General features: G+C 41.3%; 3 protein-coding genes across 4 annotated transcripts; 2 read left to right on the plus strand and 1 right to left on the minus strand.

Annotated features, from left to right (window-relative positions):
- The first annotated feature begins 511 nt into the window (after positions 1–511).
- SNW1 (SNW domain containing 1) lies at positions 512–33,752 on the plus strand. The gene is made up of 14 exons (XM_025919081.2): positions 512–639; positions 5,758–5,911; positions 9,449–9,610; positions 17,735–17,830; positions 17,925–18,031; positions 18,973–19,077; positions 20,222–20,291; positions 20,981–21,046; positions 22,712–22,828; positions 23,884–24,025; positions 28,007–28,103; positions 30,322–30,439; positions 32,812–32,975; positions 33,056–33,752. Exons 1-14 carry the CDS (start codon positions 626–628, stop codon positions 33,252–33,254), a joined length of 1,611 nt encoding a protein of 536 aa, XP_025774866.1. The 5' UTR covers positions 512–625; the 3' UTR covers positions 33,255–33,752.
- Positions 33,746–42,359, minus strand: SLIRP (SRA stem-loop interacting RNA binding protein). Its single transcript, XM_025919884.2, has 4 exons — positions 42,209–42,359; positions 38,438–38,496; positions 34,311–34,418; positions 33,746–33,858 (listed from the first exon to the last, which is right to left on the minus strand). Exons 1-4 carry the CDS (start codon positions 42,303–42,305, stop codon positions 33,787–33,789), a joined length of 336 nt encoding a protein of 111 aa, XP_025775669.1. The 5' UTR covers positions 42,306–42,359; the 3' UTR covers positions 33,746–33,786.
- Positions 42,360–42,376: 17 nt separating this feature from the next.
- On the plus strand, positions 42,377–70,927 carry ALKBH1 (alkB homolog 1, histone H2A dioxygenase). Of its 2 annotated transcripts, none has more exons than XM_025919455.2 (6): positions 42,377–42,593; positions 45,078–45,186; positions 48,904–49,066; positions 63,016–63,106; positions 68,493–68,686; positions 69,735–70,927. In XM_025919455.2, the coding sequence occupies exons 1-6, from the start codon at positions 42,411–42,413 to the stop codon at positions 70,162–70,164; spliced, it is 1,170 nt and encodes a 389-aa protein (XP_025775240.1). In that variant the 5' UTR covers positions 42,377–42,410; the 3' UTR covers positions 70,165–70,927. The 2 variants fall into 2 exon arrangements, with proteins under 2 accessions (XP_025775240.1, XP_086565271.1); XM_086709145.1 differs by having other exon boundaries at positions 48,937–49,066.
- The last annotated feature ends 30,511 nt before the right edge of the window (positions 70,928–101,438 follow it).

Raw genomic sequence — 101,438 nt, forward strand, 5'->3', positions numbered from 1 at the left:
TCAGTTCATCAAAGATTATGTTTAATCCATAATCTAAGTGAAACACATAAACTACCTAAAACACAAACATACACAGTATACAAAGGAAGTGTTGTAAAGGTAACTTAACCAAGGATCACACTATCTTCCCAGTAAAGTATTTTGGGGGCGGGGTGTGGAAAGAAAAGTTTTGGGTGTGAATGTTTTTAGAGCGTCCTAAAACTCTCCATTCGACGGTCCCACAATTTCCTATTGTTTTAAAACCCTGTCACCCTTTTATTTAACGTTGCTGTTCCCGGGATACTCTTGTATTTGGGATCCCTCCCTACATGGGGAATGAGAGTGAGTGGGGAATAAAATAAAGCAGTTTAAAGGGCATCTCTCACCTTTGTTATTTTGCCTAGGGAACGCTGCATCATGTCACAGTGTACGTCTGCCTTTCTTAAATGAAGCCCTCATCCCGTTAATAACCAGTCGGTCTGGTTAGGACAGAACCAAAGCGTACTCTTGTCCAAAGAACTACAAATCCCAGAAGGCCCTTCGGCTGAGGCGCCTGCGTATCGCGTGCTTCTTCCTCTCCATTTCTAGTCAAGGGGAAAGACCCGCCCCGCGGTGCTGTCGCTCGCGCTGGAAGAAGCGGAAGAAGATGGCGCTCACCAGGTGGGTTGTTGATTGGGGTCCTCGATACGGAAGGGTCTGGGAGTACCCACCTTTTTCATTTCTCTGCCTACTGTCTCCGGGCGGTGACCTGGCTCAGGGCACAGAGCGACGTGGGCCGCGACCACGGCTAGGCCCTCTTGCCGGCCTCCGGGGCGACTAGGCCTCAGCGAAGCTGGGGTCTTTCCTGAGCGGTTTCCCGGGTTGAGAACTCCCCCCCCCGCCACCATTAGAGCCGAAAGCATCGGCGTGGTGAATAGTTTTTCAGTCTCAGATGGCAAGGAGTCGCACGTGTTTTTCGCTTGAACATCTTGGGGATGTGGCGAGCTCTCCGTCCGGTCCGCGGCTTGCGCGGGCACGGTGGGAGTGTGGAGAGCAGTAGCTTATTTGGGCGGAGTGAAGCGGCGGGAGGTGACTGCCCGGCTTAACGGCGGTGGGTCTGCCGAAGTCTCGTCTCTGTCCCGAAACAAGGATTCTTGAAAAAAGCGGGCCCGGTGCTGGACAGAGATTTTAAATTAGCTACTGTAGTGGCCGCTGCGTGCTAATAAGGCGTCGCTGCTCTGCACTATAACTTTGGACCTTAGAATTTCTTCCGTAGGTAGAACCGCTTCAGATTTTTGCTGTTCCCGGTTGCCTTGGTAACCGCATATAAAGTGGTCCCCGCCTTTGAGAAAAATATGTTTAAGTGGGAGATTCCGAGGAGTTACGTAACTACTACTGGTGTGCGACCTTGCTGCCCCATCTAAGTGGAAAAACTTTCCTTGCGAATGCAAGCAGGAAAAGTTGAATTGTCTAAATTCGTCGTAAAGAAAGTAATCATTTTAGGACATAAGCTTGAGTTCTCTAAACACATTTGATTCTCTTTACATTTAATTTTCCTGGCTGATGAATCCTAAAAATATTTTAAGCAGAAAATTCTTGGGGGAATTAGGTTTGGGTTCCTTGCTTTATCCTGGGGGTTGTGTATATACAAAAGGAAATCTAACAGTCTTTGCAGGGAAGATGGGGGTACAAGGCATACAGATATGAAAGAAGTAAGGGCACACAAATGCTTGCTTGTGTAGTACTAACCTTAAGTGCAAAAAGAATTAGATGAAATGAGTTGAATGGACTGGGAGTTTTCTTTAGTAAATGTTACAAACAGCAGCCTTTTGAGTGCACCTCCAGGTAGGAGGCACAGTGGCAAAGATTACTAGAGTTATGAGTAAAGGCTTTGTGGAAAAGCTGGAATTTGAAAAGGACACACAGGGAAAATAACATGTCGTGGGTATTGTGTGCTTAAAATTGCAGTGACAGAGTGCAGTCTTCAAATGACTAGTCTTGGGGACTACATAGTGTTCTGATTTTGTTGAGTTCTAACTAATTTGATTTTTAGAAGGTGGTCTCAAGTTTCCAGGTGAAGTGTTATTTATCTCCAAGATCTACCAAGGATTCTTAACAGCAGAGACTTGACGGAACTGATATGTTATAGTCTTGGTGTCACCAGTTATTGTTACTAAAGACTGAAAGTCCTACTGATTAAGTTTTCTAAATTCAAGTATATTTAAGGTTATGTGTCTAATAACATCACTTGCATTTAGTATGCTTTATTTAGTAAAGGGGGAGGGTAGACTAAGTTGTCTCAACACTAGCACTGTTGACATTTTGGGCTGGATAATTCATTCTGGTATGGGGCTGTCCTGTGTATAGTAAGATGTTTAGCAATATCTTTGGCTTCCTCCCACTAGATGCCAGTGATACTGCCCCCATTCTCTACCCCCAAGTCTTGACAATCTTAATGAATTGTATGTATCTAGGTATTATCATACACCTGCATTGTAAATATTTTGCCCCCCAGTTGAGAACCACTGAAGTAGCCTTTCGGCCTGCATATGCAGCCCACTCTGTACCCCTTCCCCCTACCCTGCTACTGCAGGAGTGTGCCTCTTTGTGGGAATGTCATCCTTTACAAGGAACTGCAAATTTAAGACCCTCTGGAAGGCTAGAGTATGTTCAGACCCTAATCCAGGCCAGGTAACCTGTTTATTGGATTGTCTGAATTCTCCACTTTGACAGGCTGCCTGCCTTTTGATCATTTTAGTGACCAGTTCCTCCAGCAGAAGGTAAAAAGAAGGGTAAAATAAGTAAATATTGTAGCTTCTTTGGAACTGTCTTTGTATGCCTTCTATGTACTGGATATACATGGTATACTGAAAATAACTATGGTAGAAACCCAAAACTTTTGGCTCCGTTCATCCATTCATCCATCCTTCAGTTAGTACATATTTGTTGAGGATCTACCATGTGCCAGGCACTATTCTAGTGCTGGTTTTACAGTATTAAATCAGTGTTGCAGACTCCTTATTTTCAAAGAGCTTACATTCTAGGAGAGATAGACTATATATGAGTAAACAAATCAATAATGCAATTTCGGATAGGAATTACTAGAAATAAAAATGAAAGGACAAAGAGTGACTCCAAATGTGGAGTGGGGTCCTGTTTTGGACAAGGTGGTCAGAAAACAGCTGTGGAGAGGTATAAATGAGCAGAGACAAGAATGCTAAGAAGCAAGGACTAAAAGATCTAGGAGGGGTGTGTGGCTGGCCCAGTTGGTACAGCTTGAGACTCTTGGTCTCAGGGTTGTAGGTTCAAGCCCCACATTGGGTGTGGAGATTACTTGAAAATAAAATCTTGGGGTGCCTGGGTGGCTCAGTCGGTTAAGCGTCCGACTTCAGCCAGGTCACGATCTCGCGGTCCGTGAGTTCGAGCCCCGCGTCAGGCTCTGGGCTGATGGCTCAGAGCCTGGAGCCTGTTTCCAATTCTGTGTCTCCCTCTCTCTCTGCCCCTCCCCCGTTCATGCTCTGTCTCTCTCTATCCCAAAAATAAATAAACGTTGAAAAAAAAAATTTAAAAAAAATAAAATAAAATAAAAATAAAAAATAAAAATAATAAATAAATAAAAATAAAATCTTTAGGGGCACCTGGGTGCCTCAGTCGGTTAAGCGTCCGACTTCGGCTCAGGTCATGATCTCACAGTTCGTGAGTTCAAGCCCCGCATCGGGCTCTGTGCTGACAGCTTAGAGCCTGGAGCCTGCTTCAAATTCTATGTCTCCCTCTCTCTCTGCTCCTCCCCCGCTCATGCTCTGTCTCTCTCGCCTTCAAAAATAAATAAAAACATTAAAAAAAATTTTTTTAAGCAAAATCTTTTAGAATGAATGAATGATCTGGGAAAGAGTTTTCCATAAAAGCACTACAGGAAAGAATGTTCTTAATAAATGGAGCATTTTATGGTAGATGGAATAGCAAATGTAAAGATCTAGAGATGGCAAAAGGAAAGGCAATAAGATTGTAATGACATAAAGATGGTGAGTGCAAAGGGCAGAGTGAATTTCGTTCTCCTCCAAACATATAAGTAGCCCTCGCTGTGAGCTGGACAGTGCCTAGAGAGTTAGGGATGAAACGAAGCAGAAGCCATGATTCCTGCAAGTTGCTCAGTCTGGTGAGAGAAAGAGGTAAATGAGTAGATGATTGTGATACAGTAAGATAAATGTTATAGTAGTGGCACATAGAGTGTCTTGTGGGAGCATGGGTGGGGCGCAACTGATCCAAATTGGTGGAATCACGGAATGGCTCCGCATAATCAAATATATATGGAACAATATGCGTTGATGAGTATTTAGACACTGTGCCAAGGGGGTCATAGATTTTCACATTTACTACTTAGAGCAATTCTGTGACGTAGGTGGTCTTTTGATCTGTCATTACAGATGAGAAAACAGAGGTTCAGAGAGATAAGTAACTTATCTGGGTTACTACCTGGCATAGGTTGGATTTGAACTCTGAGCTCTTAGCTGTCACATTCCTGACATTCTGGACTGGATTAGATCCCTCTGATGTATACCGTCATAGCACTGTATACTTTTCCTTCATCGTTTGATACAATTTGTAATTAGGGAATTGTGTAAGCATTTGATTGTCTCTCCTCTGCAAGGCTGTACCTCTCTCTTATAGTCTCATTGCTTACATAGCACAGTACCTGCACCCAAGTGATCAATAAATATTTTGAATAAATAAGTTCTGCTTATCCAAATATGCTTAGTTGCCAAGAATCACAAAGGAACCCTAACTTTTCCATTAATCATATCAATTTACTGGAATCTTTCTGTGATACTTTGGGGTATCTCTATAATAACATTTATCATACTTGAAAGTTGTTAAGAATAGCTTGGTAAAAAGGCTGCTGTGATTAAAGAATGACAAACTACATCTTTAGAATTTCTCCTTTGAATCTTTGACCTCTCAAGTTTTATTTATTTTTTTTATTTTTTATTTTTTTTTAAATTTTTTTTTCAACGTTTATTTATTTTTGGGATAGAGAGAGACAGAGCATGAATGGGGGAGGGGCAGAGAGAGAGGGAGACACAGAATCGGAAACAGGCTCCAGGCTCTGAGCCATCAGCCCAGAGCCTGACGCGGGGCTCGAACTCACGGACCGCGAGATCGTGACCTGGCTGAAGTCGGACGCTTAACCGACTGCGCCACCCAGGCGCCCCTGACCTCTCAAGTTTTAAATTGCATTCTAAATTAGATACCTTTGGGAAAACACACTCATATATGCAACCTGTGTTTTCTTTCTTTTATGCACCTCTTTGTTACATTCAGTGCTAATCCTTATTATTTTTTGTTGTTGTTGTTGACATTAAAATAGTTAAAAGTAAGAAGAATAAGAGTAAAGTAGTTAAAAATAAGGAGTATAAAAGTAGTAAAGGCACTAAGACACCATATACTGGACAGTTGGCCCCTGGGTAATTGAGAATGTTTTCTTGCTTGTTACAAGAAAAGAAATGTGGAAGCATAACCACTGAGTAGTTTATCTATTATATGAAATATCTGTTAGTTTTTTATTATGGGCATCATTTGCCTGCATCTTAGTCAGATGTTTTTACTGTATGTCTCTGAGCGTTTATTTCTTTCCAGGCAAAGTAAAATGACTGATATTAAATACTGCCATGAATCATTGAAATGTTTGCTTTTTTGCTTAAGGGAAAAAGTATTATGGTAAAATAGTCTCTGATGGCCAAATTGCAATGATCATATGTAGGAGCTTTTTTTAAATCTGACTTTTATTATCTTTGCTTATAGCTTTTTACCTGCACCTACTCAGCTATCTCAGGACCAGCTTGAGGCTGAAGAAAAGGCAAGATCTCAGAGATCACGACAGACCTCACTGGTCTCCTCCCGAAGAGAACCTCCTCCATACGGGTACCGGAAAGGCTGGATACCTCGGTTATTAGAGGTAAATAATTGTGTTAACGTTTATTATAAGACCCTTGTAAAATACCCTAGAACCTCTGCACATGAATGCCAATATGCTAGAAATTCTGGTCGTGAGTTCCTAAGCCATATATTCCTTTTAGAGGATTGATCTTTTTCTTCTGGCTTATTACCACTTCTTTGTGATCATAAGAGAATTGTACCTGTTTATGTCTCTTCTTATGTCCAACTATTAAACATGTACAAAAGAAACTAGCATACTCTCTATAAATCCAGGGATTACTGCATATGGAAAATAATGGGAAAGTAAGGAGAAAATGAAAAGAAGAGTTCATGTTCAGGTGCCTTTCCCTCCCTTCTCCCCACATACACAATGCCACGTAACCCCGAAGAGACAGCCTTCCTCCAGGGAAAACTCCAGCAGCATTTCTATTTCTGATTTCCTTCTTGTCAAGTATATTGGAAAGAGCATGGGCGAGAAGTTTAAAAGAATAAGTAAAAATAAGTGTTTTTGCATCATAGCTATGCTGCTTACTATTCGTGTGACACTGGGCAGATCCTGACCCCTCTTTATCAGTTTTCTTGTCTTCAATTTGAGAATATTAATATATGTCTAATATACATATTAGATAAATATTTTAGAAGGTATAAAAGAATTTGATGGTTGATTTGGAGGCAGTGAGGGAGAAAGAAGACTCTGAAATGATCTTTTTATATTTCTAGCTTATTTCCAAAAAACAAACTTCTTTGGTAGTACCTATCTTCCTAATTACTCTGTATCCTTTAGAGCAGATCAATACATATTCTTTTCCCTAATTCCAGGGCAGTCTTCCCATGCTTGACCACCTTTTTCATCTAGGGAGAAAAGCAAACATTTGAGACAACTATTTTGCCTCCCCAAGACTACTTCCTCTTTGATCAAGCCTTTTTCTTCTGTCTCTCAGTATTCATTCTGACTCCTGCAAATTTCGCTCTTCCACTTCCCAAGGAATGTGCCTGCCCTATTAAAAATCTTTGTGCCTATACCATTCGTGTTTGTACACAATTATTTTCATTTTATCACTCTGTTACATTCTGTCCTTTTATGGTTGTGATTTTTACCTTACAAATGTGAAGGGATTGTGCCCTCAACTTTTTTTGTATGCCTCCAAGTGCAGATCATGGTGAACTAAGTATTCATTGGACTGAAATTTGTTGTTGTCTCTATTCTCAGCCTCTCCCATGCTTGGCATTCCCCCTGCCTACCAGAACACTCTATAGAGCTTAAAAGACAAACTCCCAACTAGATCATGTCTTTTAAAAAATTTCCTTGTTTTTTTCCCTTAGCTGTCCTCTAGTCTTTATTAATTCTAATGTGTGAAAGCCAGTCTTACTAAAATTACTAAGGGTTTTTTGTTGTTGTTACTTTTGTTTTCACTGATAGTGTAATTTGTGAGGTGTGGGGCAAAAGAAGATTATCAAGGGGGCTGGAATGCCCTCTTATCTGGGGCAAAAAGGTAGTGATTGACATTATCTGATAGAAGGATAATGTGTCCCTTGAGGGATTATAGATATTCTTCGTTTGCCTCTCAATAGATTACAGAGTGGGGGTAGCAGACATCATTTTACATACAACAGAAACCTCATCCAAAGATTAGGCTTCCATTTTAGCATTATGACATTCAGGTACTTTTTAAAATCTTACTTGACTAAAGGTTTCATACATCTTGGTAGAACAGAACAGTTTATTTGAAAATCAAACCAAAATGGCCAGCCAATCTGGAAGGACTGTGAATGCTTCTTGAGGGGAGTGAACGTTCTGTGGAGAAAGCATTTTGTTCTAGTGTTCAGAGTAAAAGCTATGATTTTCTGGCAAGCTTAATGACTGCATAATGCCACATCCACAGTCTGAAGTACTTATTATAGTTGAAGAACCCCAGCAGATCTGAGCATATGTCAGATTGATGTCCTGGCTACAGGTAGCACCTTTCTTGGGAATATTTTAACTATTTTCTGCTGAATTCATAAGAAATGTCTCCCTCAGCTTTATTGTTTGTTTTTAGAAATGTCAAAATTTTCTTTAGCAAGTCAGTATATTGTATCTAGGAAATCACATATCCAGGATCTAATGGAATATTTCTTGAAGGAGGAGGTCTTATAAAAGTAGTTATTTACATAAAATTTTTCATCAAACCCCCTGTAAATGATTAATTTTAATGTTTTTTCCTATCATTTTTTAGTTGTATTGATTTGCCCTTTTTAGAGCTAAAAAGGAAAGAATTTTAGTTCAGTAGAAAATACAGTTTTTTGGAGTCAAAAGATCTGAGTTCAAGTCCTGCCTATGCAGGACATCTTGGGAAAATCACTTAATGTTGCTAAACTTGAATTTTTTCCATATGAAAGTATGATTGTTGAAATACAGGAATTAAATGAGTGTGGATTGTTGAGTGTACAATATAATTCCTAAGCAAATATTACTAAGTTTAACAAAGCTATTTAAAACTTGTATTTAACATTCATATGTTTATTTGACCATCTACCTTTTTTGTAATGTTAAACTTCATCAACAGATGTTACTTAGCTTGTGCTACTTGAGAAGTCTTAGTCTTCTCTTCTAAGTAATTGTATATCACCATTAGAAATGTGGTGAACTCATTTCTAGAGCCTTCCTTTCTATTTATTTGCTTCTCCTGGAACATGAATAAATACGTTATTAAAATCTGGTTCCAAGAAAAAATTCTTTACATTTCTGCCCTGTTGTACCTTGACCTTTGCCTCACTAAGAACATTATGTATGCTAAAACTAAAAATCTTTTCTTTGTCCTAAACGTTCTACTTAATTTCATCCTGTCATGTATATAAAAATCTTTGCCATGGTCTAGAAGCCCTCTCATGATCTGGTGTTTGTCTGCCCGTGCAAGGTTATCACCTATGTGTCTGCTCCTTTGTCCCAGTAAGCTCCAGCCTCACTGGACACTTGTTTCCAAGGACATCCCAAGCTTGTTCTTATAGCAGTACCTTCATGCTACTTGCTTTACCTAAAAAATGCTTCCCTCAGATCTTCTCATACCTGATTTCTCATTATTTAGCTTTAACTCACATTACCTCTTCACAAAGGCTGTCCTAGCCACAGTATCAAAAGTAGACTTTCTAGGGCACTTGATGGGTCGGTCAGTTAAGTGTCTGACTCTTGATTTCAGCTCAGATCATGATCTCACAGTTCATGATTCGAGCCCTGCATAGTAGTGCTCTGTGTTGACAGGGCAGAGCCTGCTTGGGATTCTCTCTCCTCTCTCAAAAATAAATCAATAAGCATAATAAAAAAAAAAAGGAAAGTAGATTTTCTTTGCAGTCCCATTATATTTTCAAGGCATTTATTACAAGCCAAAGATTAGGCTTTTTACATCTTTGCCCGCTGGAATGTACACTGTACAAGACCAGCGACCTCTGTTTCTTTACTGCTGTATCTCTTAGCATCTACTATAACAAGGGCTCAATAATTATTTGGTGAATGAATGAATATATCTTGAACCTCAAATTATTAAGTATTCTTTTTATTTCTTTCCTTTTTAATATGTAGGATTTTGGAGATGGCGGTGCTTTTCCAGAGATCCATGTGGCCCAGTATCCACTGGATATGGGACGAAAGAAAAAAATGTCAAATGCGCTGGCCATTCAGGTGGATGCTGAAGGAAAAATTAAATATGATGCAATTGCTCGGCAGGGACAGTCAAAAGACAAGGTAATCCTCTCGTTGATTTTTCCCTCTATTGATAAATACGTATCTGGCCATTTAGCTTTGTTAAAAGTAGCAATGAGTAGCAGTTAGTACTTAGGCTAACAACTGAAAATATGACTTCATGATTATATGAACAATGTATTATGACTTCATAACAGCAATGACTTTTTCATTTCAAATCTCCCAAATTGATGATAGCTTATATATACTTAGGGTTTTCACTTATTTGTTTAGCATTTTAAAAACAATTTGAGGGTGCCTGGGTGGCTTAGTCGGTTAAGCCTCCAACTTTGGCTCAGGTCATCCTCTCATAGTTCATGGGTTCAAGCCCCATGTCTGGCTCTGTGCTGACAGTCAGAGACTGGAGCCTGCTTTAGATTCTGTGTCTCCCTCTCCCCTGCTCATGCCCTCCCTCTCTCACTCGCTCGCTCACTCTCTCCCTCTCTCTCTCAAAAAATAAACATTAAAAAATAAATAAAAGCAATTTGAAATTGTTAAATTTTGTTTTAAGTTCTTTTATAGTACTAACATTTTTCAAATGCTAGAAAATTGCTAAAAATCTATAATTCTAGCACCCTAAAACACAAAAAATCAAAATTTAGATTTGTTTATAGTCTTCTAATTCTGTCTCATATACTTACAAAGTACTTACATAGATATTTAATTATTTTAATAATTCACTTGAATGTAATGAATTAAACTTTTTTCTCCCCTAAGTATAAAACTGGCACTTGCTGTCCATATTTTTGATGGCCTGCTTACAGGTAATCCAAAGACCAAAAATAAAATTTACTTAAAATAATCTCCTCACAGAGCAGCTACGCTCAGAGCCAAGGAACTGTTTTTAAGAGAAGACCTAGTTTTTTCCCTCGTAAATAAGTACTCCACGCATAGGTAAAGATCTCTTTAGAATTGAAGATGTTGCGAAAAATAGTTGAGGGCCTTCAGTACTTGTCCTTTGCCTCTTTCTCTTCCCTAAATGTTTTCATTTTACCCTCTAAAATTGCAGTAATGACCCCATCCTCTACTCCTGCATCATGGGTGCTGGGTTCTTGGGGAAAACAGTTACCCAGTCATGCAAATCTATGTCTCAGGTTTAGACTGCGCTCCCTTGGTGTTCCTCCAAGCTTTAACTCCTACTCCTCTCCGTCCCCTGTCAGCTTACAGGTGACATCTGTTTGCACATAACGACTAGTGGAAGAAAATTGTCTGCTTTCTTTATCCTGCACTTGGCTTTCTGTCTTGACTTTTCCTTTTGTCTCTATGAGAAATGTCTTCGGTCTAAACCTAATCTTGCCAGGTGTGCTGTAGCGTATCCTGGATTTCATTCCTCCTCCTCTCCTTTACAGCCTCGCTTTTTCTTTATTCTTCTCAACCATGACTTCCACCTCCCCTTCTTCTACTGGCTCCTTTCTGTTAGCTTTTAAATATGCTTGCTTTTATCATCTTTTGAAAGAAAAGTTTTTCCCTGACTACCCTCAAGGCTCCCTCTAGCTACCACCAAATTTTCACCTAGGTTTCTTTATTTTCCTTCAAGCTTTTTGCTTGTTGTTATCTGTTCTACTTCTTCACTTCCCTTTCATTCTTCATTTCACTGTAATACAACCTCATCTCAACCAGTCTCTAAGCAAAGTTCTCTAAGGCTTTTCTCACAACACCATCTCTTTGACTAATCTATTTCCTTGGCTAAAATTGCCACTCATGTTGATGACTGTTAGATCTATGTCTCCAGCCGAGTTTTCTCCCCTGAGCTGTAGGTCCTTATATCTTACTATCCGCAAGGACAGCTCTATTAGATTTCCTCAAAACATCACTCATCAAATCCAAACCTAAATTCATAATTTTCCACTTAATCTACCTTCTCTATTCTCTAACTCAGTGATTGGCAGTGATATCTTCCTGACTGACTATGCTAAAAGCCTGGGAGTTATTTTTCCCCCCACTATTTTGTTGATTTAAAAAAGATACACTAATAATAAATTCTTATGGTAGAAGATATCAACAGTACATAAGTATGTATGTAGTGCCTACTTCTCCCACTTTACTTCCCATAGGTAAGTACCACTACTATAATACATATCTTTCCAGACCTTTGTTATGGATTTAGATATTGATGTATATATATATTCCCACTTTAATACACACACACACACACACATATCTTTTTTTACATGAATGAGATTTTAATATTCATAACTTTCATAGCTTTTTTAAATTTAGTATGTTTGGAAGGTTTTTATCAGTGTATATAGGTCTGCTTTATTTTTTAAAAATCTATATAGAATTCCAGGTGTGTTTGTGCCCTAAGTTTTTTTTAAGCATTTTTTAGTTTTCAGATTTCAATTTTTTAGTTTTCAGACAGTACTTTATTCAAGGTCCATATACAAATACCTTTTTGCACATGAATATTTGCGTAAAATAAATACTTATGTGAACTTACTGAGTCAAAGATTATTCAAATGTGAGATGTGACACATAATGCTATAGTCCTCTAAAAAGCCTTTGCTGAGCGGTCATTCCATTCTTTTGTGTTTCCTTCAGGCCTTCCAACTGTTAGTCATTGTGATTTATCTTCTTCCTTAACACTTCTCAAGTATATGCCCTTCTCTGCTACTTAGTTCAGGCCCTTATCACTTGCTTTATTTACTGCAGCAGAGTCTGAAACCACCTCCTTTGCATTTGTTTTGCCTGCTTAGAAAAACAAACTCATCCTTGTTTATATGTTTAGCTTTCTCCCTCTCCCCCACGTATACACACACAAGTGTGCACACTTAAAATGTTTCCATAGCCTTTAGGGTAAGAACCAGCCAAGCTCCTTATGGTGCACTTGGTCCCTTCCTTATCTTTCTAGCCTAGCCTCAACTTTCATGGCCAGAAAAGTTAAATCCAAAAATAAACAGTCCAGTTTTAGCCATTCTTTTTATTTTCAGTACAAAATAATCGCCACTGTTATGTGGTTGTTAAGAAAAAATTTTCAGGGCACCCAGCTGGCTCAGTCAGTGGAGCATGCGACTCATGATCTCAGGGTTGTGAGTTTGAGCCCCCACGTTGGGTGTAGAGATGACTTAAAAATTAAAAAAAGTCTTTAAAAAAGGAAAAAAGAAGAAGAAACTTACAGACATTTTCTGTAAAGATCTGCCACAAGGAATTCTTGCAGCTCCCCTAATATGGCACATTCTCTCTTACCCTGGGAACTTCCCATGGATGTCCTCCTGTGTGTGGGAAAGCTCTCCCCCTATTCTTTGACTAAATTCTGTTGCTTTTTTTTTTCTTAATGTTTATTTATTTTTGAGAGAGAAAGAGAGCACAAGCAGGGGAGAGGTAGAGAGAGAGGGACACAGGATTTAAAGCGGGCTCTGTGCTGAGAGCAGAGAGCCTGTTGTGGGCCTCAGACTCACGAACTGTGAGATCATGACGTGAGCTGAACTTGGATGCTTAACCGACTGAGCCACCCAGCTGTCCCTAAATTCTGCTGCTTTCAAATCACAGCTCACTCTTCATTGTTTCGGAAAACTCTTCCTAATCTTCCCTGGCCAGATGGGGTATCCTTCCTTCCTCTTCCCTGTTTATCTTAGCAGTCATCACATTTTGTTCTATTTATCAGTTCACTACTATCTATGTCATTTGACTATAAGCTCTTTGAGGACAGAGATTATATCTTTAGATTTCCTCCTTGGCACCTAATTTAGTGCCTGACAGCTTGACGCACAGACTTTCATCAGTGATTTGTTTGAGGAGTGATAGCAGTTTTCATTGAATAACAGAAAACCACTTCTCCTGAGCCAGTAGGGAAGCATAGTCCACTCCTGCAAAAGGAAAAACAGGTCCTTATACAGCAGGACATATACTGGAAGTATGCTCTGTGCTGTGGAGGCCTTCTCTAGGCTTCACTTGCCTTTGTTTTGGTACATCTCTCCTTCTTTGGAATAGTCATTATTCTTTATTGGTACATGCTGCCTTTCCTCTCTCATTGGTTAAGAAAAAGAACACTTTAGGACAACAGTTTGGCATTGGCAGGTTGACTAATTTTGAATGACACACGGTTGTAGCCCATTTTGCATTAAATTTCAAGACTGGAAACCAACAATTTTCTCTCACGTCTAGGAAGTGTCTGAAAGTTTTTTCTTTCTCTAAGAACCATATATACTGGTGATTATTTTGTTTTGAAAGTAGAGTGGAGGGAGTGCCTGGGTGGCTCAGTCAGTTAAGTGTCTGACTTCTGCTCAGGTCATGTTCTCACGGTTTGTGGGTTTGAGCCCCGCATCAGGCTCTGTGCTGACAGTTCTGAGCCTGGAGCCTGCTTCGGATTCTGTGTCTCCTCCTCTCTCTCTCTGCCCCTCCCCCCCAAAAATAAATAAAACATTAAAAAAAGAAAAAGAAAGTAGAGTAGAAATGTTATAACTATTTATTTTTAGATTTCAGTATTCTGGCCAAATAAGGTCTCTAAAGTAATGTTTCTTTATACACTGAAAGCATTACATGTTTGTCTATAATGCAACCACTAGGAATGAATCCAAAACTAGTAGTTTATGGAGGCACCACTCAGAGGTTCATACTAACCCTGACCCTAATGGAGGAAGCTATGCATGTGTAGGGGCAGGATGTATATAGGAAATCTCTGTGTCTTACTCTTAATTTTGCTGTGAACCTGAAACTACTCTAAAAACATAATGTCTCTGAACACATACACATGCGCGTGTGTACATGCATACACAGAATGAAGATTTTTTAAAAAATGAGCAGGGTACCGAATGAATTGAGAAGAAAGATAGTGAACAGAGTGAGTACTTGGACTGTTCTGATACTGTTTCTGGTGAATGTATTTCCTTGCTGGACATTATGTCCTGGAATATACACTTGAATTTCTTACACAAATTTAATAAATAAGTATTTTAATTTTTTAAAAAGTGGATGGATTAATGTACGAAGTTTTTGAATGCATTTAATTGAACATTAACTGAGTACACGTTGGCAAATGCGTTGGAAGAGGGGACACTTGATTGTTCGGGACCATCTTGCACGTTGTATAATGTTTAATGTAACTGCCACTACCTATTAAATACCTGTAGAGCCTTGGGGGTGGCAGCAGTGCCCTGTTTTAAAACCACTGATTTTCCAGTTTTAGAAGTAGGAATTGGATGCTAAATGTACAAAATGGGTCTTTAAAAATTCATTATCATTCAGGAGGCTTGATTTTCAGAGTCTTTGACATAGGATGAAAATAGTTTATTGGATTATTGAATTTGCATTATAGTGTAAAGATTTCTGATTTATATCAGAGGGATCTGGTTTTCTTCAGAAACCAGAAAGTTATCACTGAAATATTAATAGTGAAAGGTCAAGAATGGTAAATGCTAGCTCTAGGTATAAGAGATTAAGAAAAAGGCAAGATTTCAAGGGATAAGTCTAGGCCCTAGATCTCTCTACATGTAAAATAAATACCGTATTGACAAGACTTACAGTAATACAAAATTGGAGGGAAAAAAATTTTCTTGAATTAAATTTTGATGGAACTAAAACGTTCTTTTTTTTCCAATTGTGATTTGAGTGATACATCAATAAAAAGCCTTGGTGTTTACATTTTTCCTTCTGAAATATTTGCATAGCAAATGTTACATATATGATATTACCTAAAAGAATGCCTTCAACATTTTCCCCCCAAACAAATAACTCCCAGCAACTTTAAACTGACCCCGAGATAAATCATATATTACCTTGTTCATGATTTCACAAACTAGCTAAGCCTAAAGATAGTGTTTTCTTTCTGCCTTCAAAATGGTGAGTATGTTGACAGATTTATCCAGTCAGGTCAATCTGGTCCTTTGCCAGTTTTCAGTAATAAAAAAAAAAGTTTCACAGATGATTTATTGCTTTATCTTGTTCCCAGAGCCCATTTGTGCTCTTCTTACCTTCTGGAGTATATTGTATTTTTCAGATAACCCTCCCCAGCCCCTTTGCCTCCTGGGATATTCTGAGTTTCTTCAGCACATTTGGTTCTCAGGCAATAAAAATTTGAGGTTTTATAGTTAATTACCATGGAGGAATCTTGCTCTTCAGATGTCCTTCACTCAGCTTTGTGAGATGCTAGAATCTTATTGATGCTCATTTAAAGGGTTATTAACTTTGGAATACCCAAATAAGAAGCAGCAAATGGCTCTTGTATGCTAAATTAGTATTGAGACTTTATGTTGAGCATATATGACTACCAGGGAGCCATTTACTTAGAATCCTTTCCTGTAATGATTGCTGTGTAAAAGTAATTAACTCTTCATAGTCTAGATACTATTTTCTAGAGTATTGATATGTAATTTTAAACTCAAGTGGCATAGATGTTTCCATCTTGAAAAGAAATAAGATTTTTAAGGTCATTACTAGCTGTGTGATGTTAATGTATGGAACCTTACTCTTCTCCCCAGAGTGAGCTTTAGGTCCCTTCCAAATGAACACTGAGAGGATGGTGACACTACAGCTCACATATCAGTGGTTATGTTTTGTGGTAAACAATCTATACTTTTCTTGCCTGATCCTTTGTCTCATTCCTGAGAAAAACAAGCTAAAGGATTAGTCTGTAGTCATGAGATAGTTTTTTCTGGGAAATCCACAGCTTATATAAAACATTCCTCATCAATAATATAGGTGTAATCATTGTGCATATGCATACCTCAAGGTTGATACACAAATTCAATTATATATATAAAGCTAAAGAATAGTGGCACAAAATAAGTGCTTAATAAATTTTAGCTATTATTATTACTTTAATAGAATACATGACAAAATGGAAAATAATTTCATACTGTGAGCAATGCTTTGAAGACAGTAAACAGTGCTGTGACACTAAGTGATGGGATGAGGAGGGGTTGCTGCTTAGCAGGGTAGTCAGGGGAGGACTCATAAGTGCAGTCATGACCTTTGAACAGAGACTCAGAGGTTGAGAACTCATGTGAAGAACTAAGAACAACACTATTTAAGGCCCAGAATTTGGGAATAGCATGTTGTGTTTAAAACAAACAAACAAAAAAACAAAGAGCTGATGTGATTGAAGCATAATAAATGAGGAAGCAAGAGGTATGGGGGAGATTAAAGGTGTAGGCAAAGCCAGGTCAGGTCTTATAGGCTATGAAGTGTTTTTTGTTCTGCCATTTGGAATAAGAAATTAAGAATAGCCAGCATTTCCTTTAAGCTATTTTTAAGGAATGTCCTGGTAGAATGCAGTTATTGATAGAAGACTTTGGCTTATAGTAGTAATTTTTGAAGGTCTCAAGTACCTGAGAATTGGGTTTTCTTTTATAATCATTAGTTGTTCTTTATATGTGTATCAAAAATTCCCTACTAAAGCAGTAAAATCTAGAATGCTGTTTATTTGCTAAATTCTCAGTACTTCTTTTTTTCAATAAAGTCTGCCATGTAAGTTTTTATGAAAGTATTTGAAAAGTATAGGTGGACACAAAAGTAAGTGATACTCTATTTGTCAGGGGCCTACTACATCAGTGTCAGCTTCATAGAGACTTGGGGAGCCCAGTAAAAATTCTGGCCTTTGTAAATTTGGATAATGAATATAAGTGGTGTATGTAGAATATATTTTTACTCCCCCCCCCCCCCAGAAGAAGTGTTCTGGGTTTTTTGACCATGACACGTGTTCATTACTTAGTCTGTGAATAGAATTGCTGTCAGAAAAGACAAACATTATTAAGTAGGGTAAGGTCAATGAAATTTTCCAGGCCCAGTGAATTTGGAAATTATTTGGTAACCTGACTTAAATTCTGATGAGTTTGTAATCCAAGATAATGGTGCAGTAGGCAATTTATATCATCATTAATTTCAAGTCTTAGTGAGTCTCAAAAATAGGGATTACTGATGCATAAGATTTTGTTGGCACAATGTATTTGGATACTGACTTGATTAGAAGATCTCCAATAATTTAAATGCATGAGGTCAAAGGAAAATTATTAACTTATATAGCTGGGGCAGTAATTTGTGTATATATTTTAAGCTTCCTTGGTTTTAAAATCTAAAAGACAAAATCTGTGTCCTAAATTTATAAGTGTGCTGACTTCTGAAATGACTTAATGAGGTTGCTTCTTCTCATTCTCTGCTTTTCTTGATCCTGCTTGTGTTTGAACATTTTAGGTCATTTATAGCAAGTACACTGACCTGGTTCCCAAGGAAGTCATGAATGCAGATGACCCAGACCTGCAAAGACCTGATGAGGAAGCCATTAAAGAGGTAACTGGGCATTGATACATATATAATTATTTTAGATGGCTTTTGACGTCTTTATTAGCTTTCAGACAACTCATTGCTGTGTTTCTTATTTCAGATAACAGAAAAGACAAGGGTAGCCTTAGAAAAATCTGTATCACAGAAGGTTGCTGCAGCCATGCCAGTCCGAGCAGCTGATAAACTGGCTCCTGCTCAGTATATCCGGTATGATCTTGCCTGGAAGTCTTACTTTCATGTTGGACTAGATTGGGGTTGGGGGTCCTGGTATTCCTTCACTATCCTACTTAGTCACAATTAGACAAGCAATTTTTTGAAGAATGACTTAAAGTCTGTTGACTCTGCAGACTCTTGAAAGCAGAATTTTTTAAGATATTTTTGAAGATATTAACTATTATGTTGTTCTCAAAATATATTTTTTTGTTTTTAGAAATTAACAGTTACTTACAGCATGTGACCCAAACCACAAATACTATTTTAGTTTCCCATTTATATATAATAAGCATCATATATTTATATAATATTTTCATAATGATATAATATTAGTATATTGGTAATGTCATAATTCATTATATAATAGTTATATAACATGTAATAATAGAATAATAGTAATGTACTAATATTTATATAATGATAGGCATATTTATAATACTTATAAATTGTGAGGGATTTCATTCAACTAAATCTTTGTGTAGAGAGATGATTCACATGTATAGGAAAATTCAGAGCTTATAGGGCTGCTACTATTATTCTTCTCTGTTTTACAACCCATGATTAGTCAGGAACTACTAATTCTAAGTTGCCTGCTGAAATATGGGGTGTTTCTTCCTCAAACGCAGACTTACAAAATAGGTACCATTTTCTAGACCTCTTACCTGTGAAATTGAACACCATGCCTTCTGTGGTGGAAAATGGACAAGGATAGATTATTTGCAAACCAATATGACTCTAGTTCACATTTTGCTTATAACTCATAATTGCTGTTCTCTTACCTCCATTGCTGTCTACTCTACCTAAATATTTTGTAATTTTCTATTAATACTTTGTGAAAGGAATTGACAATATAGTCTAACCTAGGATTATAACAGAAGGAAATAACCCATTGAGCTTGAACTAGTTACACCTTTAGTTTCATCTGCATTCTTCAGATACACACCATCTCAACAAGGAGTGGCTTTCAACTCTGGAGCTAAACAGAGAGTTATTCGGATGGTGGAAATGCAAAAAGATCCAATGGAGCCTCCACGGTTCAAGTAAGTAGATGGCCTGTAAGAATAAACCTCTATTCGGGGTGCCTGGGTGGCTCAGTCAGTTAAACGTCCGACTTCGGCTCAGGTCATGATCTCACGGTTCGTGGGTTTGAGCCCCGCATTGGGCTCTGTGCTACCAGCTAGGAGCCTGGAGCCTGCTTCGGATTCTGTGTCTCCCTCTTTCTGCCCCTCCCCTGCTCATTCATTCTCTCTCTCTCTCTCTCTCTCTCTCTCTCTCTCAAAAATAAATAATAAAGATTTTAAAAAATTAAAAAAAAAAAGAATAAACCTCTATTCTTAAAAAAGATATCAGAGGAGAAAAATGTCCCAAATGTCCATCAGTAAGTGAGTGGATAAATAAATTGTGGGACATCTATACATGGAATACTATTAATATTAAAATGGAATAAATAAAAAAGAATAAACTTAATACATGAAATAACATGAATGAATCTCAAAATAATTATGCTGAGTGAAAGAAGCCAGACAAAAACAAATACATTCTGTATGATTCCATTTTTATAAAACTCCAGAAAATGCAAACTAATCTGAGGTGACAGGAGGTAGATCAGTGCCTATGGTGAAGGAGGGGAGTACAGAGGTGAGGGGAGGAATAAGAAGGATAGGCAAGGAGCATGCAGAAACTTGGAGGTGATGAGTGTGTTTGCCATCTTGATTGTGATGATGGTTTCACAGGTGTATACTTGTGTCAAACTTAAACTGTTCATTTAAATATTTATAGTTAATTGTATGTCAGGTGTACCTGTTATTTAAGAAAACTGTTATTTAAAAAGAAGAAAAAAAGTGGGGGTGCCTGGCTGGCTCAGTTGGTAGAGCACGTGACTTGATCTTGGTGTTGTGAATTCGAGCCCCATGTTGGATGTGGAGCCTACTAAAAGTATATTACTCTATGAGATGATAATGATACTGTGGAGATGAAGGTGGGTAATGATGATGACAAGGTTGGCTGTGTTTAACGGTTGTCGAAGCTCAGTGACTGATATATGATAGATGGGCATATATTATACACTCTCTTTTTTTATATATTTGAAGCTTTATAAAAATGGGAGGGGGAGACTTGAGACATATTAGCTAAAATGGAAAACTGTGTAACACTCTCTGGTTTTGCTTTGATTTTATCCTTCAGGATTAATAAGAAAATTCCCCGAGGACCACCTTCTCCTCCTGCACCTGTCATGCATTCCCCTAGCCGGAAGGTAATCTTTGCTGTAGTCTAACATCTTTTTTTGTATTCATGATTATTAATTTTATACATAACCTTCCATAGAACAAAATCTAGGTGCCTATACAGGTACATTTTGCCACACTTACTACTTTTTTAAGTTATCTTTCAAGATCAAATGGGGAGCCACTCAGGGCTATAATTTGTAGGTAGTTCCAGAGTGTGTAAGAGAACGTATGTGAAATGTTAGCTATTAGTTTTCTTGTTGTTAGCCTAACCCCTGCTATTAATGGAATGAACAGGGTCTGCTATTTGACAAGCAGAATATTGTCATAGTTATAAGAAGTAAGTGCCTGGGATTAATAGGCCCCTGATAATCTGAGTGGCATTTTTTAGATATGATTTATTATCCAACTAAAAGAACAAGTTTTCATCTCAAAGAAGTCATGTCACTTTAAATATGGAAAAATACTAACCATTTATAATAGTCAAAAATAATGTATAGATTATTTTCCATTTTTTTATATTAAAGTTACTACTAGAATCCATGGTGAAGGAACATAGTATATAGTGCTACCAAACAAATGGAACTTTGGCCTTGGACTACATTCATTCATATGTCAGTGTATATTGAACTATCTTTGAAGAGAAACATTGCGCTTGGGTTTTTAGCTAGACTATAAATCTAAAAATGTCTCTTTTTCTGTTCTTTTGTCAACTCAGATGACTGTGAAGGAACAACAAGAGTGGAAGATTCCTCCTTGTATTTCAAACTGGAAAAATGCAAAGGTAATGAAGTTGTCATAAAATCAGTCTCCTACTTTTAGAACCTACTGGAAAACACTCAGGAAAGATGTTCAGCCTGAAAAACTTTCATTAAATCCTCACCATCTCACTTAGCTGAATGTTTTCAAAAAGGAACACCCAACTTATGTGACTTTTTTTTTTTTTGTAATGTAATAGAAATATAGTATGCCAGTCACATGAATACTATGTAGATTCTTTTAGTGAATTGTAGGTATCAGAAGCTTATAGAAAAGAAATAGGTAAATTAAAGTGACATATCAATGAATGATAGTCTTCTTTAGAAAACTGGAATTGATATCTAAAATTATTTCTGAAAGAAATCAGTTTAATAATATGACAAAAAAGAGTAATTGTTTGGATATATGCAGTGCTTTAAGTTTCAAACATTTTTTTTCTGTTTATAAGAATATATGCATAAGCTTTTTAAATCCTGTACATCTCTAAGCACCAAAGCTTGCAGGAGTCATGAAGAATCTGTACAATAATGTGAAATAAATTCTCTGATCACTATTTCCCCTTTTCCCCCAAATCACGCTTTATAATTCTATTTTTGATGGGTGATGAAGGCCACTTTAATTTGTAGATTAAATAGAACTACTTTTTTAAATTTATTTTTTATTTTTTTATTAAATTTTTTGTGTGTCTTTATTTTGAGAGAGCGTGAGCGAGTGAGTGGGGGAGGGGCAGAGAAAGTGGGAGACACAGAATCTGAAGCAGGCTCCAGGCTCTGAGCTGTCAGCACAGAGCCTGACATGGGGCTTAAACTCAGACTATGAGATCATGACCTGAGCCAAAGTAGGACGCTTAACAGACTGAGCCACCCAGGTGCTCCTAAATTATTTCTTAAAGGAAGTTATGTACTCATCCTAAAACAAAAGGGTGTACTTTGGTGTATTAGGAGTAAAGACCATGGACAAGAGTCAACATTTAGGAATCTAATCATAAATCTGGAAGAATAAAGCTAAGCCTGAAATGTCCATGGTGTTCAAGTATACTCCTTGAGTTACTGAAAATAGGATGCAAAATTTCAGAACACAGAATCTTAATTTGTCAAAATATCTTTTTTCCATTTACTAAAACTTACAGTATTCCAAGAATCTGACAAGTCATTAAAACAGTACAACACGTTAAACTACCTATGTATACTCTGATGTTAGTGATCTGTTCCACTTTTGTATGATTGGTCTATTACTTGAGGAACAACTGTTTAGCTATTTGATAGTGATTTCCTTTTACCCTAACTCATAATTATTAACATGAGAATCTTTTTGCCCTGACCTTGGGCTCTGGTATCCTACTGTCCAAGTTTAAATTTTAGCTCATCTGTTTATTAACTGTGTGACCTTGGGGACATTACCTAAGCTCCCTACCTCAGCATCATCAGCTGTGAAATGGAAACAACAGCGTTACCAGCCTTACAGAGTCACTGTGAAGGTTAAATAAGACCGCAGACATGAAGTGCTTTCAGTTAAGACTTTACACGAAGCTCTCAGTGTGAGCCTCTGCTGCTGTTTCACAATTGGGAAGAAAGATGTAAGAACAAGAACTTCAGCTCAGTGGTTGTCAAAATGGACATATTTAAATCTAACTTTAAAGAATCTGTTACCACTTTTTTATGACTGGTGATTCCTGCCTGCTTTCGCACAGGGTTATACAATTCCATTAGACAAGCGTCTGGCTGCTGATGGAAGAGGCCTGCAGACAGTTCACATCAATGAGAACTTTGCCAAGCTGGCTGAAGCCCTCTATATTGCTGATCGGAAGGTTGGTCTGTCATAATTAACGGGTGTAATGCTCTTGATCATTTGTAAATCCATTTTTGGTTACCTAAGATACTGTTTGTTTGTTCTAGTTTTATTGAGAAATAACTGACTCATCACTGTAAATTTTAAGTCCTATAACATGATGGTTTGATTAACACAAGATACTGCTGTTTTAGGTACAGTACTGGGTACCTAGAGAGACAGTCACCTGTAGCATGGATGCCAGACATGGCAGGTGCTATTTGCAGCTCTGCGCTTGGTCTCAGCCTTTGTAGACTTGTACATAGACTCCATTGCTGGCCAGCCAGCCTCCTCAGAACACTCCAGAATGGTGGTTCACTAGGCTCATCTCATTTTTAAAGACATTGTCGACTGCTATTTTTAGGTTTTACAATGTTTCTCTTTCTTTTTTTCTTTTAATAATTTTTTTTGTTTTAAATATAGATGTCTCCCAAAAGGTCAGCAAGGAAGGGCAAATAAACATCCTGATGAATTAAATGCTGTAGAAAATGGTAGTCATAATAGCAATTGTCTATTAATATTATGGCATTAATGTTATTAATATGTGACCTGGAAGTTCACATACCTCATGGCACATGTTTAAAACATAGATAAGTATACATCCTACATCACAGCAAGCACCTTTCTAAAAAATCATCTCCTGCTAAGGCTTTATCTTGAATTGTCTTGATTGATTTTGAACATATTACCAGTTTCTGCTATGTTACTGATACTGAAAATTGCTTAATTGGAACCTGGTTTAACGTAGTTTTTGGGTTGTTTCTGAGAAAGCATTAGTGAAACAGCGACTTACAAGATTTATTGGGGTCGTTATCATTTGAACCACTAAAACATTTTCCAGAGTGAAAAATCTAAGTTCGCAGTGTCTTTTAGGCAAGCTTTGTTTTAGTGGACAAGAATCTTTGTTTTAATCGGTAATAACAAATCTAAATTCTTATAACTGCTCTTTGAAGCCAGACTTCAGTCAGGGTTTTGGATGATAGCTGTGACTTACCCTCCAATTGTGTATTATTTAACATCTGACTTTACTAACAGGCTCGTGAAGCTGTAGAAATGCGTGCGCAAGTAGAGAGAAAGATGGCTCAGAAAGAAAAGGAGAAACATGAAGAGAAACTTAGAGAAATGGCCCAGAAAGCCAGGGAGAGAAGAGCTGGGATCAAAACCCATGTGGAAAAAGGTATGACATTCTCTTTACTGAGTTGAATTTACATTGTGAACATTTAGAGACTCGCCATTGTTTTTACTGCATAGAAAACTAGTACACACCTATAAAAATGTAGACATTTCAGAAATAATATAGAAATGAAACAATAACTTCTGCTTTACTGAGCTGTAGCAGTAGAAAATAAAGAATATATATTTGAAGATGGGCCTTCAATGTAGTATGAGACTACATTGGAATTTTTTTTTTTAATGTTTTATCTTTGAGAGAGAAAGAGCACGAGCTGGGGAGGGCAGAGGGAGGTAGACACAGAATCCGAAACAGGTTCCAGGCCCTGAGCTGTCGGCACAGAGCCCGACGCAGGGCTCAAACTCACGAACTGTGAGATCATGATCTGAGCTGAAGTTGGATGCTTAACCAGCTGAGCCACCCAGGCACGCTTGGAATTTTTTTTTTTAAGTTTGTTTATTTATTTTGAGACAGAGCGTGCACATGCACATAAGTGGAGGAGGGGCAGAGAGCAAGACAGGGAGACAACCCCAAGCAGGCTCTGCAGAACTTGATGCGGGGCTGGAACCCACAAACCGTGAGATCATGACCTGAGCTGAAGTTGGACACTTAGCCAACTGAGCCACCCAGGTGCTCCTACACTGGACATTTTTAAATTAAATTAAAAATCATTTAAAATTGCATATTATGGAGTGGTCAGGTCATGATCCCAGGGTGATGGGATTGAGCCCCATATCAGGCCCTGTGCTGAATGTGGAGCCTGCTTAAGATTTCTTCTTTCAGGGCACCTGGGTAGTTCAGTTGGTTGAGCCTCTGATTCTTGATTTCTGCTCAGGTCATGATTTCACGGTTCATGAGATCGAGCCCTACATTGGGCACCATAATGACAGCATGGAGCCTGCTTGGGATTCTCTCTCTCCTTCTCTCTGCTCCTCCCCCAGTTCACACATCCGTGCTTTTTCTCTCTCTCTCTAAATAAGTAAATATTTTAAAAAAGAAAGTTTCTAAGGGCACCTTAGTGGCTCAGTTAAATGTCTGACTTCAGCTCTTCAACTCAGGTCATGATCTCATGATTCATGAGTTTGAGCCCCACATCGGGCTCTGTGCTGACAGCTCAGAGCCTGGAGCCTGCTTCAGATTCTGTGTCTCCCTCTCTCTTTGCCCCTTCCCCATTTGTGCTCTGTCTCTCTCAAAAATAAACATTAAAATTTTTTGAAAAAATGAAATAATGAGGGGTAGCTCAGTTGGTTAAGTGTCAGACATCGGCTCAGGTCACGATCTCACAGTTCATGGGTTTGAGCACCACATTAGGCTCTGCACTGGACAGCTCAGAGCCTGGAGACTGCTTCAGGTTCTATGTCTCCCTCTCTCTTTGCCCCTTCCCCACTTGTGCTCTGTCTCTCAGAGGTGAATAAATATTAAAAAAAATTTGTTTTCAAATAATCAATCCTAGACCAGTACAATTATTCATTCCTTCAATGCATATTGAGCATCTACTATATGCAGGGTTCTCTTCTAGACACAAGGTTTTCAGTTAAATTGAGAGTATAGCAGTGAATGTAAACAGACCAAAAAAGTTAATTATCATTACTAGATAATTAATAACAATAGCATAATAATAATCTCTATGGAGAAAAATAAAACAGGCAAGGAGGATAAAAGTACCAGAAGGAAAGGATAGTCAGAATGGACCTGACTTCTTAGATGATAACATAAGTAAGGAAGTGAGTCTTACTCTGCGGAAAAGCATCCCAGACAGAAGGAACAGCAAATGCAAAGGCCCTGATTTGGGAGTATACTGGGTGTGTTAAAGAAAAGCAGGGAGGCCAGTGTAGCTGGACTGGAGCACGCTGAGTAGTAGATGAGGTGTCAGAGTAGTTAATGTAAATACGAAGACTAATGGCCAGATCATGGGTGGCCTTTTAGCCATTTTAAGGACATGGCTTTTACTTCAAATAACAAGGGAAGCATTTGAAGGGTTTGAGCAAAGCAGCACACTATGCCATATATGAGCAGGCTGTGGAATGGGCATGTGGAGGAGCAGGGAAACCATTTGGAGGGCTGTTGCAGTAATCCAGATGAGAGATAACGAGAGGTAGGGAAAACATGGTCGGATACAGATGTGTTTTGAAGGGAGAGCCATCAAAATTTGCTTATGTGTTACGTAGAGGTATGAGAGAAGAAGAGTCAGGGATTATTTCCAGAACTTCATGAGCAGTTGGGAGGGATTGAGTTTCCATTTACTAATATTGGGAAGACTGCAGGGGAAGAGGTTTGGGAGGGAAAGATTAGGAGTTTAGTTGTAGACATGTTAAGTTTAAGATAGAGGTGTCAGGCAGGCAGTTAGATATAGGAGTCCAGAGTTCAGCTGTAGAGAAAGAACCAGGATTATAAGTAGTGATCCATACCCTTGAATCATATATGAATGACTTAATAAGGCAAGTTATAAAAACCTGCTTGTTGTACATATACTTAGCCACGGAAGGTAATTAGAAGATTTTCCCTGTATCTAAGTTCTCTACACTGGTGAGGATAAGAAGGCACAGAATGATTTTTGAAGAATTAGTTAAAATTTTGACAAATGTGTTGCCAGATACTAATAACTAACGTTTATTGAGTGCTTATTATGGCAGACACTACTCTGAGCACTTTACATGTACTGCCTTATATACTCCCTCCAGCGACCCCATGCAGTGGTTGTAGGACTGTCACTGTTTTACAGAGGAGACTAAAGCTCAGAGTGGTAGAGTAACCTGCACAGGGTCATATTGCTAACCTGTCATAGGAACAGGATGTGAATCCAGACAGGCTGGCTCCACAAAAGCACATGCTCACACTGTGTCCCTTCAGACTGGAGAGAGAAGAGAAGGTGAAGATAGACATAAACACCATAGGTAGAGATCAAGACGCAGCCAGCTGTGGTGGACCACAAGCAAAAGATTCTTTATTCAGCCAGTCTTTGAAAATACAAGGGTACATTTACACATAATTTTTTTTCCTGAAATTTTAATATGACAATTTTAATTATTTTTTATTTTTTATTTTTTTTAGAGAGCGAGCAGGAGAGAGGTACAGAGGCAGGGTAGAGAGAGAATCTTAAGCAGTCTCCGTGCTCAAGGGGAGCCCAACACGGGGCTCAGACCCATGACCCTCGGGTCATGACCTGAGCTGAAATCAAGGGTCAGTCGGTAAAGCCTTCAACTCTTGGTTTCAGCTCAGGTCATGATCTCGAATTTTGTGGGTTCAAGCCCCACATCAGGCTCTGTGCTGGCAATGTGGGACCTGCCTGGGATTCTGTCTCTGCCCCTTTCACGTGATCATGTGCGCACACGTGCTCTCTCTCCCTCAAAATAAGTACATAAACTTAAAAAAAACACACACACAGAAAAGTTGAAAGAATTATACAATGAACAACCATATCTCCACCACCTAGATTCTACAGTTAACTTTTTTTTTCACAATTAACATTGCTAAATTTGCTTTATTACCTGTCTACCCATCTGTATCCACCGTCAGTTCACCTTACAACTTTGATGCATTTCAAGTTAAGTTAAAGACATCATCAGTATACTTTTACCTGTTAACACTGCAGCTGCATGCATAATTACGGAATTCACATTCAAAAATTAAACAGGGGCGCCTGGGTGGCTCAATCAATTAGGCAGCCGACTCTTGATTTCAGCTCAGGTCATGATCTCACATTCGGGAATCGAGCCCCAAGTCAGGCTCTGCGCTGAGCATGGAGCCTGCCTGAGATTGTCTCTCACCCTCTCTCTCTGCCCCCCACCCCCCGCAAATAAGTAAATAAACTTTAAAAAATTAGATCAATACTGTTGGATTTAAATTAATTGCAAGTAAGTTAAAAGGGTTGAATGTGACTATAAAGAAATTCATGGAATTTTCTGTCGTAGGTTAAAGAATATTCTCTGGTTCCAGATATTAATGGGTAACATAGTGGTGAAGTAATTTTCAACTCTGTTCACACAGAGGATGGGGAGGCACGTGAGAGGGATGAAATCCGGCATGATAGGCGAAAAGAAAGACAGCATGACCGGAATCTTTCCAGGGCAGCTCCTGATAAGAGGTAGGTGCTATTTGAGATAAATACGAATTATGAGGAGTGGCTTTTCTGAACCTTTTAGAGAGAAGGTTTAGTCCACTGGGCCCAGTTTTACTTCTCTGCCTTTCCTTTTTAGTTTGATAACTTACTAGATCAGCACTATTTTCTCACACCAAACTATTTACTTTTTCTTAGAAGAAGAATTGACTGTCCCTGGAAGTAATCCTTTCTTATCACCCTGTAGATGTATAGAATAAGCTAGAATTGCGAATGACAGAGGGATATAGAAAACGGAGTTCAGATCATCTTTGTGAAGGTAGTAGATAGGACTGTTCTGGTCTGTTCTTTTCCTATTTTAAATGGTGAGACCAACATTATGTGCCTATTCCTCCAGGCAGAGAATAAGCTTCTGTACTTTTTAAAAAATTATTTTTTTAATGTTTATTTTGAGAGAGAGAGCGCACACGTGTGAGTTGGGGAGGGGGCGGGGGGTGGGGGGGAAGAGAGAGAATCCCAACCAGGCTCCTTGCTGTCGGCACAGAGCTTGATGTGAGGCTCAGTCTCATGAACCGTGAGATCATGACCGAAGCCTAAGTCAGAGTCGGATGCTCAACAAACTGAGGCACCCAGGCGCCCCAAAGCTTCTGTGCTTTCATTGAGATACTCCTACATGCAGAGGACCGTCCCGAGTACGGTGGCAGATAAGAGCAGATTTTCTGAGAAGTGAAAATCAGCCTCTTCTCATGAGCAGTTCTATTAAAATTCAAAGACAGAGCTACCATGTAAAATTACTTGGGAAAATGGACCAGAGCACTGTTAATAAGTACAGACCTGCGTGAAACAAACAAAATACTTGCATGGGGACTTGGGCTAAAGTAGGGATTGGTAAAGTGTATGGTTCACCAAAGGCTGAGGCCTGAATTCTGAGTGAGGGTTAAAAACAACTATGAAACATTGTCTTTCCATATGAGCAGTTTTCCACACTCTCATCATTTTGTGAGCTATTGATAAAATCCATTTTTTTTTCAAGTCATGTACTAAACATGAAAAAGAAGATTCCTGCTGGTGGTGGTCTTTGTTATTTAATGGCATAGCTCATCTCCCTGGGTAAGTGGAGCCCTGGAGAAGCAGAAAATCTGAATTTCAAATTGTGGATAATAGCGGTGTAGAAGAGAGTGGAATGAAATGTGAAAGTGCACAATTAATGATACTCTTGCTCTGAAATTCCTAAGCTGTAAAAAATTAAAATGGCTCTGTAGATAAATTGGGCCCTTAAAAACAGTAAAAGTGGTTATGAGAATTGATAATGTAGAAAGACTGTAAACTTATGACTGGGTGAAAATTAGGTTGTCTATAGAAATCATTTTAAGACTTGAGTTTCAGGCCACCTGGGTGGCTCAGTTGGTTAAGCATCCAGCTTCGGCTCATGATCTCATGGTTCATGAGTTCAAGCCCAGCTTCAGTCTCTGTGCTGATAGCTCAGAGCCTAGAGCCTGCTTTGAATTCTGTGTCTTCCTCTCTTTGCCCTTCCCCGGCTTCCACTGTCTCTCTCTCTCTCAAAAACAGTAGCGCTCTGTCTCTCAAAAAAAATAGATTGACAGACCTGAGTTTCTGGTAAAATAAGTGATGACAGTTACCATGGTTTCATTATGATATAGATTGCATACATACTGAAACAACAGGGGAATTAAGATAATCTGAATATTGAAAATCATACTGAGTAATCCAGTCATTGATATGTTTTTCTCAAAATTCTTATAGGATAAAATTACTAAATGTGGTTCAGGTAAAGAACTGATTCTGGCTTACTGACAGTGATTCATATGATACATCTAATTTGCATCCAGTCCCCCCCCCCCCAACCCTCGCATAATAGCAAATATAGACTAGCAATTTTCTATCTCAGCATGCTCTGTTAGGTGATTTCTTTTCTTTCTTTCTTTTTTTTTTTTTTTGTAAGGTGATTTCTTGTATTAAACACTTCATGTCTAGAGTGAGTCTCTTGACAGTTCTTTTCATTGAACAGAAAGGCCTGATTGTAAAACCCCACCTCTTCTAATAATCACATCTCTGAAGTGCTGTAAGGACTGCCAGCCCAATTATGCATTATCAGGGAATATATGTTCACAAGATCTGAACAGGATATATTCATTAACTTTGCTTCTGAGATTGGTTAGGCTGAAATTGAAATTCAGCTTGTCTGTGAAGAGTTTTCAGTTAGCAACATTATATTTCAAAACAGGTCAAAACTGCAGAGAAATGAAAATCGAGATATCAGCGAAGTCATTGCTCTTGGTGTACCCAATCCTCGGACGTCCAATGAAGTTCAGTATGACCAAAGGCTCTTCAACCAGTCCAAGGTACAAGGAATTTAGAAATAGCATGTCTTAAGTGTTGATATGAATATAGTCCTCAGGGAAAAGAAAATTAACGTATCATAGATTTGGATCAATCTAAGTAAGGTATGCTGGCATAATGAGAGAAAAATATTACAAGTTATGTGTTATAACTTAGCTGCTTTATCTTATTTGATCTTTGATGCAAGTAAGATGAAACAACTCTGATTTTGCCCTCTTACAGTTGGCTAAGATGTAAGACACTAGTAGAAAATGAAAGAAATTAGGTGATTTAAAAAAAACCTAATATATTGGTCTTTTATTTCTAAAATAGACCCAGTGTCCTACAAAACTATCTCTTTTGGTTTTTTGTTGATCTTTGAAAAAAAAAAAAAAAACAACAACTTTTTAATGCCGTAGAATCACATAAACTTGAGATCTTTAAAAGATGAAGCTAGGGGCGCCTGGGTGGCTCAGTCGGTTAAGCGTCCGACTTCAGCTCAGGTCATGATCTCGCGGTCCGTGAGTTCAAGCCCCGCGTCGGGCTCTGTGCTGATGGCTCAGAGCCTGGAGCCTGCTTTCGATTCTGTGTCTCCCTCTCTCTCTGCCCCTCCCCCGTTCATGCTCTGTCTCTCTCTGTCTCAAAAATAAATAAACATTAAAAAAAAACTGATATAAAAGATGAAGCTAAAAAACTAAATTTAAGTGCTAAACTAGCTATCAGGAAATCTGATTCCTAGAAGCTATTGTTATCAACTAGCTAGGACACATTAGGACTGAAGAAGTATCTTTATGTTTTAATCTACCCAACATTGATTATTTACAGGCATAAGACCTTTAGATCAAAGATAGATGTGCTTTGCCCTCAAGGAACCTTCAAGTCTACTGGAAAAGACATATATGTATATAAATAAGGACAAGGCAGACTGTAATAAAAATATAGACATAGAAATAAAGTTCTACTGGGATATGGAACAGAAAAGTTTATTGACTCCGAGGCTTCAGGGAGATTTGAAGGTAGCATTTGAGTAAGTTCTTTTAGTTTAATAATTTATTAGGTACTTTTTTACATTCCTGGCATTGTTCTTTTACTTGTATTATTTCAATCCTTTAAAAAACCCTATGACTTCATACTATTTGTTACAACCTCTGTATGTTTGAGACACATACAGGTTTAGCTGGAAACTGATAGAAGATTAAAACATGGGCTGTCTTGATTTCAAAGTTTATGTTCTTAAACACTATGCTGTGGTAATTTACCAGGCTGAGCAAAGGGGTTAGGCATGAAAATTTCATGTAAGTAAATATTTATGACTGTCACCTCTTACAAGCTTAAGCTTAAGTTATTTCAAAGTTGTAATAAAAATTTTCCTAACAAAGGACATCCCGTATTAAGGAACCATTCAAATATATGAAGCAAGTTCCTTGTTGTCTTAGGATTTTCATTAAGAGCCTCATTGTCTCTTGCTATAATAGTGATTGTTCTTGGAGTGCCTGGGTGACTCAGTTGAGCATCTTGATTTCAGCTCAGGTTATGATCCTAGGGTCATGGGAGCCTGCTTAAGATTCTTGCTCTCACCCTCTGCCCCCTCCCCAGCACATGTTCTCTCTCTCTTAGATAGAGATAGAGATAGAGATAGAGATAGAGATAGAGATAGAGATAGAGATAGAGATAGAGGGAGGGAGGGAGGGAGGGAGGGAGGAGAAGATAGATAGATAGATAGATAGATAGAGACAGACAGGCAGGCAGGCAGGCAAACAGTGATGTTCTCAGGGAGTTAAGGGGTGTGACATTTATCCTAAACAATTTTTTTTATGTTTATTTATTTTTGAGAGAGAGAGTGAAAATGGGAGAGGGGCAGAGAGACAGGGAGACACAGAATCCAAAGCAGGCTCCAGGCTCCAAGCTGTCAGCACAGAGCCCAATGTGGGGCTTGAACCCACAAACCGCAAGATCATGACCTGAGCCAAAGTTGGACACTTAAGCAACTGAGCCACCCAGGTGCCCCAATTCTAAATGAAATCATACAGGGATGCCTGCCTATACAGCATGCAACTCTTGACGTCAGGGATGTGAGTTTAAGCCCCATGTTGGGCATAGAAGTTACATGATAAATAAATCAGTGAGTGACATCAGGTAAATGGTACTTGACCATTCTTTCATCTTTTTGCCATTGTCTGTAAAATTGAAATTGTCAAGTACCTGTTTATACTACTATCCCCCAATTTTAATGACTACTTCACTAAAGTAGTCAGACTTGTTAATTAGCACTGTATTTAATCTAAGGACCAAAGGTGGTAAGAATGAAAATTTACGGACTTTTTTTAATGAAGATCATTTTAATTTGCAGTTCAGATTGCTGAAAATGTGAACTTTTAATGTCCTTGTTCCACAGGGTATGGACAGTGGTTTTGCAGGTGGAGAAGATGAAATTTACAATGTTTATGATCAAGCCTGGAGAGGTGGTAAAGATATGGCCCAGAATATTTACAGGCCCAGTAAAAACCTGGACAAGGACATGTATGGTGATGACCTAGAAGCCAGAATAAAGACCAACAGGTACCAAGGCAGACAGCTCAGTCTCACTGTTTGCACTAGTGAAAACAAAGTGGTTCATAGTCCTTTTTCTTTTTCCCTAGATTTGTTCCCGATAAGGAGTTTTCTGGTTCAGACCGTAGGCAGAGAGGCCGAGAAGGACCAGTTCAGTTTGAGGAAGATCCTTTTGGTTTAGACAAGTTTTTGGAAGAAGCCAAACAGCACGGTGGCTCTAAAAGACCCTCAGACAGCAGCCGCCCCAAGGAACATGAGCATGAAGGCAAGAAGAGGAGGAAGGAGTAGATACACCGTTCTTCAAAGTGAATGAACTTTTGTCCATAACCCTAATGATGCAAGTCAGATGGGGAAACACTTTGTAAATGGCCAGGATAAAAACCAAATCTGGGTGTCAGACCCCAGCACTACTTTTTATTACGGGAGTAAGGGGGGGGGGGTGGTGGAAAATTCTTTGAACTATTTAGTTTTTTTTAAAGAGTGGGTTGTGTTTGTGTTTCTCCTACCTTTTGGCATTTATAGAACATACTGCTCCACACATGAAATTAAGACCACTTCCTTTTGTGTGATGTTAGTACTTTGGGGATAATATTTTGTGTAAGAAGGACTGCTGATGAATACAGTTGCCCCAATCACAGTGAGTAGAAGGATGTTCACATACTAGAACTGTCCTGCCAAATGACGCCTGCCCCTCCTGAGCTCGGTTTTCATTTGGAGTGGGGAAAGCAAGCTCTTGCTTGGTGCAACTACTTGTTTCAAATAAAAACATTTAGGCAAAATTTTCAATTTTGTTTACTTTATTTAATAGGTAGTAACAGTCTCAAAAATGTTTTTCTTCATCAGATGTTTGATCCCCTTGCAAAATTTTTGGTCTTTGAGCTTGAATGTGGAGCTAAGAAAAATCAAATAAGCATTGTAAGGAAAGACACTATCTGCAAAAACATTACGACTGACTGAAAACTGCCACTTTAAGACTGCCTTTTTATTATGGAGTCAGCAGCTAGAAGTCAAGAGGATGTTATTTGTTCCCTGCTCTTAAAACTAAATCGGTTTGACCCAAGGTTGCATGGTAAGTGGAAAAGCCAGGATTTCAACAACAGTCTCCCTACCTTGTAAGTAAGTTCCCACTGCTCTATGTTAGATACACCTTGCTAACCATTAAAGGGTCTTCCTGTACTACCCTCCCCAGACATTTTAGAACTGGCACTCTCCCACCACCACCATTCTTTAACCAATATTAAGGAAACCTTAGTTACAAATCTCCCAAAGGCCTTGTCATTCCATAGTTTTGACCTACTGACCGATATATAGAAAGCTCACGACATTATACAGAAAAATATTTACCTTTACTCCATCAATAATATGATTTTCTTGCTGTAGTGCATTCTGAAGTTCTTCTTCTGAAGAAAACTGAATCCAACCCATACCTCTGTGAAACCCAGTCTCTTTGTCCTAAAAATTCAAAATTTAGGAAGAGATTAATCATGAACTTGAAAAATGTTTCCATGAGCTCCAAAACAAACTACCAACTGTTCATCTGCCAAAACGGCATAACAGACATTATTAAAGATGTTGAAAAACTTAGTTACCAAAGGCTTAACCGCCGTGTTAATCTTGACATTCTGCTTTTCTGATGCCACTAGAGAAGTAACATATAGGTAGTAAAGTTTCTTTGTCATTCAAGATACAAACCACACTAAAATAAGGGAAATTTTAATCACATAAATAGAGTACTCTAACTTCCTCATTTCTAGAAACTAAAAAATTAAGCCTCAAAATCTAGGTGCACTTCTGGTAATTTTGGAGACCAATTCTCATCACCACTACTACCATTATAATCACATACTCCCTATTCCTAATGAAAAATAGGAAAAAAGAAAAAATATAGACAGTATTACCCTTATTTACCTAGCTCCAGACTTCAAGGTGCTTCCCTTTGTGCATAGGACAAGAGTGCTTATCATCCAACCTATACATCAGCACGTGTGGAAAAGATTCTGGTGTGCTTCGAAGCACCCTGCTATTTAAAGACGAGGGGTGCCTGGGTGGCTCAGTCGGTTAAGCATCCAACTCTTGATTTTGGCTCAAGTATGACCTCAAGGTTGTGAGATCAAGCCTGCCTTTGGGCTCTGTGCTGGTCATGGAGCACGCTTAAGATTCTCTCTCTCTCCCTCTGCCCCTCCCCACCCAAATAAAAAGAACAGATACAAAGATGTCTATTCACTCTGTACATCATCATCAATCTTGTTACAAAGTTATGTTGTGCTCCACACCACCCCCAAACCAAATTCTTAGAAATTGCCCCCATATTTAAAAGGTGACTTTTTTTTGAGAGAGAGAAATAGTGGGAGAGGGGGTCAGATGGAGGGAGAGACAGAATCTTAAGCAGGTTCCATGCTCAGCACAAAGCATAGGGCTCAGTCCCGCGACCCTAGGATCGTGACCTGAGCTAAAATCAAGAATCTGAGGCTCAACTGACTGAACCACCCGGGCACTCCTAAAAGGTAACTTTTTAAGTATAAACCTAGACTGCAGGAAGTTTCTGGTAATGTCCCAGTGATTCACTCCTTACCTCAGAAAAATACAATTTCTCCTCTACCTCCTTATGACCATTGCTGTAAAAGCTTTACAAATTTTGTGTGTGGGGGAAGCCTGGGTGGTTTAGTCAGCTAAGTGTCCAGCTCTTGATTTCAGCTCAGGTCATGATCTCCCGGTCGTGAGACTTCACGCTGAACGTGGAGCCTGCCTGGGATTCTCTCTCACCTCTCTCTGCCCTTCCCCTCCTCACACTCTCTCTCTCTCTCTCTAAATAAATAAACATTTGAAAAAAATGTTTTGTGTTTGTGTAAAACTTAAGTACTGTGTATCTAAGATAGGAACCTGGATTTCTAACTTGAGTACATGAATTGTTTACCAGAAACTTTTTTCCTGTTACATTTTATTTAGTTTTACCAAGAATCAAAATTTTCTTTTGTTTAAATCTAAACCTGTTAACTCCAGGTCCTAAATTATATTATTTATACTTCTAAGAGGGAAATGGGAACCAAGAAAAATGTGTTACTATTTTTGGATAAAATTTTTTAATGCTCCTCAAAAAACACAAGTTTCATACTCTTTGTAAAATTGTAGTTTTTAAGCTTATAGAAACATTTTCATGTCAGTAATACATGGGCCTCATTCTTTTAATCAACTGTATAAAAAACTCCATTGTATCAATGACTATTTAATCCCATTGATAAACATTTAGGTTCTTTCTGGTAATATTACTATTTTTTTTATTTAAAGAGAGAAAGTGGGAGCAGGCGAGAGGGGCAGAGGGAGAGACAGAGAATCTTAAGCAGGCTCCATGCTCATCGCGTAGCCCAATGCAATACTCGATCTCAGAACTCTGGGATCATGACCTGAGCCGAAATCAGGAGTCAGACGCTTAACCAACTGAGTACCCAGGCGCCCCTTTCCAGTTACATTAGTGAACAATGTTGCTTTGAGCATTCTTAACCACACCATTTCTGCAGAATAAATGCCTAAAAATGGAACTGCGAGATCAAAGCAAATACAAATTCTGGATTTTGATTTTACCAAACTATCCTTCAGAAATGAAGTAAACTTCTGAGCAATTTCAGTGCCAGCTTCCCTACACCCTCACTAGCACTAGATAGGAGGTATCTATTAGATCCTTGGAAAGCAACAAACATTAAGAGTTAAGAATTTAAATTTCTTTAAGTTGATATTTTACCATAGTCTTCTCAGTGTCAGGAAAAAAGGGGCAGCTTTAGTGAAGCACCTGTAAACTTTGTGTGTACTCACATTACACCATCAAAAATCCAGTAATTCTAGAAAGCCCACAGAAAAATACAGCCCAGAATAAAGCAAAACAAATTGATAAACTGATTTCTAAACCTTCCTTAGAAAGCAAAGGAGGGGTGCCTGGGTGGCTCAGTTCGGGGAGCATCTGACTTCGGCTCAGGTCATGATCTCATAGTTCGTGAGTTCAAGCTCCACGTCAGGCTCTGTGCTAACAGCTCAGAGCCTGGAGCCCGCTTCAGATTCTGTGTCTACCTCTCTGTCCCTCCTCTGCGTGTGCTCTGTCTCTCTCTCTTTCAAAAATAAACATTAAGGGGCGCCTGGGTGGCGCAGTCAGTTAAGCGTCCGACTTCAGCCAGGTCACGATCTCGCGGTCCGTGAGTTCGAGCCCCGCGTCAGGCTCTGGGCTGATGGCTCGGAGCCTGGAGCCTGTTTCCGATTCTGTGTCTCCCTCTCTCTCTGCCCCTCCCCCGTTCATGCTCTGTCTCTCTCTGTCCCAAAAATAAATAAAAAACGTTGAAAAAAAAATTTATTAAAAAAAATAAACATTAAAAATTTTAAAGGAAATATAACAAATATAAAAATACTAAAAGAAAAAAGGCATTCAACTTAATAAGGATAAAGATTAAAACAGATATTCTCTACCAGTTGAAAAAAAAATTTTTTTAAATGTTTATTTATTTTTGAGAGACCGCATGAGCAGGAGAGGGGCAGAGAGAGAGGATGACACAGAATTGGAAGCAGGCTCCAGACTCAGCTGTCAGCAGAGAGCCCGACATAAGGCTCAAACCTATGAACCATGAGATCATGACCTGGGCCAAAGTTAGACACTTTAACTGACTGAGCCACCCAGGTGCCCCTCCACCAATTAATTTTCAGATAAAATCATCCTTTAGTATCAAGTCCTTACTATAATACTGGAGTGGGCAGAATTCAAAGATGGTCCTGTGATCTACACATGTCCCACCAAGTTACCCTCTGTATAACCCCCTTCCCCTTGAGAGTGTGTGGGACCTGTGACATGCTTCTAACCAAAAGAATATGGCAAAAATGATGGGATGCCACTCCCATGACTATGTTCTAAGACGAACTTAACAGACTAGACAGAGAAACTCCTCTGCTGACTTTGAAGAAGTAAGCTGCCATGTTGGGGGAGCCTACAGACCTCCCAGGTAACAAGGAACTGCAGGTAGTCCCTACAAGCTGAAAGCCAGCAAAAAGGTAGATACCTCAGTCCTACAGTTCAAAAAATGAATTCTGCCAACAACCTGAGGGATCTTGGACATCAGTCTTTCCCAGCTGAGCCTCTGATGAGACCAAAGCCCCAGCTGACACCTGGCCTGCAGCTATATGAGACCCTGAGCAGAGGGCCCAGTAAGGCTATGCCCAGGTTCCTGATCTGCTGAAACTGTGGATAACATATGTTTGTTGTTTTGAGTCCTTATGTTTATGGTAATTTGTTATGTGCAGGATAAGTTGGTTTTTTTTTTTTACTTTTTAATCAGTATCACCCATAATTTTATCCATAAAGACTCTGATGAACAGCTTTACTTCATTAGAAAGTCATACAAGTTGATATGTTTTGACAAAAACTCAAGAATTCGAGGATAAAATTTGAGGATCAAGAATGAAAGGATAACTTTTTTTTTTTCAAAGAGAATACTTACAAAAGGTATGATGCACTTTCGTATATGGCCAAACTGTGCAAAGTGTTCTCTCAGCTCACCTGTATAGGAAGAGAAAACATGTTAAAAGTAGTTCATGTATTTTGGGGTACCTGGCTGGCTTAGTCGGTAAAGCATGTGACTCTTGAAATCGGAGTTGTGAGTTCAAGCCCCACGTTGGGCACAGAGATTACTTAAAAACAAACAACAAAAAAGGAGTTAATATATTTTGTATCTTTCATCCTAGATTGTAGGTAGAAACCAAAAGTGGGCCTAGAGTTCCCAAACATTTTGTGAACAGGAGCTACTTTGCATTTCCTTGAAGCCTTAAGATTTAGGAAGCAGCTATGGTACTGACTACAGATCTTCAAGTTATGATGGGGTTACAGCTGATAAACCTATTGTAAGTTGAAAATATCCTAAGTTGAAAATGCATTTAATACACCTAACCTACTGAACAACATAGCTTAGCCTAGCCTACATCATAAAAAAGTTTTTTTATGTTTATTTTTTTATTTTTGAGAGAGAGACAGAGCATGAGCAGGGGAAGAACAGAGAGAGGGAGACACAGAATCTGAAGCAGGCTCCAGGCTCTGAGCTGTCAGCACAGAGCCTGGCACGGGGCTTGAACCCATGACCTGAGCCAAAGTCGGACACTTAACTGACTGAGCCACCCAGGCACCCCTGGACTAGCCAGCTTAAACATGCTCAGAATACTTACATTAGCCTATAGTCAGGCAAAACCATCTAATGCAAAACCTATTTTATAATAAAGTGTTGAATTTCTTTTTTTTTTTTTTTTAATTTTTTTTTCAACGTTTTTTTATTTATTTTTGGGACAGAGAGAGACAGAGCATGAACGGGGGAGGGGCAGAAAGAGAGGGAGACACAGAATCGGAAACAAGCTCCAGGCTCTGAGCCATCAGCCCGGAGCCCGACGCGGGGCTCGAACTCATGGACCGCGAGATCGTGACCTGGCTGAAGTCGGACGCTTAACCGACTGCGCCACCCAGGCGCCCCTAAAGTGTTGAATTTCTTATGTAATTTATTGACTACTGAAAATGAAAACCAGAATGGTGGTTAAGGGCACAGAGTAAGTCTATGAGTTGTTTACCCTCGTAATCACATGGCTCACTGGGAGCTGCATCTTGCTGCTGCTGCTGCTGCCTAGTATCACAAAAGAGTATCATACTGCATATCACTAGCACAGGGAAAAAAAATCAAAATTTAAAGCAGAGTTTCTTCAGAATGTGTATCACTATTGCACCATTGTAAAGTCAAAAAATTGTAAATGAAACCGCTGTAAGTCAAGAACCATTTCTATAAAGCTGCAATGTACCAGATTTGGGGAAAGTGTGTGTAGGGACACACACAGATAAGTTGCTGAGTTGACTGTAGTCTTCATCCCCTGCAGAGGAGTATCTTCATCATAGTGTTAGGTGCATGGATAACAATCCTTGTGAGAAAGTCACACAAAAGACAATTTAACCGTAGTGTGTTGTTTAAGCCCTTGCCTTCCATACAGTTTACACTCAGTTAAAAAGCTGATACTTTAAAATTTGTTGAGATGACCCTGCTTACCCTTTCTGCTTTATTTCCCATTGCTGGCCCATAGTTACTCTCTAGTATAGCAAATGAAATTCTGTGTGTCCCATGGATTTCCATCTTTGTCTATCGTTATTTCCCCTTGTTATGTCGGTAATCCTATCTCTTCCTGCCTAAATTGTAATTATCCTTCAAGATCCAAGCCAAATATATCCACTGAATATTAATTTATCGGGGATCTACTCCAATACAAAACAATGTTATTATCCTGACCCGAGTCCTCAAAGATGCATAGTAATCTTAAAAATCAAAAATACATGATCTCTTCTGAACTACAGTGCTTGTACTTTCCCTGATTGATATTTCATATTACCTGGTTATTTCCCCTAGTTCATCTAAACCTCACTGCTTCAACAATTGCCTGTATCTGTTGTAAGTCTCCTCACCCTCACCACAACACCGTAACTTTCCCGAGTGTTGAGTCCACTATGTCAATAGTAATTGATACACAGTAGGGCAATATTTGATGAATGAATAAATGCCTAGTAATGCTTCAGCAACCCATAGGGACTAAATTTCTGAAGAGCTCTCCCAGTTGGTCAAATCAGTTGCCAAGATCAGGACCTCAGAGACCATGTTACTGGAGAATAAACAAAATAGTGTTAAATATACACGTTTTAAACCAGGTATTGAAAGTTCTAGAAAACATTCACTTCCAAAACAAACTAGTTCTGGAAGGTAACCCTCTTCCCAAATTACCTATAACTGTTAAGGGAAAACAGCTGCAAGCACCAAGAACAATGCCCACCACAAACACTCCTTAAATATTTGCTGAATGAATGAATGAACTGAGAGAGAATGTTTCAAAGTTGTATGTTACATAGACCCTTTGTAAGAGTTTTAAACCAACCCATTATGGTCTGTACACCTGCAACTGCAAGATGCTGATGAAATCCCTGGCCTTTACACAGTTTCATGGAGCCTAAGCAAGACATTGTACTGGCTTGATCTTCACCTGCCACATATTGAGAAAGTGAGGCACAAACTGATCTATTTTCCATTCCACTACCCACACCTGGACCACAAAAACTAAGAGGTGAGTAATCCCAGTTCCATTCTTTTCTTTAAGGGAGATGACCTGATACATGAAAACCTATAAAACTGACCGTGGATTTTTAATTTTTGGTAGGCAAATATAAAAACATTTTCTCAAAACTGCAACTGACAAAAATCAATGTTGGTGAGAGATTTCGATACTGATTACTCCCAACCCTCTATCTCCAGCCGAGGTCTCTCCCCTTGAGCTTCAATTACAGTAATCATGAAAATGATTATCATTCATTGAGCACTTATGTATCTAGCACAGGTCTAAGCGGTTTACATATAAACTCATTTTAACCCAATCAAAAATCCTATGAGGAAAGTTATTACTGACTCCATTTCACAGATGAAACTGAATTACAGTAGTGAGCCCTTTTCCCAAATTCCCTCCCTTTGGGTTGCACAACTATTAAATGGCCGAGGTGGAATTCTAACCTGCGCAGTATGTTTAAAAGGGCACTTCTCAATCTCTACACAATCTTCTCTGCCCACTTGCTGACGGAGACCTCACAGGTTTTTCTCAAACTCAACACAGTTAACCTTTAACTCCTCTTCTTTAAACCTGCTGCTTCCACATCCTAACCACGATATTCACCAACGCTAAAAACGTGGAAGTTGTTCTTCCTTTTCCGTCATTCCGTACTCTTTCCCATTCAAACCATCGCGAAAAGCCGTTGATTTTGTTCTGTTAACATAGGTGGATTTGACCCGCTTTTCTACCACTAAACTATTTCAGGTCCTCTTCTTAGGACTAAATTACTGAAACTGCCTTTTAGTTCGTCTCCCCGCCTTCAACCTTACCAGTTTGAATCCATCCTCCATACCGCAATCAAAACAGTCCCTTCTAAATCGTACATCTTAACGTTTGCAAGTAACGAACTGTTCCACCAAATCACTCCCGCAGGCAGGAGACCCTGAATACGTGCCGCAAAAGCTCAAGACGCATCCCCAATTAATTGCAAAAAAAAAAAAAAAAAAAAAAAAAAAAAAATTCTGCTCACTGGTTTGCTCAGGAGCAACAGCTCTTAATCCAGCTACCACGCTGATTCCAGCGCTCCGCCAAAAGCAGTGCTTTTGAGGATCGCTTGAGCCTCAAACTTCCGCCCCTAATACGTCTCCATCACTCACTCGAGGCTGCGGTCCAGGGAATTTTTCTGACGAAAGCCACCGGCCGGCTAGTACTAGTACGCAGCGCCATAGCGCCCCTCACCGCTGAAGCCGCCATCTTTAGATTAAGCACCTCTGTGACCACTGGTCACGACCCCGGAAGAACCTGCCGGATCCGGAGCACGGCACTCTGCTTCCGGGTCAGAAGAGGCCGGGCAACGAGATGGGGAAGATGGCGGCGGCCGTCGGCTCTGTAGTGACGTTGGCGGCCGAGCCAGGGGAGGACGCCTTTCGGAAGCTTTTCCGCTTCTACCGGCAGAGCCGCCCCGATTCCGCAGACCTGGGAGCGGTCATTGACTTCTCGGCGGCCCATACAGCCCGCGGCACGGGGCCTGATGCCCGCAAGGTACGGACAGAGGAGCCGCGCGCATCACCGGTCGCCTCACCTCGCTTTTTTGAGGGTCTTCACAGCTCACCTCATCTCTTTTCTCTGAGTGTTATTGAGTAATCCCCGGCCTCGGTGGGCACGGAGTTGAATTGTCCATGAAGAGTGACACTTTGGCGGTGAAGAGCTGTGCTGCCGGGTTACTCCACGCGGCCTTTCCCGGCTGCGGCCTCAGAGAATGCCTGGGAATTGGTGTTCATTCCTAACATTAACTGTTCGTTTACGTCTCTACTTCAGTTTGTGTAAAAGCCCATAAACCGTGTTCTTACACGGTAGGGAAGCGGTTTGCAGCTTGAAAAAAACAACCACCCGAGTATCCCCACCACTGAGAGCTCGGGATCGATTTTGTTAGTTAAGCCGTCGTCCATAAAATAGGTCCCTGTCGTCTCCGGACCTCTCAGAAAAAGGGCATTGAAAGATTGAGATCATCTCTCCACGTTTGAAAGGAAAGGGCAAATGAATTCAAGCACTATGCATTATTTCTACCTTTCCCCATGTTAAGTAGGAAAAGTAACATAAAGGGGGACACAGGGAAAATCACAGTTATAGTATATAGTATGCATAATTTCTTTATAATCGCTGTTAACACTGAGGATCCCTTGGGGCGCCTGGGTGGCGCAGTCGGTTAAGCGTCCGACTTCAGCCAGGTCATGATCTCGCGGTCCGTGAGTTCGAGCCCCGCGTCGGGCTCTGGGCTGCTGGCTCAGAGCCTGGAGCCTGTTTCCGATTCTGTGTCTCCCTCTCTCTCTCTGCCCCTCCCCCGTTCATGCTCTGTCTCTCTCTGTCCCAAAAATAAATAAACGTTGAAAAAAAAAATAACAAAACACTGAGGATCCCTGATCCCTTAATTTGCCCTTGGTGTTTTCCACAGATGGCTGGATGGAGCATTCCCTCTAAGCTTAATAATAGTTCTCAGTAAGATTGGAATGCTGTAGTAACACCATACTTATCTAGAACTTTTTAGGAACTTCATTTGCTAGCAAAAATGGTCTTAGAGTTGTCGAAATAACATACAGAAAGTCTGAACTCTAAGAATAATGTACATGGGACAGACCCTCATTCATCTCCTTTTGCCTGTATTTTGCTGCAGTATTTAAATACTTTTAGAATATAAGCCACCTGAGAAGAGGACATTGTGTCTAGCACACTATCTGAAACAGTAAGCATTCAATAAATACACTATCCATTGAATACATAAAAACTTCAGTATTTAGTTTCCCAGTTCAAAACAGATTGAAAGTCGCAAATTGGAAAAGAAAGTTGCTCTGAGAGCAACTGATGAGCAGTGGAGAAAGTGACAGCTAATAGGCAAGGGAAAAAGCAGAACTTTTTTTTAAACTTCGAGGTTTGGTTTAGCTTAGCATGGAGAATAGGTCCACAAACTTACTTCAACTATGGGAGTATTGGCTGAATTACAGTACATTACTAAATATGGTCTGTTTAAGAAATCATTACAAAATGTTTAAAATAAAAACATCAGTACCTGGAAAAATTAGCTGGTTAAGACTCTCAGAGTTCCAGGTAGCCATTTTATTACAGAAACTGGTAATACACCAGCCACTTGTTAGTATTTTTTTTTCTGGAAATCTCTACACTTGGTGAAGTTAATAGGATGAGAGATCCTGTCTTTTTGGAAGAGAACATTTGATGTATTCTAAGGCAAGCAAGATCCTAAGTTTATTATTAGTGGAAGAATAAAGGTTTTTGTTTTGTAAATGTCCTTTAGTGACTGCATGTTGGATCCCTTAACCAATTTAATAAGGCATCTCTAAGATACTCTTATATGCAAAGAAAACTTCATGAGCCCCTGAAAAACTTAATTTCAAAGTAATTCGCAAAGGCAAAAGCTCTGAGTTTCATTTTGAAGTTTCATCTAAAAAAGAATAAATATCATACTTTCAGCAAACAGGGTTTCCAGTGTTTCACTGAAACGTTTCTTCTGTCTGGTGAGAGCACTCTCTCCATTCTCTTACCCTCTCCTGCCTGATGTTCCTCATTGGTCTGTTTAAGCACCTGATGTTCCTCATTGGTCTGTATATAAGTGCCTCAAAAGCATTGATAGCCTGAACTGAGATGGGCAGCATTTTGACTAAGGGTATTTCAGTACACCAAACACCTTTCATGATTTAGAGTCTTGGAAGAAATCACAAAAGTGTGGTGTCATACAAAAAGGTAGTCTTGAAGGCCAAAATCAGCCTGCTTCTCATTTCTGCTTAATTTTATATTACTTTCTAGTGTTTGTTAGTGTATAGATGAGAAAACTAAGGCTCTAAGAAGTGACTTATCGAAGTCTTGCATCAAGTAAGTGGTAGAACTAAGTTTAGGAGCCCAGACTTAAGACTCTGAATTTTGTCTCATACCGGAAATAACTTTAGAAATTTGAGATTCTCAGAGCTGACCTGCAAAGTAGCTTTAGCCCTCCAACTTCTGTTTCCTTCCTGTCAGGTGATCAGATCTCAGCTGAGTGTGTCTTCAGTCAGTGACCATGATGCACATAGAGCAGGACTTCAGCCAGTAAGCAAGTGGCAAGCCTATGGACTCCAAGGCTATCCTGGTGAGTGCAGCAGACCCCAAAAGATAAGATCATGTAATCATTTGTCTAATTTCAGAGCTGTGAAGAGAGTGGGGAAGAGTTGTAAGCAAGTATGCAGACAAAGAGTGAAAATAAACACGGAAATATTTCACTCTCAAACCCCTTTTAAATTCTGTCTCATCTAAAATTTCCGTTTATTTAACATTCCTGCAGGATAGAACAGGATTCAGTAGTGCCTACCTTACAATGCAGGAAATGACACCAGGTACAAATCAAAAATAAGGATGTTTACTCTAGGCTCCCTGCCACAACTCCAAGCACCTACTCTGGGAGAAGAACTGCTTTGAATGATAGATTAATTCATAGTGGTCACTCTAGTCGCAAAGTGACTATGTTCTCATAGGGCCAAAAAAAAAAAAACTTAAAATTTATTGCTGTCCTTAAGGCTGAGCTTTTGAAAAAAGTGTTACAGTTAATGAGATCAAAAGCCCTAATAGACTAAATAATCTAGCATTTTGAACTTCAGTAATGTTGGGTAGCTCACTTTACAGATAATGAAATTAAGATGGTAACGAAGAATGGGTAATGTTTTCATTGTTATTTTTTGAGTAAACTGTTCCCAACATGGGGCTTGAACTCACGACTGCAAGCTCAAGAGTCACGTGCTCTACTGCTTGAGCCAGCCAGACACCTTTAATCTTTTTGTTAAGGATCATGGGGACATTGTAGTTGAATGATGATGAACTATTTAGAAATTACAGAAATGCCTTATTTGGCCAAATATATTTTACCTGGCATCCTTTTTCTTGGAGAGGACATAAAGTTAACATTGTATCTGTGATTTCAAATATGGATTAATTTTCATTGTACCACGGGCCAGATCTGTGTTACAGCTCTTACTACATTGTGATCACTGAAGTATTGGTTAATAACATAGGACAGTATTAACAGCTTCAATACTTCCTTTAAAAGACCTCATGCACTTTAGTTATGTGTAAAAGAAGAAACAAGGGACTCCTGGGTGGCTCAGTTGAGCATCCAACTCTTGATTTCAGCTCAGGTCATGGGATCGAGCTCCATGTCAGGCTCTGTGCTGAGCGTGGATCCTGCTTAAGATTGTTTTTCTCCCTCTGTCCCTCCCCTGCTTGTGTGTGCATGCTCGTGTGCTCTCTCGCTCTTTCTCTGTCTCTCAAAAATAAAAGAATAATAATAAATGAATGAATGAATGTCAGATGATGGCTTTATGTACAGAAGCACGGCTCTCCATGAGTTTGAGTAAATGAGAGCGTGCATCACCAGCAGTCTTCTATGTACTTTTCTTGAAGGCTGCCTTTTACCTTTCAAGCTTACCTCCTGTTTTCAAGGCTGTGTTTCTCTGTTGCTATGCCTTTTTCCCTTAACAAAACGGGAACAAAAAGTTTGTTCAGACTACAAAGCTACCAACCCCACTCTCATTTTCTGTTGTCCAAATGGGTATACTTGATTTTAAGGTTTTCTAGGATTTCACATTTAAGCCACATTTTGTGAGTTGGTACCTCATTATGTCCTTAGAGACTTTATCTTCCCTGCCGTTGTAAGCTGCATTTAATAGAAGTGTAATGTCCAGAACATGGGAGATGACAGTGTCTTCTTATTCAGGCTTGATCAGAAGGATTGTATTTACTTCTGGATTCTGCTTGTTATAAAGGAACCTGAGCAACCACAACCTGTCCTTACAAGAATGAGCGGGAGGGTCATGAGTTTGAAGATTGAGTCTGGGGAAGAGTAAACCTGAGAGGGAACCTGACAGCATCCAACATTTGAAAGGTTGCCATACACACAAAGGGCTGGTTAAGGCCTAGGTTCTGACATGAGGCTACCTGGCTTCATGTTGTGCCTCTAACCATCCAATATGACCTTGGGCAAGTTTCTTAATCTCTCTTGGCCTCAGTTGCCTGGTATGCAAAATGTATGAAAAAACATACCAGCTTTGTAAGGTTATTATGAAGATTAAATGTGAGTACATGTAAAGTACTTTGATCCATGCCTGGCACACAGGAAATGAGCATTAAATGTTAGCCTTAAAGCTAGAGGTATTTTTGAAGAAGAATAAGAAACTAATTTGGGGTTGCTCTGTGAGTCCGAACCTAAGATCAATATGTGAAAATTAAAAGGCAAAGTTTAATTCATTAAAGGAAATCAACAGGTGTCTAGAGTGGACTGCCTAAAGAGGTCTTTATTTTCCTGACACTAAGTCAGAGGTATTCTTCATTTGATATTTTGGGGAATGTTATAATCAATGCTGATAGATGGTAGGTTGTTGGGGTATTTTTCATATTTTTTTCCTCTCTCAAAATATTGACAATCCCCTGTCACCTCTGAAATTATTTGGAGAATTTTGCCTGTATGTGAAATGCAAAAGTGGTTTCCACGTTCAGAAACAAATGTTCTCACTCCTGTCCTCCAATTTTAGAAGAGGAAAAGCTCCTCCCATTCAAAGCCAGTCCCTTCACCTCTCTTTCTTTTTCTTTTTTTGGGTGGGGGGGCTTATCAAAAGATCCCACTTTCTTTTACCTCTTCCAGCTTTCAAAACCTTGCTCTGCTCTTTTCCTCTTTTTGTGTTCAACCAGTTCCTCTTTGCTGGTTCTTTCCTCATAATCTGTAAGCATGCTTAGGTCTTTCCAAACCCTAAAAACCATAAATTTTCCCCTTAAATTCTTCATTCCTCTGTGACTGCTCCTCAGCCTTTGTTCCCTTCATAGCCAGGCTTCTGCAGGGCATTCATTGTCTGCATCACTGTCTCTGCTGTCCTGTCTCCACGGGTTTCAGAAAGTACATAGTATGTGTTTGTTGAATGTTCAATGAATGGATCCTTACCGTGCATTGGATTCCTGTTCATTATTGTTATTCCTCGTTTATCCAGGAGAAAAAAGGCATTAGATTACTTTCAAGGTCACAGAAGATCCTTTCAGCACAGGTGCTGGAGGTATTTGCATCCTGACATGTGAGCAGATGTATATATCATCTTTCTTCGCTGTTCTGTCAGATTTCAATTGGGAGGCAGAAATCACACCAATTATTTTAACTGAGAGAATTTAACATAACTGTTGTTAGCCAGATATTAGAAAACAAAAAAGGCCAAGGTGGAACACTGAGATACAACAAAGACCGCTGTTGCAGAAAGGGATTACCACCTCTGTAAGTGATAAATGCCTGGTGCATTTGAGGAGTGACTTTTGGCATTTTCAATTCTAAGGTTTGCTTAGGGGTAACATGGTTGATAGTTGTGGAATATTTGTTTCTCTTAAGAATTTGTTTCTCGGGGCGCCTGGGTGGCTCAGTTGGTTAAGCGGCCAACTTCGGCTCAGGTCATGATCTCGCAGTCTTTGAGTTCGAGCCCCACATCAGGCTCTGTGCTGACAGCTTGGGGCCTGGAGCCTGTTTCAGATACTGTGTCTTCTTCTCTCTGACCCTCCCCCATTCATGCTCTGTCTCTCTCTGTCTCAAAAATAAATAAACGTTAAAAAAAATTAAAAAAAAAAAAAAAAGAATTTGTTTCTCTCCCCCCTTTCTCTAAAATTGGAGGATAGAAAGGAGAACATTTGCTTATACATGTGGAAGCCACGAAGCATGAGCAAAGGGTATGGGGCATAAATAATACAGTAATGGGTATAAGGATGTCAACAAAAATAAATTATCTAAATATAACTGATGGAGAATTTTCTCCTCTCCTTCTTTCCCCACCCATCTTTTGTGTAGGATTTATTTTTATCCCAAACCCCTTCCTCCCAGGTTACCAGTGGCACTGGGTGAAGCAGTGTCTTAAGTTATATTCCCAGAAACCTAATGTGTGTAACCTGGACAAACACATGACTAAAGAAGAGACCCAAGACCTCTGGGAACAGAGCAAAGAGTTTCTGAGGTAAGCGTTCGTATTCAGCTCAGGTCACTGCACATCTTTATAGGAACTACTCCAGAACAATTCAGTGAATGTGACTGACGTGTTTTCCCCTCGTTCCCATGCAAATATGGCACAATTATTTTCTTTCCCCTGGGAACATTTGCACAGACACTTTGACAGTTATATTAAACTGAGATCTGTTTTAGGTTCATCATTTATTTTTCTCTCTCAAAAATAAATAAACATAAAAAAAAAGATTTGCTTATAACTTGGATCTCAAGTTCATCCTCCTTACTCATCAGCTGGTCCATTTTCATTCAGCTTCAGCCCTTTTTCTGCTTAAAGTGAGTTCCAGGGTCACCTTGCCGCTTCATTTCATAGAGCATGTGACTCTTAATCTCAGGATTGTAAGTTTGAGCCCAGCATTGGGTGTAGAGATTACTTAAAAAAATAAAATCTTTTTTAAAAAAATAAAGTGAGTTCCTTTGAAGATTTGTGATATTCTGAAAAAATTAACACTAAAAGCTATTGGTTTCCACTCTCCTAGATGAAGTCACTGCTACTAGCAGTTTTATGATGGATTAGTTATTCCTCTTGAGAACTAACATTTGCACCTTAATGTAGTATCACCATTTATTCATTCACAATTTTTTTTATTTTAAAGTAATCTCTATACCCAGCATGGGCCTCGAACTCATGACCCTGAGATCAAGAGTCACGTGCTCTATTGGCTGAGCCAGCCAGACATCCTATCATACCACAAATTCTTATTGAGGGTTAGTTGTATACCAGACATGAGGCTAAGCATTGGAGATACAAAGACACATAGGACAGTGTCCTTGTACTCAAGAATGCATAGTCTATGGCAGCAACTCAGTGTCAACAGGAATAATTATAAGGAAGCTTAGAAAGTATTATGATAGGTGTTTAGAAAAATACTGTGGGGGCCAGAGGGAGAAATAATTCCTCTAGGCAAGAAAGAGATGTCAAAGAAGAAAAAATCATTACTATTTTTTAAAATTTTTTCTTGTAACGTTTATTTATTTTTGAGAGTGACAGAGCGTGAGCAGGGGAGAGGCAGAGAGAGAGGGAGACACAGAATCTGAAGCTGGCCCCAGGCTCTGATCTGTCAGCACAGAGTCCAATGCAGGGCTCAAACCCACAAACCATGAGATCGCGACCTGAGCCAAAGTTGGACACTTAAACGAGCCACCCAGGTGCCCTGAAAAAAGTTATATTTTAATTGGGTCTTTTATCCTCTTTTTTTCTCTGTTGATTTGAACTGGGTCTTCAAAAATGATTAGGAGTTTGCCCGTCAGAAGAGCAGAAAAGCTGTTTGGGGTAGAGAAAGCAGCCTAAGCAAAGAGGGAATATTCAAGGCAGAATAAGTTCTGTGAAATAGTAATACAGGATGTGGGAGAACAGTTCATATATTGATTCAACAAATACCTATTGGATTTCTACTGTGTGTCAGATACTGTGCTTGGGTGTTAGAGATTCAAAGACAAGACACAATTCCTGCTTTTAAGGAATTTGTAGGTTAGCTGATGGCAGAGACATAAACAGGTACAGAGATATAGTTTATAAGATATGGAAATAGCCATTCAGGTGGCTAGACTGGAGGTAGTTTATAAAAGGTGCTTCCTGAAAGTCATGGATAGAATTGGCAAAAGATGAAGCAGAAAAGTTAAGGGCCAGATTGTAAAGGGTGCAGTGATGTAGAGCACTAGGTCTAGAGTCTGATCACCTGGGTTCACATCCCAGCTCTGCAACTTGAACTAGGTGTGTAAACTTGAGCAAGTTTCTTAACCTTTCTATGCCTTATGGTAGTCCTTTCCTCATTTAATAGCATGAGGATTAAACAAGAGAATTGTGAGAAATGTTTAGAACAGCCCATTAAAACCATTACACTGGTTTTGTGTGTTGTTTGGACTTAGGGTCACTAATAGTGCAGCTTTCAGAAATTGTCATGTTACTTCTAATAGGGGAAATAAGATTTCCTTAAGTTGAAAGGGGAAAGGAAAACTTAAAATTCATTGGTTTTCCTTTAACATCTTCTTGGTCTGCAGGCTATGGTAAAGTCAGGAGCAGTGGGAAAAACCATCTTAAAGCTTTTAATGGTATCTTGTTTAGAATTGAGAGTAAACTAAAGGAAGATCATGGTTAGAGTTTGCTGCTAAACCAGCCTGTGTTTTCAAGTAATTGATTTTTCTTTCTTCAGACAAATGACTGCAGAAATCCCAATGTCATCTTTTAAGATAGTTTAGATGAACCTCTTTAATAAATCATCCAGTAAACAATGGTGAGATTTTTTTTCTACTAATTAGCTACTAATTAATTCTCTAGTAAATTAGCAAAAATTTAAAATGTGGTGGTCCTGTCTTCTGTTGTCATGGGTTGGAAGAAATTGATAGTCTCAGACATTGCTGGTGGTTGAAAATCAGATAGGACGCTAGTTCTCCTTCTGTCATTGTGTGATATGTGTTTCAGCTTCCTCTTCTGGGAAACAAAGGAATTAGATTGGAGAAGCCATTTCAGGTGGTTGGATTATAGTCACCTAGACAGTACATGCCAGCTTCCCCTGCTTTCCCAGAGCATATGAGAAAGGGAGAGGGTCTGTCATACAAGATTTCCCTAGAGATTTGGATTTTTGACCATAACATCCACATTGAGAACCACTGAACTAAAGGATCTCTAAGGATCCTTTCCATTTTAATCTTCTAGGTTTCTGTGGTCAGGGAAGAAGAAACTTTTTAAGTAGGAAATGAAGAAGAAATACTTGAACTTAGAGGGAAAAATCTGTTCACAAAATTAGGGCACCTCAATTCTGTGTTTTGTTCAGAGTTTATTGTGAGTGAATAGCTAGAGATTCTTGCACAAGATTATAATAGGTATAAGCATCTTCATTGCAGCATTGTTCGTAACGGGAAATAATGAGAAATAACCTAAGTTTCTCTCAGCAAGAGATCGGGGTAATCAAGTATGACATACCTAGCAGTACAACGCAGCCACTATGCAGCCACTCAGAGATCTTAAATCTGACCCTATAGTAAATATAGTAGGGCTACAATCATAATAAATAAAATCATTTTTCAGCATCTGCATCACAGCCACCTTAGTCTGAGCCACCATCATTTACTGCAGCAGCCTCCTAACCTGTCGCCCTGTGTCTGTTTTCATGCCTCTTCAGTCTGTTTTCTTTTTTCTTTTAGAGAGAGTGGGAGCAAGGGAGGAGGGCAGCAAGAGAGGGAGAGAGATCTTAAGCAGGCCCCACGCCCAGTGCAGAGCCTGACCTGGGGCTCAATCCCATGACCCTGGGATCATGACCTGAGCTAAAATCAAAGGTCAGATACTTAACCGAATGAGCCACCCAGGAGCCCCTTCCATCTGTTTTCTAATTAGTATAGAAATCACATCACTTCTCTTATAGTTTCTGATCTACAGTACTGCAGTTCACCTTTGATACAACCATCCAGAGTCGACAAGGATGTCACAGGTTGAGGGCATGGTCTCCAAGCAAATCACCCTCACTTCAGACTGTAGCCACAAGTTTGGGAGATTCCCCAGGCTACCCACACATCTGACCAACTGGTTACAAATTCAGGGAAGTTCCCATAACCCTCTCAGGTTCATAACTCACTAGAATGACTCACAGAATTTAAGAAGGATTATACTTAGGAATTTAGTTTATTATAAAGGATACAAATCAGGATCATACAGTGAATCAACATGTAGGGCAGTGTCTGGGAGGGTTCTGAATGCAGAACTTCCATGTCCTCTTTCCATGGACTCAGGATGTGTCACCCTCCTAGGAAGCTCTCCCAAACCTAGCATTCAGTTTTTTGTTGGAGTTTCACTACTTAGGCACGACTGAATTATTAGCCCTATGGTTTAACTCAGTCTCTAGCCCCCTACTCAGCCCCTTGGGTTTATTTAGCTAATACCACTTGACTAAAAGTCTCAACCCCTCTAATCACATAGTTGGTTTTCCTAGCCTCATAAGCTCATATCCTGAGTCATCACTTTAGCGTTAACTTAGCTGTGGTCCTAGGGCCCACTGTGAATAACAAAGATACTTCTTTTCCTCCTGGAAATTCCAAGGAATTTTTTTTTTAAGTTTTCGTTTATTTATTTTGGCAAAGATAGCACGCAAGCAAGGTGGGGGCAGGGAGGGGGGAGTCCCAAGCAGGTTCCAAACTGTCAGTGCAGAGCCTGGTGCAGGGCTTGAACTCAAGAACCGTGAGCTCATGACCTAAGCTGAAATCAAGAGTCAGACACTTAACTGACTGAGCCACCCAGGTACCCCTGGAAACTCCAGTGATTTAAAAGCTCTCTCCCAAGAACCAGGAACAAAGGCCAGTGAAAATTTGTTGTTAATGCAACTCCATTATATTTAGAATAAAATCAGAAGTGTTTACCATGGTCTACAAGGCCTTGGTGATCCAGCCACCAGCCACCTCTCCAACCTACTCTCCTACCATTCCTTTTCATTTATTGTCCTCCAACTGTAGTGGCGTCCATGCTGTTCCCTTAAACACATGAGAAATGCTCAGATTCATTGTGTAAGCTGTTCCGTCTACCTGGAAAGCTCTTCCCTTAGGTAACCAATGACTTCCTTCCTTTAGGTCTTTGGATCTCATCATCTTATAAGAGATGATTTCCTTATCAAGTTAAAAATAGTACCCCATTTTCCCTCACTCTTTATCTTCTTGCTTTCTGTTTGTTTTCTTCAGTGCATGTAATTGCCAATAAGTATTTGTGGAATTAGTGGATCCTTTCTTACATCGTTTGAATTTTGTGAATATATTATCTATTCAAAAACAACTTTAAAGAATAAGACAAGGGGAAGTACTAATTTAAATGAAGCGACGTTGCTTTATTCCTTAAGTTAGCTTTTGAAATACTTTGCACCTGTTTTTGTATATGTGAAAGTTTTTTCCATTAATGTCCTCGGTGTGGAAGCAGAATTAATCCCTTCTCCTTTTCTACTCCTTTAAAACTTTGTGGTGCTATTTATTATAAACATTTATTAGAGTCAATCCAGTCATCAAGCACTTCTCTCCACTACCGTGGCCCTTCCCCCGCCCCAGATTTTGAAAAGTTTGTAACCTTGATACCAACCACAGTTCTTTATATATTTTATTTTTTTTTTTTTTAAATTTTTTTTTTTTTCAATGTTTATTTATTTTTGGGACAGAGAGAGACAGAGCATGAACGGGAGAGGGGCAGAGAGAGAGGGAGACACAGAATCGGAAACAGGCTCCAGGCTCTGAGCCATCAGCCCAGAGCCCGACGCGGGGCTCGAACTCACGGACCGCGAGATCGTGACCTGGCTGAAGTCGGACGCTTAACCGACTGCGCCACCCAGGCGCCCCTCTTTATATATTTTAGAAGGTGTTCTTTAAATATTATTTTAACTAAGTTGATATTCTCTCAGTTAGCCTGATAAAAACATGCTGAATTTGAGAAGGATCAATTGAAGATTGTATAGTATCTTCCCACTTTATTTTCATTAATTTGTTAACTTATCTACTTGTGTTTTTGGAAATACTTGATGCTAGCACAGATACGGAGATTAAAATTCACTCCCTGCCTTTGAGGAAGGGACTAATTAAAGAAGGATTTCAAGTACTTATATACAGAATTTATAGATGAATAAGCCATGTAAGTGAGTTGAGGATGTTGCTGTGGGGGCACAGTAGAGGGAGAGACTGAAACTAGAAAACAGTTTCCCTGAAGAAGAAGGGAGGTTAAAGTGTGTACAAGTCAGAAAAATCTGCTGTACAAAGAGTAGAGTAGAAGAGGAGAGAGAACATGACAGTAGAGAAAAGTGTATGGCCAAAGGCACAGCCATGAAAAATGGACCTTCCCTGTCCCCACAGGGAGGAATGCTTGGAGGTGAAACCAGAAAAGTGAGTTAGAACCACATTATAAGGGGGGTTGCATGCCTTATGGCAAAGTGTGGACTTTGTCCTATAAACAGTGGGAGTTCATCAAGATTAGTAACCGATTTTTCACTTTAGAAAGATACTTCTTATACCATGAGGAAAATGGACTGAAAATACAGTTGTTGGAAAAAACACAATTAAGAATTTAGCTTAGAGGCACCTGGGTGGCTCAGTTAGTTAAGCATCTGACTTCAGCTCAGGTCATGATCTCACGGTTCAGTTCGGTTTGTGAGTTCGAGCCGCACATTGGGCTTTGTGCTGTCAGCATGGATCCTGTTTCGGATCCTCTGTCCCCCCTCTCTGCCCCTACTCCACACGTGTACATGCTTTCTCTCTCTTCTCTCTCTTTCTCAAAAATAAATAAACATTTAAAAAAATCTAGCTTAATAATCCATGCACAAGATGATAAAGGTCTGGAAAAGACATTGTTAACAAGGCTTGCTGACCAAGAGATTATGCGAATCAAGAGACAAGAAGTTAAGGATTATCCACGGATAATAGGGCAAAACTGAGGTTTTTGTTGTGAGTTTTTTTTCCAGTACTATTGATATAATTGATGTACATTTTATTAGTTCAGGGTGTACAACATAGCAATTTGATATGTGTATATATTGCAGAATGATTACTGTAATAAGTTAACAACAGTCACCTTACAGAGTTATAATTTATTTTTCTTGTGATGGGACCTTTAAGATCTGCTCTCTTGGCAAATACACAATACAGCATTGTTAGCTATAGTCACCATGCTGTACATTGCATCCCCAGCACTTACTTTCCTATAGCTGGAAGTTTTCACTTTTTGACCACATTCACTCATCTCGCCCACACGCACCCGTTCCTACCTTTGGCACCTTCAGTCTTCTCGGTTTCTGCAGGTTTGGATTTTTTAGATTCTGCGTATGAGTAAGATCACACAGTATTTGTCTTTCCCCGTCTGACATTTCACTTAGCACAGTGCCCTCGAGGTTCATGTTGTCACACATGGCAGGATTTCCTTTTTTATGGCTGAATAATATTCGTGTATGGGTTGTGTATCACATTTTCTTTATCCATTCATTCATCGGTGGACACTAAGGTTGTTTCTTTGTCTTGGCTGTTACAAATAATACTGCAGTTATTTATGTAAAACTGTAGAGGTTGCTCAAAAATAAAAAATAGGACTACCAGAGGGTGCAGCTGTTCCACAGCTGGGTATATCTCCAGAGGAGACGAAAACATTGTCTCAAAAAGATAACTCCACCTCCACATTCATTGTAACATTATAATCTAAGATTTTTAATGGAAATAGGATTAGAGGAAGAGAAGAAGGAGCAGAGACAATCCTTAGTGTAGTTTAGAGATTCATGTTTCTGAAATGCCTGTGGAGTATCCAGGTAAGTATGTCCAGTATCCCTCTGGAAACATGGAACTGAGTTTAGGAGTGAAGTCAGAGAGGGAGATGTGGGGGTTCTACATAAAGACCATAGTATAGCATGGTACGTGGCTGGCTCAGTCAGTAGAGTGTGCAACTCTTGATGTTGGGGTCATGAGTCCAAGCCCCACATTGGGCATAGAGTTTACTTTAAAAAAAAAAAAAAAAAAGACTAATGAAGCAATGAGAATGGATGTGATTGTTTGTTTAGTGGAAAACATACAGAGAAAAGAAAGCCATTAGCTCTAGAAAGTATCAGCTTGGGTTGGGGGAATGCTATTAGAAGTCAAGACAGGAAAATGTTTCCAGAATAAAAGAAGGGCCAACCATGTCAGTAGGCCTAAGGACAATTAAGTGGTGTACTTGAAATTAAGAAACTACTTTTGGTGGAGTGGTGGAAGCAGAAGTCAGGTTGCAGTGAGGGTGGCCACTGTGCAGTCCTTTTGGGAAGGTTCGATTGTGAAGGGAAGGAGAGAGGTGGGGCAGAAGGAAATGGGACATAGGCAGGGTACTCGACTAAGAGGTTAAGCTAAGAAGATGCTTGTTGTTTTTTCTTAAGTATGTGGAAGTGTTGAACGTTTCTGCAGATCCAGAGAAAGACCAAAGTGCAGAGGAAGACTGGAAAATAGGAGCAGAAAGGTGATGAATGAAGGAATGTCTCTGAGGCTGTGTCAGGGAAATGGGAGGCAACATAGGTGTAGAATTGGCCTTCGAGGAAAGAAGTAGAACCCCTGCTGAAACCAGGAGGGAGGGAAGGACAGAGTAAAGATTATGCAAAGTTTAGAGGTGTGGGAGAGAAAGCTCAGAGTTGCTCACTGGATCTTTTGCTCAGGCCTCTGGACTCTTGTCCTCAAAGGGTGTAAGAGCAGGACTCACAACTTAAGATGGATGCTGAAGGTTTAGAACAGAAGGTAGATTAACTGAGAGTAAATATTTGCAAGATAGCCAAACAGTGTTGGCAGTCCAGATGGAATTAACTGGATGTCCATGTTCAGGGTTTGACTGTGAGGTTTAGGTTGAGAAGGGAGACAACTGGAAGCACTCAAATTCTGAGAAAATGGAGTTCTGAGAACAGGAGGTGGAACCTTAGGTTTAATGGATGTGAGAGACTAGGAGAGGAAGAACAGAAAGTTGTTGTCATGGAGGGAAATATTCAGAGTTAGGAAGGACACAATTTCCAAGCTTTTAAAAATGATTGAAAAAAATAAATACCTGTAATAGTATTTTATCAAAAACAGCCTTCAGACCTTTTCTGCCCTCAGACGTTTACTTTCACAACGATTTGCTAATGTCCCTTGAAGCAAGGAAGAAAAGACCATGCCAGTGCTTAGTTATGACACCCAAACTCCCCACTGCACAACAAGTGGACAGGCAGGACAGTCCATTTTCACCCAGTTAGGTACAGTTGAAAGCAGCACCATAGAATGCCAGCGCGTACATAAAGCACTTAGCCATGACAGGAAATGAGCAGACTGCTGTGTGGGCACATTGACCAGGGGAGAAGGTGGCCAGCTGACCCATCCATCATGGGTGCCTGGAGCTGCAGCAGAGGCAGGGAGCGGAGTGTGTTTGCTTTCAGTGAGAACCAGTAATCAAGGTCATATTTGGTTGAAAACATTCTTTTAGATAATTGGATGAAGATTTAAAGTTAGGTGCCAGCATACCCCTTGCATTCCTTAGAGTGGATGTGGCAGCTCTGTTGGCGCCAAGCCTTCTTGGCCTCCTTTTGGACAAGTCAGGTTTAAAAAGAAAACAGCCCACCCCCTTTATTAATCCATCAGTATTTCCTGCTTGCAAATGATCTGGGAGTGCGTTAAACTTGGTTTTGGCTTTAAACTATTCACGGTGCTTAAGGGTGAATATTTTGGAATCTTTGTTACCCAAAGCCCACAGGGACCAGAATGTCACTAAGTAGTGCTGAGACAGGAAGTGGCCAGTGTTAGCCAGTAGTGCTCTCACATCTGCAAAGCTGGTCTTATAATTGTTGTGACTTTCCTTCCAGACATTCCTTCAAAGACAAGAATTGAAATTGTGTTCTCAGAAGACAATATGAAATCAAGGGTGGAATCATATACTAACTACGTGGGTCTAACACATTACACAAAATGTGTGTATGTGTATGTAATTATCCTCACAATGGCACACTCAGTCATCACAACTGTACTTTCACTGGACAAGTCGGCTTTTTTTTAAGTTTGTTTAAGTTTTTGTTTTTGTTTTTGAGTTTGTTTATTTGAGAGAGGGAGAGAGGGAATCCCAAGCAGGCCCTGCACTAACAGTGTGGGACCTGATGTGGGGCTCAGTCTCACAACTGCAAGATCATGACCTGAGCCAAAATCAAGAGTTGGATGCTTTGCCAACTGAGCCACCCAGGCACCCCTTACTGCACAAGTCTTTAAGCCTTTTTTTTCTTTTTTGTTATGTGGCCTGGGCTTAATGCTTTTATACACTTACACCAATCCCCCCAAGTAATACAAGGCAAAACCCAAAGCCATCCTTATAGTGATACAATTAAGGTAGAAAAGAGATGTTCTTTTGGTTTCCTAAAACAGGAAAAAATTGTGAAAGGTATATCATAGAGGGCAGGGCGCCTGGGTGTCTCAGTCAGTTAAGCCTCCAACTTCAGCTCAGGTCATGATCTCATGGTTCGTGGGTTCAAGCCCTGTGTCAGGCTCTGTGCTGACAGCTGAGCCTGGGGCCTGCTTCAGATTCTGTCTCTACCTCTTTCTGCCCCTCCCCTGCTCACACTCTGCCTGCCCCCCTCTCTCTCTCTCTCAAAAATAAATAAAAATTTTTTAAAAAGGTACAGGAGGTGGGGCGCCTGGGTGGCGCAGTCGGTTAAGCGTCCGACTTCAGCCAGGTCACGATCTCGCGGTCCGTGAGTTCGAGCCCCGCGTCAGGCTCTGGGCTGATGGCTCGGAGCCTGGAGCCTGTTTCCAATTCTGTGTCTCCCTCTCTCTCTGCCCCTCCCCCGTTCATGCTCTGTCTCTCTCTCTGTCCCAAAAATAAATAAAAAACGTTGAAAAAAAATTAAAAAAAAAAAAAAAAAGGTACAGGAGGATTCTGGTCATGTTTGGTCATTACTATAATTTTGATAATTTTACTAATACCATAAATCTTTGTTAATTACAATAGCATATACCTTGAATCTTTTGACGGAAAAGCAGCTTGTTGTTGCCATATCAGATGTCTGAAATACCATCATCCTCTATATTATTTTTAGAGCTGCATTGTTGTTATCTTTATTTGTTCAGATTGGTCTAGTTTGGGGTTTGGGGTTTTTTTTTTTTAGGTTGTTGGGGGTTTTTTTTTGTTTTTTATTTTGTTTTGTTTTTTTAAGTTTATTTATTTTTGAGAGGGACAGAGTGTGCTCAGGGGAGGGCAGAGAGAGAGGAAGACACAGAATCCAAATCAGTCTCCAGGCTCTGAGCTATCAGCACAGAACCCGATGCAGGGCTTGCACTCATGAACCATGAGATCATGACATGAGCCAAAGTCAGACTGAGCCACCCAGGCGCCCCTAGTTTTGGGGGCTTTTGTTTGTTTTTAATTAATTTCCCTGTATTTTATTTTTTTTGGAGCACACGAGTCAGGGAGAGGGGCAGAGGGAGGGAGAGAGAGAATACTAAACAGGCTCCAACAGCGCAGAGCCCAGTGCAGGGCTCGATCCCACAACCCTGGGATCATGACCTGAGCTGAAATCAAGAGTCCAATGCTTAACCAGCTGAGCCACCCAGGTGCCCTGGTCTAGTTTTTGTTTTAGTTGTTGTTTTTAGTGTTTATTTATTTTAAGAAAGAGAGAGTGGGGACGAGAATCCCAAGCTGACAGCACAGAGCCCCACACAGAGCTTGATCTCATGAACCATGAGATCATGACCTAAGCTGAAATCAAGAGTCTGACTAACCAACTAAGCCACCCAGGCACCCCTGGTCTAGTTTTAATATAATAGTATGGGTTTCTCATCAAGAATAAAATGATCTTTTATTGATCTAGAAAGATGGAAGGTATTTTGTTTTGTTTTTTAATTTTGGCTGAAATAGTGTTTCCCAAAGTATGGCCCCTGATTCATCAGCATCAGCATCACTTTGGGAACTTAGAGATTCAGATTCTTAGGTTCCACCCTAGACCTGCTGAATCAGAATTTGTAGGCCTGGGCCCAGCCATGCAAATTTTAGCAAGCCCTCTAGATGATTCTCATGAGCATTAAAATTTGGAAACCACTTGGCAGAAACTAAGTGGCATACACACTGATACATCAGATTCACTTGAGTCCAGAAATAAGAGGTCGTTCTTATTTTTCTGTCTCAAGTCTAGTAAGGTAGATTGTATTCTCCTGGGGGATCATTAGGGAGTTCTTTTATCTGTACCTTTAGTTGAAGACACATAGAATTCAGGTTGTGTTAGTAACTGTGCATTCCTTTTTTTTTTTCTTTCAGTTTTTAGCTTTTACATGTAGAAAATTTAAATAATGTATGGTCATTCTGCATGATAACTGTTCATCCCAGATAGTGGCAGTAACTGGCCAAGCTTACATGTTGTTTCCCCTAAATTGTTACTAGTTATCCATTTTTTCTCATGCCAAGTGTCCCTGAGACCTTACCTGAGTTTGGTGATTCACCAGCAGGGCTCACGATATAGTTGTCTTCATGGATAGGATTTATTCCAGTTCAAAGAATACAGAGCACAATCAGTGAAAGGAAAAGATGAATTGAGCAGAGTCCTGGGAAAACCAGCCTCAAGCTTCCAGGGTTTTCTCCCAGTGAAGTCACACAAGGTGTGCTTAATTCCCCCGGTAACAAGTTGTGACAAATTGGAAATGTTGTCTACCCGGGAAGCTCAGTGCCCAGGTTTTGACTAGGGGCTGGTCACATTGACAGTCTCTGTCTGACATATATCAAAATTCTAGACTCCCAGAAGGAAGCTGGTGTTTAACGTAAACCTTATTATTTTGCAGAAAAAGTTTAGGCCCAGTGAGCAGCAGTTCTGGGAACGGTGTGAACCTCCCCAAATTCCGAGTTCCAGATGCTTGCCAATGACCAGGCCTTTCAAAGGATAGCAGTCAGAAATGCTGTGTTTCTTTTCTGCACTGCTGTCCTAAATAAATCAGTGTTACATTCCTTTTAGCTGCTGGTCTTGATGTATATCTGTGTCATGGTGTCTTTCTTAGAATGTAAACTCTGTGAGGACAGATAGCATCTATTCTGTAAACTCTGTCAAACATCAAGACGAGTGCCACTTACAGTGTAAGTCTCTAATAAATCCTTTGCTTCTGCTCATGTCGTATGCGTGTATTGCCCACTGCTCCACTCCCTGTTTAAGTGCTGGCCATTCTTCAATGCCTTGTACAACTCCCAACTCTGCCATGAAGCCTTAACTGATTAGACAGCTAACTTTGAGCTCTCCTTTTTTCTTAATTCTATTGTCCCTCAAAGTCTTGTGATGTTCAGTTTAGTACAGATTTTATACTGCCTTGAATTTTCCCCTCATTTTTTCTTCTTATACTTATCTGTCATCTCTTGTCAAATATAAACTCCTTAAAGCAGTTTAATCTTTTCTTTTTAAACACGAGTGGTTTTGGGACCAAAAAAATTTGATCAATTGATGATATAAATCAAATAGGAAAAAAAAAACTAAAATTACTAGGCCTAGCATTCTTGCATTTTTAGGTATTCAGAGGTAAATCAAAGAAGCTTCTTCCTCTTTAGAAAAAGAGTAGATGAGGTGCCTGGGTGGCTCAAGTAGGTTAAGTGTCCAACTTCAGCTCAGGTCATGATCTCGCAGTTCGTGAGTTCAAGCCCTGCATCAGGTTCTGTGCTGACAATTCAGAGCCTGGAGCCTGCTTCCGATTCTGTGTCACCCTCTCTCTCTCTGCCCCTCCCCTGCTTGACCTCTGTCTCTCTCTCTCTCAAAAATAAATGAACATTAAAAGAAAAGGAAAAACATAGTTAATCCCATAGATTTGATGAGACAGGATGTAATTGCAGGAAGTGCATCTCTCTGTTTTACAGAAACCCCCTGTGTTTTGAAATGGATGTCCGGAACCAAATCAATTACAGTGGTCCTTAATTGTTAGCTAAGCCTCAATTATCTAAGCTGTTTTATAGGGTTAAAGAAATCTTGTTAAACCAGTTATTTTTGGTTGTATACTATATTTTGCCAAACTTTCTCCCCCAACCTATAATTCTGGGAAGCCACCATCATTAGACATAGTGATACCTATGATTAATCATACCCCACTTTTAGCAAACCAAATAGAACATGCTCTGTTAGCCAATTTTTCAATTACCCGTAGTGTCTGTGGTCCCATTTCCAGTGGATGGGTAAAAACATTTCTGTTGTTATTCTTATTTTGTCATTATTGAGATGCCGGAGACTTACCACTTAAAATTGATCCCGTTCAGCAGAGGATTTAGAACAAGGACTAAAAATGAGAGATGCTAACATGTTTTTTTAGTGTTATTCTTGTCAACTCATTTGTCTTTTCTCATTTTTCCTATCAAGATCTTGGCCAACAGCTTATACCAAGGAAAGCAGATTTACTCCAGGCAGAGGGACTTTGCTGCCAATTGAGGTGAATAATTCAATCCTCTTTTGTCCCTAATCTTCACAGGCTTAAGGAAGTGAATAAACGGAGACCCCGAAGTTTACTAGAGAAGTTGCGCTGGGTGACCCTAGGCTACCATTATAACTGGGACAGTAAGGTATTCACATTTTCTTGCTAATTCCATTGTCTTCCACTTTTTACACTCCTTGGGCTCAGTGATTGGATTTCTTCCTGGCCACTATTTTAAAGTATCAGATTATCCATTTGTGCAGGGATCTCTTTCATCTGTCTCTTAAAATCCTCTTGATAACAGGGGCGCCTGGGTGGCGCAGTCGGTTGAGCGTCCGACTTCAGCCAGGTCACGATCTCGCGGTCTGTGGGTTCGAGCCCCACGTCGGGCTCTGGGCTGATGGCTCAGAGCCTGGAGCCTGTTTCCGATTCTGTGTCTCCCTCTCTCTCTCTGCCCCTCCCCTGTTCACGCTCTGTCTCTCTCTGTCCCAAAAATAAATAAACGTTGAAAAAAAAAAAAATTAAAAAAAAAAAAATCCTCTTGATAACAGTATCTCAAGAGGAATGAGTAATTTTTCCCAGGATGAAATTTCTTCTTCAAATGCCCTTACGTTATATTATTTCATCAGAAGTCATTGGTGCTCTAAGTACATTTCAGGGATATAGATTTTTCTTTATTGTATTTAAGAACAATTCTCAATTAAAATCTTTATTTCCATTATTGTTTAGTGTTTGTTGAGCCTGTATTTTCTTTTTTTTTCCGTCAAATAATTTAATACATGTTGAGATATGTTTATAGTTATAGATATATCTTTATACATTGTCTTTGTCTACCAGAGGTCTTTAAGCAAAAGCACTGATTTTAATAAATTTGACAGCAAAGAAGATCATCTAGAATTGGTAGATGATTTGACTTATATACTTTGAGTGATTGTGTGGAAAATACATCATTAGTTAGGATGGATATGAACCCTGGCAATTTTTTTTTTTTTTAATATGAAATTTATTGTCAAATTGGTTTCCATATAAACACTAGTGCTCATCCCAACAGGTGCCCTCCTCAGTGCCCATCACCCACTTGCCCCTCCCTCCCACCCCCCAACAACCCTCAGTTTATTCTCAGTTTTTAAGAGTCTCTTATGATTTGGCTCCCTCCCTCTCTTTTTTTTTTTTTCTTCCTTCCCCTCCCCCATAGTCCTATGTTAAGTTTCTCAGGATCCACATAAGAGTGAAAACACATGGTATCTGTCTTTCTCAACATCACTTCTCATCAGGGAAATACAAATCAAAACCACACTGAGACACATTCTCACACCAGTCAGAGTGGCTAAAATGAACAAATCAGGAGACTATAGATGCTGGAGAGGATGTGGAGAAATGGGAACCCTCTTGCACTGTTGGTGGGAATGCAAACTGGTGCAGCCACCGTGGAAAACAGTGTGGAGGTTCCTCAAAAAATTAAAAATAGATCTACCCTCTGACCCAGCAATAGCACTGCTAGGAATTTACCCAAGGGAAACAGGAGTGCTGATGCACAGGGGCACTTGTACCCCAATGTTTATAACAGCACTTTCAACAAAAGCCAAATTATGGAAAGAGCCTAAATGTCCATCAACTGACGAATGGATAAAGAAGTTGTGGTTTATATACACAATGGAATACTACTTGGCAATGAGAAAGAATGAAATATGGCCTTTTGTAGCAATGTGGTTGGAACTAGAGAGTGTTATGCTAAGAGCCTGTATTTTCTACATGATACCTATTTGGTGTAAAAAAAGGAGCTCCATATACTTCTGGTGTACTTTTCCATGAACTCAAAAAAGACACCTTTGCCTGCTATATAAGGTCTGAGCAAGACACAGATGGGAAAAAATGTCCTACAGTTAACAAAGTTCTCTTTTCTTAAAGTACAATTTCCTTTCCTGACTTCTCTGCTTCCAAAAGTTCCTCCTTTATCACTGGCAGCCTGTCTCCAGGAGATGTTTGCCACCAAGTGGAAGGACTAATTCTTAGAATAAACTGAATAAACAGAGTGGTATAGACCCATCTTCCCACTAACTAGTTACTTTCTAAAAGCTCCATAGTTTCAGTGAAACCAGCTTATTAACAAATACATTTAACTGCTCAAAATAAGGATAAATGTTGCTCAGAAATGTTCATGATACAATTCTTACTTTCAGTGATGCAGATTCAGTGGAAATATAGATATCTGTGTTTGGGGAAATAGCCTGTGATTCTTTCTGGCCTAGCCAGCCCAGGATTGAATATGAATATTCAGTATTCAATATTGAATAGGATAGTGCCTACCTCATAAGGTGGGTGTGAGAGTCAGAGGCTCAATGCCCGCATAACAGCAGTGCTAGGCTGTTCTGTGCAGTTAAATGCATTAACACAGTAAATGTTAGCTCATTGTTTTTTATGATGTTATTTTTATTGGTGGTACTGTTATTCCCCCAGGACTTAAAGGTACTCTCATTTACTAAGAAAAATGTGGAGTGAAAAATTACCAGAAACTAAATGAGTAAGCAGAGAAAAGTGGAAGAGACATAAGAAGACTAGTGGATAGACAGTTTGGATGGAGTTAGAAGCCCACAAAGGCACTTCTTTGATCACAGCACAGCCAGCCTTGTGTTGGAACAGCGGCTCTGAGTAGTTGATCTTGTGAAGGACTGAAACTTGAAAGGGTGGAGAAAATCCCTTAAAGTTCTCTTCAAGAATAAATAGGAACTCTTATTTACAGTTCAGGAAAAGGAGAAGGAAAAAATAAAAGAGAAATTTCAACTGAGGAGACTTGGCCATCCATCAAAGACTTATCACATCCTTAACCTGAAGTTAAAGCTCACTTCTGGCCAAAGTAAATACATTCTCTCCAGAGCTTTGCTACAGCTGGGGTACATCAGGACACTCGTGGAGATTTAAGACAAAAGTGGGTTTTCTAATCATTTTGAGGTTGATTGGGCAAAGGGCGATGTGATAGCAGCAGCGAGACAAAGGGGATTGGGGCTGCTGCAGGCTTACCTCACTGGGGTAGCCCTCACCCTCGTCTACCACCTTGATGTGCTCCTGAATTGCTGGGTTTTGGAGAGAAAGAGTCTTCTGGCCTCTTTTTTTTTTTTTTTTTTTTTTTTTTTTAAGAGAAGGATATTTGTGATCTTTATGTGCTAAAAACAGTTCAGAGAGATGAATGCTGAAAATTACTTCCATTTTAAGGTCCCGCCTTGACCACGGTATAAGTCAGTTTCAGTTCCAAAGTTTTGAGCATGGCATCTTGTCAAATTGACCAGTGAAATTGGCAGTAGGCCATATATGGGCTGAAGGTCCTAAAACCAAACTGGCTATCATATTTGAGTTGCTTTTTTTTTAAATAAGCTTTGTATTTTAGAATAGTTTTAGATTTGCAGAAAAGTTGAAAAGATAGTACAGAGTTCTCATATACCTTACACCCAGTTTTCCCTATTATTAACATCTTACATTATTATGGTATCTTTGTCTTACCTAATGAACCAATATTAATACATTATTATAATGGTGAAGTCCATATTTCATTCACATTTCCTTAGCTTTTCATTCAATTTTCTTAGATTTTTTTTAATGTTTATTTATTTTTGAGAGACAGAGGGTGAGTGGGGGAGGGGCAAAGAGAAAGGGAGACACAGAATCCAAAGCAGGCTCCAGGCGCTGAGCTTTCAGCACAGAGCCTGACACAGGGCTCGAACTCATGAACCGCAAAATCATGACCTGAGCTAAAGTTGGCTATTTAACCAACTGAGCCACCCTGGCGCCCCTCAGTTTTCTTAGTTTTTAACTGATGTCCTTTTTCTGTTCCAGGACATCACATTACATTTAGTCATCATGTACCTCTTGGCAGTGACAGTTTTGAGTTGCTCTTTTATCTTTTTTTTTTTTTAATTTTTTTTTAATGTTTATTTATTTTTGACAGAGACAGAGACAGAATGCGAGTGGGTTAGGGGCAGAGAGAGAGGGAGACACAGAAGCAGAAGCAGGCTCCAGGCTCTCTTTCAGCACAGAGCCCAACGCGGGGCTCGAACTCACAAACCGTGAGATCACGACCTGAGCCGAAGTCGGACGCTCAACCGACTGAGCCACCCAGGCACCCCGAGTTGCTCTTTTATCTTAAGAGAATGATCCTATTTGGGATTAAAGTATACCAGAGAGAGACATAATAATTGTTTCATGTATAGACTCCATACAGGGTGAACTTGTTTAATTTATCACTGCATGACATGGTGCCTGCCATGTTATAGGTGCTCAGTATTTTGTTTTTCTTTTTTTTTTTCAACGTTTATTTATTTTTGGGACAGAGAGAGAGCATGAACGGGGGAGGGGCAGAGAGAGAGGGAGACACAGAATCGGAAACAGGCTCCAGGCTCTGAGCCATCAGCCCAGAGCCTGACGCGGGGCTCGAACTCACGGACTGCGAGATCGTGACCTGGCTGAAGTCGGACGCTTAACCGACTGTGCCACCCAGGCGCCCCTGTTTTTCTTTTTTTTAATGGCTTGTTTATTTTTAATATGAAATTTATTGTCAAATTGGTTTCCATACAACACCCAGTGCTCATCCCAACAGGTGCCCTCAATACCCATCACCCACTTTCCCCTCCCTCCCATCCCCCATCAACCCTCAGTTTATTCTGTTTTTAAGAGTCTCTTATGGTTTGCCTCCTTCCCTTCTCTAACTTTTTTTCCCCATCCCCTCCCCCATGGTCTTCTGTTAAGTTTCTCAGGATCCACATAAGAGTGAAAACATGTGGTATCTGTCTTTCTCTGTATGACTTATTTCACTTAGCATAACACTCTCCAGTTCCATCCACATAGCTACAAAAGGCCATATTTCATTCTTTCTCATTGCCAAGTAGTATTCCATTATGTATATAAACCACAACTTCTTTATCCATTCATCAGTTGATGGACATTTAGGCTCTTTCCATAATTTGGCTATTGTTGAAAGTGCTGCTATAAACATTGGGGTGCAAGTGCCCCTCTGCATCAGCACTCCTGTATCCCTTGAGTAAATTCCTAGCAGTGCTAGTGCTCAATCAGAAGGTAGATCTATTTTTCATTTTTTGAGGAGCCTCCACACTTTTCCAGAGCGGCTGCACCAGATTGCATTCTCACCAAGAGTGCAAGAGGGTTCCCATTTCTCCACATCCTCTCCAGCATCTATAGTCTCCTGATTTGTTCATTTTAGCCACTCTGACTGGTGTGAGGTGATATCTCAGTGTGGTTTTGATTTGTATTTCCCTGATGAGGACTGACATTGAGCATCTTTTCATGTGCCTGTTGGCCATCTGGATGTCTTGTTTAGAGAAGTGACTATTCATGTCAGGTGCTCAGTATTTTCAATGTCTCATAATAAGATTACCGGATGCCTCAAAAACAGATGGATAAATCATGCTGTGTTAGAATTACATGTAAGTTAGATCATTTTAAAGCGGTAATTAATTTTCTGCCACAGTTTCCTATTTTCCTGAGATCATTGTTTATTTTTCTTATTTTCCCTACTTTTATCAAAGAAATACTCAGCCGATCATTATACACCTTTCCCTTCTGACCTGGCTTTCCTCTCAGAGCAAGTAGCCGCAGCCTGTGGATTTCAGGGTTTCCGAGCTGAGGCAGGCATCCTAAATTACTACCGATTGGACTCCACTCTGGGAATCCATGTAGACAGATCTGAACTAGATCACTCCAAACCCCTGCTGTCTTTCAGGTAAGCTGGTTCCAGGGATTTGGGATTACTGCCTAAAACTTCATTCCTTTTTTAAGGCATTTTTAAGCTAAAATAAATAAATAAAAGCTATAACTTTAAGAAATGGTTGGATTCTCTAATCTTTTACTCTTGGGCATCTTAACAGTGTTATAAGTAAAATTTGCCTAGTCCTTAAGAGTAATGACCAAATTACAGTTATATTTCTGTTTAAGATGTGTGGAATCTGCCTTTTGTATTGACAGGTATTGTCAGTGGTGTGTGGAATAGGCAGTGGAAGGCTGTAAGGCAAAGTGAGCGACCTGTTTGGACTAGGGAAGAGAAAGCACAGAACCCCGAGTAGTTTACTCACCTTGTCTCCCTAAACATACATGAAATTGGGCAAAGTGCTACACCTGTATCTCACAAATAAAGTGCCTGAACAGAGTCTTTTATTAATTGTCCTATCTTTAAAGTGAACAAGCATGATAAATATAGTAAAGGACTCAGTTTATTGGAAGGCTTAAATCTTGAAAGTGCATCACACAGGGCACCTGGGTGGCTCAGTCAGTTAAGCATCTGGCTTCAGCTCAGGTTATGGTCTCATGGTTTGTGGATTCAAGCCCCACGTCAGGTTCTGTGTTCACAGCTCGGAGCCTGGAGCCTGCTTCAGATTCTGTGTCTCCCCCTCTCTCTATGCCTCTCGTGCGCATTCTCTCTCTCTCTCTCTCTCTCTCTCTCTCTCAAAAATAAATAAACATTAAAAATTTTTTTTAAAAAGTGCATCACTAAAATTTATATGGGTAATACTAAAATTTTTAATCTACTTGTTTAACTGCTTTAAATTTTATTTTGCAGCAGTACTGTGGGCTATTATAAGTGTAAGCAGCAGATCATGGGTTGGTCACTTACACAAGCCAGAAGAGAAGGGTCTTAGCACAGTTTGAAAAGGATGTGCAAGCAATAAATATCAAGCTGAAATTAGAAAAAAGGACAGTTGGCAATAACTTTCCCAGCCACGGTTAGTAACAGAAACTTACTACTGTGTATTGTTTTACTTATTTTCTCGTAGCTTTGGACAGTCTGCTATCTTTCTCCTGGGTGGTCTCAAAAGAGATGAAGCCCCCACGGCCATGTTTATGCACAGCGGTGACATCATGGTAATGTCAGGTTTCAGCCGCCTGTTGAACCATGCAGTCCCGAGGGTCCTCCCAAGTTCTCAGGGGGAAGGCCTGCCTTGCTGCCTGGAGACGCCTCTCCCAGCCGTCCTCCCCAGAGACTCAGTGGTAGAGCCCTGCTCTGAGGAGGACTGGCAGGTATGCACCAGCTACTTGAAAACGGCTCGTGTTAACATGACTGTCCGACAGGTATTGGCCATAGACCAGGACTTCCCTTCGGAACCCACAGTGGAGAAGAAAAGAGACATCACCACAGAAGGTTTCTGCCATCTGGATGATGAGAATAGCCAAGTAAAACGAGCAAAGTTAAACCCTGACAGCTGAGACTTGGAGAGCCCGTTCTTTTGCTCAGGCAGATCTTAAGTAAATGACCACACTTTTTGTATTGCTGTAGACTTCAGCACCAAGACAAGCCAAAAACAGGGAAAAACTCATCATCAATCACACTGTTGCCTTGGAACCCATCCTGAAGAGGAAAGCAATTCATCACTCTGCTCAGAGACCATTTGCTATGGTCCAGTCTGGTTAGGTGTTGGCACTAATGTACATGAGAAGTCCAAGGAGCTTTGACCTTCCAGAACAGCCCTCTCAGCCTCTGCCGTTACCTCTGGGGGAGGTAGAAGTGAGTTTCCACATTAATGGAGCTTTATTAAATACCTCCGATTTTATTAATGGGAAACATAACGTTAAGCCCCTGCCACTACCCCATCTGGTGATTTGTGGTTAGATTGTGCTTCCAAGAGCCAACTGTTCGCCTCCCTTTCATCCTACTAGCCATCCTCAGAGTCTGCGATTTTCTCTTCCAGCTTTTCTGGCCTTCACAAAAGAGTCCTATACACATTAAGATAGCGGAACTAGACATCTCATCTCCTAGAAAAGAAATCAATCATAGTTGTCTGTCTTGCCTAAAAGATAAAGTATACCTAAATCCAAGGAAAGGGGAATAGGAGTTTCTCCGGATTTCTTTTAGGTCTAAACTCTTCCTGTTGACTTTTTAAATGCAATTTTAATTGTTGGACTAAAAAAGCCCCAAGGGTGTTCTGTAACTGTTTTCTCCATGAATAAACTTTCTCTATTTTAAATTAAAGATCTGTATCTATTTTTGAGGGTTAACATATCTGGGATTAGTTTTTTCCTATTTTTACTTGCTGCATTGTTCATGCTGTAGAAGCCCTCCAGCTGTTTCTGCCCTATACCATCCTGCTCTGCCCTTAGTATTCTTTGTGACTGTCACACAAGAGAGAATCTGTTTTGATATTCCAGTCACTGCTGTCTTTTGTGATTGTGGACAGCTTGGAAAATGCATGAAGCACCAAGTGTTAATCTTTGTGCCCCCAGCAACTTGAATCACAGTACCCTTAGCTGAGTTGTTCTCCATTTCTCTGGACTCCAGACCGCCGTTTCCTCATTCAGAGATGAAGATAATATTTACTACCATCTTCTAGGGAATATTAATATTTCAAATGATAATGGGAATTTAGTGCTCCTTTCTAGAAATGTAGTGTCAATATTTTATTATTACGTGGGCTCTTAGAAACATCCCTGTTTGTTTGTTTATGTGGACGACTGGCTGGAAGCCACTTGGCTACCTGCTGCTTGCGGCGAACCTTCATTCCTCTGTCCTGCCTTTTTTTTTTCCTTAGGAACATTGTATATTGAGTTCATGTTTTAATCCTTGTTTTCTAAGAAATAAAAATAGATTCATCCCTTATGTGTAAGTAGCGAGGCTCTAAACTTAGTGCATGATAGGAAAATTTTATGTAATTAAAATTACCACTGGAAAAATCCTTTAAATTTTCCATAGTGTACATTATATGTGACCCACTAGAAACGAACATACTGTCATTAGCAAATCCAATAGATCAGCCTATCCTTCAGCATTAGGATAGTTGGTTCTTTATTCAGTTGAGTATCAGATAAAGGTGTTGGCTTGTGTTTAGGACCAGTGTGGTACAAAAAAGTACATACTCAAAATGTAAACTCACACTCCATGAGGTGAGATATGTATGCTGTGAAAAGCATGTGGAAACTGCGGCGAACCAAGGGAATAGCAACCGGTCTCCCGGCCTGTGCTCCCTCTAAGGATCTGCCGATTGAGTGGGACAGTGGGCAAACTTGTGTATACCATTAAATTCTTTCTCATTTTTACTTATGTCTGTTTTTATGAGGAACATAGTTGGAGATGTATATACTGCATCTCTACTTTGACAGCAAGCAGAAAATTATGCAATTCAGGAAAAAGGAAAAATTGATGATTTCTTCCACATTTACATGACGGTGATCCCCTAGGTTTGTTTTAGTTGTCTACCAGACATTTTCTAAGTCAAGAGTCAGCAAATTCTGACCCACTTCCTGTTTTTGTACTGCCCACGGACTAAGAATAGTTTTTACATTTTTAAGTGGCTGGGGAGAAAAAAATTAAATGAATAATATTTTTGTGACCTATGAAAATTAGAGGAAATCCAGATTTCTGTGTCCATAAATAGTGTTATGAGAACACAGTCACATTCATTTCTAAAATAAATTTTTTAATGTTTATTTTTGAGAGACCGACCACAAGCAGGGGAGGGGCAGAGAGACACACACACACAGAATCTGAACCAGGCTCCAGGCTCTGAGCTGTCAGCACAGAGCCCAACGCAGGGCTTGAACTCATGAACTGAGATCATGACCTGAAGTCAATCGCCTAACCCTCTGAGCCACCCATGCCCCCCTACAGTCACATTCATTTATAGACAACCCATGGTTGCTTTGTCATGCTCGAATGACCCCTAGACTAAGGAACCTGAGACCAGGAGAAGGGACCAAGGGGAAGATCTTTTTTTTTATTCATTATTTTATAACAAATGCAGAGTGATACTCAGTACAATCTAGGATGTATGTGATGTCAAGAGTAGAGTCACAGGGCACCTGGATGGCTCAGTTGGTTAAGCATCTGACTTTGGCTCAGGTCATGATTTCGCGATTTGTGAGTTCAAGCCCCGCGTAGGGCTCTGCACTGACAGCTTGGAGCCTGGAGCCTGCCTCGGATTCTGTGTCTCCCCTTCTCTCTGCCCCTTCCCTAAATCATGCTCTGTCTCTGTTTCTCAATAATAAATAAACATTAAAAAAAAAAAATGGAGTCACAGTGTTAAGCCTGGGGAAACTGATACTCATAGGATACTCTGCTGGTGGGAATGTTATCACAGTCCTAAATTCTGTCCCCTTGTCCTCTCAGAAGTGATGTGGTTTGATGATAAGTCAGATGGTCTTAAATCCGTTTTACAATGTGTACCATTTAACCCAATAAATGTCACTTCTAGGAACTGAGTGTAAGGAAGTAGCGCTGTTCACAAGATGTTTGTGTAAGAATGTTTGTAATAGTGAAAGTCCAAAATAAGCTCAATATCCAGGAGTTGATTGGTAAATTCATGTATTCATTCAGTAAGTGGTTATTGAGCACTGTTTTCTATGCAAGAGGTGCTATTCTTTGCACAAAGTACCTGCCTTTGTGGTTCTGTGCTAGTGAGTGTGTGCTAGACCCGTACAGTGGAAGTCTGTAGCCATTAAAAGTTATGGTTTCAGGGCACCTGGGTGGCTCAGTCAGTTAAGCGTCTGACTTCGGCTCAGGTCATGGTCTCACTGTTCATGAGTTTGAGCCCCAGGTCGGGCTCTGTGCTGACAGCTCAGAGCCTGGAGCCTGCTTTGGATTCTGTGTCTCCTCTCTCTGCCCCTCCTCCACTCTCACTCTGCCTGTCTCTCTCTCTCTCTCTCTTTCTCTCAAAAATAAACACTAAAAAAATAAAAAATAAAAAAATAAAAGTTATGTTTTAGAAGAAGCGGTAGATATCTGAGAAAATACTCTTACTATATATTTAATGAGAAAATTCTGTTATGAAACCATGCATAATTTTGTATAGAATGTTTACATGTTTTTAAAAACAACAAAGCATATGCATACAAAATGTGAGTGTTGATGGGAATATAGTTGTTTATTTTATTTTCTGTATTTCTAATTTTTTTTTACATTGAAAATCCTTCTAAATCTTTCTTTTTTAAAGAATAAATGTTTGTGGGGGTTTTGGTTGTTTTTCTTTTTTCTTTAAGAAATACTCCAATCTGGCAATTCTGCCTCTACTTGAAATTTGTCAGTCTCCAAATCTAAGCACATCAACATTGTCTAACAAAAGAGGCTTGTTTGAGGAAAAAATTTATGTAATAAAATACACAGCCACTATCAGTCATGTCTTAGAGACATTAAATCCGTGGAGGAAATGCTCAATAAGTTAACTGAGAAGAACAGCTTAAAAACAGTATGCATAGCATTTTGCCAGTTTTTTGTATGCACAAAGTGTACATGCACAGAAAAGGCTAGAGCGTTAGCGTATTTTTAGATCTCCTAACTTTTCTGTAGCAGGCATAACTGCTCTTTGGAAGAAGGCCTTTGTGATGCTTTTTGAAAGGGAGCGGATCTGGACCCGCAGAGCTCAGGAGCAGTAGCTTTGTCTAGTGTCTGCTCATCTTTCCAAGTGTGTGTCCTCAGCACTTCCCAGCCTGGGCCCTTTCAGTCTCTGTTTTTCCTCTTGTTTTTAACAAAATGGCTGGCTGGTCCGTCAGAGCATAGGAGTCCCCATCTCAGGGTCCTGAGTTCAAGCCCCAAGTTGGGTGTGGAGCCTGGTTAACAAAAAAAAAGTCTGATTAAGATGGATTGTCTTGTGGCATGCCTGGTGGCTCAGTGGGTTAAGCATCCAACTTCAGGGGCACCTGGGTGGCTCAGTCGGTTAAGCATCTGACTTTGGCTCAAGTCATGATCTCACAGTTTATGAGTTCAAGCCCTGCATCAGGCTCTGTGCTCATGGCTCAGAGCCTGGAGTCTGCTTCAGAGTCTGTGTCTCCCTCTCTCTGCCCCTCCCCTGTTCACTCTTGTCTCTCTCTCTCAAAATAAACATTTTTTAAAAATTAAAAAAAAAGATGGATCCTCTTTAGACATTTTGCTTATTTCAGTAGAGCCTCTTGCCTGGTTCCAGCACCCTACATAGGGTTTTTCCTAGAAGGACCCCAGGTCCTCAGTGAGGCAGCTGTATTGCTGAACAAACCAGACTCAGCAAGAACTGGCTTGCATGTTCTAATTTTCCCAATTCGTTTTTCACTAAGATAAGCTGGCTTTATCCCTTTTTTCTTTTCCCTTAATCTGAAAGCTTGGTTTATTAGAGTTGGAAAAAAAATTACACCTTCGGTGGATTCGACTAAGGAGAATTAGAATGGTAATGAGGCGGAAAGGAGCCTGAATGATTATTGATCTCAGTGTGGCTCGGGAGCCAGAGGGCCAGCAGGCAGGAAAGACACCCTGCCTGTTTTCTCCTGTTCCAAAGGTTATGGTGGGAAAAAAAAAGCAATGCAAATCTAGTGTCTTAGCCTGGGTGGTACATTTTTATTGACATTCCTTTTGATCAGCTATCCTATCCAAATTTGAACCCTCTTGGAGATGAGTTTGTTGACTCTCATTAGTTTTATTGGTAAAAAAAAAGATTTAAGATGGTATAGTTGATGGAAATTGAAATAGAGCAGTGATCAGGAAAACTAAAATTTAGTAACAGCTCTAACACTGAGCTGTGTGACCTTGAATAAGTCACTCGACTGAGCCTGCGTTTTCTCATCTATAAAGAGATTTGACTGAGTAATCCCAGGTTACCTACAGGCTCAGCAATGCTGTTTGGTTTTTTTTAAGTTTATTTTTGAGAGAGAGAGATTGTGTGAGCAGGGGAGGGGCAGAGAGAGAGAAGGAGAGAAAGTCTCAAGCAGGCTCCATGCTGTCAGTGCAGAGCCCAACACGGGGCTCAATCCCATAAACCGTGAGATCATGACCTGAGCTGAAATCAAGAGTCAGACACTTAACCAACTGAGTCACTCAGGAGCTCCAACAATGCTGTATTTCTAAAATGAGAAATTAACTTCAGAATCTGGATAAACATAAAGCAAAATTACCCCACAGACAAGATTTTTGTTAAGGAAATCATTGCATTAACCAGAGGAAAGGTAAGGAAAACTGAAACTTCTCAAGAAAACAAGCGGTCAGTAAACACGTGAAAAGAAGCTAACCTCACTAGTAGACAGGGAAACGAAAACTAAAAGCATGAGATGTAAATTTGTGCTCATCCACTTGGCAAAAACAAGGAGATTATAATCTGACTCCTCTCTCTCTCACACCCTAATCCCACAGTAAATATTGGCTCTACCTTCTAAGTATCCAGAATCTAACCACTTCTTTTCACCTCACTGCTACTACCCTGGCCCAAGGCCCTCCCATATCCCAACTGGTTTATTGCAGGAGCCTCCTCACTGGCTCCTTCCATGCTCCTGTACCCCTGATCCTATAGTTTACTCTTAACAGAGAAGCCAGGGCAAGGCCATTACACTAGGGCAGAGCATGTCACTCTTGTGCTCAAAACTTTCTAATATCACTCCATTACCTACAAGTCCCTACCCACCCTGGCCTTCATTTTCTCCTGATCCTCCCAGCCACTCTGTTCAAACCACAGTGACCTCTTTACTACATCTCTGAACAGACCTAGCACATTCCTGCGCTGAGCCTTGGCACTGGGCTGTTTCCTTTGCTGGGAATTCACACTCTCACTTCCTTCAAAGGTTCAAATATTACCTTGGGGACACCTTCCTGACTAGCCTATTCAAAATCTCAACCCCACAGGCGTTCCTAATTTTCTTTGCCATACTCTATTCTTTTATAGCATTTATGACATAACATTCTACATAATTTACTAAAGAAATCATGCTTTCATCATAAAGAAAATATGACGTAAGACATAAGAAAATATGACATGACATATTTTCATCATAAAGAAAATATGACCTAAATTGTTTATTGTTTCCCTCTACTACACTGTAAGTGACATAAGGCAGAAATGTGCCCTACTTTTCTAGGACAGTGCCTGGCCCGTAATAGTTGTTCAATATATATTTGTATAATGCATGGATATCCACAGTCGATGGGATGTATGAAAATGAACACTTACACACTACAGTGGGGAATGTCAAATCAATAAGGCCATTGTCCGTGTTTAGCGAAACTTTGATCTGGCAATTCTGCTTCCAGGTATCTTCCCTACAGAAATGCCTAAGCAGAGACACAATGGTATGTGTAAAAAAATGTTCATCACAGTGTTGTTCATAATAGTGGAAAACTGGACCGAACCCAAATGTTAGTAGGGAAAGAGTTAATTGAATTATGGTTCATGTACACTATGGGACATTAATACTATGTACCCCTTCACAAGAATGGCTGCCAGAAAGGGCTCCAAGATGCATTGGTTATTTGAAAAATAAAGAACTGCAACATTATACACAGTTAAAACCCAATGTGTTAACTGCTGGTTGGAATGCAATCTGGGCAGCCACTCTGGGAAACAGTATGGAGGTTCCTCCAAAAATTAAAACTACAACTACCCCACGACCCAGCAATTGCACTACTAGGTATTTATCCAAGGGATACAGGAGTGCTGTTTTGAAGGGGCACGTGCACCCCAATGTTTATAGCAGCACTATCAACAATAGCCAAAGTATGGAAAGAGCCCAAATGTCCATCAGTGGATGAATGGATACAGAAAATATGGTATGTGTATATACACACACACACACACACACACACAATGGAGTGTTACTCGGCAATCAAAAAGAATGAAATCTTGCCATTTGCAACTACGTGGATGGAACTGGAGTGTATTGTGCTAAGCAAAATTAGTCAGTGAGAGAAAGACAAAAATCACATGACTTCACTCATATGAGGACTTTAAGACACAGAACAGATGAACACAAGGGAAGAGAAGCAAAAATAATATAAAAACAGGGAGGTGGACAAAACATAAGATACTGTTAAATATGGAGAACAAACTGAGGGGTGCTGGAGGGGTTGTGGGGGGGAATAGGATAAATGAGGAAGGGGCATTAAGGAAGACACTTGTTGGGATGAGCACTGGGTGTTATACATAGGGGATGAATCACTGGAATCTACTTCTGAAATCATTGCTGCACTATATGCTAACTAACTTGGATGTAAATTAAAAATTAAAAAATTAAAAAATAAACATTTAAAAAATCATTACCAAACAGATGAGGTTACTATAGTTAAAACTCTGAATCCAAATGTTACATGCTCTATTGTAAAAATGCACACGGTATTAGTTAAATATACTTTCCCTTCTATATATTTTTGTATCTTTGGCCAAACTCCCCAAGTAAAGTTTTGGTTTATGATTTTGTGCCCTAAAATAAAAATGTTTATATTTTATGCTATAAAGTATTGTTTAATGTTTAATTATCTTTGAGAGAGAGAGGGAGAGATAGAGCATGAGTGGGGGAGGAGCAAAGAGAGAGGGAGACACAGAATCAGAAGCAGGCTCCAGGCTCTGAGCTGTCAGCACAGAGCCCGACATGGGCTTGAACTCACGAACCGTGAGATCATGACCTGAGCCGAAGTTGGACGCTTAACCCACTGAGTCACCCAGGTGCCCCTGTATTTTATGTTATAAAAGGAGGAGGAGGGGGAGGGGGAGGAGAAGGAGGAAAAGGAGGAGGAGGAGGAGGAAGGGGAGGCAGTAAAGAGCAGAGAACATCAGCAAAGAAGCCAAAGGCCCAGTCACCTGTTTCTGTCGGCTTTGATGAACACATACTGCGTGGTGGACACTTCTGGTTCAGCTTATATGTTACTATTTGTCTGTGGCCAGGGGCTCTACCAACTGAGTTCATCTGGCAAATTAATGACCTTCTAAATCTTTTACGTCATTGTGAATAGAAAAAGAATCGTGGGGCGCCTGGGTGGCTCAGTTAAGTGTCCAACTTCAGCTCAGGTCATGATCTCACAGTTGGTGAGTTTGAGCCCCGTATTGGGCTCTACACTGACAGTGCAGACCCTGCTTGGGATTCTCTCTCTCCCTCTCTCTCTGCCCCTACCCCACTCACTCTCTTAAAATAAATAATAAATAAACCTAAAAAAAAAAAAAAGAAGAAACCCAATGTGTTAAACTATTATGTACATGTAAATGTATATATGAAAAATACTATGTAAAAACTAAAAAGACTATTATCTGTATATGTACATACCTGTTTATAAATACATGGCGGGAAAGATACATCTGAATGTAACAGCGGGGAGGAGATTGGGAAGTGGTAGGGGGACTCTTTACATGCTTTTGTGTGTGTGATTTCTTTATAAGGGCACATTTATGCATTACCTATATAAGTATTTTAAATTATGCATGGAAAACCCTATAAAGAATCATTTGGTAATAAGGAATGGTGGAAATTCATCTTTCTCCAAACTCTGGAGGTTTCCTTTTTATAGATAAGATCTGGTATCGTGTCAAGTGATGCAGAAAGCAGCAGGTCTCAGCAGGTACCACGAAGCTTTCAGCCATAGTCTCTGGGTTGGGTTCTCCTTGGGCTGGTTGGAGAATGTTTGCTCACACCTATCCAGGCTAGAGAACCAGCTTCTGTCATGTTTTTGTCCATCCTAAGCTCAAGTAGTTTGTTGTGGCTAGAAACCTTGTTCTGCCTCTGTGATGAAAATACCAGGGCACCTGGGTGGCTCAGTTGGTTAAGCCTCTGACTCTTGACTTTGGCTCAGATCATGATCTCACAGTTCATGGGTTCAAGCCCCACATCAGGCTCTGTGGTGAGCGCACAGAGCCTGCTTGGGATTTTGTCTCCCTCTCTCTCTGCCCCTCCCCCACTTGGTCTCTATCTCTCTCTCAAAAAGAAAGAAAGAAAGAGAGAGAGAGAGAGAAAGAAAGAAAGAAAGAAAGAAAGAAAGAAAGAAAGAAAGAAAGGGAGAAAGAAAGAAAGGCAGCTGGCTTTGATTGCCAGGACAATAGTCAACGTTGAACCAGTTTATGAGGACCACAGTGCTCGCCTGAAAAAAAGGAGGACTGTATTCTTCTAGGGACATGGCTGGGTAGATCCCATTGAAACCAGAAGTTATATTCTTTCTGTTAGCTCTGTGGTGAGAGACAGAGGAGGAGATGTAAAATCTCTTTCTGGCACACTGGTGGGTGTTTGTGCGTGTGTACATTTCTTGGGTGCGTTGTGTGTTCCCTTTTGTTAACACGTTAACGGTCCTGTTCCCAAAGTGAGATCAGGCCTGCAGTGTGCCCAACCAGCGGCTGGCTGCTTTCCTTGCTCCCAGCACTTCCTGAGAGCCACCGGATGGATACAGGCCCTACAGACTTTGCTTCTTCATTTTTAAAAGGTGCTCAGCCCAAAGGGTCCAGTCTCAACAGCTGGAAAAGAGTGGACAAACCACCTCTCCTGGGTTTCTGGCTGTGGAATAATTTTCTTTCATCTCTGAAGACCAACATGCCATGTCTGTGTTATTAACGAACTAGTGCTTTTGGCGGGGTTACAGAGTGGGAGAATTGCCCACAGAGGTAAAAGAAACATCAGCATCGATGCTGTCGCTCAGGCATCAGCCCTTGTCTATTCATCCAGCAACTATTTATTGAGTGTCTGTGAAGTGTGAGTCACTGTGTTATGTGAATGTGACAGGCATTGTTTCTGCCCTCAGGTCCTGCAGTGAGTGGGGGAAAACACCTTTATAAGTAGGCAATCACCATAAGTACACCATAAGCTGTGATGGGCTAAGTGCAAGGTGCAGTGGGAGAGGCACTTAATCCAGAATTGGCAGGGAAAGGCTCCCTGTAGGAAGTAAAAGAAGAGCCAACAAAGAATTCAGCTGGAATTAGCTTCACTACCCTCCTCTTTGTCTGAAGGCTATTTATTATCTCTTTTGTTTCATCTGGAAACTTTTGGGGATTTTTTTCAAGCCTTAATAGCTGATTCTGTCCGACTCACATTGAGAGATTCGTTTATCTCGTTCATAGCCCTTAGCAATGTCTGCTCTTACACCTTTTGTTCACTCTATTATCTGTGTCCTCCAAAGAATAAGCTCCTTAAGGGCAGGCTTTTTCCTGTCGTGCTCACTGACCTTTCCCTGACATCTAGAATACTGCTTGGTACATGGTACCTGCTCAGCAAAATATTGTTGCTGATTGAAGAAAGTTTTCTTTGTCATACTCTTTTATTTGGTTGGTTTTTTTTTTTTTTTATTTAGTTTTGAGAGAGAGAGAGACAGAGAGTGAGCAGGGGAGGGGCAGAGAGAGGGAGACACAATCTGAAGCAGGCTCCAGGCTCTGAGCTGTCAGCACAGAGCTGGACACAGGGCTCGAACTCACCAATGGCAAGATCATGATCTGAGCCAAAGTCAGACACTTAACCAGCTGAGCCACCCAGGAGCCCCTCTTTGTCATACTCTTGATGAGACTTTGTGCATCATGAAAGTTCTTTGCAAATAACTGGCTGCAGAAAGGTAGCAGCCTGGTGTGTGTGTGTGTGTGTGTGTGTGTGTGTGTGTGTGTGTGTGTGTGTGTGTCTGTGTGTCCAAGCAGCCTTTTTTGAGAGATCCGCTCCTTATCCTGAATAGGAATATGGCTAGAAAAGCACTTCCAGCATCATCAGCCAAATCCTGTCCAAGTACTCCTGATGTTTTAATCAGGGCTCATTCCACTACAAGACACAAACCCAGCAGATGACGAAAAGCAACCACGGGCTGGAAGTGCACCTGGCCTCCCTGCGAACTAGAATCAGGAAAGACGGGACCACAGCAACTGTCTTGTTTCCCTCTCCCCCGTCTCCCTCCCTCCCTGGTCTTGGCTTCCCGCTGCCTGTCTTCGTGCGACTATGTCTGACTATGACCCTCCTTGCTGACTTTACTTATACGGGGCTGCCCCCAAGTGGCACCTTCAGTCCCTGACCTTCCAGGTTGGTTGCAGATAGATAGTTAACCCAAATCCAAATTGCTGGAAGAGAATCAGACCGCTATTCTCTGGGTCAGCTGTCTACCCCCAGTCCAGTCAGTCGGCTGTGGCCCAGGAGGCAGGGATACTTTCCTCTTCAAAACCAGAGGGAGGACAGTGGACAGAAGGCAAGGAAATGATTAGTGGAAAAAATGACTGGCACCTCTATTGACATTCACTGTACAATTTGCCTTCTAGAATGAAGTGCTGGAGAATGTTGGGCACCCCCCTCCCCCGGATCACTGGACCAGGAGGTAACAGAAGTGGGGCCTGTCTAGGGCTCCCCCCACCCCCTTCACCAGAGGCTACCCCCACACCCTCCCCCAGACAAAATTCATCAGTGCCCCAGCCACATCTCCCCTCCCCTTATCACCTCTTGGGCTTTGTTGAGAGGTTGCAGATGAGGGCGAGGCATCTGGTACCCACAGCCCCATTGCTTTGGAGACCAGAGGCGATCGAGGTGCTTTCAGCCAGAAAAATATAATTTAAGGGCTTTGGCATCTGGCTGGGAGCAGAGAGCTGTGTTGCCATGGCGATGCCTCGCTTCATTTAACAGCAGCATATCGCCGAGTTTGGTCACATCCACACTCAGGCACATACAGCGCCCCGTCAGCAGCAGCCCCCACGACTCGCACACACAGTCCTCTGGCAGAAATCCCTCTGGGGGAGCAGGGCCCATTCCCAGCACCCTCCTCGCCGTCACAGACACCCACACTCACACACCCTTCCCTGCGACACCTCGGCCAATCACGCAGATTCCAGCAGCACCCCCAGACGGCACAGAGGGCCCGTGGGGTGCCAGATGAGTGCACGCCCTCTGTGACGGGCCCCCCGAGGAGCCCGCTGGGGTCCATGTGCTTTCCGGCGTTCCCGACGCACGGCCCAGTCTCCGTCTCCTTTTTTGTGTCTCATCTCCCACCCGTTAACCGTGGCGGGGGAGGGGGGGGGTGGGTAAGGAAAGGGGAGCGGAACGGTGGTGGCCCTGGTGCAGACCCGCGTCTCTGTCTTCTTGAGAGGAGAGGGGTGAGGCCAAAACCCTGCAGGGACTTAATCCAGGAGCCCCCCCCCCCCCCCCCCCCCCCCCCCGCCTTGACGCGGAGTGGCGGACTGGGCCGACTGGAGCGGGGAGACACGAAGGCCCGGGGATGCTCACTGGACGCCGTTTGGAGCCGAGAAACATCTGAAGCGGGCTGAACGCCCATCAGTGAGGCATAGGTGCAAAAATGGCGGCACCCACCAGCGTGCTCTGCGGAGACTCGCGAGTTGTGTGGCCCGTGTGTATCCACACGGAAGTGCGTGGGCGCGTGAAGTGTCCTCGCGCTGCTGTGTTTCAGTTCGCGGACTTACGTACACAGGGGTGTCTGTAACGCGCCGGGAGCGGTCTGGGAAGAGGGGATCGGGGAGGGCTGGTGGGGGCGGTTTCAGTTCTCTTGCTGCGTGACAACACCCCTAGAGCGAGCGACTCAAAACACTAACAACACATTCTTTTCCCCACCTCCGCGGGTCAGCCCGGTCACTCCCGCGCTGGGGGCCCCTGAGCTCTGACCCAGCCGCAGCGATGGGTACTTGGTGGCCTGTGGCCACCGTGGGCTGCACCTGCTTCTTCCCGGGGGGCCCCAGGCAGCGTTCCTGGGGCCGTGAGGAGAGGCAGAAAACTGCTGAAGCCAGAGGCCTGGCACGTCTGCCACCGCCACGTTCTGTCAGTCAGAGCAAGTGCCAGGGCAGCCCACTTTCAGGGACGAGGAAACAGGCCACCTCTTGACGAGACGAATGGCAAAGTGAGCTGGGCAGCTGCGTTGGGATGGGAAGAATTCGTAAACAGCCACGGGCACCTTCCGCTTTTTACTCTGTATAATTCTGAACTTAGCGTTCATGTGTTCCTTAAACATGAGCAGGAAAAGGTAAATCCAAGAGACATATGAAAGAATGACGAGGACTTGGTTGATGCAAAATTCAGATGGAAAAATCAAAGATGACCTCAAGGTTAGTGGTAAGTTTTTTTTTGTTTTTTTTTTAAGTAATCTCTACATTCAACATGGGGCTCGAACTCACAACCCTGAGATCACAAGAGTTTCGCTCGTGCCCTGAGCCAGGCAGGCAGCCTACAAGCTTTTTTTTTTTTTCTCTCAATCAACTGAGGAAATGATGACTGGAATATCCAAAGCTAGAGATGTGGCAATGCTGAGTAGTGAAGAGCCTGAATCTCAAGAGAAAGAGTGAAAAAGAGAAATTGTTGTTACTCCACTAGATTGCCAACAATGACAAATAATTATAATCAGACTTTGAAGGAGCTGTGCATAAGAAACAGATGTACGAGGGAGGGGAGGGTGGGTGATGGGTATTGAGGAGGGCACCTTTTGGGATGAGCACTGGGTGTTGTATGGAAACCAATTTGACAATAAACTTCATATATTGAAAAAAAAAGAAATAAAAGAAACTTTATAAAAAAAAAAAGAAACAGATGTACGTATTATTACTCAGCTATCAGGAAGGATGACAGGATTTTTCATTCTCTTCTGGCTCTCTGCCACCACTTGCTGGTTATGAAATACTTTCCGGGGGCACCTGGGTGGCTCAGTCAGTTAAGCGTCCAACTTCGTCTCAGGTCGTATTCTCACAGTTCGTGAGTTCGAGCCCCGCATCAGGCTCTCTGCTGTCAGCTCAGAGCCCACTTTGGATCCTCTGTCCCCCTCTCTCTCTCTCCCTCCCCTGCTCACACGTGCTCTCTCTCAAAAATAAATAAACATTAAAAAAAAAAATACTTTCTAGAACAACATTCCCACCAGTAAAAGGGATTGATTCTCCCTGATAAGATCTTTGTGAAAAAAGAGTGATGATTTCACATTTATACAATATTCCTGCAGAGGCGGTTTGGCCCATCGGCACTGGTGATCTAACGAAACAGTACTCCCAGGAAAAAGGGGCCCACCTAAAGAGAAAACAAAACTTCGGTCTCAAAATGACAAGTTTGAAGCATCGTGCTTGAAGCATCTTGCTCATCCTGCTGTGTTAATTTTGGGAAGAACACACATGCGGGCGTCCTTGACCCACACCTTGTTTCTCTCCTAGTCGAGTAGAAATTCTCCCGTCCAGGTTTTTATTCCCCCTCTGGAACCTTCTGTGAGGGGCGATTTGTCTCTACCAAGTGTTTCTTTTCTTCTTTTTTTTTCAAATCTGTTTTAATGTTTATTTTTGAGAGAGAGAGAGACATGGAGTGTGAGCAGGGGAGGGGCAGAGAGAGAGGGAGACACAGAATCCAAAGCGGGCTCCAAGCTCTGAGCTGTCCATACAGATCCCGACGCGGGGCTCAAACCCGTGAACCATGAAATCATGACCTGAGCCAAAGCGGACGCTTAACCAACCGAGCCACCCAGGTGCCCCTCCACCAAGTGTTTCTTAGGACTGGGTGGGTCAGTCTGCCTAAATTCTGGGGTTCAGTATTAGCAGGCTCAGTTGGCAAAAGACTGGCCTCTTGCCACTAACGAAGGTGACATTTCACCTTCCATATTTACTTCTGATTTATTTTTCAACTTACACAAAACCTAAGCAGAAAGCAAGAGTGCTACTTTGAAGCTTGTAGTAGTTATTTATTGCTTCCTAACAAATTACCCTCAACGTAATGATGTAAACTGACACGTGTGTGTTATCTCATACTGTTTCTCAGGGGGCGACTTGGGGTGGTGATGAGGTTGTATGTAGGTCAGGCACCGTCATCGAAAGATTGATCAGGGCTGGGGCACCAGCAGCTTCCAACATGGCTGTTGGCAGGAGGCATCGGCTGCACCCCACACGGGCCTCTCCACAGGGCTGCCTGAGCGTCCTTTTGACACGGCAGCGGGCTTCTCCCGCAATGATCCCAGTGTCAAAGGGAGAAAGTCACAGTGCCCTTATGACCTAGTTCCCAAAGTAGCACATCCACACTTTCAAGTCGCTGACAGGCTGGCCCAGAAGGGGAATTAGGCCCCATTTCTTCAGGAGAGTGTCAAAGACTGTGTGGATCTTTCTTAAAACCACAGAACGCTCCACAAAGGAAAAGTGACTCAGCTCTCTCACATAAGAAGCCAGTCAAGAGCTGGAGAAGGACAAGTCATTCATTCAAACAGCTTTTATTGAAAACCTACTAACTGCTAGACTCCCTGCCAGATGTTGTGTATAAAGGCAGAAATAACACAAGGTACTTTCACTCAAGATGTGGTTCAAAGAGCACACATCCTTGGGGCCCTCTTTTAGCCCCGTCCCTCCCTTAGAGACCAAACGAAGTACCTACTTAGAGCCCTTGACCCCCTTGTAAGCCGTGCTCTGAGTACACAGGACCCCAGAATTCTCTTCTCTAATGACCCAAGCCTCTCCCGGGGTCTGTCGTCAGGTTCATTTTTCCACCAGTATGTGCACCCCTGGGCTATTTGTGGGCATGTGGACAAAACTTGGCCATGCAGGCTGGGGTGTCCACACACTTGGAGTGGGCCAAAATCAGGAATAGGGAGACAAGGAGAGTGAACTGGGAGGGAGATGAAGAGGTCAGTTAGTTGTGAGATGCATGGAAATCAAGGTTCCCACAGCACGTCTTTTCTTTTCTTCTAAACTTGCCCAGTGCCCTTGTTCGTAACCTGGCAAGTCTACCCCAGCCTAGGTGAGGGGCTCATATGAGTCAAGGTTTGGTTGCCTCCGTGGCGCCCCTACTCAGCCACCAGGGACCAGCAGCCCCACAAAATGGGCTAGTGTGGTGCCACTTCTGAACCCAGGCCTCCCTCTAGTGACCAGTCTGGGCACAACAGCCAGGGGCTCCTGGCCACTCTACAGAATGGACAGCTCTTCCAGAACCTACTTTTCTTTTCTTTTTTATTTAAAGTTTATTTACTTATTTGGAGAGACAGAGAAAGAGAGAGAGAAAGAGAGCAAGTAGAGGAAGGGCAGAGAGAGAGAAAGGGAGAGAGAGAACCCCAAGCAGGCGATGTGAGAACCACCGTGAAACCATGACCTGAGCCGAAATCAAGAGTGGAATGTTTAACCGACTAAGCCACCCAGGCACCCCAGAACCTACTTTTCGAAACATATATCTGATTCTGTTATTCTTTGCTTAGAAACCTCAAAAACACAGCAAACTCTCTCATACCTCCCCACTCCACACACCCTGTGCCTTCAAGGGGAAGATAAAGCCCAAGCTCGTTGGCCTGGTTTACAAGGTCTTTCTCAAGTTCAAGCCAGCCTACATTTCCAGGGCCACTGAAAGCCAGCTTCTCTCTCTCTCTCCCTCTCTCCCTCTCCCTCTCTCTCTCTCTCTCTCTCTCTCTCTCTCACACACACACACACACACACACACACACACACAGCCACCACCTTCAACAACACACCATATATTTCCTTGCCTTACTTCTTTTGCCGGCAATAAACTGCCCACCTTTGCCCACCAAACAAACTCTTACTCCTCCATAAAGACCCACTTCACACCTCTGTGGCTTTCTTCGCCCCCTGAGGGAGAATCCCCGGCCCCTCACAGGATTCCCCTGAGCACTTGTGTATGGAACAATAGCTAACACTGAGCACGTAATGCCAGTCCCTGTGCTAAGGGCTCCAGAGGCAGTCTCTTTAATCCCTACACTAACCCTAACAGGCAGGTGCTAGTTCCAGCCCCATTTTACAGATGGGGAAGCTGAGAGGAACCGGGTCAGGTCATGTGCCCATGGTCACACAGACAGCAAGTGAAAGAGGCCTGTGGTCACAAGTGCCACCCCCTCAACCGCAGCTCGTAGACAGACGTCCTTCTTTCCTGCCAACAAGCTCCTCCGAACAGAAGGCTTGTTCTCTTGTCTCCGAACCCCCAGCATGGAGCATGAAGCCCCCTGTGCCTGGAAAGCACTCAGTTGATTACCCAGATCGAGTGGCAGACAGGAAGGGCTGGTGCTGCCTGCTATGCTTTTTCTCCCATCTAAGGCTAAAAATCTTGTTCCGGACTCAGAGCCAGTCACACGCTCCGGACAAGTGAGGCCAGAAGCTGTGGGCAGAGTTCACAGATTCACTGAGGATAAGAAATAGGGTCTAACTTGGGGCCGGTTGCCAAAAAAACTGATCCTTAATTCCCCCGTTTCTCAATTAATTCACCCCAAACTGGCCAGCACCCTCCGGGTTTGCACCCATGTACCCCTCTGCTCCTGAAGGACTGCCTGCCGTCCTCCCCTGCTGGCCCCACCAGCCTTCCCCCTTCCTCCCTCCGTCCTTTCCCCCATCCTCCCTGCCTTCCTTCTCTACTCTCTGTTCTGTAAACCAGCCATGAGCATTAAACAGACACTCTTACCCACCTGCAGTGCTCCGGCCACGAGGCTATATCCATTCCTTCTCTTTTTTCTTCAAAATGGCACTACAGGACCTTTTTTTTTCTTCCTGATTATGAAAGTAATAGTCTTGTTGTAGGAAAAAAAATGCAAACACAAATATTTAAAGTAGAAAGTAAAAGTTGTCAGCCATCCCACTAAAAGATAACCCCTGTTTTCGATTTGGTTTATGGCATTCCAGATTTCTGTGGGTGTGTGTGTGTATTCATTTCATTTTTAGTCTGATTCATAAGTAAAGACTTCTCTCTCATGGTCATTTTATTCCAGCAGTCCTAGGTTAAAGTGATCATGTTGCGGGGCACCTGGGTGGCTCAGTCAGTTAAGCGTCTCTCAGTTTCAGCCCAGGTCATGATCTTATGGTTCGTGAGTTTGAGCTCTGCATTGGGCTCCACTCTGATGGTGAGGAACCTGCTTGTGATTCTCTCTTTCTCCCTCTCTCTCTGCCCCTTCAGCACTCTCTCTCTCTCTCAAAATAAATAATATAAACTTTAAAATATATATAAATAAATAATCTCTTGGGAAAAAATGACCATGTTGCTGCAAGGTTTTGGTCAAGAACTATCTAGACTCATCCCCAACAGAATTCTCTAACTTCAGCTGGAGAGAACTAAGAATAGGGGATATTGGAACCTTTGGTTCTAGAAGATTCCTGGGCTCCTTAATACCTGGTCATAAAAAGTCTATGTGGGGGCGCCTGGGTGGCGCAGTCGGTTAAGCGTCCGACTTCAGCCAGGTCACGATCTCGCGGTCCGTGAGTTCGAGCCCCGCGTCGGGCTCTGGGCTGATGGCTCAGAGCCTGGAGCCTGTTTCCGATTCTGTGTCTCCCTCTCTCTCTGCCCCTCCCCCGTTCATGCTCTGTCTCTCTCTGTCCCAAAAATAAATAAACGTTGAAAAAAAAATTAAAAAAAAAAGTCTATGTGGAAAGTGCCTTTCACTAAGTATGCCAAAGGAAGTCTTCTTACACTACCTCCTCAGAGCAAGGCTTCTACTTGCTCAGATTTCCAAAACGAAGGGAGCCCTTTGGCGTGATAACCCTGTAATAATGAAGAGGAAAAGGAGGAGCCAGAGGAAGCGGAAAAAGAGGAAGAGGAAAAGGAGGAGGAGGAAGAGGAGGAGGAGAAGGAAGGCAGAGGATGTGCAGTACTGGAGGAAGGAGGGAGAGAGGAAGTCACCTCAGCAGGCAGCAGGCTTTAATTCACTCGTGAGCACTGACTGAGGAGCTGACACATGGTTCCCTCTCCCCGGAGCTCCCTCGCACGCAGGCTGTGGGAGTAATCTCTCTCCTCCAGGCAGTGCGGAGACACCCAGGTTAGAGCACGCCGCCTAAGGCAAGATGCCAGACAGGTGTAGAGCAGAACTTGTGCTCCACTGGACTGAATCGTGTGACCAAACTCAGAAGAGACTCAGGCATAAAGGCCAGGAGAGCACTTTAATTGTTTTCTGATAAGAAATAAAAGTTGTAAACGGATTGCCCAGCTTTTACTGGGCAATTACTTGTGTTTGAGGATCAGCACGTTCTCTCCCTGCGGGCTTATGATTGCAAATGAAAGTAATCATATATAAATAACATTAATAACAGTACAGTTACTCTTTGTTGAGTAACACGATGTGCTGGGTACGGTCCTGAGCGTGTTGTCTTCATCTTTGCATGTAAATCTCTACCACTCTGCAATGGGGGTACTTTATCCCCACTTTGCAACGGGGTTCAGAAATGTTTAGAGCAAGTAAGTGCGGGGGCCCAGGATTCAAACCCCATTCCGCCTGCCTCCAAGACCCACCCTCTGAATGCGCCACCACCTCTCCTGCCTCTCCAACCACCTGGGAAACCTGCAATGTGGACTCAAAGCAAGGGGCTTTAGGTGGAGGCTCAAACACAGCTCAGGTGTAACTGGGCCTCCTTGGAGCCGGTCTCAACACCACGACGCACCACTAGGGAAACACAGCCTGTTTCCCTGAAGGTTTTTTTTTTTTTTTTTTTTAATTTTTTTCAACGTTTTTATTTATTTTTGGGACAGAGAGAGACAGAGCATGAACAGGGGAGGGGCAGAGAGAGAGGGAGACACAGAATCGGAAACAGGCTCCAGGCTCCGAGCCATCAGCCCAGAGCCCGACGCGGGGCTCGAACTCACGGACCGCGAGATCGTGACCTGGCTGAAGCCGGACGCTTAACCGACTGCGCCACCCAGGCGCCCCCTCCCTGAAGGTTTTATGAAAAGGAGAGCGAAGAGGTTACACATCCCAAAACTGGCTAAATGTCCTGTCTCCACATCTGTCTCTTCCGCAGCATCCTGCCCTCCAGCGGCTGACCTCCCGCTCTCTGCTCCCTCCCACATGCCCCATTTGGGGACTCCTCCTCTTTCTTTTCTCCAGATTTCTCCTCTCTCCTCTGAGATCTTTACCCTGGTCACCTGCCTCAGAAATCACAGATTTACAACCCCAAACATGGCCTACAAATGTGCTTACTTGGCCTACCCCGTATTTCACAATTTTGAATTCGTGTCAGTATTTTAAACTGGCAGATTTCACATACAAGTTTGATTTGCAACCTAAAAAAAGTTTTTGTTTTGTTTTGTTTTTTTCTATATAGCAACAGCTGGCTAGGGCCAACCAGTAGCTGTCTCTTTTGGAAGCGCAGGTTCTCCAGCTTCCCAGTCTCCTCCCTTTCTGAAGCCTGCTGACACTGCTGGAAGTTTCGTTGTTCATCCTTTTGACCACCTAAGTGATCAGCCTGGCTCCTCCACATATTGGAATTTCCAAGACTTCTCTGTTTCTTTATTTGGATTCCGTGGCATGATACCCACCAGACTTCAGAGCAGTCCTCGGGGTGGATTTTCCTACCAGGTCTGTGAATGCATTTAAATTTTTTTTTTTTTTAACATTTATTTATTTTTGAGACAGAGAGAGACAGAGCATGAACGGGGGGAGGGCCAGAGAGAGAGGGAGACACAGAATCTGAAGCAGGCTCCAGGCTCTGAGCTGTCAGCACAGAGCCTGATGCGGGGCTCGAACTCACGGACCGTGAGATCGTGACCTGAGCGAAGTCGGACGCTCAACCGACTGAGCCACCCAGGCGCCCCTGTGAATGTATTTAAACACCCTGTAGACGGGACCCTGATTAGGAAGACTGTAGTTTGGCACTGGTTCTTTTTTTTTTTTTAAGTTTACTTATTTATTTTGAGAGAGAGAGAGAAAGCATGAGTCAGGGAGGGCAGAGAGAGAGGGAGAGAGAGAAAATCCCAAGCAAGATCCACACTGGCAGCTCAGAGTCCGATGTGGGGCTCAAACCCATGAACCGTGAGATCATAACCTGAGCTGAAGTCGGACGCTTAACCCACCAAGCCGCTAGTTTGGCATTGGTTCTTATTGAAAATTCCAGGCCTGGGCACATGAAATTATCCAAGTGGGTGCACCCTGGAACACGTGACCTCTGCACTCTAGTGAATGCTGAAGGTCAGGTGTATCTCCTAGAGACATGCTTTTGTCACAGGGCTAAGAATCAGTTGGGCAATAAAAAGTGAATACTTAACTCATCACATGGGGAGAATGTCCAAAAGTAGATACTTTAATGCTTGGTTTCAGATGAATACTTCTAGTCTGACTTTTATATTTATGAGTAGTGATAAACTCAGTGCTTAGTGATCCAACTTTGAAACAAATTTTCTCGCTTTTATTTCAAGCTTGGTGACTCATGTAATTAGAGAGCTTGAGATTGTCAGGTGAGTTTTTATCACTTCTAAGGATTTTTCTGTTAATCCCGATTTCTGCAGTGTTTTGCTATGATAGACTGTATTGTTCTTTACAAGTATTCACTGCTTCCCCCTTGGATGGGATTATTTTCTTGCCTTGTTGACCTCAGGCTTGACCATGTGATTTGTTTGGGCCAATAAGATGTGAGTGGAAGTAATATAGGCCACTTCAGAAACAAAGCTCTAAGAACTAGCAGATGTAGGGATGCCTGGGTGGCTCAGCGACTTGACTGTCCGACTCTTGATTTCAGCTCAGGTCATGATCCAGGGTCGTGGGATCAAGCCCCACATCGGGCATCGGGCTCTGTGCTGAGTGTGGAGCCTGCTTGGGATTCTCTCTCTCTCTCTCTCTCTCTCTCTCTCTCTCCCTCCCTCTCTCCCTCCCTCTCCCTCCCTCTGCCCCTCTACCCTGCTCACACTTTCTCTCTTTCTCTAAAACAACAATAAAATAAAAATAAAAACTAGCAGATGTTCACCATGGTTCTTTCTTCTCTTGGCCACAAGGAGGATAGCTATGCCCTGGAGAGAAGGCAACATGTAGTAGAGTCTGCCCCTTGCCAGACACTGAGCCTGAGTGAGAAATAAACCTTAGTTACATGCCACTGAAATGTTGGGATCATTTGTAATAGAAGCCTAACCTAACCTATCCCGACCAAGACATGTACAAACAAACCAAACATGCTAACTCTGATGCTGAGGCTGATAGCATAATAGGTTTCAATAATCCTAACTTTTTCTATTTATCAAAATGATATATATCCTCTCATTGAGAAGTAAATGCCATAAATTTAAACTTATAAGTTTATGATATATAATAAAATGCTCTGTCTATATAATATGATACATAAAAGTACAGACATATATATGTGTGTGTGTATGTGTGTGTGTATATGTGTATATATATATATATTCTGGTATGATCTGGTAACCACATTCTAACAGGCATATTCTTTCTTGAGAGAGATCAATGGTTCCAATTACGCTACTGTGTCAAGTTCTGTTAATCTGGAAGGCACTCTGTGTCTTTAAGGTGGTTGTGCATACCTTGGCTCAAATCCATTATGAGTGAAGTATTTTTAATTTATTTTAGTGACACATATATTAAATGCATACCAGGGTATAATGTGATAAATCCTCCCTCCCCCAACCCACAGTACCACTTCACAGAAGTAATCATTTTAAGAATTTCTCTCTCGGGGCACCTGGATCACATAAGCATCTGACTTCAGCTCAGGTCATGATCTTATGGTTCATGAGTTCCAGCTCCACATAGGCTTAGGGTCTGTTTGGGATTCTCTCTTCTCCTCTCAGCCCCTCCCCCCCCCCCAAATAAATAAACATTAAAAAAAAGAAAAATAATAAAATACTATTTTTTATTTTTTTAACCACTTAAAAATGTAGAAAACATTCTTTGCTCTCAAGTTGTACAAAAACAGGCAACAAGTAGAATCTGAACTGTGGGTCATCATTTTCTGTAGGCTTTTTACTCAAGTTCCTGTGATATTTTAGTAGTTGCCCTCTTTCTTTCCTTCTTTGCTGTGTGACACTGAGTAAGTCAATTAACCTCTCTGGGCCTCGGTTCTCTCTCTTTTTTTTAAATTAAATTGTTTACTTATTTTTTTCAGTTTCATTAAGATATCATTGACATACAGCACTAAGTTTAAGATGTATAGCATAATGACTTGACATACATATCTTGTGAAATGATTACGGTAATTTTAGTTATCCATCCGGACCTCACTTTTTACCAGTAACCATGGAGTAGCAGCAGAGGAATGCTTTTGTTTCTTTTTTAAATTATTTTTTATTTTGTAAGTAGGCTCCACACCCAGTGTGGGGCTTGAACTCATGACCCCAGATGGAGAGTCGCATGCTCTACCCACAAAACAGAGGAAAACCATCCAGGCACCAGGGTGAATGGTTTTTTTGAAAACCAGCTCTTCACTGAGGATGGGCAGGAGAGCCGCTGCTGGTGGTTTTGTTGTTAATCTCTATTATTTGTTTAGGCTTCCAGGTGAAATTTCACGTAAACAAAAGAATTCCCCTCCTACGAATTAGTTTGGTAAATTACTAATTGGCCCAGTGATTCCAAACATTTTTTCCTGCCTCCTTAGGCTACCGGCACAAAAGAAATCCACTAGTTAACACTTCAAAGGGTACAGCCAAAAATGGTGTGAAGGTTACTCTTCTGAAGTACTCCCTTATTGGACGACCGGCACGTTTGTTTATGTCTTGGATCCTTTCTCCCGGACAAAGTTCCACGCACTTACTCATGAAAGAAATATTTGCTGAGCACCTTCCCAGTTCAGAGCCCTGCATTGGATGACCTGTAGTGAACCAAGCGGGACCGGTCCCTCCCAGTGGCAAGTGGAAAGTGCCTTCGCAGGGGCCCAGTGCCCGCTGATGCATTATGCAGGAATGCAGAGAAAGCGGGAGGGAGGAAGGGAGAGTTGGATCCAAATCCACCCCAGCCTGTGTGTTCCCAGAATTGTCTACTGTGACTCCACAGCCCTCGCTATCTGCCCGCCCTGACTTCCTTCCTGCGCTTTCCCGGTACACGTCCTCCAGCTATCCTCGTCCTCCCCCTGCCCCTACCGGCAGCGCCTGCCTCTGCGCCTGCGCCTGCGCACTTCTGCCGCCCTACCTTGCCCCGCGCACTGGGGGCAGAGGGGGCTTGAGAATCTCGTGGTTCTCCTCGGAGACCGCTGCCCCGCGGCCCGCCCCCGCGCCTTTCTCGGAATTGCTCCCTGCCTCCCAGCGCCCCTCCTCCGGTTGTCGCCTGTTCCTGGGCAGGCCACGTGGGAAGCTGGTGACCCTCGGGGCAGCGTTCTGGCCTCCACGCTGTTCCCATCTCTGTACGGAAACAGCATTAATGCTGACCCCAATCTGTTCCAGTAACCTTTTCTCGACCGAAACGTTGCTGCCAGCGACTGCCAGGGTACGCACACAAGCTCACGCTCTCGGTGGGACTTGAACCTAAAATAAGCAGAAATCCTGGTTTTCCCTTCTCTGGGGGTGGGGGCGGGGGCGGGGAGGTTAGAGGCGCGTCCAAGCCTACGCCCCGTTTGCTCAGTGACAGCTTCCAGGGCCACTCCTTTTTTCCTTCTTATTTCTTTCCCTCACTCCTCATTCAAGGAAAGGCCTTGGGAGATTGAATTTTGACTTCTTTGGGGAGGAATTTCCCAGCTACCCCGCCTTGAGTTAGCTTAGCCCTCTCTCAGCTTTTCCACTTGGTGTTGGAATCTGTTCATCTCTCTCATACTGAATGGCCCCTTCCCACCCACTGTCTAACATACTTAACCGCAGCCAGTATGGTAGATAGTTAGGGGTGTCTTTTAGCCCGTGCCTCTCCTTTCCCTGAGAGTGTCACACACGTGGATGGGCCTTTGGCAGCCAGGTTTGAGGGTGTGATTTTGCCCCCAGGGTGTCCAGAGAGTGCAGAAACAACTGGGTCCAGCCTCCTCTCCCTTCTAGACTTTGGAATCGAGCTTGAGATGTAGTCACAGCCTAAGCTGGTCTCTTAGATGCAGGAAATGCAGACAGGGAAGGCTTTGCTGTGTGGATGTTGAATCCGTGAAAACTGGTCTGTAGAGAAGAATGAAGAAAGACACAAATTTTCAGACACAAGCGGAGATGAGGCTGGCAGAGAATAAACAACTGACTACGGGTGTGACAACTTTCCAGTTCCTGCTTCCTGTTTAAGAGCAGCTGCCCTTGGCTTCCTTGATAATCACTGCGAATGTGGTATAAGTCTGTAGGAATTAGGATGTATTTGACCGCAAGTAAGAGAGAACCTAAAAGACCATGGCTTGAACTGCTAGGATGCATTGTTTCCTTAAGCAGTCTGGAGGCAGGTGTAGCCAAGGAGTGGCTTCACCTATATCATCAGCTATATCGTCAAGGACCCACACTCTTTCCATCTTTTGGCTATGCCATTCAGCATGTTGACTTTTCATTCTGTGCTTGTTGCTTCATGGTCTCCATATGGCTGCCATGGCTCCAGATGTCATGTCCTCACATCACTGTATGAAGTTAAGAAGGAAGGGAGCTGACGAAAGAGGCTTACTTTTTGTTAATAACGAAAAATCCTGTTTCTTAGAGTCTCCATAGATGTCTCCCTCTTATATCTTGTTAGCTAGAACTGTTTCATATATTTACTCTACCTGCAATATGGGCTGGAAAGCTGAGTGTCTGGCAAGGAAAAGGGAACTGGATTTCCATGATTGTGATTCATGGGTCTAGCAGGGCATCTGCTTCTCTGAGATCAAGGGATTTCTTCCCTGTACCTGAACAAAATTCGCCTTAGCAGGGAGACTACTTCTCTAGGACTCTGCTCCACAAATAACAAGTGGCTGCGTTGTCTGCCCACATTCTAGAATGTTTTGTATCTTGGTGACTGACTGCTCATGCTGCTTCTTTTGCCCCAAATTTTCTTCCCATCTTTCTTTCACTATTTTTTTCTTGCTTATTATTCCTGGGAGGTCATATATCAATATATATTAGTAGTGGTTTTAATTTCTTTCCTTTTGCTTATATTCTAATTTTCCTGTATTAAATACATGTTGCTTTTGTAATAGAAACAAACATTACTTAAAAATGAAAATTTAAAAAAAGACTCCAGGGGCACATGGGTGGCTCAGTCAGTTAAGAGCCGGGCTTTGGCTCAGGTCACGATCTCATGATTTATGAGATCAAGCCCCACATCGGGCTCTCTGCTATCAGCACAGAGCCTGCTAAAGAGCTCCTGTCCCCCTCTCTCTGCCCCTCCCCCACTCATGCTTTCTCTTTTTCAAAAATAAATGTTTAAAAAAAATTAAATAAATTAAATAAATAAATAAATAAATAAATAAATAAATAAATAAATAAATAGACTCCACTTGGGGGCCCACAAGAGCTGCACCTGGAGTGCCCTGGAGTGCGCCAGAATGCAGGAAGCCGAGCCTGTGACTTGAGACAAAGCAGTGCACTGGGCAATCACAGGTACTGGTGACCCCTCCTTTGCGCTCTTCCATTGTTTTAAACAACAGCTCAGCATTTCTGTTGAAATGGCTGATTAATCCCCTTACCAAATGATTGGTTGGCCACACCCCTTGTGTTCTCTCCCAAACATATTTTCTCATTCTTTACAAGATGGATAGGCTGAGAATTTGCAGTCTTTTCAGTTCTGCATCCTTTTTGATGAACAATTTCATCTTTAAATCATTTCTCTTTTTATACATTTTACTTTAAGTAGTCAAGAGGAACCATGTCACTTCTTCAACACTTTGCTTTGATATTTCCTCAGCTAAATATCTAATATTGTCACATACAAGTTTAACCTTCCACAAAATACTGTGATACAAACACAATTCAGCCAAGTTCTTTGCCACTTTATAACAGGATGGCCTTTCAGCCATTGTCCAAAAGCATGTTCCTCATTTCTGTCTGAGATCCCATCAGAATGGTTAATGTTTTGGGGCACCTGGGTGGCTCAGTTGGTTAAGCACCCGACTCTTGATTTCAGCTCAGGTCCATGATCTCACGGTTCGTGAGTTCAAGCCCCTCATCAGGCTCTGTGTTGACAGCAAGGATCCTGCTTGGGATTCTCCCTCTCCCTCTCTCTCTGCCCTTCCCCCGCTTGCACTCTGTCTGTCTCACTCAAAAAGAAATAAACATTTAAAAAAAAGATAAGTGAATTTAAAAAAATAGTCAATGTTTTTGTCAACATTCTGTTTATAATTACTTGAGTATTCTCTAACAAGTCTGAGACTCTCTCTACAGCTCTCTTTACTCCCTGGACTCTCACTAACATCACCCTTAAACGTCCATTAACAACAATGTAAAATTTTTGTCATGTACCTGAAAACTTAAAGCTTCTATCCATTACCCACATCCAAAGCTGCTTCGACAATTTAGATATTTGTTGTACCAGCACCCTACTTGTCAGTACCGATTGTCTGTCTCAGTCAGTCAAGGCTGCTATAACAAAATATCATACACTGGATGGTTTATAAACAACCCAAATTTATTTCTCACAGTTCTGGGAAGTCCCAGATCAAGGCACTGGCAGGTTTAGTATCTGATGAAAGCTTGCCTTTTTTTTTTTTTTTTTTTAATGTTTATTTATTTTTGAGAGAGAGGGAGAAAGAGGCAGAGAGAGATGGAGACAGAATCTGAAACAGGCCCCAGGGTCTGAGCTGTCAGCACAGACTCGGGGCCTGAACCCATGAGCTGCAAGATCATGAACTGAGCCGAAGTTGGAGGCTTAACCAACTGAGCCACCCAGGCACCCCGAGAACCTGCCTTTTCAATGTAACCTCATGTGAGGGAAGAGAGGAGGAATCTCTCTGGGGCCTCTCTTATAAAGGCACTAATCCCATTCATGAAATCTCCACCCTCATGACCTACTCTCCTCACAAAGGTACTACCTCCTATTGCCATCGCCTTAAGGATTTGTATTTTAACCTATGAAATGGGGGGAGGACACAAACATTTAGTGTATGGTGCTCTATTCTTCCATTTGGATAAAATTTAGATAATGTAAACTAGTCTATTGTCAGAAAGGGATGGGGAAGGGTAGTGACGGCGGGGAGGGATTCCAAAAGGTACTGGGAATCTTTGGAGGCTGACAAGTTTTTTCATTATTTGGATTGTGGAGATGATTTCACAGGTGTGTATATATGTGAAAACTCATTACATCTTACACTTAAATATATATAGTTCACATGATGTAAAATGTACATCAATAATGTTATAAAAAAAGATTCTCCTGAGGGAGTTTAATAGGATACTTTAAGTTACAATTAAAAAAAAAAAAAAAAATCCAGAAGCTCCTGGGTGGCTCAGTCAGGTAAAGTCCGACTTTGGCTCAGGTCATGATCTTCATGAGTTAGAGTACCACGTGGGACTCTGTGCTGACAGCTCAGAGCCTGGAGCCTGCTTCAGATTCTGTGTCTCCCTCTCTCTCTTCCCCTCCCCTGCTCACCCTCTTCCCCCCATCCCTCGCCTCTCTCTCAAAAATGAATAAACATTAAAAACATTTTTTTAAAAACCCAACTGGCATAAACAATTAAAAATTCTTGACTCAGTATAATTGAAATGTCTAGGAGTAGCCTTCAGGCATGGTTTGATCAGGGCACCACCTCCATATGTCTGTGAGCCAGTCTGTTTGCTTTCTGATGCTGGCTTCATCCTTACATGGGTTTTGTTTCTAGTAGCCAAATAACTACAACAGGTATAGGCTTCACATTCATAGAGCACATCTAGGAGAACAGATAGGTTTCCTTCTCCCAACCATTGAACCCAAATCTCCAGTCTTACTGTGATTGAATTGACTAAGCTGTGTCTGTCCCTAAACCAAACACTGTGGCAAGGACCAGGGCAACAATGAACCCAACTCTAAGGATATGACTCCTAACTGATAAAGGAAAAGTGGAACGGATGAGAGAGAAGCAACCAGTTGAAATGTGAGATGTGGATCGGCAAATCAATATGGAATGGTCAGCATGGGGAAAGTCAAGATTGGATTGAAATAGAAGGTGACTCCAAAGATGTCACCTAGAGGATTTGCCTGTGGCTTATTTGTATGGTATGGCAATTTTCTACTTCTGAATAAACTCTTCTTTTGCTGGTAAAATAAGTAAGTAAATAAATAACATTGTCATTTATGTTTTTGTTTTTGTTTTTGTTTGTAAGTATGTAGCAGGATTCTCCCACAGAGAGCTGTGACACCGAGGCTTTTTAATTTCCAGGAAGCAACTTTTATTCGTGCCGGCACCTCTCAGTTGGGCTCATACCCAAAGAACTGAGCACCGAATGTCACATGGCATAGCTTCTTTATACAGTTTCTATTTCTTTGTCTCCCATCTATGGTAACACACATAAACACGCAATCTGATTAAGTCATCTCAGTTTACAAGGTCATGGTCGGGTAGGTGCATAGCCAGGTTACCTTGAAGTTTTCTCTCCCTTTTTTTTCTATCTCCCTAAGGAGGGGACCCTACCACAAGCAGCCTTCACACCCAATGTGGAGTCCAACGTGGGGCTTGAACTCATGACCCTGAAATCAAGACCTGAGGTGAGAATCCAGAGTCAGATGCTTAACAGACTGAGCCACGCAGGCAACCCATCATTCATGTTTTAAAAGGTGTTCTTGATACAAAACAGAAGTACGCTATATATTTTTTTAAATATTTATTTTTGGGGAGAGTGGGGGAGGGGCAGAGAGAAGGGGACAGAGGATCTGAAGCAGACTCTGTGCTGACAGGCTGACAGCAGTGAGCCGATGTGGAGCTTGAACTCATGAACTGCAAGATCATGACCTGAGCTGAAGTCAGATGCTCAACCAACTGAGACACCCAGGTTCCCCAGAGGTATGCTATATTTTAAAGTGTTAGAGTGACAGGGTCTTACAGTAGGTATGAAAAAGTTTCTTTTCTCTGGTTCTCACTGCCTGTCCTAATTCCTGTGCTTTCCAAGACATCTATTTTTTTTTTTTAAGTTTATTTATTTTGAGAGGGTTGAGGTGCAGAAAGAGAGGGAAAGAGAGAATCCCATCCTTGACATGGGGTTCAAACCTACAGACCCATTAAGATCAGGCTCTGAGCCGAAATCAAGAGTCAGACACTCAACTGCTCAACCCACTGAGCCGCCCAGGTGTCCCAGGACATCTACTGAGACAACTTACCTGATTTTGGAGATACCCTGGGAGCACAAGCAACAAAGTAGCACATTCTAAGTACAGGTTAAAATGGCTCACCCAGACATTAGGCACCGGAAATGACAGGTTTGGGGATTGTGTAAGATAGGAAAATATGTGAGGAAAAGTTAGGAAATATTGAGGGTATGGGCAAGAGCCTCAGAAGGCCATTTTAAAAGAAGTTATTTTCTCCAAGAATATATAGCATTGCCAAATAGATATAAAGAGAGTGATGAAGAAGACAGCAAAGTCTTTAAAGTGTTCTACAATGAAGTAGAAAAGAAATGGCAGCCTCACCTTGAATCTATTCCATTTAAAAACTCAGGGCCCCTGGCTGGCTCAGTCAGTACAGACATGTGACCCTTGATCTCAGGGTCGTGAGTTCAATTCCCACATTGGGCATGGAGCCTACTTAATAAATAAATAAATACATAAATATGAATAAATAAATAAGCAAATCTCATCACTCCATAGAATGCATATGACACCCTGGCCCACAATGAATGAACCTTCTACTTTGTGTCATTTTTCTTTTAACTATTTTTTTTCTTTTACTGAGGTATCCTTTGCATATAGTACAATTCAATTTATGTCATTTAATTGATAATACAGGGGGGCCTGGGTGGCTCAGTCGATTAAACCTCCAGCTCTTGATTTCAGCTCAGGTCATGATCTCATGGTTCGTGAGTTTGAGCCCTGCATTGGGCTCTGTGCTGACAGCATGGGTCCTGCTTGGGATTCTCTGTCTCCCTCTCTCTCTCCCCCTCCCCCACTTGCTCTCTCTCAAATATACACATTAAAAAAAAAACTTTTAGAAAATAAAATTGACAATATATAACATTCAGAGCTAGCATGGTTGTCTGTGAGTCCTTTGTCATCATTAATGCTCCCTTTGGGAATAAAGTCCCAGTTTGTAAAGATGATATTTATATTTTTCTTACACAACCACATACACAGAGTCTGTTTATTAATTGCTGTGGGATGATGATTTGATGAAGATGAAAAT

Source organism: Puma concolor, chromosome B3, assembly GCF_028749965.1.
Source record: "Puma concolor isolate L17-30 chromosome B3, mPumCon1.1.hap2, whole genome shotgun sequence".
In the NCBI taxonomy this organism is placed as follows: Eukaryota; Metazoa; Chordata; class Mammalia; order Carnivora; family Felidae; genus Puma; species Puma concolor.

Bases quoted from the DNA above. Each gene is read 5' to 3' on its own strand.
- SNW1 (XM_025919081.2), top strand. The intron at 9,611-17,734 runs GTAATCCTCTCG...TGAACATTTTAG, and splicing joins AGGGACAGTCAAAAGACAAG to GTCATTTATAGCAAGTACAC. The intron at 19,078-20,221 runs GTAAGTAGATGG...TTTATCCTTCAG, and splicing joins ATGGAGCCTCCACGGTTCAA to GATTAATAAGAAAATTCCCC.
- SLIRP (XM_025919884.2), bottom strand. From the start codon at position 42,305: ATGGCGGCTTCAGCGGTGAGGGGCGCTATGGCGCTGCGTACTAGTACT. The intron at 38,497-42,208 runs GTGAGTGATGGA...CTTCCTATACAG, and splicing joins TCCCTGGACCGCAGCCTCGA to GTGAGCTGAGAGAACACTTT. The intron at 33,859-34,310 runs GTAAATATTTTT...GATTTTTCTTAG, and splicing joins ATATTATTGATGGAGTAAAG to CTCCACATTCAAGCTCAAAG.
- ALKBH1 (XM_025919455.2), top strand. From the start codon at position 42,411: ATGGGGAAGATGGCGGCGGCCGTCGGCTCTGTAGTGACGTTGGCGGCC. The intron at 42,594-45,077 runs GTACGGACAGAG...CCTTCCTGTCAG, and splicing joins CGGGGCCTGATGCCCGCAAG to GTGATCAGATCTCAGCTGAG. The intron at 68,687-69,734 runs GTAAGCTGGTTC...ATTTTCTCGTAG, and splicing joins AAACCCCTGCTGTCTTTCAG to CTTTGGACAGTCTGCTATCT.